The 144179-nt window shown below is 40.7% G+C and overlaps 1 protein-coding gene across 1 annotated transcript; it reads right to left on the bottom strand.

Moving 5' to 3' along the window:
• Positions 1-39299: 39299 nt before the first annotated feature.
• Efemp1 (EGF-like fibulin extracellular matrix protein 1) lies at positions 39300-103393 on the bottom strand. The gene is made up of 11 exons (XM_048427583.3): positions 103242-103393; positions 101987-102076; positions 92826-92874; positions 92306-92692; positions 54736-54858; positions 50489-50608; positions 49388-49507; positions 48123-48242; positions 44128-44251; positions 43843-44038; positions 39300-40444 (listed from the first exon to the last, which is right to left on the bottom strand). The coding sequence occupies exons 2-11, from the start codon at positions 102065-102067 to the stop codon at positions 40283-40285; spliced, it is 1482 nt and encodes a 493-aa protein (XP_048283540.3). The 5' UTR covers positions 102068-102076; positions 103242-103393; the 3' UTR covers positions 39300-40282.
• Between the last annotated feature and the right edge of the window lie 40786 nt (positions 103394-144179).

The raw sequence follows: 144179 nt of genomic DNA, 5'->3' as shown, positions 1-144179 counted from the left end.
CTGTGGTGGGCTTACTTTGAAATGTATTTAGTGGCAGGGTCTGTGGGCAAAGGAAACAGAACTCAGGGATGAATTTCCAAGACCGGCTCCTGAAAGAACACCAGGGATGGTCCATCTGGTTGCAGCTTCCGATGAACGAGGCTTGTGATGTCATTCGCAGGGCAGAAGGATCTCCCCATGCCAGCGTCTGCATTCGCTGCACTTTCTGAATTCCAGCCATAGAAGAGTATTTGATGATAGAACTTGCTCACAATCAGACCACAGGGTGAGTCTGGCGAAAGGTAGTCCGTAGTTTACTCCTCTGTGTATGTAAAAGGTGATATATGCCTAAAAGTCTCCAGCCAAGCACAGTGACATACGCCTACAATCCAGGCGCTCCGGTGTAGAGGCAGAAGATCAGAAATAGAGGCCAGCCCTGGATACAATATTTTGTCAAAAAGAAAAACAAAAGCAAAGAAAGAGAGAGAAAGAGAGAGGAAGAGAAAGCAAGAGGAAGAGGCTGGGGAGAATTTTAAATGAGTCCATTTTTAGTATTTCCTGCAAGTTTCTTACTCATGTCAGTGACCTATTCTGGGGAACTGTTGCTGCCAAAGTGTCCTCCCCATTCCCCATGTACATCTTTAAAAACATTGAGTTGAGTCAATTTTCCGTTTGCTCCTTGATTGCCTAATTTTCTTTCATTACAATTCTTTCCACACCCCTTCTCTTCCCGCTCCCACATACAGAGGTTTTTTTTTTTTTTTTTTTTTTTTTTTTTTGGATTTGAAAGCATGCACTTCATTCATACTTGGCTGTGTCAAGGCTGTGACGTGAAACGTCTCTCTGGTGACATGTGAGGTGTGTCCTAGCATGTCCAGCTGTCACCACTGGTGCCTCTGTCCTCTGTGAGAACTTGGGGCTGGGATTTGATCTTTGAAAAACATTTTTCATTTAGAAGAAAAGAGTATCAATTAGTATAATTCAGATCTGATCTGAAGGATCTGAAGTAGATATTGTTAAGGAACGTTGGTTACAAGCAGGTAATACTCAAACTACACTTTTTGCCTTTGGAGTTGAGACCTTCAAATTTAAAAAGTTGCGACTCAATTGGGCTTGGAATAAGCAAAGCTTGCTTACTTGACACATTTGTTCTTTTGCTCCATTGCCAAAAATCTGTTAAATATTAATTTGGCTTAGAGTATGGAGACTTTGACTTAGTCAATATTTTTAAGTAAAATATAAGCCACCTACGCTTTAATGCAGGGCTTCCACATAAAACACGGGGAAAGTTCAATTTGAGTTTCAAATAAACAATGACTAATTTTGATATAGGTATACATTTTAGTATAAGACTGTTCCAAATATTGTGTTTACTTATTCTAAGAAACCTTATCTGGATGGCTTGTATTTGGTAGTCTGGCGTGAATGAGTAACTCTACCAAGAGTTGCTTTTTGAGAATCTATTTCATGACAGGGACAGAGGATTTAAGAAAACATACAGAATTTCTCCTGAGAGGAATAACGACAAGCAAGTTGGGTTATGCTTTGAAAGGAAAGAACAAACGGAAAAACCAAACCCCAGATTGGTTCTAGTTATTGGTGGCTGTTCCCTGGGCATGTCAATTGAGTGCTGATGGAAAGTTGAAGCTGTGGCTTTTCTGCAAATCTGGTCACTTTGCTACACCCTTTGGATCTGGTCCCAACACAGCCTCTAATTGCCCAGGCTATATAAGCAGAGGCTGGAGGTAAGCAGAGAGATGAGCAGGGCCGGCACCAGATACCTTGGAGCCTTGTAATCTTGCTTACACAACCTCCAGATTGCATGGTTCTTGGCTTCAGCGCAGCTGGGCACAATTTCAATGCACATCTATGGAGACCATGTCACAACAACAAAACAAACCAATGTAGCTGCGAGTTACACTAACAGCTTGAAAGAGCAAGTCAACAGCCACGAGGACTGCTCGGTGAGCCCCTCCCTGGAACTCGGCTTCTGGCCCGAAGGGAGTTACTATGCCTCCTCTTGGACGGTTAGTCAGTCAGCTCTACATGACCTGTAGTAGTCTACTTCAAATCGGGTTTTGGTTTTTTTTTTTCTGCTTTACTGTTGGCAACATTAGCTCTTCCCGAGGTGCAGAGTAGTTCAGTAGTTCATTGTGCATGCAAGTTTTTCTATGAGAGCTAGTTTCCTTGCTCAGGCATTGTGAACCCAGCACATAGGCACATCTGTTCATGGGTTTTTACTACTGCTAGTCACAAGTGCGTTGAACAGATTTTCAGGATGTTTTAACTGTCTTGGTGAGAATGGAGAGTGAGGAAGAATTTGTACACTTTGTCGCATCATCTATGGCAATTTGTTGGCAAAGTGTCACTCTTTATAGAAAGCACACTAACGTATACAAACCAAGGCTGATAGCATCTTCCCTGTTGCTGACCTAAGGACAGACATTTGCGAGGATGTTAAGCAGGTCAGCGGGCCCAGGGGTGTATGTGGATTGGACTCTTGCCAATATCAGGAAACTCTTGTGCACATATATTTTTATTTTTAATTTTTATCGGTGATTTGATTTATGTGCCAGTAACATCAGGGCCTGTGTGTGAATGCATTGTGTGAAAGCCAATAAAAAGAAAAGAAATAAAGCAACTTGAGAAGGCTCTTCCAAGTGTCGTACTGTGATTTAAGAACAAATGCAAGGTATGTTTTATTTTGCATTTGGCTTATTTTCATTTAATTTATACATATTCTTGGATGTTTGCATTTTATCTAAAATTTGTCCCTTCATATTTAGTACATTTTGGTAACTACAATTTTTTGTTTTGTTTAATAGCTATAAAATTATGTTTATAAGAGAGCAACAAAAACTGCAATGCTATCTCATTTTCCCTAGTTATCTTTGGTTGTATTTTTTTTCACACCAAACTTCTGACTCAAATCCCGGTCTACCTCAATTGGCATTTGCTTCCGGAGTTAATTTTTTTCATTTTCTTTATTTGCTCTACTACGTTTTCCCACCACCTCCTTCCTATTTCTCTAGATCTCCATAGGGAGGTACAACCTTTTTTCTTTCTTTCTTTCTTTCTTTCTTTCTTTCATTAAGTTTCCCCCCAAGTCTCCAAAGGACTAGATTGCTGTCGACCAGGGGCACTGCAGTGAGAACTATGGAATATGAGTGTGACATGGATACCTAATAGTTTATGCTATGCTCATAGTACTCTGGAGGTGTCGTGATTCCATGAAGAAGCAGAGACCCCTAGGACTGGTGGACCAGGTTAGATTTCTGTATACATTTAGATTCTCCAGCTTGATTTGAAAAACAAACAGGAGTATTTTCAAATTATAAAAAGATCAAGCTCTTTTTCAGAGAAGCCAAAAGTCACTACAGTCAGATGGTGAGAAGTCCTTATACTATCTGAGAGCGAATCATCTCTCAGAGGAGAGAGTAACTGTGGAGAGATTAATTTTCTTTTTAGTTGTAATAAGGGATTTATCATTAGATTGTTTCACACTATCAGAGGTAAGGCAATAAAAACTTTAAATTTCAGCTCATTTTTCCTTCCTTCCTTCCTTCCTTTCTTCCTTCCTTCACTCCCCCCTCCCTCCCTCCCTCTCTCCCTCCCTCCCTCCCTCCCTCCCTCCTTTCTCTCTCTCTCTCTCTCTCTCTTTCTTTCATTTATTTATTTAAAAAAATCTTTCTCATTTTACATATCAATCCCAGTTCCCACTCCCTCCCCTTCTCCAGCTCCCCCCAACTTTCTCCTCACTCCCATGGGGAGTCAGCAAAGTCTGTAACATCATTTTGAGGCAGGACCAAGGCCATTCCCACTATATCTAGGCTGATCAAGGTACCCCTCCAAAGAGAATGGGCTCCAAAAAAGCCAGTTCAAGCACCAGGGATAAATCCTGGTCCCACTGCCAGTGACCTAACACCAGACTGCCTGAGCCATACAGCTGTCACCCACATTCAGAGGACTTAGTTTGGTCCTAAGCAGGTTTCCCCACTGTCAGTCTGGAGTCAGTGAGCTTCCACTAGCTTCCACAGAAACCCCAGCTGTTTCTGCGGGTATCTCCAATATGATCTTCACCCCTTTGCTCTTATTATTGCTCCTCCCTCTTCAACTGGACTCAGGGAGCTCTGCCTAGTGCATAGCTGTGGATCTCCGCATCTGCTTCCCTCAGTTGTTGAATGAAGGTTCTATGATGACAGTTAAGGTAGTCATCAATCTGATTACAGGGTAAGCCCAGTTCAGGTACCCTCTCCACTATTGGTTAGGGTCTTAGCTGGGGCCATTCTTTTAGATTCCTGGGAATTTCCCTAATGCCAAGTTTCTTGCTAGTGCATAATGGCTCCTTCAATCAAGAAACTCTTTCCTTGCTCGCCCTCTCTGTTCTTCCCCCATCTCGGCTACCCCATTCCTTCAGGTTCTCCTCCCCCCTCTCCTTCTCCCCTCCCAACCTTCTTTCCTTCCACTCCATGCTCCCAATTTCCTCAGGAGGATACCTGTATGTCTCTCTTAGGGTTCTCCTTGTTACTTAGTTTCTCCAGGATTGTGGGCTATAGGCTGTTTATCCTTTGCTTTATGTCTAATCCTTTGCTTTATGTCTAGTATCCTCTTATGAGTGAGTACATGCCATGTTTCTCTTTATGGGGTTGGGTTACCTCACTCAGGATGTTTTTTTTTCTAGTTGCATTCATTTGCCTGAAAATTTCAAGATGTCATTTTTTTCCCACTGAGTAATACTCCATTGTGTAAATGTACCATATTATTTTAAAATTCATTCTTCTGTTGAGGGACACCAAGGTTGTTTCCAGGTTATAGCTGTTACAATTAATGCTGCTATGAACACAATTGAGCAAATGTCCTTGTGGCATAAGTGTGCATCCTTTGGGTATATGCCCAAGAGTGGTATTGCTGGGTTGTACTGTAGATTGATTCTCAATTTTCTGAGAAATCACCACACTGATTTCCACAACAACTGTACAAGTTTGCATTCCCACCAGCAGTGGAGGAGTGTTCCGCTGCATCCTTTCCAGCATAAGCTATCATAGGTGTTGTTTTTTCTTTTCTATTTTTCTTATAGATTTTATTGAGCTCTACATTTTTCTCTGCTTCCCCCTTTCTCTCCCCTCTCCTTCAACCCTCTCCCAAGGTCCCCAGGCTCCCAGTTTACTCAAGAGATCTTGTCTTTTTCTATTTCCCATGTGAATTAGATCCATGTATATCTCTCTTAGGGTCCTCATTGTTATCTAGATTGTGATTTGTAGACTGGTTTTCTTTGCTTTATGTTTAAAAATCACTTATGAGTAAGTACATATGATGATTGTCTTTCTGGGTCTGGGTTACCTCACTCAATATGATGTTTTCTAGCTTCACCTATTTGCCTGCAAATTTCAAGATGTTATTATTTTTCTGCTGTGTAGTACTCATTTGTGTAAATGTACCCCATTTTCCTTATCCATTCTTTGATAGAGGGGGATTTAGGTTGTTTCCAGGTTCTGGCTATGACAAACAATGCTGCTATTAACATAGTTGTGCACATGTCCTTTTGGTACAATTGAGTATCCCTTGAATATATACCCAAAAGTGGTATTGCTGGGTCTTGAGGAAGGTTGTTTCCTAATTTTCTGATAAATCACCATACTGATATCCAAAGGGACTGTACTAGCTTGCACTTCTACCAGCAATGCAGGAGTGTTCATCATAGGTTTTTTTTTTCTTTTTTTAATCTTAGCCATTCTGTCTGGTGTAAGATGGTATCCCAGAGTTGTTTTGATTTGCATTTCCGTCCTGCAAGCTAAGGATGTTGAGCAATTCCTTAAGCGTCTTTCAGCTATTTGAGATTCTTCTGTTGAAAATTCTCTGTTTAGATCTGTTCTTCATCTTTAAATTGGATTATTTGATATTTTGATGTCTAATTTCTTGAGTTCTTTATATACTTTGATCTGTCATCTGTCTGATGTGCGGTTGGTGAAGAACTTTTCCAATTTTGTAGGCTGCCAATTTGTCTTATTGACTGTGTCCTTTGTCTTACAGAAGCTTCTCAGTTTCAGGAGGTCCCATTTATTGACTGTTACTCTCAGTGTTTGTGTTACTAGTGTTATATTCAGGAAGTGGTCTCCTGTCCCCATGCGTCCAAGGCTACTTTCTACTTTCTCTCCTATGAGGTTCAGTGTGGCTGAATTTATGTTGCAGTCTTTAATTCATTTGGACTTGAGTTTTGTGTGTTGGGATATATATGGTTCTATTTGAATTCTTTTACATATTGACATCAGTTATGCCATTACCATTTATTGAAGACGTTTTCGTTTTTCCATTGTATAATTTTAGCTTCTTTGTCAAAAACCAGGAGTTCATCGATGTGTGGATTAATGTGAGGGTTTTTGATTTGATTCAATTGTACCACCTGTCTGTTTTCATGCCAGTATCAAGTTGTTTTCATTATTATAGCTCTTGAAGTAGAGCTTGAAGTCAGGGATGGTGATGCTTCTGGAAGTTCCTTTATTGTACATGATTATTTTTGCTATCCTGGGTTTTTTGTTTTGCAGTATGAAGTTGATTATTTTTCTTTCTAGGTCTTTGAAGAATTGTGCTGGGGTTTTGATGTGAATTGCATTGAATACATGGATTGCTTTTGGTAGGATTGTCATTTTTATTATGTTGATCCTCCCTATCACAGAACATGGGAGATCTTGCTATTTTCTGATATCTTCTTCAATTTCTTTCTTCAGAGACTTAAGGTTCTTTCTTACAGGTCTTTACTTCTTCAGTTAGCATTACTCCAAGATATCTTGTGTTATTTGTGGCTATTGTGAAGGGTGATGTTTTCTCATTTTTTTCTCAGTCCTTTTATCATTTGTGAGAGATTAATTATTTTTTATAGATTTTTATTGAACTCTACATTTTTCTCTGCTCCCCTCCCTGCCTCTCTCCTCCTCCCTTCATCCATTCCCCATGGTCTTTTTCTACTTACATGTAGATTAGGTCTATGTATGTCTCTCTTAGTGTCCTCATTGTTGTCCAAGTTCTTTGGTTGTGATTTATAGGCTGGTTTTCTTTGCTTTATGTTTAAAAACCACTTATGAGTGAGTACATGTGATAACTGTCTTTCTCTGTCTGGATTATCTCACTCAATTTTCCAGAGATTAATTCTTTATGCATCTAGTAGAACTTTCTTTAGGGAATCTTGGCTCGCCTTGACACTGTGGTAACTTTAATTCTTCCCCGGGGAACAAGAGTTGACTGACAGAGATAGCAATCATGAGATCCTGTTGTGAGGACTCTATTTCCCGTGAAGAAGTGGCTGCCTTTATAAAATCATGCCCACGTGAGAGCTACTCACAAGCAAGCTTGCAGAGTCTTTTATAACAAGCAGTGCATGATTAAATTCAAATTCTATTACTTTACAGATGCCATTGAGCTATCCATTTATTTCACAGTAACTACTTTATTCCAGGTACATTGTTCAATGGAGATGACCATTAAAAGTCAGATGTGGAACTCCTATTTCTTGGAGTAAGACATAGTCTAGTGGGAAAGACAGACAGCTATCCATAATCACCCAAATACCTTAAAGTCACATCAATACAAAGTACCCCAGATAGAAGTACACGGAGCTATCGTAATATGTATTAGGTGGATTGAACAGAGTTGGGAGGTGGAAGGAAGCTAAATGAAGAGGAGCAGTTAACTGTTTGGAGGATGGAGTGAGCAGCTTCCTAGAGTCAGTGCTAAAACTCTGACTCACAGGAGAGATGAAAAGAGCCAGTGCAGCGGGAAGAGAGTGCAGCTCACGGAGTTTTGGGGCTATGGGCGGCAGAAGCAGCAGACAGACCACCCAGAGGTACAAAGATCAGTACAAAGATCATGGGTGATTTTACTCTTAAATTCCTTTAACAGGAAACATTCAGAATGCTTTGGGAAGGGGTCAAACCACATCTTAAAAATATTTAATTTTGATGTAATAAGCATCATATAAATTATTAAATGACCCCAAATGCTTAAAACCAAAATATTTATAGTCATATCTTATAACAGGTGACTGTATACCTTGAAAAAGAATCCTTTATTTTCTTCACATGCTAATACACATTATCACATATATAACACCCTAAAAAATTTTCTGGAAGGGTTTGAGGCTCAGTAGAAACAATGGATGTGAGAACCCATTGAGGATAGACTGCTAAATTAGATATTTTAATATTATAAATTTTAGGAACCACAAAGAATCATTATGGGGAAAAAGCAAAGCATGAAGAGATACTTTTTGATGGGAATTACATAGCATTATATTATATTTTTGCCATAATGAATTTAGTATAGAGTTATTCTTAAAATTAGTAAATCAGGATTGACAATATAGCAATGTAGTGTTTTTATTTCTTTCAGCAAAAGAAATGTACGAATGGCATATTGTGTGTAAATCAAACAGGATTTTTACCTTGTTTCATTGGCAGTGCTGGGGATAAAATCCAGAGCTCTGTTCATGCTAGGTAAGAACTTAACTAGTGAGGCCACATTTCCCACTTTAGACAAAAATAAATTGGTTTCCACCTTTTGACGTACTTTTATAAGGTATTATTTATATTAGTTCTTTGAAAGTTTCCTGCAGCATATTTTGACATTCATTATCCACTCCTCCAACTCTTCCTCAATTCACTGCCCCCTCCATACTCACCCTACTTTGTTAGGTTTTTTGTTGTTTGTTTTTGCTTTGTTTTGTTTTAAATCCTTCCAGATCAATCTGTGCTGCCAAAATATTCTTGGGTGTGTGGTCTTCTATCAGAGAGTGACTGACTTACCAGGAGCTATACTCAGAGAAACTGTCTCTCTGTGTCCCGGCAGACAAAAGTTGCCAGTAGCTCTACAGCTTGGAGTGGGAGTATGTGTCTGGTTTCTTTCTCCTTGCTGGGGTCTGGTCTAGCCTGGGCTTGAACACGCTGTCACAACTGCTATGAGTTCATTGTGCAGCTGCTCTGATGTATCATGAAGACAATATTTTTTGTAGTCATTTACCTCCTCTCTTACAGCCATCCCACCCCCTCTGCAGAGATGAGCTCTGAGCCTTAGGGATGGGGTTGTGTATGTATGTTCCCCAGAAGTCTGAGCATTCTGTAGTCTCTTAGTCTCATACCTTGGCTCACTGTGTTCATCAAAACACTGCGGATAGAAGCTTCTCAGACGGTGATGAGAAATACCCTGATCTACGCAGGTATAGTGACATATAATTAGGAGTCAGTTTAATACTATATCCATGTAGAAGCATAATAGTAGTAGGTTTTCCTCTAAGGCTGTCTGTCCCTAGGTTCTTAGTCAGATAATGGTACCAGGTATGAGTTTCAACCTTTGGTGCTGTACTTAGATCCGATCAGAAAGTAATTGATTATGCCCATGTTGTTTATGCCACCATTGCACTGATGGGCATGTATTCTGAGGCCATTTATTATTGTAGCTTGAAGGGTTCATAGCTAGGTATGACTGATGATTTCTTTTCTCTTCCAGTAGCTTACAGCTTCCATAGTCGTCGTCGTCTTCTTCTTCTTCTTCTTCTTCTTCTTCTTCTTCTTCTTCTTCTTCTTCTTCTTCTTCTTCTTCTTCTTCTTCTTCTTCTTCTTCTTCTTCTCCTTCTTCTCCTCCTCCTCCTCCTCTTCCTTCTCCTTCTCCTCTCCTTTTCCTTCTCTCCTCCTCTTCCTCCTCCACCACCTCTTTCTCTTCCTCCTCCTTCTCCTTTTCCTCCTCCTCCTTTGGTTTTTCAAATCAGGGTTTTTCTGTGTAGCCCTTGCTGTCCTGGAACTCACTTTGTAGACCTGACTGCCTTTGTACTCAGAAACCTGCCTGTCTATGCCTGCTGAGTGCTGGGATTAAAGGTGTGCACCACCGCACTAGGCTTGCATAGCACTTTCTAGCACGAGGAAAGTTAGCTAATCAGAATGGATAAAGCTTTCAGATTTTCACCGGCTTCATTTCACCATATTTTACGACTCAAGAACGTGGTGTCTTCAACAATAGGGCTTTACTCTACAATGGGGCAACAATTCCCATTCTAGACACCAGAGACTAACAAATAAGAAACTCAGTGCCAGGTTACTTCATTTGGAGTTGTTGGTCAGTGAATTCCATAGACCCTCAAACATTGTAGGCTATTGCCATTTGTTAATACCCTTCAAAACTTATTTGTTACTCTCTGGTGTCTAGTAGGGGGAGTTGTAGCCCCACTGTAAAGTAACTCAATTTTAACTAACTTTCTCTTTGTGGTGTGTGCGTGTGTCTGTGAAGGTTTCCATAGATCTATTTCAATTCTATTTCAAAATCCCTCTTTGTGTTTCCTTCTCCACGTCATGCTGTCTTCTACTCCCCTGCTCCAGTATCACTCTTCCTGTACCTTTATTTCCCTTTAACACTTTATACGAGTGCATTCTATCTCTTCTCCCTCAAGTGTCCTTCCTAGGGTGCATTAATAGTTCCTTGACCCTTTTGGATATTACAAATGAAACACATATATCTCAAAATTCAATATTAACATCCAAAGATTGGAGAAAACTTGTGAAATTTGTCTTTCTGGGTCTGGGTAGCTTCATTCAGAGTGATTGTTTCTAATACCAACCTTTCCCTTGCGATTTTCATTTTCTTTAGCATTTGAGTAATATTCTATTGTGCAATTCCTCACACTGTGGGCACCTGCGTAAGAAAGCTGTGAACTTATTGTGACCTTACTGTGAACCATGGATGGGGTAGAGCGCAGAATGTTCTTACATAAGGTGGCTTTTTAGAAAGAATTGCATGAACTATGATAAGTAAATGCACTTGAAAGCAAGGGCACGAAGGGAATGCCCTGGCATGTCCACATTATCTCTGATGGAAAGGCAAAGGCCTGGGAGGAATATTCTTGGCCCTTTTCACACGACCAAAGATGATAAGACATAATACCAGGTGTACTCCCTTGTTGTATTTGCTTAAGCTAACAGTAAACCTCACCTCATGCTTTGCTCACTTTAATAATAAAAATGAGAAGTGTTTTGTTTACCCTGCTCTTGAGCTCACATGCCTGGAGTCCCTTGGTACCTGCTGCAGGTATTTGGATTATATCCTTCAATTCTTGAGATTCAGCCTCACTGGCCACAGGGTGGTTGATACCACATTTTCATTATCCATTTCTCAGTTGGCGAACATCTAGGTTGTTTCCATTTCCTGGATATTATGAATAGAACAAAGTGAACAAGGATGAGCAGGTGTCTCTATAGTAGAAAATGGAGTCCTTTGTTCCACCATGTCTGGCATTAGTTGGGAGATTTTAATTATAGCTTTTATGTCACTGGGTGTCATGGGTCTGTTTAAATTATTTACTTCATCTTGCTTTAGCTTAAATTGTATATATCTAAAAATAATTCAACCATTACTTTTAGATTTTCAAATTTGGTAGAATATAGTTGTTCTTTGTTGGTATTTGTTTCTTTTTGAGACAAGATCTAATTATGATGCCTTGGATGCCCTGAAACTCAGTCTGTAGACTAGGTTGGCCTTCAACTCTTAGAAATCCACCTGCCTCTGTCTCTGAAGTGTTGGAATTAAAGACATGTGCCACCACACCTGCTGAGAGTAGATTTTTGATTCTTTGATTTTCCTCAGTGTCTGTTGTACTTTCTTTTCTTCTCTAATATCGCTCATTTGGATCATCTCACTCTGGTTAATTTGGCTAAAGGTTTGCCAATCATGTTAATACTTTCAAAGCACCAGCTTCTCGTTTCCTTATTTTTTATATTGTTTTTGTTTTGATTTCCTTCATTCAGCCCTAATTTTGATTACTGCTTCCCATTTGCCCTTTTTGGATGGTGATTGTCCCCCTGCCCCTCGCTGTGTGTGTGTGTGTGTGTGTGTGTGTGTGTGTGTGTGTTTCAAGACAGGGTTTCTTTGTAGTTTTAGAGCCTTTCCTGTATCTAGCTCTTGTATTCCAGGCTGGCATTGAATTCATAGAGATCCACCTATTTCTGCCTTCCTCTGCCTCCCAAGTGCTGGGATTAAAAGCGTGCGCCACCATCGCCCAGTTATTTTTGTTTTTCTAAGGCCATCAGGTGCATAGTTAGGTCATTAATTTGAGATATCTCCAGTATTTTGATGTAGGCACACATGGCTGCAAACCTTCCTCTTTATGAGTGCTTTCATAACTACCACAGATTTTGGTATGTTGTATTCTTATTTTCATTCAATTCTTAGATTTAAAACTTTTCTTCTTGATTTCTTTCTTCACTCAGTTTTGGTCCAGTATTGGGTTGTTTAGTTTCCATGAATTTCTGTGTTGTCTGCCTTTTCTTTTGTTGTTTATATTCAGCTTTTATCCATAGTGGTAAGATGGAATGCAGAATGTGAATTAAATTTCTATGTATTTTTAATATGTTTATTATTACTATCTTGAAATCACTGTTTTGTATGTCATCTAAGTTACTTTTCTTGAGGGATGTTATTATGGAAGTAATATTTTTTTGTGGAGACTTGCTGTTTAGCTTGTTTGTGTTTGTATATTTGTGAGGGGACCTAGTCGTTTAGATTTAAATCATTGGAAATGTTTCTTGGTATGGATAAATTCTCTCTCTTTGATTGAGTAGTGTTTAAAGCTTTGTTTTCCGTTACCCCAACTTGTTGGGTGGTTGGGCTTATGGCTGTCTTTGGGAATTTGGTGCTGTCCAGATGAAGTACCAGAATCCCTGCTGAGCTTAGATTACATGAGGTTTTGCATCCCAGGAACAGAATTTCTTTAGAGTTATAGAATTCTCATCATCAATCTTCAGAAGTCTGGAGGAGGTGCTCAGGATTTTTCTGATAGAACTGGTGATGAAATTCTAGGATCCGTATAAGAGAGGGGGTCTAAGGGTGGGAATCAGGGGGAAGTTAGTAGAAAGCAGATGCAGGATATGTGGGCTTCAGGTCAATCTCTAGGGTACACGGAGCAGCTGGTGTAGGCTATTGCTCCTCCTTGATGAGAGACGTTCTAGGGTAGTGGGATGGGTACAGTCTGGTGACTGTCGGTAGAAGGGACCAGATGGTGCAGTGGAGATGAGTGAGGTGAATAGGGAGAAGTTGTAGAAGCCCAGAGATTTTACTGAGCCTTGACTCACCCGAAAACAAAATCTCCGCTGGGTAACGTTATCTAGTAGGTTGGTCTGTGAGAAATTGTCTTGATTGTTAATTGATAGAGGAGGATACAAAAAAGTCCCACACTAGCTCAGAATTGAGTATAATAAAGGGTTTTTTATTTAGGAGTAGATCACAATCCTCTGCACAAGTGGAGAACAGGAACTGGAGGTGAGAAAGAGTGAGTGAGAGAGAGAGAGAGAGAGAGAGAGAGAGAGAGAGGCTGTGCAAGCTTTATGTCTACATTTATAGTACAAGATACTAAAGGAGTAAGTCAGAAAACAATCCCACACCAGTCTGGAGTTATGATTGATAAAAGGGTTATTTATTTAAAGGGAAGAACTTACAGATCACAGTCCTAGACACCAGCCCCCTACATGATCAGAAAAAGTGTCTGGTAGCCAGAAGCGGAGTCCGAAGCAAGAGAGGGAGTGCTCAGCTACCGCTGCTTTTTCAAGCCAGGGAGACCATGCCCAAGTGGGCTGCTTTCTTAAAGGCTATAGGCTGAAGGAGTGGAAGCAGCTCCGGCAGCAAGATACCACATGCACCAGCCCTCTACAAGCAGTAATATTTCTTAGACAGAAGGTCCTAGGTTGAATAAAAAAGCTTGCTGAGCACGAATCCAGGAGAGCTAGCAAGAAGCATTCTTCCATCGTTCCTGCGTTGAGTTCCCGACCTGACTTGCCTCAGTGATGGATAGTAAAATGGAAGTGCAAGCCAATCGTTTCCTTCCACATTGCATTTGGTAGTGGTGCTAGTCACAGGAACAGAAAAGAAACCAGAACAGTTAATCTTCATAGAGTGATTGCCATGTGCTAAGCTTTGTTTAGGGGCTTTTATGTATGTACCTTATAACACAGTGATTTGATAAATGCACACTTAAAGTCTTGTTTTATATATGAGTAAATGGAATAACATGATTATATGATTAATAAGATTAATCAACCTGACCAAGGCAATTCAGCAATGTGGACAAGTAGTTCATAGAATAAAATGTGATTATACATATTCTAACACTGCTACAGATCAATGCATAGTGACAAGGCCTATATTTTCTAATAAGAAATCAAACACAGCACAGCACCATAACCTTCACACTATTATAATGACTGCTCCCATCTCAATGATTGCTGTGAATCTGTTTAAATTGTTTATGTCCTCTTGGTTTAATGTGGGTCTGGAAAACCATCAATTTATTTTAGATTTTTATACTTTTTTTGAATATGTTATTTTCAGGATTTTGTTGGGATCTGGGGTAACTCCCCCCTTACCTCCCAATCTTACTACTTTGAGTTCTCTCTGCCTCTGTCTCTTTCTCGGTTGATTTGGTTGTGTGTTTGTGAATCTTGTTTTTTTTTTTTCCCAAAGAACCAGCTGTTCAATTGATTCTATGTATGATTCTTTTATTCTCCACTATTTTCTCCCTGGATCTTATCATTTCTTTCTTTCTGTCTACTGTTTTTGAGTTTGGATTGCTCTTGTATTTCTAGGACCTTAAGGTACATCATTAGACTATTTGAGATTTTTCAGATCGTGTGTGTGTGTGTGTGTGTGTGTGTGTGTGTATGTGTGTGATATGTATGTATCCTCATGTATGTGCACATATGGAGATCAGAGGTTTACAACTGATATCTTTCTCAATTGTTTCCACTTTTTTTCGAGACAGAATTCCTCCCAATAATCTTCTTAGCTCCTAATTATTTTTGCACATCCAGGTAGATGATATGTGTGTGTGTATGTGTGTGTGTGTGTATGTGTGTGTGTGTGTGTATGTGCTCATGTGTGTGTGCATGTGTACATATGAGCACATACCACAGCACTAATTTGAAGGTTAAAGTGTGGAATTTCAGTCCTTACTTTCCATCTTTTGTTTGAAACAGGGTCTCTGTTGGTTTCTGCTTTGCATGCCAACAAGCCAGGAGCAAGCCGGCCTGTAAAGTTCAGGGTATTCTCTTGGTAGATTACAGACGTTTGTGCTATGCATTTGAATTTTTAGGTGGGTTTTGGGGGCTTAAACTCATGTCCTCTTGCTTGTAAAGGAAATAGTTTTGCTTTCACCCCATTGTTTAAATGTAAGAGCTCATGGATATAAAATTTCCTCTTAGAACTATCTTGGCTGTGTCCCAATGATTCTGATAGGTTGTACTTTTATTTTCAGTTTAGAAAAATTCATTTCCTCCATGATTTATTCAAAAGTATCTTTCTCTAAGTATTTGTCTGCTTCTGGATTTTTTTTTGCTATTAATTTCTAGTCTTATTACACTGTGATACAGTAAATTATTTGGATTCTTTTGTATTTGATAAGGCATTTTTTTTTAATTTGGTGTGGGAGAATTGTCTGTATTCTGTCAATCATGTATTTTAATAAAACGCTGATTGGCCAGGCAGGAAGTATAGGCGGGTCAACCAGACAGGAAGTAGAGGCAGGGCAATGAGAATAGGAGAAGGCTGGGGAGGAGGAAGCTCCCTTCGCCATTCCTGCCCAGATCACCGAAGAAACAACATGTGAGCTGACAGCTGAAAAAGGTTCCAAGCCATATGGCTAATGTAGATAAGGATAATGGGGTAATATATGTTATAAGAACCAATAAGTAGCCTGACCTAATGGGCCAATCAGCTTTATAACTTATAGAGATCTCTGTGTGATTGATTTTCTCTGGGACTTGCTGATTGTGGGGTACTGGGTGGAACAGAAACCCCAACAAGCCGGCTGTCATTCTATATTTATTTTAACAAATTTCTTTTTTATTTTATTGAGTTCTACATTTTCTGTGCTCCCCTCACTGCCTCTCCCCTCTCCTTCAACCCACTCCCAAGATCCCCATGCTCCCAATTTATTCAGTTGATAAGACATGTTTTGTGGCACAAAAGAATGAAATACTTTAGAGACGGCTCCACGAGTTTCTGAGGGTATTGTGTGCTCTATGTTTGTTAAATGGACTATTCTTTATATACCATTAAATATATTGCATCTGTGTTGTTTAACATGGGTATTTGTTGATTTTTAGCCTAGACGATGTATTTAGGGATGGAAGTGGCTACTGTCATTGATATATAGTAGGCTTCATTTTATTTTACTACTATTTTTTATTGTTTGACAGTTTTTTACATGTTTGCAATGTATTTTTTTATCATATTCACCCCACTATGCTTTCTTACCCTTCTTCTACTCCTTCAGAGCCTCTGTTCTCCAGAACACTGCTTTCATGTCTTTTAATTCATGATTCACTGCATTTAATGGTGCACGGGTGTGGAGTTATTTACTGGCACGTGGACAGTGAAGAGGGGCTATGCTACTGAAGAAAATGACCCCACCCCAGCATTACCTCTAATGACCTTCAGGTAGGGCCTTATGAGCAATTCCCTACTTATAGTGAGATGTCAACAGACCCAGCCTTGTGCACATTCTGTGCAGGTGACCACAGATGTAGTCAGTTTATGAGGGTAATGGCCAGGTCATGTCCAGAACACACCTTTTTGTTGCATATCTTTCCAACCTCAGGCTCTTGCATCCTTTCTGCCCCTTATTTTGTGATGTTCCCTTAGCCTCTGAGGCAGTGACAGAGTTGTCTATGATGGGTAGTCTTATGTCTACTTGATGCACAGCCTAGAGTTATCTGAAAAGAGATCCCCAACTGAGAAAAATGTCTCCATAAGATTCTTCCCTAAGGCATTTTCTTAATCAGAGATTGATGGTAGAGGGTTCAGTCTCTGTGGGTGGTGCCATCCATGAGCTGGTTTTCCTGGGTTCTATAAGAAAGCAGGTGAGCGATCCAGGGGAAGCAAGCCAGTAAGCAACTCCCCTCCATGGCCTCCTGCCTACCGTCTCCAATCCTGTGTGATTTTCTGTCCTGATCCTGACTTCCTTTGAGGATTAACAGCAATATGGAAGTGTCAGCCAAATAAACCCTTTCTCTCCAACTTGCGTTTTGGTCACTGTGTTTTGTCACAGCAATAGAAACCTTAAGCATTATTTGTAATAGCAAGAACCTGGAAACAACCTAGACACTCCTCAACTGAAGAATGGATGAGGAAAATGTGGTACATTTACACAATGGAGTATTATACAGCAGTAAGAAATAATGACATCTTGAAAATGGATGGATCTAGAAAAAAACCATACTGAGTGAGGTAACCCAGACCCAGAAAGACAAATGTAATATGTACTCACTCAGATGTGACTTCTAGACATTAAGAAAAGAAAAACCAACCTACAGTCCACAACCCCAGACAACCTAGACAACGAAGAGAACCTTAAGGGAGACATATATGGATATACATAAGAAGAGAAAAAGACAAGGTCCCCTGAGTAAATTGGGAGCATGGGGGTCACAGAAGATGGTAGAAGGAGAGGGGAAGGTAGGAAGGGGAACAAAGAAAAACAAAAAATAAATAATAATAAAAATGAATGAATAAATAAATAAAATTTAATTCAAATAAAAAATAGAAACCTTAACTAAGACAATGTTCTAATGTAAGAGTCATCTTTATTTTTTCCAAAGACATTTTTGGAAGCCTGTCGGATATCAGAGAACCCTAGGTTTCTGTTCATTTGATTGATTGCTCTCTATCCTTTGGCTTTCAGCATCAGCGAGGTTTGTTTCTTGAAGACAACAGATACTTGGATGCAGTTTTTAATTGAGTCAATTTGATTCTCTGTAGTGGTGAGTTTAGGCCATTTGCACCTAAAAATACAATTGAGAGATCCTTACTAGTTGTGTAATTTTGTTGATGATTTTATGGTTGGTTGGATTATTACTTATTATTTGCTTTTCTCCATTCTGGTATTTGAGGTTTTCTGACTTACTTTTATTGTATAGAAAGAACTCCTTCCAATCTCTCTTCAGTTCATCTGTTCCTCCAATAAAATTTTTTTTTTTACTGTGTTTGCTATGTCTTTCTTCATCCTGGATGTAGAGTTTTTAAAGCCTTTTCTGTTTGAATGTCTATTTCTTTTTCTAGATTTTATAAAAATTATACTAAGATCTGTTTGTTTAGGATTTAACACCAGACACTTCTTCTGTCCCACAGGTTCTTAGATCTTGTTTCTTAGTCACACCCAAGTTTCTTCTTGTTTTCTTACATCCATGTGTTACTTTCTCCTGTATGGCATCTGAGTGTAGCATTTTAACCCTTATCTCCCACCCTTGATGTTCTTTTTTCTGTATGGCCAAAGCTGTTAGCAGTGGTTTCCATTCTGGTTTTTATACGGTTCATTGAGTCTTTCCTTATAATGCTTTTGTCTTTTTCTCCCAAATTCCCATCTCCTTGCTGAACTCTTCCCACACTACTGACCTTTTCATCCACAATTCCGTTTTCTCCATACCTTTTTTTCTGACCTTTCAGACATTCTTCTCCAGTTCCTGTATTGAATTGACCTGCTTGTTTGTATCTTTTTTTACATCATTTATTATTTGTAACAGAAAACTTTTGAAACATTTGTCTGGCCTCTTATCTGTTTAAATGAGTTTGAGTTTGGCATGCCAGAAGTCACTATCTCTTACTGGAGTCATGTTGCCTTGGCTTCTCTCTCTCTCTCTCTCTCTCTCTCTCTCTCTCTCTCTCTCTCTCTCTCTCCTCTCTTTTCCTAACTCTTTCTCCATCTTCCTTTATTCTTCTCTCATATATAAGATCCTGTCTGCAGTTTCCCCTCCCCCCACCCCTCCCATGTCCCCCTCACCTCTACTCTCTCTGAGATTTACTCCTCCTCTCTTCAGAAAAGGGCAGGCCTCCCAGGTATATCAACTGAACATGGCATAATAAGTTACAATAAGACTAGGCACATACCCTCACATTAGCCTGAATGAGGCAACCCAGTAGGAGGGAAAGGATCAATAAAAAGAGTCAGACACCCCAACTCCCGCTGTTATGAGTCCCATAAGAGTAGCAAGCTACACAACTGTGATATACACACAGAGGATGAAGGTCAGACCCATACAGGCACCCTGTTTACTGCTTCAGTCTTGGTGAGCTCCTGTGAACCCTGCTTAGTTGGTTCTGTGCCTGTGTTCTCCTGGTATCTGTGAGCCTTGGCTCCTACAATCCTTCCTCCCTCTCTTTCACAGGATTCCCTGAAATCCACCTAATGTTTGGCTGTGGGTCTCTACATCTGCTTCCATTAGTTGATAGATAGAGCCTCTCTGATGATGATTATTCTAGGCTCTGGTCTACAAGTATAACAGAAAGTCATTAAGAATCCTTTCATTGACTTTTTTTTTTTGCCAGTTGTGTTTGACTCCGTCATAGGTCTCTGGAATATCTAGCCTCTGGTTCCTAGCCATCCAGGCAATGCCAGGCATGGACTCCTTCTCATCGTGTGAGTCTCAAGTTGGACTGGTCATTGGTTGGCCACTCCAACGAGTTGTGCACCACCTTTACAACTTGCAGACAGGACAGAGAGGTGGAAGTTTTTGCAGCTGGGTTGATGTCCCAGTCCCTCCACTGGAAGCCTTGCCTGCTTACAGCAGAAGGTGATTCAGGTTCTGTATCTCCCATTACTTTGCTAGGTTCACTCTTGTAGATTCCAGAGTTCCCATTGCACTATGTTTGTGTGTCTCTATGGTACTATTTGTATAACTGTTGGTTGGGATATCTTTGTTTTCTTATGGAGAGAGGATCCTCTCACTGAACAACCTGCTTAGCTGAATCTAAGAGCAATGCAGCAAGGAAATCAGTTGCTTTAGGAAGTGGTTTCCTCAGTGGAACTGTCCATGATGCTGTTTCTGACTAGAGAACTCTTTGTGTTGTCTTTCTCTCCACTGCTTAGCTTTTAAGTTCTTACTGGTTCATACAGTCTTCCTTTCCCAAAACGGCCTCCTTTTCCTTTGACTTGACTTTCTTCACTGGCACACAAGGAGGTAGCATCTAGTTCCACCAACCTACCTGGAAGCAACTTTAAAAGATAAATATTTGAAAAAGAAGCCATCTCCGAATTTGACCAATTAAAAAATTGATTCAATTTTTAGAAGGGCTCACCCAACATTACAGTTTCTTCTCTACTGGTTAATTTAGAGGCCACTTTTGGAAAGTGGGTTTTGACATCCAGTCTGCGTGGGTTATTCCAGTCAAGCATAATTCCCACTAATTATTAGAAATAGAATAAATTATGAACAATGTTCTGAAGATCCAGATGCTCAGGTTAGTATTCTTCTGAAAATGAAATCATCATGGATCAGGAGAAATGGCACAGTGGTTAAAGGACACATTGCCCTCCCAGAGGACCTGAGCTTGTTTGCCAGCGCCTGCACAGAGCATTTCACGGTCACCCACAGCACCAGCTCAGGGAGTCTGGCTTCCTCTCTGGCCTCTGTGGGCATATATGCATCCACATGGACCTATCCCTAGAATAAATCTTTCTTTTATTTTAAGAAAGAATAATCTAGAAGAAAAATCCAAATTCCTGAAAGATATCATGATTGTATAGTTAATGTTCTTAAGCTAGAAGCAACTATTATATTTATAATAATAATATAAAAATTATAATTGTATAACAAATTAGCTGGTTAATTAAATGCATCTTGAAAGTGAAACACTCATTTAATCTGATTTAAGTTAGTAGTTCTATGATAAGTTATAAGAAAAGAAATGCCTCAAATTTTGCATATAGGAAATATTTTTGTTTTGAGCATTTCTGAGAAGTCAGTTTGTAAACTCTCATTCTCTCATTGTTCAGTCTGTGTATGTAGATGCCTTGAGGACTCAGTGTAACGAAGCATCTATAAAACCCCACCTGTCATCAGCATGACTAAGTAGAGGAGAGTTCCTTTGAGTACACTTTCTCAATTTTTGTGTATAGTTTGTGTTTGGTAAATGTTTTTTTTTTTCTATCTCAATTGTTTAACTTCCACCCATTTCCCCCTCGAAGGCTCTACAGCTGTGCTTGGAATGATTAGGGTCGCTAAATACAATGTGTTATTCTATTGTGACAAGTTATAGATTGTAGGCATTAAAAACAGAGGCAACACACAGAAAACAGAGCATTCTGCGAAGATACTTGTAAGGATGCAGTCTTGGTAAAGCTTTCCAATGTCTCCATGTGTTTAAACACTGTCTTAATCATGTAAAATGCTGGTGTTGGACTAAATCCACAATTCCTTCCCGAGATCCATATGTATGTCTTCCCATCTGAAAGTCTCCTTTGACAGCTGCTTCTACTTTCATGGCGCCTTATGACCTTAGACTCTTGTCAGGTAAACTGGCGTGAAGGTGATCACCTACTTTTGCCTGCTCAGGGATGTAGGTGAGAACCACATTTCAAGTCTAAAGCCACCCAGCAGAGAAGTGTATGGTGTTATAAGCAGTATTAATGTCGGAGCCGTGCTGAAAGGAGAGGAGGTGCTGAGTACAGAGGCCACCGGGAGAATGGCTTACTGCTAATGGACATTTTGGTATTTCTTCTTATTTTATTGCAGGGCTTATTATTTATTTATTTAATATCCTTTGGTGTTTGTCATGGGTGTTGAATCCCCTGGATCTGGAATTACAGACAGTTGTGAGTTGCCATGTGGGTGCTGGGAATTGAACCCGGGCGCTCTGGAAGAGCATTCAGTGCTCTTAACCACCGAGCCATCTCTCCAGCCCTCTGACCTGACATTTCTTCAGGCAACATATTTCAGATTCAAGCTGCTAGGAATTTCTATCTTGGTTAATACTGACTTCCACTACCCTATCCCCCTAACTGAGAAAAAAGCTATAGCTTAAAGGATTATTTGTTACCAACGTTGAGTGTTACCACTGTGACGACCAACCATATTCAAAATGCTCTGCTGGGCACTGAGTAAATATTTGCTGGTGTTCAAAATGCCAAGAAGTTCAAGAGGAATGCTGCTTAGGCAAGGGTGGAGGAAGGGCAGAACAACTCCTGTCCACACAGCTGTGAGGCCAGATTTTGAAGTTCTGAGTCGAATGTCTCCAAAAGCTACCACATGACCATCACGTTCATTGTTTTCCTGTTGGCACCCGCGTCTCCTTCCAGCCGCCTCGAAAAGCTCTCTTCTGTTGACACTTTGAAAGAGCAAGAATTCTCCTCTACTGGTTTGGGTTTTGATCTGTGTTTGAGTGGGGAGTCATGGAAAAGTAGATCTGCGGGGGTGAAGCAAAGCAAGCCTCCGACCTCACACTGAGGGCTCAGCAAGTCGCTTCATGTTGGCTGTGTGCAGCCGCCTCTTCTCTGTCAGCTTGTTTGAAGCACCCATAAAACAAAACAGGCTCATTAAACACAAGAGGGTAAGTGAAGCTGGCAGTTGTGCCTATGCAAATTGGCTTCCCTCTTTAGATGTTTATACTCGGGCAACTAAAAAAGCAGAAGATGAGTATCTGCTTCTCACGGGCTGTTCAGGGCCTCCCTTCTGGAGCCAGTGACGTCAGCCAGGCTCTGGAAGAGGGAGATGGTTTGCTCCAGTGCTGACAATAGACTGGGCCACTAAACTAATCACACAGTGAAAAGGCAGAGAGGCCTGGTCACTGTCATTTCATGCCTCACATTTGCGTGTACAGAGAAGACCATCTTGAGTAGGCATGTCCTGCTCTGGCTGACGTGACCAGTGCCGTGTCAGCCCCACAGACAGCTCTCATAAGCGCCTTTCTCTCTCTGGCTCTTTTCTTCCATGGTCTCCCCCCTCCAACTGCACAAATATTTAGTTTCTCTTCTGGATATATAGTTTCCATATTTTAATGAACTAAAGGGAAGCTAAGCTATATATGCATACTCAACCCTTAAAATCTCGGTTGGTAAGAGAGGTAACTTGCGATAATGTTTGATAAGTCAGTAGGCAAATGTGAGGTAATTAGAACTCAGCTTTGAGAGACGGGATCGTTTCTAATTGTGGGAGAGAACATTCCAGACTGGCCAGGTGGTGGAGGGGGTGTTGGGGGGGAGTGGGGTGGGAGTTGGATCAGTAGCACAGAGTTGTTTCTAACTAGTGGATACATTTTTGGGTCTTACTTAATTTGTCCTGAGGAATATTTGAGATTGTAGACTATATCCTTCATCTTGAAGTCCTCTCTGGACTTCCTGGCCCCATTTTCTGCTGGGATTCCTTCTGCTTTCCTGGTGGTATTTTGCAATCTCACCTCTAGTTCTCTGTGACTCTGTGTGTGTGTGTGTGTGCGCGCGCGTGTGTGTGCATATGTACAGGCTGATGATGCTTCAGACCTGTGTCTCCAGCTAGGCAGTTCTCACATTCAGCCCTCCACACCTGTCTTCTGTTCATCCCTACTCCTCTCTAGTTTACCACATTCAACTACAATCGAACCATTATCTTCCTTCCTACATCTCTGTCTTTCTCAGTTTTGTTCCTCTGTGATTGATATCCAGAAAGTCATCAGCAGCCTGGAGTGATGTCGATTCCTTCCTTCTCATCAGCCTTCACAGAGTAAATGGATCCCTTTGGGTCAGTTCCCATTATATTTCACTTGGATGACTGAAGAAGCTAACTTCTTTCAAAAGTCAGCTATTCTTTTCCTCTGTACAGTACCTAGAAGGTTTTTCCTAAAGTGCAAATATTATTTTCAGGTTGTTTTTTTCCTTCAAGCCATGTGACGTTTCCCTTGTTCCAAATGTCTATCTATAAGGCTTGCCTTTCCTGTTCTGGCCTTGATGATTTCTCATGCCCCTTTACCTGTTACCACTTCTCAAAGTCCTTGACCTTCAGTTATTCTGGAATATTCTTGTAGATGAATTTTCATATTTCCAAAACTCTGGTCATGTTCTTCCCTGTTTAGCATACTCTTCTATGTTTGCCTTATGATATCAACTGGGAAATTAGTGCCTTATTACTTCATTTTCTGTTGCTGTAACAAAATACCCACAGTTGAATACTTACAAAAACTAAATTTATTTATTGTATTTAACTTCAAAGTTTTTGAGGCTGAAAATTCAAGACCACATGGCTCTGTCATGACGGCTTATGGTGAGGCCCTGAGTCTCTGATGCACTATGGAGGGATATCCTGGTGGGAGTGGGACTGAGAAGGACATAACACAGAAATATAAGAGTACAGAGATTGGGAAGGGGCCAGTCCATTAAAAACAATGACCCACTCTGCGTGCACTAACTGGGACCCCATAAGAAGCTTATCGGTCTCTGTCTTTAGTGACCTACTCACCCTGCCCCAAGCCCCACCTCTTAACGGGTTCCACTACTCTATGCTGCCAAATTAGGAAATCAGCTTCCAATGCAGGAATCTTTAGCAGACACTTGAATTACATCTGAACCATAGCAACTGCTCCTTTTGTATGCTAAGGGCTGCTTGCTCTTTTATATGCCGTTAGTCCAATCTTTTAAAAATTCTGTAACTTGTTGGACAGCCAGCAAGGTTCTATGTTAGGTGAACGAATGAGTGTTCTTAAGGAACGGTAGATCACCCAGTTTGAGTGGAGCAGAGGCTACATGGAAAACAAAACTGAATTCTACGGAGGAAAGGCACTTTAATGTCTTACATTGTAGCTTCTGGACACACATTGTGAGATGAGGATTCCAGTGGATGGTGTTTATTGGGGAATTCCCTTGGGATTAATAAGTGAGAGACTAAAGGAAACAGGATAGGGTAGAGATAAAGTTGAGCTAACACGAAGCTGGAAAGGACCTTCGCTTGGTCCTTTGTGAAGCTGGCAGAGCACTACAAAGTTGTTCTCGACCGAGCCCAGCCTTTGAGTCCTCACAGCCAGCATTGCATGTGGGCTGCCTCCTGGGGTGGGGGTGGGGAGGGATAGAACTTGAGACAAACAGCTCCTATTGCCAAAGGAAATTTCTGGAAAGGGATTCAACTGCGTCCTGTCAGTAGCCAGAATTGCTGACGTCTAGAGGAATAAATATCCTGATGTGAAAGGAGGAGGGTGGGTGACATACTGCAGCACTCACTACCTTGGGCTACTTTATGTCAGAACGAGCAATTTATATTTTATTTGATAGTCTATGGGATACCGTGGAGAGTGTTTACTTTGAGAAGTAATGTGAGACGGAGCTGTATTAGGAAGATTAATCTAGCTGGGTGTTTGCGTTGGATTGGAGGTGAGGAAACAAGAGTCAGGAAGGCCAGTGGGAGATTTTTGAAACAGTACAGGCAAGGAAATTAAGGCCTACACAAGGATGCTGGCAACGGGAACGGAAAAGGTGGGTGGCTTCAAGAGATACAATAATGGCAGAATTCACAAGCTCTGGTGACTGATTGTGGCATACGTGGAAGGAGAGGCCGTAGTTTTGAACCTAGCTGAATTATAAGAAAGATAGTTCTGGCATTAGAAATTGTAGGACAACACATGCTCATGGATAGATCTGTCAATTTGCAATATAAAGTCAAAGTTGTTAATTAGTGATCATCACTTATGAGTGGGAGAAGACATATAAAAGAGGCCAGTGACGATCTAACGGTTTTATGCCGTCATTAGCATCAACGGAGTGTAAAGACAGTTAATCCTGGGAAGTCAGAGAAAGGAGACATGAGTGTGGTCCAGAGGTGTTCATGGAGAGGAGGTATTAAAGTGGGCATTTGCGGGTGGTCTGGGGTTTAGGATGGGGAAGGGGAGACAGAGAGCAGAGTGATGACCTTCTCTGTCCAGCGGCTTGAGCAGAAGCAGAGAGGCAGGGCTCAGTTAGCTAGAGTAGAGGTTCATTTAAGGAAATACTGCTCTAAAAAGTTGAAATACTGATTATAGATGAACTTGAATGACAGGCTAAGTGACAAGGGTAGGGGTATTTAGGAGGCTCTCGGTACAATTCTGCCTTGTTTCTAAGTGATGTTCCATGGATTGCCAGTGTGTGCGTCTTTATACCCACACGGCTGGACTCTCAGAGGCACGCACTGCTTTTCTTTGTGTCGGTGACAAAAACTACTGGACTCTGGCAGTCTTCCACAGCACTTGTAGGGAAGACCCATTGGAGGAAGCTCCAGCCTGAATGTGGCCTCAGGCTTTTACATCCAGTCTTTCCTTAGCTTTCATGAGACCCAAAGAATCTGGGGCCGAATTGGTCAGACGGTTTACTGGCTCTCTTTGAAAAGTAAATATGTATCTACAAGCGGGAAGTCGGTCTGCATAATCTAGCTGCTAGTCAGTCACGCCTGCCCCAAACACTGCTGAAAAGCTTGACCATGGTCTATAAAACTGTCAGGAGCGGAGACCTGAACTAATTCCACACCAAATAACTTGTTACTGAAGTTATAGGGACACTAACAGGCCGTTGTGTTTGCTTTGCAGGGATTGCTCTGCTACTGAAACTTCTGACAGAGCTAACTAATGCTGTGGCACATCCTGGTTTTTTTTTTGTTTGTTTTTTTACGTCATATGGATCATCTACTTTAATTTGCTGGGAAATTTGTGCCACCTTCTTCTGAACACTCACGAATAAGGAAGTGACTAGATATGACTCGAAAACAGGATCTTCTGACTGGCACTCAGAGCCCAGAAAAGCAAAATCAGCAACACAGCTTTGCTGGTTTCTTGGTGTAGATGTCTAACTTGCTCTCCTCCAGAGTGTTTACAGACTACTGTTTCATGGAGCCACGGCATCTCTTGTTTGCTGTTTCGTGGCAAGCCACGGCACCACGTGTTTTGTTCTTTCAGCAATTTCATTACAGAGGTTTTGAAATTTCTCTTAGGAAAAAGATGAGAGCTACTGCCTAAGGGGCTAATATTTCTAGCTCCCCTTCCTTTGTTGTTTAGTTTCTTGGAACAGGAAGTGAATGCCATATATCAGTCCCCTGTGGTTGTTTTGCCATGGTTTAGATTTAGAACTCGGGAGAATATGCAACTGGAGCTGGGTGAAGTTATTTCTGGTGTGGTAAAATGGCCCTAGAATGTCTGTAGTTTTCCTCACAGATCATTTCACGAGTTCTCACTCGGCAGAAGAAAATGTGCCAAACCTTGAGCAGTTAACACTCACACATACACACACCCACACTCACACAATTCAATCTTGTACTCACACATACACACACCCACACTCATACCCATACTCACTCTTACACTCACACTTTCACATACACCCACATTCACACCTACAGTCACACCCACTCATCCACCCACTCACACACATCCACACTCACACCCGCTCACACCACCCTCACTCTCACACCCACACCTACAGTCACACCCACTCACCCATCCACTCAAACACACACTCACACCCACATACTCACCTACATCCCCTCACACATATCCAAACATGTTAAGTGGCAGCTGATATTTAACAGTTCTAGAGTATTTACTGTTTTCATTCATTACTAACCCTTACTCAGTAAAGAATGCTCTATTTTAATTTTTGATGGATTTATGAGAGGCCTATGCAGTCCAGAGTTGTCTTACGATTATCCTGCTTCTGCCAGGGTCCTGAGCACTAGGCTTACAAGACTGGGCTAGCTTAGGAATTTTCTATACTTATGTTTAGCAGCATCTTTGGCTGATCTGAAGAGGGCATGTCAGCAATTCAAGGAAGTTGCACATGCATGTGGTTTTTAAATTTTTAATTAGAAATTTTAATTGCTCAAAATGCTCAATTATTAGAATAATAGTATTACTCATATCTGTGTGTTTTTCATAAATAGGAAACTCATTTTTAATATTCCTTTTTAAGAGTAAAATATAGTTCCTAAACATTACTAAGTTGTTCGGGTTGGTCTTAAAAGCTGTAGACCAGGCAAGTGTGGAGCCTGTGACCCTCTTGCATTAGTTTTGCGAACTCTGAGATTACAGATCTGATTAGGCATGCCATGGATAAGCATAATTTTTACTTATTAGCTAAAATTAATTTAGTAAAGAGTGGACATACAGCCCTCCTTGCTTCTGCCCTCCTTGTATGTGGCATTTCTGAGTAGTCTGTGGCAACAGTGGATATTTGAATGTTTTGTGAATGAGTAAGTGGTGTTGAGATAGGGATTTGCTGAGCCCGTGCAAGACTGGGCTTGTCTGTCAAACATGGATTTGTTCACAGAGCCCTCCCCTTCTCTGCTGAGCTGTTGACTGCTGGTGGATTTGGGGGAAAGACGGCATTATCTTCAGTTGTCTGCTCATGGGTGGGCCACCAGGCTCCAATGGCCAGCTCCAAATATGATCACACAGACGACCTTCTTTTATCTTGGCTTGAAAATGGCAGCATGACTGGTGGGCAATAGGAGCCAGGAACCCTTTTATTCCTGACACGCCCATCTCCCCACACTCTCCAGCATCATGCCCTTGATTTTGTCCCATAACTATGTCGAACCTGTAACTGTCTGCGCATGCTCTCTACCAATGCTCTCGACTGAGTTGCCATGTTTATCCTCAGTGGGATTTCCTACCTGCTCCACTTCCACCTCTTTGTCACCTCGAGACAAGTAAAACCTCGAGAACTTTAGTTAACTCTTTAAAGTGCTTAAGTTCTTTGCCACTTCTCTGAGAGTCGAGCTAGATCTTCAGTGGGTTCTACCGAGCTCTTACGCTTTATCCTTTAGGGCCAGCCACATCAGGGTTCTAGTTTCTTATATTTTATTCCAGAAAATATCCTTTCCTTCCAAAAGTATTTATATATGTAGATCCTTTTCTGAATATTAACCTTAAAGATGTGCTTAGCTCTTTTTCATTTTTAAGAAGAGACGCACTGCCAGGGAGGCCTCTCTAGATGGACAGATGTTTCCCCATTACAGGCTTGTGTAATATCTCATTCCATGTTTTAGTACTTGCCACAGCTGCAATTTGCCAATTATATTCATTTTTGAGATTATTGGATAATTATGTCCCCCCCCACTACAGATGATAAGTTTTTGAAAAAAGAAAGACCCTAAGAATGGTGTCTTCCTGTGCAGTTAATGAAATACAGAGAACATAATGAGGAGAGGGGAATAAACAGCTGGTTGGGGTGAGATTTGTCATGTGAGTCAACACTAGGGGTCAAGACCTTGGTTGGGAGCTATGAACCACAAGATTTATGTGCTTCTTACCCCGTGTTTGTGTTCTGACTTCTGCATAAGCCTCCCTTGCTAAAACGGTCTTTTCCCGAAGACTACCAATTCCACCATCTTGAAGGACACAGAGGGGCTTTCTCTATGTTTTTGGATTAGGTGCCTTCAGCTGCCTTGGCCAATGTTTAAGTTGGTTCTTGTTTCCAGTTCTGGTTCTACCATGCCTGATACTTGGCCCTAACCAAATCATTGATGCTGATTTTTCACTAGTAAAACAGAGCCCATCATCCCCCTTCCCACAGTGAGTATGATGTGTGAAATGAGGAGCTGAAAGCTCCTGTCAGTATTAAGTGCTCAGGAAATGATGGAAAAAGTGGGACTCGAGATATTCTCTTTAGTTATATAAGTATATTTCCAGTTTATTGTGAGCAGAGCTTATATGTCATTTTTAGTCTTTTCCCTTAGTACTTAGCCCAGGCTTAGATGCATGGTGGTTGCTCAGTAAAAGATGCTAGTACTATAAGGCAAGGTCCAGAGGTGGAATATAATCAAAGTATAGGTAGCCCTGAAGTCTTTCCTTTCTCATTAACAGTTGCTTAAAGGATATAAGGAAGAAACAATCATTGGTAACACACAAGTGAACAGAATGTTGACATTCTAAGAAAATCATGTATCAGCACACTCACAGACACACACACACACACACACACCCACACCCACACACACTCATATCTGCCTACATGATACATGTATATCTACGCGTCATTTTCATGCCTGGTGCCTTGAAGAGGCCTGAAGAGGGCATCATCTACAAGACCAGAGATCCAGACAGTTGTAAGCTGCCATGTGGATGTGGATGCTGAGAATCAAACCGGGGTCCTCTGGAAGAGCAGCCAGTGCTCTTAACTGTTGATCTATCTCTCCAGCCCCTGAAATATATTTTAAATGTCTGAATTTGAGCTAAAGCTGAATACATTTAAATCTACAATTGCTGCCAAAAGGATTAAATAATGCTGGTAAGTAGTGGCAGCATGGCCAAAATCAAAGGTCTTCTCCTGCACCCTTTCCTGCTCATTCAAATGTTCTAAGACCCAGGTTAAGTGTCTTCTGTGTTTCAGAAGTAGTTTGTCTTCTCCACAACTCACATGGAAGCTTGGTTCTCAAAATAATAATATTTAAAGGTTCTCACAATAATGTTATCAAAAGTAATGGCAGGTATTGAATGGTACTGAGACCTTAAGAAGCCAAGTCTAGTAGGAGTCTTTTGGGAAAGACTATCCTTATAAAGAGACGAATTTGGGCTCATGGACTCTTGAAGAAGTAGATTTGTTCTTGAGAACAAAGCATGGCCTGCCTCGATCCCATAGCACTCTGACCATGTGATCTCCTCCACATCCCTCTTGCGCTCATTTATGCCATGTGGTGCATGAGCCATGTTAGGGCAGCTGGAATGCTGTCACCAGAGACTGAAGCGATGGGTCTACCTAACTTAGATGTTCAACTTCCAATATTATGAGTTTTAAGACAGTGATTCTTAACCTGTGGGTCACAACTCCTTTGGGGGTCAAACGACCCTTTTTCAGGGGTCCCTTAAGACAGATATTTCCATTACCATTCATAACAGTAGGAAAATTACAGCTATGAAGTAGCAATGAAATAATTTTATGCTTGGGGGTCACCACAACATGGGGAACTGTATTAAAGGGTTGCAGCATTAGGAATGTTGAGATCCCTTTTCTTTCTCTCTCTCTTTTTTTTTTGTTCTTTTTCTCTGTTTTCTGAGATAGGGGTTTTTTTTTTCCTGTGTAACTTTGGAGCCTGTCCTGAAACCTGCTCTGTAGACCAGCCCATTGGAGGCAGAGGCAGGTGAATTTCTGTGAGTTCAAAGCCACCACCGTTCAGCTAATAGATTCCTTTCCATTGTAAAGTGTCCAGCATTACATATCTTGATTCAGCAACATCAGAATGGACGAAGAAAGTATCAGTTTCTGGTTCCCACAAAAGTCCCGTTTGTGTGCCAGGAGGGCAGATTTGTGCCGTCTTCACCAGAGATGCACTCAAGCTGTGAGCCAAGTGTGCACATAGTTGGGTCTCATTGTGTGGGAACGATGTAAAAGGAGCACAAAATTAGAAGTGAGTAAATTTTTGTTTAAAATTATAAATGATATCACTAGAAATTACAGATTTTAAAAACTGGCAAATATTTGCAAAATTCACCAAGTCTGCAAAAACACCTCCTTGCCCCCCACTAACTGCTGAGCACCCTCGTGTAACATGTTTCTCTGCGAACGGTTTAATGTCATTTTTATAGGGAGAAGAGCAAGATGCTCAGGTCTTGCTTTTCATGTGATTGGGATTTTCTTAAACTAATACTTACAGAAGTTTCTTTATCTTTATTAATAGTTATTAGGCCTTGCAATTTTTTGGTACTGCCTGATTTGAGGTACCGCTGTCAAATTTCTGCTCGTCAGATCTGTGAGTTTGGGTCACGATAACTTTTCTTGCACAGGAATTCATCTGATACTCTTTGATATGGTGAGGTTTGTAGTGGTGAGTGCTGCCACCACTCACCACTCAGTCTTGTGTCACTGTTCATTTTTGCTAATGTGTGGGTTGGAGCAGAGCGTGATTCCTAATGTACAGTCATAATATATTTCATGCAGCATGCATGATACTCAGAAATACTCATAAAATAAATTTATTTATTAGTTATTATTCATTTTCCATTCCAACCACAGCTCTCTCTCCCACGTCTCCATCTGCTCCCCCCCCCCAGCCCATCCCCATCCACTCCTCCCAAAAGGCAAGACCTCCTACGGGGAGTCAACAAAGCCTGGCACATTAAGTCCTTGCAGGACCAAGAGCCCCACCTTCCCGCATCAAGGCTGAAGAATAAGGCATCCCACCATAGGGAATGGGCTCCAAAAAGTAGCACATGCACCAGGGACAGATCCTGGTCCCACTGCCAGGGGCCCCTCAAGCTACACAACTGTCTCCAATATGCAGAGAGCTTAGTTTGGTCCCACGCGGGCTCCACAGCTGTCAATCTAGAGTTCCCATGAGCTTGGTTCAGCTGTCTGTAGATTTCCTCATCATGATCTTGGCCTCCTTTGTTTATATAATCCCTCCTCTCTTTCTTTGACTGGATTCCCCGAGCCTGGCCTGGTGCTTGGCTGTGGATCTCTGTATCTGGTTCGATCAGTTACTGTATGAAAACTGTATGATGTCAGTTGGGGATTCACCAATCTAGTTAGAGGGAAAGGTCTATTACTCTCCACTATTGCTAGGAGTCTTATCTGGGGTCATCTTGTGGATTCCCTAGCACCAGGATTCTCCCCTCTGAAAATATTTTTAAAACTGCTCAGAGTCTCTTTTACATGATTCATTCCTCTCTATTGTGTGTGTTCGTGTGTGTATGTGTGTGTGTGTGTGTGTGTGTGTGTATGTATCTGGAGGTCAAAAGTCAATCTTGAGTGTTATTTCTCAAGCGCTATCTACCTTGTTTTTTGGAGGTAGAGTCTTTTGTGGCAGCCTGGAGCTCAACAGTTTGACTACACTGACTAGCCAGAAAGTCCCAGATATTCTCCTCTGTGTTCCCAGTGCTGGGATTGCAGGCATACCCTACTTTTTACATGAGCGCTGGGGATCGAACTTAGGTCCGAACATTTGTGTCGCAAGCACTTTCCTGGCTGGTTCGTTCTCTTTGGTCATTTCATCAACTTTTACTCTTGGTTAACTCAAGAATCTAGTCATTGCTTGTTTTCTAAAAACTCATTTCACTGGGCAGTGGTGGCTCATGCCTCTAATCCCAGCACTCGGGAGGCAGAGGCAGACGGATCTCTGTGAGTTGGAGGCCAGCCTGCTCTACAGAGCAAGTTTCGGAACAGCTAGGGCTGTTACATAGAGAAACCCTGTCTTGAACAAGCAAGCAAGCAAACAAACAAACAAATAAAAAACAACAAAAAGGGAATCCATCATTTCCTTCAGTAAACGTTGGCTTTTGGTATTATCTGAAGATATTTTTTAGGCACAGTTAATTCCTCATTGTCAGAATAGTTTCTAGGGATCTTATAAAAACATGAAAGTATTTTCATGATATGGTACATTAATAATTGTGCATACAGCATAAAGTATATCATGAGTATGCATTAAGAATAATATCTTCTGCTTACCGCTTCATATCTCTAGGGACTGGAAGAACTTTCCATGGATTAGTTTTTGGCTCTGACAAATTCGTATCCCTCTCCTGTTCTCTTCCTCACCCCCCTTTCCTCTCCTCTTTCCCCTCTTCCTCTTCAGAGGGTGGTATAAATATTCTAGGAACTATTTGTAACCAGACAGGAGCTCTATTTTGTATATACTGTAATGACTGTTGACCATATAAACGCTTCCTTCTTCAACTGTGCCCAAAAACTGCTTGTGAAGTTCAGGTGCCATGTGAGATGAGAGAAAAAGTGATCATGAATCTAAAACCCAGGTACTACCTTACAAATCAGCTGAAGCACATTACTTCTGCAAATTTCCCATGAGTATATGACCAAGTGGACACATAGCTAGGGGCTCTTCCAAGGTCTTGGGAAGGGCTCTCGATACTTCAGCTTTGTTAAATCCTCTGGAGTTGACACCCAAGAGCACCCCATCTTATATAACGCTCCACAGTCTGGTGTAGAATGATGTCAGGTGAGATAGATGTCATATCAATCATGAGACACACACTTTCTACCTAAGTGTCTTTCTGATTGGTTCAGGGGGGCTGGAGAGATGGCTCAGTGGTTAAGAGCATTGCCTGCTCTTCCAAAGGTTCAATTCCCAGCAACCACATGGTGGCTCACGACCATCTGTAATGAGGTCTGGTGCCCTCTTCTGGCCTGCAGACTGACTGATTCAGGGCCATAGGACATGAGCATAATTAGCTAGCTGACACCTGCGGAGAAGAAAAGTTGACTTATGTGACGAATTTCAGTGATAGAAGCCTGCCAAAGAGTGACACCGTGACACAGACTGTGGTTGCCAGAGTCATCTGGGCTGAAACGGATCTTGAGATGTCAGTGCCCCATCCCATCTGTACCATGGAAGTTTCTTGGGAGTTAGAGTAGATGTTTGTAACTTTCTGGAAGTGCTCCATATAAAGGAGCCTTTCCCATCTGCCCAAGGAATGCCCCCAGCACCAGAGCGCTCACTCACTTGCAGGCAGGTGTTTGTGTGTACACACTGGTAGGTGATGCCCCAGTCTGTTTGGTCTCTCATGGAACACTTCCAAAGTTTGATGGGGGTAGATTCCAGAACTGAGCTCAAGTTGTCCACAGTGTGTTCCCTTGTTGGCTTAAGATAGCTCTCTTCATCGTCTCTTCCTCACGTGTGCTGTCTGAGACAGTCTCTCAAACCACTTCCATGCTATGTAATTCTTGAATCAGGATATGCTTATGGACGGTGCAAACTGAGACACCTGGCTTAATCAAGTATTTTACAACATGAAACATAGTCCAAACATTAAAATACAAAACCATTGTATCGGCGAATCAATCCCACACCAGTTATGTTTTAAGGGGTTATTTATTTTGGGGGGTAAAACTTACATACACCATAAACTGTCAGGAAGGGAGCCTAGTCGCAGGAGCCAGGAGCAAGCACCGGAACCAAGAGCCGGAACCAAGAGGGCCTGATCCGGATCTGTTTCTCTTTTTAAAAGAGAAATATACCACGCCCCAGTGGGCTGGTATTTCAGCAGCTATTGGCTGATGGAGCGGAAGTCGCTCCCCGCTGCACTGTGGGCTCGTATTTCAGTGACTATTGGTTGAGGCAGCGGAAGTTACTCCCACAACACCATTGAATACGGTTTTTAAAGGAAATAAACAATTTGGAGGTGTATATATTTACTCAATTATTTGTTCGTGCTGTATACATATATTTGAAGATAATGCTAAACCTTCAGAAACTGAGTTTCTATGGGAAGGTCTTTTAGAAAAGAACTGAGTATTGCATTTGAGTCTTTAAAATTCTACTGGATTTATACTCCAGTTCTGGCTTATGAAGAGAGTCTGTGCTGAGTTAGCATGCACATGTGCTTACAATATAAACGCATTAACCAGACCTCTGCGTTGACCACATGTAGGAGGCAGCTCACTTCTGCCTCATTTCTGTTCAACAGTCTTGATATTTTAGTCTGTGGGCCAGATGAAACAAGGCTGGCCATTTTGGGAGCAGATGTGTGACGGTTTGGGTTTGTAGTTTGCAGGTGCTCCCCCCCAGCTGGGGACATGGACACATGCCATCGTTCAGGGATGTTGATTTGGGACGGAAGTATGTGTGTTAAAAATAATTCAACACGCTAATAGAGGGTGCTTTGTCTCTCGTGGGCTGCTTGTGCACAGCACGAGAGCAGAGCAGCCGCTGCTCTGTGTTTTAAAGGGAGCCCAAGAAAGTTAGCAGCACACAGAGCTCTTTAAACACATGCAACTGCTCGAATTCATGGAGACAGAAGCCATTTTGTGAAGGACCTTCCTAAACAATGAACTCGTGGGGTGATGCTCAGTGGTCTTAGATAATTAATCTTTCTAGTGCGTCATTTAGATTCATTAAAACATCTTTCTCACAGAGTGAGGTGACATATTAAGGGTGCTTTCTAGGGATGTCCTACATCTTGGTAAATAATTATTTTAAAATGTTTTCTTTAAACTAAAAAGTTAGACTCTCTCTCTCTCTCTCTCTCTCTCTCTCTCTCTCTCTCTCTCTCTGTAGGTCAGAGGCCAATTTGTAGGGTCAATTCTTTGCTTTCATCTTGTGAGTCTTGGAGATTGAACTCAAGTCATCACACTTGGCAGCAGGCACCGTTACCCAAGCTTGTCTTTTCTCTTCCTCTCTTTCATTCAAACACATGAAGTGAGCTTGGGGCATCACTGAGGGCTGAAAGGTTCATTGTCATGTCCTTTTCCAGGTCTCCAAAGGAACAGCCTTTCTGTGATATTGTGCATCTTTCTCTCTCAGTAGTAACTTATTAATGTCAGTATCCTTTATACTAATCCTCCCATTACTCTCGGGGCAGCATGGGCTTTGTAAGCCTTTCATCCAGTTTCTTGACCAGCACTAGACCCAGCCCATTGTCTCCACTCTGCCTCGAAGAGTCCTCACATGCAGAGCATTCCATTGTGAGCTTTACAGACACGCTTCCATTTCCTTACAAAATGCTGTCCTTTCATGTAGAATCAACTCCTGGCATTTCAATGTGTTGAGGGTATTGTATGTAAAGCACTTATGTCTTTTTGGAGTTAAAGCAAACAAATTTGCTACGATTCGAGAAAGTAAATACCTTTACAGTACGGATACATATGATTTCGTCTTGACTGTGTGACAGTGGCTGTGACCGTAGATCATGTAAGTAGCAAGGTTGGCTGGTGATGCAGTCAACTGTTTATGGAAGAGCTTGGGAGGAAATGGATTGCCTGGTGATATTAAGACTTGGATATGGCTACAGAAAACTCTTAAGTCTTTAGACTTCACTCTGGGTACAGGTACCCTTTCTCAATACACTGTAGCCTTGAGCACGTCTTAGAAGCCAAAGGACCCAACAAGATCAGATACAAGTTCATGAGTCCTTTGATTACCTAAAAAGGAGGGTGTGTGGCAGGAGTGTTTCTTTTTCCAAGGGAATGGAAATCACATGTTGTCAAGCTGCTTGGAGTAGCAATTTGGCAACTGAGGGAAGTAATCCTCCTTTGGAGAGGACTTAATCACTAGTTTTTTCCTGGCCACTGTGGGAACATCCATCCATTCAGAAAACATCAAGGCCTGACCCATTAGAATGGGTCTGGATCAGTCCTCATTTCTGAGGCCCCTGAGGAAAAAATGCAGACATTTCTCTAGGAGTGCGTTACATATACTTGTGAGCAGCTCCTTCTCTGTGCATAAGGCAAGTTAAAATGACGTTCACTAAGTAATCCTATTTCAGTTAGTATCAGTGGAGAGAAATGGGGGAGGCGTCTCGGTGGGTAGGTAGGTGCTCACTGCAAACCTGATGACCTGCGCTCACTCCCCAGAACCCACAAGGCATAAGGAGAGACAGACTGCCATGTGCTAGCCATTGACTTCCCTGTACATTGCCCTTCTAATGCTGTAAAAAGACATTATTTAAGAGTTACTATGTACACATATATTTTATATTGTAAATCTTGAAAACTTGCAGCTGAACTGGACTATTTTCACGACCTCAGAAGATGAACCTATAGTGTGAGGATCTATTTTTGGACAGTAATCATTTTTCTCCACAGGTGTGCAGTACTTCCCAACCATGGCCATATTCACAGAGTACCCAGGTACTTTGAGGGAGCTCTCAACGCATCCATGGGGTAGGGATTAAAAAGGGTTTAAAGTTGGGAAAATACCTTGTTTCAACCTTCTCATTTTATAGATAAAATAACTGAGGCACCATATGCTTGAATCTCTTAGAAAGCTGGTTCTTCTGCACTATACCAGCTAGGGCTGGACAGGGTTACAGTAGAAATCCTCAATGAATGTGTGCCAATAGAAAAAGTCTAATTATAATTTCGACAGTGAATCACTGCTGTAGTTCCCAGCCATGGGAACTGCTTCAGATCAATGATTTTCAAGGACAGGAGGATGGAGCCGTACAGCTGGAGAACAAACAGGGCTTTGTTTTATTGCCTTTGTTAATTTGGGTCATCACTGACTTTGGATTTCAACACACAGTCAAAGAGAGCATTATGATTTTTATGTGTACTGAGAATTGTTGTGCCTATAAAGTCTTTGCAAGACTTTGTTCCTGTCAATTAAAAATTAAAAAAAAATACAGGCTATCCTCTCCTAGGCAAAAGTTTGCTGGAAATAGGGTAATTTTGACTCTGAAATGGGTGAGTAAGTAATCAGTTTTTTTTGTAAAAATGTATGACAAGAAGAAATATAGGCAGAAATAATGTATCAAGTGATACCTAATAGCTTATGAATTGATGAGCAAAATGTGTATCCATGCAATGAACACAAAAGGAGTGAATTACAGATAGAAACTATGTTATGAGAATTACAGGTAAATGCTTGTCAGTGATCTCTGAAACATGCTGTGTGAAGGAAGCCAGACTCAAAAACCCATATATATATATATATATATATATATATATATATATATATATATATGTTTCTATTTATAGGAAATGTCAGAACTGACAAATCCAGACAGAAGTAGCTCTTACAGGAGTCTGTGAAAAGTGGTTCTGGGAGTGACTAGTATGGGCTTTTCTAGTGAATAAAATGTTATGGATCTAGAGAGTGGTGATAGTTGCACAGTTTAGCGAGCATGCTGCATCTGCTGAAGTGTGCACTTCGGAGCAGCACACACTAAAGCAGTGCATCCTTTGACGTGTGCACTTACCACAATTTAAAGAAAGGAACGCCTTAATGGGACTGTCGGTCTTTCGATGTGTCTGTGGTTTGTGGGTTGGACCAGGCTTTGGACTAAAAGGAGACTCATCTTTTTGGCAGCTAATGGCTTCTGTTGATCCAGATCCAATATGCCATGTTTGAAGGGAGGCTGGAGGGCCAACATTTACGCATGAGTCTTCTATAGATCCCTGTTACTTCTGCAGTGCTCTGGAGAACTAGAGACAAGTCTGTCTTTTTAAGATGGGAAACCATCTTGGATAATATCTTAGGCTTTGGATGAAATCTCTGATAAAGCTTAGAGTCCCATAGACACCAGCACATTGTACAATAGTGACTTAATGCTTTACAGCCAACATCTGCCTTAAGACTGATCATTAAAGTAATAACCAACACAAATGTTGTAGATCCTCACTTCCTAAAGTGTTCTTGTATTCAACTCTAACTTGAGTGCTTTATCCAAATGGGGGAACATCTAGATTGGTTAAAAATGGAAAAGATTGTGCCAGTCTCTAATTTGTGTGGACTGTAGACCTTGTGTAGAGGTGAGGGGTGTGCCAAACAGTCCAGCATTCCTGTGGCTGCCCAGCAGGATCTTGTGCTGTCTGTGTTTCTGTGTCCGGCTGTGGCTGAGACCCACCCAAACTCCTTACACACAAGGGGCTGGTATTTTGTTCCCTAGTGAATTCTCTTTTTGACAACTCTTTCATATTTAGTCAACTCTGAAAGACATTTGTTTTCAGCAGTGAGGTTACTTGTGACATTTTTATTTGTGGCATGTTTGTAATAGTCTTTGTATGTCTTCATCTTCTACTTTATTATTTTATATATAAAATATAAAGATTGTCCTTGCTCTGACAGTTACAATTGATTTTTCTCAGTACATAAAAATTATGTCATCTGTTATTGGTCACATTAAAAAAACTTCTTCTGAAAACTGGGTGATCTACTAGAATATTTATTTTAGTTAAAAATATGATACATCAAAGAGAAGCAGTTATTTTACACAAACAAGACACGAAGCTTTTTCATAGGATTGGGAAGGAAGGCTAATGTTAATCTTAAGGTTAAAGAGCCACCATTCTGTCCTCTGTGAGTGCAAGCACAAGGCTAGCCTCTTCCTGGCAAACCAGAGGCTTGCTAGAAGTCAAGCTTAGAAACAGGGATGTCTCCAGGGAAATACTTTCCCCCCCATTTCTTTCTGAACCTTGGGTGCACTTCTTGCTTCAGGAATTCTACTATATGTGCTTGCTTCTTTAGAGGATTCTAACATGGTTTTACAAAAAGCCGTTTTCTTTACTGTTCCTCATAGACTTCCCAATGGGGTAAATTTTGAGGAGATATGTGATTCATTTGGAATTGTGGGTGAAATTTATGACAAAGTTCAAGAGTCCTACAGAAACTACTATATTGTGGAGTAATAATTTTTTGATGAACAATAAACAATACCTTTAAACTGATCACTAAAATACAGATTAACACAAACATGGCAGATTCTCATTTTCTAAAGAAATATATCTTTATTGACTTTTTTCCCTTTTCTTACAAAGCAGTTAAAAAAAACCCTCCTCCTTGCTCTTGATGTTAAGATGGCCGATACTCATGAGATGGCCTGTGGAATTGTGTATTCTCTACATACAACAGAACAGTATCATTGCTTGGTCCCATTTTTATAGGAAAGAATCCAAGTTTCACCAGATAATATATGCTTAGCTCCCTTCAAGAAGAACATTTGGTGGCTTAATGTCTAATTTACACTCAGTGATAAAGATAAACTTTGAATCTTACAGATTAAATGCCCACTTCCTATCATAGTGTAACTGTCTGGATACAGATGTACTAGATATATCTATAAATAAAATAGTGCTTTAATGTAACAATATTCTTTGGCTTATTGAAATGCATGTGGTGGACCCTCATAAAGGCTAAAACGAAAATGGCCCCACTATAATTGTCAATCGTAACACGGAGCTTGTGCGGAAAGTCCCTATGCTGCTGACGGTCAGCATCTCCAGGTCCACGATGTATTCTCTTGGTCCCGTTAGCGACTTCACAAGCACAAGCATTGCACTCACAGGGCTTGTTTGCTAAAATAACGAGAAGAGAGGGGTGGAGAGAATGATTTTTCTGGGGCTAGAGTTTCTATTTTTCTTTAGCATACGTCCTGCGATAACCAGGGGGAAATGTAGGATAAAGAAGCATTGCTTAGTTCTTGCTGGCTTGACCCTTCATCCCTACCTTAACCCTGTCATCTGCACTGGCTCCAAGGTAAGGCTTTGCTTTCCAAATTCTTCTTGTTTTCCCACATTTCTTGATAACATGTGTTAACATTTCACACTTTTCTTTAATGTTAGCATTTCTCTATCCACAAATTGAATCATCCCAGCCTTTTTAAAGAGTTACGTAAGAGTCTGATAATCTTGGAACGGGGAAAGAAAATTGCCATTTTTCATTTTCTTAACATTGTGTGTTTGTGTGATGGTTTGAATGTCATTGACTGCCCATAGAGAGAGGCACTATTAGGAGGTGTGAATTTGTGGAATAGGTGTAGCCATGTTGGAGAAAGTGTGTCACTGTGGGGATGGGCTTTGTGGTCTCCTATGCTCAAGCTATGCCCATTGGAGACAATTCACTCCCCCTGGCCTACATATCAAGCTGTAAAACTCTCAGACCCTTCTCCAGCACCATGTCTACCTGCATGCCACCATGATGATAGTGGACTAAACCTCTAAGCTGTAAGCCAGCCCCAATTAAATGTTTTCCTTTATAAAAGGGATCTGACACCCTTGCCTGGCCTCTGCAGACACCTAGGTACACCCATGTTCACACACTTATAAAAATACACACATGCACATAGATAATTTAAAAAATAGAAAAAGAGTCAAGTGGTGGTGGCACATGCCTTTAACTCCAGCACTTGGGAATCAGAGGCAGGAGGATGTCTGTGGGTTCGAGGTCAGCCTGGTCTACAAGAGCTAGTTTCAGGACAGGCTCTAAAAACTACAGAGAAATCCTGTCTTGAAAACCCTTAGTCCCTCAAAAAAATTAGAAGAAGAAAAAGAAAAATAAGAAAGATGAGAAGAACTAAAAAGCTTCACTGGAGAACATGTGAGGGGTGGCAGCCTCTGACAGCAAAGCAGAATCAAATATTGGAACTGAAAAGAGGCTGTGGATTTAACATTATGGATGTCATTGGTGGCTCTTCCCTGGAGCGGTGTCAGTAGGGTATTTGACGGAAAGACAAAGGGACGGCTAAGAGGTGAGGAGGCACAGAGCAAAGAGCACAGGAGAAGAGAGACAGTGGGACACCTAAGATTCAACGTTTGGAGGCAGGGCAGTCTGATGGAGTAGGGGTCCAGAGGAGATGCAGTGAGAAGCACACAGTGCTGGGCTGGTCTTGACTGGCAAATATAAAATATCTTTGGAAACCAGAGGGACAGTACAGATGCACATTTGCATGGGATAGAATGGGACATTGATGCCTATTAGTGTTAGTGCTGGTGTCAGTGGTTTCAAAACAGGAAGTGACTTATCTACTAGAAAGTAGGGTATAAGGACTTCCTAGATCTGAGAACATTCGAGAGCAAGGGCTGAAGAGAATGGTACGAAAGACACAGAAAAGCAGTAGGGTTGTTGAGCATACTGAGGACCTATCTGAAAGTGGAGCCTAAACTTTTCTAGTATTACCAACCTGTGCTCACACGCTTGGTAGGGAATATATGTGAATCACATCATTTATCTGGGGCTGTTGCCTGGGGGAGTGGGGTGCTGGTGACAGTAGCTCACAGAGTGGGGGTGAGAACATGTGGAAAACAGGAGCGTCAGCTACTGCCTGTGCCACTGAAGACCAAGATTCTCACGTGATACTGCGCTGAATGACAAGAAACCTCAGGCCATGGCTGGGATTTGGGAGTTGGTGGCAGGGTGACATGAAGGTCATGGCGGAGGAGATGGTCAGTAGTCCTCAGGTCAGATGACAGAGGGAGGTTCTCATGCTTTAGTCCTTCTTTACTTTAGCCCTCTTCTGAACGATTTGAGACATTCCTTACGTACTCTTTGTGAATGGTCTTCCACAACTGTGCCTCTATTAGGCTACAGAATTAAACAGTAGATTGACCCAGGGTAAAATTATTCAGTAAAAAGCTCTTTGAAAGAAGGAACAGAGCACCGAATGTCTTCTTAGCTTCTCAAAGCAGCCAGCATAACACCGAGAACACAGTAGGTTTTCAGCTACGGCCTGCTGGCTGACCCTTCTGCATTAAATGCTGGCTACAGGTGGAATTCCAGTGTAGAACATTTGTAGAAGTTGATTTTAATTGTGTGTTAAATATTCTTAAGAGTACCCATTTTTATTGTTTTGTTATTTTTCTTATTCTTAATATGAGATGAACTCTTTCTCAGAACTTCAGATGGGCCTCAGACTCAGGCTGGCCTTAAACTTATTGGAGAGACCAGGTTGGCTTCAACTTTGCAGGCCTGATTCCTTCTCCTGAATACTGGGATTTCAGTCATGCACATCCTGCAAATAATTTAAAATCTCTAATATTCTAAAAAATTGGTGATGTTTCACCTCATTCATGAGAAAAGTATTTCTGGAGAATAAAAATAATTTTCAAAATGCCAGGTTTACTATAGAGAAAAAAGCATGTTTGGACTTCATCTAACTGCATAATATTAGTACAGGAAGCTTTTACTCTTCTTAAATGTTGGTTAAAAGGTCAAAATAGAAAGTTTCTTTATTGAAATATTTGAGAAGAGCTGTTGTGCTACTGTGCAGTTACTGATTAATAATTAATAAGCATCTGAACTGTGTAATACTCATGTTGAGGCAACTTCTAAAACTCAAGTCTAAGACATATATGTTAATGAAACCTATTCTTTCCTATTAAGAAAAATAAAAGCAATGGAAAGCACTTTGAGTTGTGTTTTTCACCTTAGAAATTGTCTCTGAGAAATTAATCCCTTCTAATTTTCTGGCAAAGAAATGGGATCCTGTTACACTGGAGCAAGAAGGAAGTTAGTAAATCAAGGGACAGGTTAAACGTGTAAACATCAGTCTGTAAAATATGTCAAGGGACAGGTTAAACGTGTAAACATCAAAAAAATCAGTAAATTTTATCCCAAGAAAAGCTCTCTGAGTGTTTTTTTCTGTACAATTAAAAAGCATGCATTTGCAGTACTTATTTGGGGCATGCTTGTGTTTTGGGGAGTCATGCACAGCTTGCTTAGATTCCATGACTTGGAATTTGGGTGACTTTTGGGAGACTACTCAATCTTTCAGAATCTCACTCTTCTGTAAAGATTAGATTTTAATATCTGATAGTATTACTACATATATTTCATATGTAGTAAGACATATGTCATATGTAGTAAGACTGGACACATCGCCTACACGCGAAGCTCCTTAGGTTTTAGGTTGACGCCATGGAATGCACACAATAAATGGCCACCTTTCTGCCAGCTACTACTACCGAAACATACTTACTCGTAGGTAGAACTCTCCATTTTCATTCCCAGATTTGATCCGAAAGGTATTAATGGTGTTGGCATAAATAGTTGTGGCCTGTATCTGGAAGATGTCTGAAGGCACGGACCGGTCAGATCGGATGCTCATATATTTGTAGACTATGGACTGGGGCATATCTCGGCACATAGTGTTTGAGACTGGGCAAACACATCGGCTGCAGAGACAAACAAACACATTCACCAGTTTGGCTCAGGAGGACCAGAAGCTTCTTAATTTTAATGTAAAGTTCCTAATGTTTCTTACTTCTCTGATGCTAGAACGTAGGGATCTTGACATGGGTTTCGAGGGTAACAACGGAAGCCGCCGTGGTAATTCCAGCACATCTCGTCTTCTCGGCATTCGTTAGTGGTCTCACACTCGTTTATATCTGCAGTCACAGGGTGAAAGAATCTACTGACATAAGCACATTTTATGTGTGGCAGAGTTTTGGTTTGTAAGGAAGCACTAGAGGGACTGACTTGTATTTGTTTGGAGTGTGTGTCAGGGTCTTGCCATGTCGAGCAAGCTGGTGAGGAGCTCACAGTGTAACCAAATCTGGCCTTGAGCTCAGAATTCTCCTCTCTCAGCCTCCTAAGACCTAAGATTATCTGTGTGTAGCACCACACTTGGCTTGTTCAGCTTGCTCTTAGACACAAGACTGAATTCAAACTAAATTTGCTGCTTCAATATCAGGATAGATAGAGCTGAGTCATGTGGACTAATACATGACATTTCCTGATTTCTTTTTTAATCACTCACCAGTTGTCCATCTGTTGACCTGAAAGTCAAATGCTAATTATGATTTTGCTTATATGAAAGTAAACAAAAGACCAACAAAAAATTTTCATTTCCTTTTCTGGGGCATTGAGAATGTAGATATACCAACAGTGACTTACAGAGTAAAATGCAGTTAAGAGGTAGGTAAGAGCAGAACAAATCTGAAGTACAGCTGATTGTGTACGAAAGGTTAGCAACCAGAAGGAAAGAGGCATCTCAAGTGAAGAAGATGCGGAGATGAATTCTCATGTAAAGAGGGGAACACTTCCAAGAGAAGGCAGCTGTTTCAGGAGCCTGGGAAAGCGGTAGGGAGGGTGGAAGAGAGAGAGACCCAACCATGACCTGTGACCTGTGACCTGTGACCTGTGAGGAACAGGGACAGTGGTGCTCTGGGAGGGGCTGCGCTCCTTGGAGGATGCACTGAGAAAGCGAGCTATGACGTGTTCCCCTCACAGAACAGAGGCAGGGACAGTTTAGGACAGCGCAGAAGAAGGCACTGTCAATAGTGGCAGGGAAATAAAGGAAAGACAATGTAAACAGAAGCAGCCAGATGAGGAGGGTCCTGGGGTGGAGAGCGCTGGTGCTTAGACCAGTTCATGCAGGTGCTGAATTCATGTTTCTCTAGTTGGATCCCCAGACGACAGCTGAAGAAAGGGTTTTACTAGCAAGCATTATTGTAGCTAACAGCAATACTTTATGTCCATATTATCATGTCATGCTCGCTTCATTTCCATGTGGATTTTAGTTTCTCTTTTGTCTCACAGAAGCCTTTTATGAATCGTGCCTTCCCTACAAGTGAGTATTTTCATTCCTTAATTTATCTTTCCTGAAGTGATTTACCTAATCCTGCTTCAGGTTGGTTGGCTGGGTCCTGCAGTCTGAGCTCCTTTGAATTTTTAGACCTGATATTGTCCCCTTAGGGTCTTTGTTACTTTCTATTTTACCTTATCAAAATCTGTGCTTTGCTTGTTTGTATTCCTAGTGTGTAAACTCCTGTGGAGGGGCAACTACAGCTACTCCGGAATTTTTCTGCTGGCTAGTGTTAAGGCACAGATCAGGATCACCTGGATCTGTTGAATAATAATTCAGTTGTTTCTCATGCTAGCTGTGAAGAGCTAGGTGACAAGGAGAGCTTGGTTATGGAGGAAGGACAGAGGTTAAGTTCAAGGTCATAAAGTAAAAAGAAATAGTTCTACTGTGAGAATAACTCTATGCCGTGTTTTGAAGAACACCAGTTCTTTTCATTTCCAGCTGGCTAAAATTTTTCTTCAATCCAGGAAGAAACTGGAAAAGCTACAGTTTCCAAGAACAAGTTATACAAAGTCTCTTCACGGCCTTACTCTAGCTAAAGACAAAACGTCAAGATTCCCTCGAAGTAACTGTTGACATATCCTTTAAATATTTCCAGCGTGCTGCGCAACAAAAGTGGCGTTCAGCTACAGGACTACTAAGACTGGTTCGCATGATGGAGACTGGCAGTAGCAAAAGGAAACAAGGCTATGACTTCATTTATTACTTCCAGTAACTTAGGAGCTAGCAAAATCAACACCTATGGCATTCTGGAGAAATGTTCAGGAAGAAACAATATTAAAATATTTGATATATATGTGTAAGTACATCTTATTTTGATCCTCTCTAGATACACACATGCACACTGCTCTGACTTTTGTGGTCTTATGATCATGAGAACATTTATATCAGACCCTTTGCACTTGGAAGAAGCTAAGAATTCAAATATGTTAGATTTTACTTTGTCCTGGGGTTTCAGTAGAGGGAAACAATTGCTTTAAATGTTAGAAGAGCGTAAGTCTGCATGATGAAAGATGTTTTGCATAACCAAGCATTTTGCTACTTGATATTTTCAACATAACAGCACTGTGAACTCTCACTTGATTTCAATGCATTTTTACTCTCAAATATAACAGAAATATTTCTGAAGACAAAACCCAGACAAATAAGATCCTATTATGTATTGAATTGAGTCTGTCTTTGCCATGAAATTCACTTATGATTGGAAGCACACAGACATTTATTTGATAGTTCCAGGGGAATTCGACTGGCTAATTTTTCCCTGCATGTAATATTCATATCTCAATTAGGGTTATGTGAGATCGCTGGAGGGCAATGTTTTCCCACAATTAACATTTGCAGAGTGTCTAGTAACCTGGGAAGGGTATAAAGATGGTCATTGTGCAAGAGATGACATTCTAATGACACTTACACCGACTACTGTGGTGTGTTTCCATACTACAAAGTCCCAGGTTTCAGATGGTCTCTGAGTTCATTGCTGCCCCCATACAACTGTGGTATTAGACTAGATTCGACATGCCCTCCATCTGGTCCTTTTAAAGAGCTTTCCTGTCCTCAAGTTTAGTCTTTCTAATTACAAGTAAAAAGGACTCTAGAGATTTTCTATTGCTCATCACTATGGGCTGTTCAAATCATTTAATGGGTTATTTTGTTTTGTTCCTGTGTTTCCCCTTTTCAAAAGAGAAAGTCAATATTTAGAGATGTCTGATGACTTGTTCAGATTGTACAGACAGTATGCAGCAGAGTTAGATCCCAGCAGGTTTTCTGTCACTAAGTTCAGCTGTATTTTCCTTTACTCCACTGTTTTGTGTAAACGTGTTTATATTGGATTTCCTGGGATCATCTATATTTTTGTCTTTATTTGATAACCTTTCTCCCATTAATGAAATTTCAAACTGTGTACAACACTGAAGGTTAGGGGAGGGGAGCATATTCTCCGATCTTTCTGTCAGACTCTGAATTATATGTTTGCTGAGAGCTCTCTTCCACCCCTGAAAGGACACGAGGACCATCTGAGTATTAATTTTGAAATTGGGCCCAGGATCATTAGCCATTGCTGGATCAATACTTGCTTTCTTTTTTTTTTTTTGAGTCGTTCAAACACATTTTAATATCCATCATGAGTTTTGCTTTCCTCAACACCTAAAATTCTACACGAATTGGCTGGGAGTAATGATATATGCCTGTAATCCCAGCTCTGATGAGGCAGAGGCTGGAGTTCTACGGGGCAGCCTGGGGTATAGAGCAAGTCCCTCTACCACCCTCCAAGTATACTTCATTCAGAGTTTTGATATGTCGGAGCCTTTGAAGCTTGTTTAAGGTATGTATAGCTCAAGCAGTAAGAGTGGGCTCTAAACTCAAAACTCAGAGTGAAGTATTTTAATAAGTGAATCTTTTTTGGTAGATTTATGGAAGGTGTAATTCCACAGATATTACTATATTAAGAAACACTAATGTTTATTTAAATCACAGTTTTAGAAAGGAAGTTAAGGTTTAAAGAAAGTCAGCGTACCATTGAATCTCCCTTTCATAAAATGTACTCTAATAATGTTATGAGTCAGGAACTCAAATTGCACAATCAAGGTAGAAAAATGAAAGTCTGTATCCTGCCGCTTTCTCCGCGTTGTGGCCGACCACCGCTGACTTCAGCCCTATGAGAACTGTGAGCTTACCCTGGCAGGTCCTGCTGCGCACCACTTGGTAGCCCTGGGGGCACATGCACGAGAACTTCCCTGGTTCGTTGACACACTGATATTGACACAGGTAGCTTGAGGTTCTGCATTCATCGATGTCTGTAGAATCAGACAAGAGCAGGGGCACAGAGCTGAGAAGCTTTCCTGCCACTAGTTTTATATTACACATGTTTAGATAAGCTAAGAATGTCAAAACAGCGCAGACTCTAAAGCAGAAGAAGGCAAGGCTCCCTCTGAAATGCAGAGCCAACCATGGCACCATGTCCATTCTCCTCTCTCCCTCCCAGCCTGCAGAGCGTTTCTTACAGCAGGTGTCACTGACGCTAAGCGGACCGAGTGAGTGGGCTCATGGCTGACACTCTGCGTCTTGTGTTCTGCAGGCCTAATCAGGTATCCGATTTATGTTTGCCTCTTCAGTGATGGTGTGACCCTGCTGCTGAACTGTTGAAATTCAAGTTCTATCCCTGTGCAGTTTTGCAGAGGTGACGTCTTGGCATGGCGTGGCCTTCTGAGGAAGAATCTTTTGCGTTTCAGAATCAGCAACCACCCTATAGTTTGCTAAGCCTGGCAGAGGCAGCAGTTCCACGCTAACTCCTTATGGTTTTAAACACTCTTGCTTGATTTGAGACTTCTTTGGATGGGTTATGATGTATGTGGTTCCAAATAAACATGGCTAGACTCATGAGGCAGGTATGAACATCAAATGTTGATGGCATCCCCTTCATGATACTTTAAGCCCCTGAATTACTCAGGATGTATATAACCACTAGACTTTCAAAGTCACGTTTTCACCCGACTGCCATTTTTTCCTCTTTAGAAACTTCAACCCTGACATTTTTAAAAATGTGTTCAAGCCACACAGCGCATGGATAAAACTAGGAGCCAAGTCTCTTGGTTTTTAACCACACCCCCAGCTCTTTGTAAACCTAAAAGTGCAGATTCTGTCTTGGAAATTGTGGATGGGGGCTGGGATTCTCGGTTTCTCGCCAACTCCCAGCAGAAGCTGCCACGGGAGCACACTTTGAAAATCAAGACACTCCCAGGCTACGCCTAGTGTCCCAGCTACTCAACGCTTCTCATTTCTTCCAGTAACAGACTCGAAAGCCTGTTTCCACTGCACTGCCTTTGTAAGATTTCAAGAACAGGATTTGTGGGAATAAGACTTTGTTTCCCTCAGCAGAACAGGCAGGCAAGAAAACGTCAGTCAGGTTGGCCCTTGCTCTAAGAAGTGTGGAAAATGTTACCTTCGCAGTTGAGTCTGTCACTGCTCAGTTCGTATCCTTGGTTGCACTGACAGATGAAGGAACCCAGGATGTTGTAGCATTGCTGAGCGCACTGGTTGCTGGCATCACATTCGTTTATATCTGCAAGGAAAGGTTGTAAGTCTACATCTGTCTCTGTGTATCTGGGGCTGCACATTTTTAGGCTCAGCCTTGCTCTTCTGTGCCTGTGTCATTTGATGGTAAGTAGTCCCTCGCTGTGGACACTCACTGGAGAACAACCCCTCAGTGCCACAGTTGTCGGAGGGACAAAAGTTGGTCACACACTTCTTTTAGAAATACCAGAATACATTTTATTTCTAGGAATGACAGTTTGATGTCTGATAAATTTCCCCCCGAAGAATTTAATGCATCCAATAAACATATGTTCCAGAACCTATTTTCTTATGTTGTCCAGATTCAAAATCCAAATCCATAAATAATTGTTCTAAGACACCTGAACTGATATGGTCTCTCAGAACGTGGTGGTAAAGAATTATCTGGGATATTTATTACTTTTTAAATGGTTTCTGTTAAATTCCTCTACAATTATAGCATAAGCCTTTGAGACCCATGCAGAGTTTTGTATATGCTCCAACACACAGAAAATATTGTGAAGAAGGCGTTTTCCTCCCTCCTGCACTAGATTCCTTCCAGGTTGTGCTGGTCTGAATCATGTGGCATGCATGACATTGAACTCTGAAAGGGGAGACGAGGCATGTAAGGGTCATGTGCGCACTTAGTGAAAAGTTTATGCACTTGAACTTCCAGTGACCCTTTGGCCTCTTCAGCGTTCTATCGCACACACTGACTAATTGAAGTATGTGTATCCATTAATCTGTAGTTACATTCCCCCCCCCCTCTCTCCATGGAGGAGAACTTGAACCAAAGTTTAAAATGACTTTCCATTCCTATCCTGATATGCTTTAAGAAACAGATAAGCTATTGTCTTTTCAGCTTTATGACCCTGAGGGAAGCTGATGGAAAGCAGTTCACATGGGAGCACAGAACACCAGAAACAAAGCAGCACACCGCTCCTCTAGGCAGAAGCTGGTCTGCCAGGACAGCAGTTCTCACAGGACTTACCCACACAAGTGTAGTTGTTTGCTGCCAACTGAAACCCAGGACTGCACTGGCAGTAAAAGGAACCTGGTGTGTTCACGCATCTTTGGTGGCAATATGGAGGCACGGCGCATTCATCTATATCTAAGTAGATGGCACAGACACAGAACCAAGTTGTTAACTGGCCATAGTGGTACATGACTTCAATCCCAGCACATGGAAGACAGTGGCCGGTGGTTCTCTGTAAGTTTGAGGCTAGCCTGATCTACATAGTGAGTTCCATGATAATTAGAGCTACACAGTGAAACCCTGTCTTGAAACAAAAACAAAACCAAAATCAACCAAATCAAAGAAACAAGTAAATACCCCCAAACTCGAAATACCAGAACCATGTTGTGGACTTATTGAATTTTCGGTGGTGTTAATGTAGAAAACATTTCAGGAAGATCTTGTGTTAAAAATAATCTTTTTCCCTCTCTTCCTCAATCTCTCCTTTTCACCCTCTCTCTTAAAATTAGGATACATGTATTTTAAATATACTTTGGCCATAAGTTAAGTAAAACATTATGAAGAAAGACCAAGCAGGGCATGGTAGTGCACACCTTTAATCACAGCACTCTGGAGGCAGAAGCAGGCAGATCTCTGTGAGTTTGTGGCTAGCTGGATCTACAAAGTGAGTTCCAGGCAAGCCAGAGCTGTTATATAGAGAAATCCTGTCTCGATAAACCAAATCAAACCAAACCAAAAGCAAACAAAGAAACAAAATGAAACAAAAGACCAACCACAAACCCATGTTAGCAGTAAATGAATGCAATGAAATGTCAAGAGAGGAAAGAGGTTAAGATCATTTCACACACACAGGAGGATGCCGAGAGTGGCGTGCCAAGAGCTTACCTAAAATGAGGAAAAGGAAAAAGGGTGAAGATACAGCTTACAATTGAGAGAGAAAAGACGTGGGTCATGGTCAGCTGGTGACTGTCTTCCAAACATTTGTGTCTTCGTGTTTGTTCCTAACGTGATAGGAAGACTTGCTATGTGTATCTTAGGAAGTTTTGTGAGGGTCAAACGAAAGAACATCGTGAAAGGAAAGGACACTACACAAATGACCTTTTGAGAATGTCCTGACGTTTGGATGAAGTGTTCCAGCCTGTGTCCTTCTTTGATAAATATTTCCAGCTATAAAACGCTCGGTGGAGAACTTGCAGAGAAGCATAATAAAATGTCATTACCTCATGACTACACTCTGTGACAACTCCAGCATAGCGTGTGTAGTTTAACAGGACAGTTTTGTACATACAATACCGCACCACAGAGTGACATTACCTCACGGTAAGAAAGAATGAGAAATAACAAAGCTGTGCTGCTGTTTTGACAACAGTGTGCTCGAATGGCTTGAAGCTAACATGAGTTTGAATCTTTGATCTGGCAATTCCATGTCTTAGCTTCTGGAGTTTCCGATTCTTATTCCATATGGTAGAATGGTTGGAAAGTTCACATGGTACAGACTAGGTGATGTGTCTGGAGCATACCAGGTAATGAAGTGGGAGGTGCTATTAGAAAGATGCAGAATGCTGCTGGCTAATCAGTGCACTGAAATAACTAGAGAGACATCCGCACAACCATTGTATCTGCTTCCTGGTACTCAGGGAGGATGGTCCTTTTACTACATATGACAGTTTATGTCTCCACCCATATTCTTATCCTGCTTCAGACTTCCTTGTAGCTTTTGTCATTGCTTAATACTGAGATGCATGTTTATTTGCTTGTCTGTCTCTCTCACTATTATCTGAGGCAAGTAAGAGCTGTCTCTTCCCTTGAGGTAGAGGTGGAAGATATTTGTGGGCTCTCTGCTGTATGCTTCATGCCCCGAGCCAGGACTAGTATAGGGATGCTCAGGTACATTATTCGATGTGAAGGAATCTTATGTTAATTAAGAGCTATTGTTTATAGTGCTTCCTAGTGCCTTATGTGATAGCCAGGTGCCACAATTGCTAGTCAATATGTTTGGATTTTTTTTTCTAATAGTTCCTCCAGACCAAAGATTCTGTAAAAACTGTTGGGCTAATCCTATATCTCAGCATCTAGAACTGTACCTGGCACACAGTCTGCTCTCAGTGAATATATTATGACTCAATGGTGCCTGTCCCTTCAACGAGTAGACATTCATTTTACAGCACTGCATTTGGCGATAAGGTTGTATAGTCATACCTGCCACGTATTCTGCATCTGTCTGCATGGGATACAGGCATAAACAGGTTACTCCACACAGTGAGAAGATAAACAATAGGAAGGTATGACAGGGACAGAGAGAGCAAGCTGCTCAGTGCCCTGCTGGTTGTGGTGGTCCATGGAGGATCGGGTCAATCCACAAGTGCAGGAACTCAGAGTCCATGCTTAGCTATGGCAATTGAAACCGCCACAATGCTTTTATTATATTTTGCTTAAGTATCAGACTGCAACAGATTGGAAATTTCCAAAACAGGTCTACTTCATCCTAATTGGAAGGAGGAAAGAGTGACTAATTATATTTGGGTAGATCATGGCACCTCGGGGAGGCAACTGGGATGGGATTGGATAGCGTAGTAGGGTTTTGTAGGGGAGCGTCTCATTGCTCTGGGAAGAATGTGTGCACATGTGTGACCCAGAGCCATAACCAGTGAGGAGAAGCTGTGGTGCAACTGTCTTTGGGAGGGAGGGTGTTGATGCGCTAGAAGTGATGACGAGACCCCTTTATGTTCTCCGAGGAGAGTAGGAACTACCTTTGTGGGTGAGGGCAACGTCGGTACACACTTGATCTGTTGTGAGCTCATCTTCCCACTTTCCCATAAAGGCTGCCTCCCAGTGTTCCCTTGTCTTCGGTTCACCCTGCAGTAGAGTAGGTTACTACTGTACTTCCAGGCCCTCAGTGTTTGTTTTCCTGACTAACCCAAAGAGCGTAGCTTGCTTTGGCATCTGTGGAGTTTTCCAGCACTCTTGTTCTGTGTCATAACTTCCGGCTTTACAAACCCTGGTCCTCCCTTGAGTCCCGGCATTCCAGCACCCAGCCACGGCCCTTGGCAGCAGAGCCAGCAGGGGTCTACAAGGACCTGAGTGCTGACACACCCATGTCGACAGCTCACATGCTCAGGTAGAAGCTGATGCAGGCTGGCTGTCTCTAAACCCTCACTCTCTGCTCCTAGGAGAGAATCTGGTCTTCCCCCGGTCTGCGGTAAGAGTCTAGGCATGTAAACAGATGGGCAGAGGGAGCCAATCCCAGCCGTTCGTGACTTCTGTCGGGCTCCTTGATTGAGTGAGCCAGAGTGCTGTTTTACTTCACTGCCTGCCAGCTGGCCTCCTCAAACTGTGTTCTTTCATTCATTCAGAATGTATGCAGGTCATCGACTACGTGTACTGGGCCCTTTGTGGGGACTCTGGCACCAGCGGTGGCACAAGCTGACACGGCCTCAGACCTCAGGGAGGTATCCTCACAAACTCCGTTGGGTACAGTGCTTCATTTTGCACTTGAAACACCGCTAAGGACTTGCAGTGTAAAGAGGCTTTAGATCAGGGGTTCTCAACCAGTGGGTCATGACTCCTTTGGGGGATGAATATCAGATACCCTGCATCAGGTATTTATAGTGTGATTCATAACAGTAGCAAAATTACAGTTATGAAATAGCAATGAAGTAATCTTATGGTTGGGGGTCACTACAGCATGAGGAACTGTATTAAAGAGTCACAGTATTAGAAAGGTTGAGAACCACTTCTTTAGACTCTGTTAACTCTGCCTGATGATTTCAGTCAGTTACATGACACAGGACCACCTATGTGCTAACCACTGCCATTCATGAGCTCCTGAGTTGGAACTAGTGACATCTCCACAGGATAATTGAACACAGTGATACACAGAGCACTTAAATAACCATAGACTCAAATGACAGGGGTAGAGGGGGCATTTGACCCCAGCATTTATCACATGCACCATACTCTGCTGTGCAGTGGTCCCTGTCACCAGTATGTTAGTGACCCAACCCCTAATGAAAATTTAGTTCTCGGTTGTCTTTATGGTCTCATTCAGACTAGATTATTGCTTTCACTTAGTCTATAGTACTTTAGTATTTAGGATAGTTTCAACCTTAAGGTTCCTCTTGGTATCTGGAAACTATATTGTTTATTGTCGGAAGAGGAAGCAGCTGTTGGGTATCATTCTTCAATCAACCAGGAGGGCTTTGTTTTGATGTCTAAAGATTCTCAAGATGGGAGTAAAACTTAAAACTGCACCAGGGACTTACCCACGCACTGCTCGCCCCGCTTTTGATACCCCGGAAGACACTGGCATGTGAAGGAACCACGTAAGTTGAGGCACACTTGGTCCGCTCTGCAATTGTGGGTCCCTGAGGCACACTCATCAATATCTGGGAAAGACATGCAATACAGAAAAAATTAAAGTTGTTTGTGAAGATGTGGAGGCTCTCTTCATTTGCCACTTCATTTTTCCTAAACTGAATTTTGCTTTATTTTTAAAAGCATTATAAAATGGTTTTATAATGTTGGAGATATTTAAAATGAAAAAAATATTTCAAATGCTTATAAAGTAATTTCAGAACTACCAGTGTGTACACCTGAGATTTAAGAGATCCTAATAATTCTCATACCTATCTTTGCCATTTAGCTGCTTTTGGCTACAGCTAAATCCTTATTTCATCTCCTTCCTTTTATCTATCACCCATCACTTTCCCAGTAGGCATGAATGCTTCCCTAAGACAGTTTTATACTTTTATTAGATAGAGATACCTATGAGAACACACAACAACTATTTGTAAGACTGAAGCAGGAGGATCTCCAATTTAAGTTTAGCCTGGGTTATAAGGGAAGTTCAAGTCCAGCACTGGCAACTTAGACTCTATCTCAAAACTATAAGTAAAATGAGACTAGAATATAGCACATCGGTAAAGCCCTTTCCTTGTATATGTAATGCTCTAGGTACCATCACCAGCAACACACGTATGTAGATACGCTTACATAAAAGGAGAGAGAGAGAGAGAGAGAGAGAGAGAGAGAGAGAGAGAGAATTAAATTAGATTGCATGACTCCTACATTTGCTACCAAATGCTTTTGAATTTGAGAGACCTTCTTAAATCTTATTATTATATAGTCTCTCTTCTGATTCTAGTGTCTTTTACTCAAATGGCAGAATAACATTATGCATAAAGTTTTCATTACAAAACTCAAAATGAAAAGCACCAATTTGATCTTCTTCTTCTAGGACAGATATGTTAGTGTAGTTAAAATACAATAGTTCTCTAAGGATTTTACTTTGAATGATTCTACATGTGCTTCAGTGGGAAGCAAGTTACAGTTCTAGAAAAGAAGGGCGTTTACCTAGGAAGACAACTTGGAGAGCCTGTTCCTGACAAAGGTGTGGTAGGGATTTGTGTGACCATTCACAGTCACTTGTAGGTAGAATTAATTTTGCCTCGTCTATATCCTTCACAGTTATTCAGAAATCACATAGCCACTAGGAAGACAGATTTCAAAGGGGGGGCTACATAGTTTTGCTATTCTCTAACAACAGAAGACCAAGCTTTAATAAAATGTCACAAAACATGTAATTTCTAGATGACCATGTCTTCATAACCAAGATAGACTTGTTGGGGAGTGAATTTTTTATCATTACTGTGGGAGACCCAAGGTGGTGGGCTGAGAATCAATTAAAAGAAATCAATTTTCAGCCATGCGAATTAACTATGCTTTCTGTCTTCCACCTAAGCAGAGAGTGGCTCTTTGTGGTATTTTGTTCGGACCTTTTTTTTTTATATAATTTCAAAAAGAATTGAATTGTTGCACTCAGGCTAAGCAAAGCCATAAAGTAAGCCATTCATTGTATAAGAAGTCATTCTGAGATAATCACTCCACTTAGCCTGGAGCGGTAAGAGAGATTCTGTCCGAAAAGAGAGGGCGAGAGGATGAGGCTGTTCCAGTGGTTGATGCACGACTGCCCATTGGGTAAACCTGGTAAGGCTTTCTTTGACACAGCATTCTTGGCACCTGATTTCTAACATTAACGAGGTTTTTTGTTGTTGTTGCTGTTGTTCTGAAATGCATTAACGTTGTCACTATGATGCTGTTTTCCAATCTACCACAAAGTGCCCTTTCGAGGTGAAAGGGCATGGAGCAATGACCGTACTGCCAAGTTAGCTGCTCCCTTTCAGGCCTCGTTATTTTCTCAAATGCACTTGATGAAAACCTTTTCTACTGGGATTCTTTGGAGCTTTATGACTCCCTAATGCAGAAATGACAGAAAAATTCCTATTGTTTTATGTCAGGAACATCTGCCAACATTTGCGGTGATAACAGCCCTGAGAGATAGAGTCCTGGTAGATCCAACTGTGGCAAGCTCCCTCTGTCCATGCTGGCAGGAGATCAAGAACTCGGGCCCGCTCGGCACTGCTGAAGGAGGCCTCACCAGTGACGGAGGCTTTTCTTTTTGCAACCACTCTGTGCAAACTGCCTCCACCTCATCACATTCTGGGTGTCCTGCAAGTTCCTTCCTATTTTCCCATCATTTGCTTCAAAGTGTCTTTGATAAACTGCCTAACATTTCCCTTGGGATCAATGAATCATGAAATAGGTTTTAAACATACAAACCTGTAAGGCTCCTTTCTAAGAGTTTGCTCTAGTTAGCTTCTGAAAAGAATTATTTACTAAAAACTATTCAGTGAGTTACAGTTATTTAATAAAAACGAAGACCCAAATACACTACTATGCCACTCCAACTACCTTATTTTCCTTTCTCTACCCAGAACAAAAAAGCTGTGATAGAATTTGCTTTATCTACTGAGATGAATTGGTGGATGCAATGTTCCTTTGACCTGCACTTAGAAATGCTAAAAGCATAACCTCTATGGCCTGGAGACAGAGTCATCAACATTTCTGTTTGTATCTGTTCTAACCACAGTGTAGTAGAGTATTTATTCTCCCCAGCCCTCACATTTAGCAGCTTATTTAAAGCTAAAGAATCCCAGTGGACCGAATTTCTGTGGGCTGTCTTCAATTACAGTATCTATTTAAATGCTGTCGTTTGGAAGACCCTGTTATTGCTTGCTGATACACTCACACAAAGGCACGTTAAACCATTAAACATTTTTAAGCTTTTTCGTGCGGTTTTTTCCTGCTTGTCTGTTGTCAGAAGGCTCAGGGTGACACTTTGTCACCACTCCAGGGCGGCGCAACCGCTGCTATTGCAGGAACCTCTGTTGTTTGTGAGCAAAGCTCACTTCCTACATCTGTTTGGGAGGCCATCTGCGTGGGCAAAGCCCGGCTTTATTTAACAGGAAAATGACTCAGGTCAGCCATGTTTTCCTGAGAATCTAGGAACAAATGCTCTGGGGAAAGGAGTTTTTGTTTTTAATTATCCATCATTTGTCCTTGACAGTGAAGCTCATTTCCCCTGCTTACTATAGCGCATGGAATGTGATGGGTTTGTTTTCAGTAAATGTTTACCCAATTAATGGATGGATGAATCATTACCTTGGTGTTCAGGGTTTACAGAAAGTAGGACCAGTACTTTAGTTTATGGAAGTAAATTTCATAAGGCAGAGTAACAGGCAGGCCTGAGGAGCACAGCAGAATCAACACTCTGCTTCTGAGTGGAAACAAGCGAAAACCGTTGAGTTTGGAGGATTCTCAGCCTATGCTGGCCAGAGTGAGCAGCCTTAGCATCTTTGCAGAAGTGGGTCCTGAGTTGCTGGATGACGGCGATGAGATACAGGATCTGGTAGTGAAAGGAAGCTCCCTTTTTGAAGGCAACTCCCACAAGAAAGAGACCCAGCAACTCTGCAGAGAATGGCAGGGAGTTGGAGTCAAGCCGGCTGCAGAGGCTGTGTGAGAGCAGCCCGGTGCTGGGTCTGGCAGAATGTGCTCAGCAAATGCTTGCCCAAGTCACTAGCAGAATCCAGACACCAAAATGGGGGAATGGAGGGTTTGTATTGAACACGACAGTGAATAGCTGTTAATGAGATGGCCATGGATAATGTTAACACTACCAAGAACAAAACAGTAGAGCATGCTTCCTAAAACCCCACAACACTTTTAAACATTCTGATAGATTGAGAATAACTAAGGGCTTTATTTAGTGATGCCTTCATTTAAAAGAAAAGTGTCCTCATCTCCCTCCTTGTGATTTATACTACTGTAGGAATCCCTCTCCTTAATACTGACAACCCTAGTTGCCTTAAGTAATCCAGTGCAATCTTTGCTGAGCCTCCTATCAGGCTTGCCCCAGTCAGTGGCACTGCAGATCTGTTGTTATCTGCAAGCGAACACGGGGATGGTGTCCATTCACTGGTGACTGCTAGGCCCTGCTTAGGCCTTTGTTCTCTGGTTTTGGCTCCTTTCCTTGTATTCTGACTCATAGTTTCCAAATCCCTGAGTCATGTTGCTTTCTCTCTTATGCAACATTTTAATCTCTGCAATGTTCTTTCTATAATTTGATAACTGACCACGACATGGAGTCACTTCAGCATGTTTTATGGGCAAGAGTGACATGCAGGATGAGCGCTTAGTAGTACCACTTTGGGTCACTTGAATTTAAGAAGTGACTCCCGACTACTTTTGAGGAAGGCGCTGCAGACCATGGAGAGGAGGTAGGCGGTTGAAGTGGCTGATTCTGTGGCTGCCCATGTGATCCAGGACTGTGGCCTCAGTGAACTTTTTCAGTGGAAGGAGTTGATGGACGAGCGTCTTAGGGATTTGGAGCGTCTTTATTTTCAAATTATTGGAGGAGGGAGGAACTTCTTAGCAAGAGCTGAGGACGTTGTTGTTCTGCCTCTGTCTTATCTAATAGTGGCTGCTGGTAATGATAATCCTGGTAATCCATTAGTGTTGCTGATTAAAATCTACTTAGAGGAGAGTGTATACTTTTTGATATAGCATTGCATAGACATTTATTAAAGCTCTAAAACAAATTGGCATAAAGTAGATAAATGTTTTCTATACAGGAAGAGTTTCTTAAGAAGTCAGATTACTTCAGGACACCTCGGGAAACAGAAACAGACTACTGCCTACAGTTCCCAGGCAAGGAAGGAGGAGGATGCTAGTTACAGGTAGAGTCAGAGCTGCCTGATGGTGCAGAAACCCCATGTGCAAACCCCAGGCTCCCTTTTCCTCCTTCTGCGATTTAGTTCTCCACAGACTTTTCTCCCACAAACGTGGGTAGCAAAAGTTGATCTGCAGGCATCTATACTTTAATTTTGTTCTCAGGATTAGAGGACTGCTAATCATGTCATACCTGGGTTCTTCCCTGTGTCTTTCTTTTGCTTACAGTTAGATTTCTAGCTCTCGATGCTTTCTGTTTCCCTCCCCAGTCTTCAGCCACTTATCAACCATTTTTGTGAAAGACTTTCTAGTTCCTATTTTGCTTCCTTTATAGAGCCGGGATCAGATTTATCTGGCCACATGCCCAGTTCCAATTGGCTTTTCACCCTTTAGCTAGAATTCACCAGAGCTAAGCAGTTCTAGTGGAGAAAAGAGATATTTACTAACAGAGGGGAACTGTCATCATTGTGGCCAGCAGGAGATTTATTGCTCTAGATTCTTATCAATTCTGGCAAAACATAGATAACAATTTGGTGTGCTTTAAGTGATAAACAAAAACATCATCAAAATCAGCTTCAGCCCTCTTGATGGTTCAGTCTTTGTTTTAGAAAGTGGCCAAATCCAGTGTCCTGGAAATCCTTGGCACTGTACCATGTTCTAGTAGAGTTTTGTAATATGTTGTTCCCATGTTTAAAAAGTGACGCATGTATTCGGGGTTGCTTCTCCAGCAGTGAGAATGGATTTGCACTGGAGATGAACCCTTGCTCACCTAGCTTCCCATGGAACAGTCGGTGCCAAACGCAAGCTGGTTAGATGGGGTGCAGTGTGTCATTCATAAATGTGGAAGGAAAACCAACTGGTCCACAGGAATGCTTAACCTGTGACTTCTTAGTACTATTCACCCAGCAGATGTACCCATAAGTTATAGGCCAAAACAGAAGAAAAGAAAACAGAGGCCCACATGCTCAATCTTTAGTGCTCTTCGTGCACCGGGCAAGTGCAGCTGATTGCACTCAGACAAGTAAAGCAACATTTCCTACAGATAAATATTTTAGTATTGGGCTATTTTCAGACATCTATGTGATGGTATCATACCCAGATGAACTTGTTTTTGTTTCTTTCTCAAATATAATTACTCCCCAGATATGCTTGGGGAAAGGTGCCCTAGAATAGGGATACTATGGTCATTGATCCAACTGCTACCCTGGGGAGTGTGACTGTATTTTAAACTATCAGTCTTGGCTCTTGAGTAGCTAGGTACTGGGAATAAAAACCCTTCTGTGTGGCAATTCAAATTTGTCCTATAAGGTTGGTTATTATTTTTAAATGTCGATTACAAATGGATGGTCTTCTCAACATAAAGCCAGCCACACTGAACCTCATAGAAGAGAAAGTGGGAAGTACACTTGAACATATTGGCACAGGAGACCACTTTCTAAATAGAACCCCAGTAGCACAGACACTGAGAGAAACAATTAATAAATGGGACCTCGTGAAGCTGAAAACCTTCTGTAAAGCAAAGGACATGGTCAACAAGACAAAACGGCAACCTACAGAATGGGAAAAGATCTTCACCAACTCCGCATCAGACAGAGGTCTGATCTCCAAAATACAAAAAGAACTCAAGAAATTGGTCATCAATTTCTTGTAATCCAACAAAAAAGTGGAGTACAGGCCTAAACAGAGAATGTCCAACAGAGAAATCTAAAATGGCTGAAAGACACTTAAGAAAATTCTCAACATCCTTAGTCATCAGAGAAATGCAAATCAAAACAACATTGAGATTCCATCTTACACCTGTAAGAATGGCCAAGATCAAGAACACTGATGACAACTTATGCTGGAGAGGTTGTGGCAGTAAAGGGAACACTTCTGCATTGCTGGTGGGAGTGTAGCTGGTAGAGTCCCTTTGGATATCAGTATGGCGATTTCTCAGATAATTAGGAAAATAACCTTCCTCAAGACCCAGCAATACTACTTTTGGGTATATATCCAACGGATGCTCAATCATGCCATAAGGCCATGTGCTCAACTATGTTCATAGCATCTTTGTTTGTCATAGTTAGAACCTGGAAACAACCTAAATGTCCCTTGACTAAAGAATGGATAATCAAAATGTGGTACATTTATACAATGGAGTACTACACAGCAGAAAAATAACGACATCTTGAAATTTGCAGGCAAATGGATGGAGCTTGAAAAATCATATTGAGTGAGGTAACCCAGAGGCAGAAAGACAGTTATCACATGTACTCACTCATAGTGGATTTTAAACATAGAGCAAAGAAGACCAGTTCACAAATCACAATCCCAGAGAACCTAGACAACAAAGAAGACCCTAATAGAGATATACATGATTCTAATCTACATGGGAAGTAGAAAAAGACAAAATCTCCTGAGTAAATTGGGAGCATGGGGATCATGGGAGAGGGCTAGGGGGAGGTGAGAGGCAGGAAGGGGAGCAGAGAAAAATGTAGAGCTCAATAAAATCAATCATGATAAAAGAATGGTTTTGGGAATAATTCTAATCCTACTGATCATGGTATGTGCTTGTATCTAGCTGCATTTTGTCGGTGTCTCAGCTCTGGCCACTTCCTGAACCCCAAATCAAACGCTGGCAAGTTATAAGTTGAATGGAGACCAACTCCACTTCTGGAGCCTACTGAGTCCCCGTGAGCCGTGTGACTTGAGTTTTGGTCTCCTGCCTGGAGGCCTTGTAGCTGGGTTTCTCAGTGGAACCTTGTAGCTGGGTTACCCCCACCCCAAAGCAGACACATTCCTAGCTTTCTCCTTTAGGTAATCATCACTTGAAGTGACACAAGCCTCTGGCTATGGCAGTGCTGATTGTAAAAAAGCATGGCTCGGTGACCTCCTAATTATAGAGACCAGTTGATTTTTGTTCATATAACATTAAGTAGATTTAGTTCCCACTAAATTTTAGCACAGTACTAAATGTTGGGTGCAACTCAGCATTAGTTTCCCAACTCATTAAAGGCCTAGAGATTTTCCAAAGTATGTCTTTGTGACTCTTACTTTTGACCATAATACCTTATTGATTATGTTTCCCTGCCCACATCTGTCCCCTCAGTGTGACCATGGGAGAGTGCACATCTGTCCTCTTAGTGTGACCATGGGAGAGTGTACACCTGTCCTCTCACTGTGACCATGGGAGAGTACACACACATCTGTCCCCTCACAGTGACCATGGGAGAGTGCATACACATCTGTCCCCTCAGGGTGACCATGGGAGAGTGTACACACATCTGTCCCCTCAGGGTGACCATGGGAGAGTGTACACACATCTGTCCCCTCAGGGGGACCATGGGAGAGTGCACACACATCTGTCCCCTCAGGGGGACCATGGGAGAGTGCACACACATCTGTCCCCTCAGGGGGACGATGGGAGAGTGCACACACATCTGTCCCCTCAGGGGGGACGATGGGAGAGTGCACACACATCTGTCCCCTCAGAGGGGACGATGGGAGAGTGCACTTCTGTTCCCTCACAGTGACTGTTGACCATGGTGAGTTGGGATGTGGAAACAGGAGCATTCCTCAGAGCTTGAGGGCCAGCTAGTCTGACATTCGCAGGGGTAGACAACAAGAAACTCTCAAAACAAAATGGAAGACAAGGTCTGACACCTGAAATTTTCCACACTTGGGTGTGGAATTTTTAGATATGAAAACTCACACATATGAACACGAACACATATAAACATAAATGCATACAAGCACATACACAGCATGTATATTTAAATGTATGTGGATTGACAGGAGAAGTTGTAAAGCTTAGATATTATTTTTTTTTTTTTGAGACAGGGTTTCTCTGTGTAGCTTTGGAGCCTGTCCTGGCACTAGTTCTGTAGACCAGGCTGGCCCCAAACTCACAGAGATCCACCTGCCTCTGCCTCCCGGGTGCTGTGGTTAAAAGAGTATGCCACTACTGCCTGGTGAGCTTAAATATTTTTACTATATCATCAGATCCTCATGAAAGGTTAAAACTTCTAATTTACATTGGATTTTGATAAGCCAGGGTGCATGTTTGAGCGATCCCCAGGGGAAATATAAAGAAATAGTAATAAAACATGGAACTAGAAATCTGACTGAGGGGAAAACAGAATCATGAAAAATACTTTGTCAACTTAAAGAGAAGGTGAAGAATAAGAATAAAAATAAGAATAAGAAGCCAGGCAGTGGTGATGCACACCTTTAATCCCAGCTTTCGGGAGGCAGAGGCAGGCAGATCTCTGTGAGTTTGAGGCCAGCCTTGTCTACAGAGTTCCAGGACAGGCTCCAAAGCTACAGAGAAACCCTGTGTCGAAAATCCAAATAAGAAGAGAAGGAGGAGAAGAAGTTGAAATGTGCAGGCAATGTAGACGGCAGATGGTAGGGTAGTTGTTTTGGGTTCCGCACATATTAATAAGAGTAGTGACTAGAACTGAACTACATGCTATCTCCAAAACACAAAAACTGAGCAGACGGATGGTTCAGCAATCAGAAATGCTTTCTATGAAAGCTGAGGACAGGAGTACAATTTCTGGAACCCATGCAAAAGGGAGACTGATCTCACAATGTTCACACTCTGTTGCTCACACTATACACTAGCAATAATGAAGATGATGATAATTATTAAATAATCATGTAATTAAAGAAAATTAATATACTGTTTCAAGTAACATAATTCAACTGTAAGTGTATGGATATTAAAGAAAAAGAGATAAAAAATATACTACACAAATATTAACCAGAAAAAATTTAGCTTTGCAATTTTAACATTGGATAAAATTGCCTTTAAGGGAAAAATCACTAAGGAATAAATCAGGAATAGTACTAACAACAAAAGTTTTAGGGAAACATAGAAACTCTAAATTTAAAAGCATTTAATCATAAATAAAGTAAAAGCTAAATATAAACATAACGAAACACAATTATGGTAAGATTTTAGCAATTTCTCCCAGGAACTGAAAGAATCAACATACATTATTCAGAAGTGAAGACAAAATAAAATAACATGGCAAAAACTGAAAAAATGCTTACCACTGTAGGGAAAACATTGCTCTTGTATGTACTGAGAGAATGTTGGAAGAAAATAGCCATGTGCTGGCCATGGGACATGTCTAAATAAATTTCAAAGAATTGCCATATAGAGATTATGTTTCCCAGTGGCTGTGGCTCAGTGGCAGAGCATTAACCCCACGTTACTCTCTCCACCTACCATAGGGATGAAGCAGAGACCAAAGCAGAAGGACAACGACAACAGCAATAAAACTAGCAAAGCTCTGGTTTGGAAGAGGCAGGCATTTCTAACAAGCCTGTGGCTTAGAGAAGGGAGCAAAAGTGAAAATGAGGACTAGGGCAACTGAACGGCATCCAGAGTCGTGGGAACGAATGGCCTTCCTCCACCCTTTCCCCATCAGTCTTGATCTTTTCTGTGCTCAGCCCGTAAGGGTCACAGTTGGCTCAGAGTGGACTTTAGCATCTTGAGAAGCTATTTAGAGAAAAGAGGCAAATATCATGACCATACATTCTAAAAGGCAGAACTAGAAGTCATGAGGAGAAACTCAAGGAAACTAGCTTAACATTCAAGAAAAGATGTTACAGTTATTAGAAGCCTTGATGGATGCAGAAGTAGTGAGTTTCCTATCTCTGGGAATTTGCACGCAGTGCACCATGGATCTCAGGCAGGTGGCAGGGATCTGCCTCCTTATCTGCATTATCTGTAACAGTGATAAGGGGCTACACGTAAATGTGGCAGTGGAAATGATGTTTTAATCTTTTGGGCAGTTTTCTTTGTATATTAAAATTAACTTTCACCTAAGTTTAACACACACATACACACACACACACACACACAGGACACACACACACACACACACACACACACACACACACACACCAAAAGAAAGAGAGGAAAAACACTGCCTTTGTCCGAATAGTAACGTATAAGGACTCAACAGGCTTAAGCACTTCCTCTCATTTGACACATCATGCGCACACATGTGCGCCTTTGTACATTTAGGAAGTTGACTTTTGTATTTATCCTGTAACATCTGACAAACTTGAAGATAAAATACATGGAAGAACATTCTTATCTCAAGGGCCTGTTTATTTCCTCCCTTCTCCTTGAGCAGAAAAGCAGCTCACATGTTTTTGACTTCTTGCTATCTGCCCAGTACTAAAGTTTTCTCAGAAAGGAGGACCCTTCACTTTGATCATGTCAAGACATGGAATTGCTCAGTGACCAAAATATTAAACGTGAGCAACAATCCATTATCAACTTGTATTTCATAAAGAATGATTCAACCATTGCCATTCTCCCCGAGCCACCATCCTATATTTCTAAATTTAATTTTCTGAAAAACTGTGTTGACATAGACTGTAATCCCTCCTTCTTTGTGACAAAATGCAGTGAGCGTTGTGAAAGTTTGAGCAACTCCTAAGTGTCAGCCGGAGGAGTGTAAAGGTGATGTGGGACAAGAGAAAATCCTGCTCAGTAAAGTTGCTGGCCCCGCGGGAGGTCTGAGTCTCGAGCTTTCTGCAAACCAACATGGAAAACGGTCTTTGAACTTTTAAATAAACATTGGGCCTTTTATCTTATATTTCCTTGGTGGGAGTGGTAAGTTTTGCAGTATTATTGTTCTCTGAGATCTCTTTCAGTTCTGAAGCAATGGTTTCTTTGATGGGTTATTGGGTGCCGTTTTCAAAAGCGTTCATTTCCCTACTCTCAACTCATTTCTATGAAAACTTGTTCTTGTTTTCCTGGAGTCATGGTTTCAAGTCTCTGTTTCTTCTTCCCCCTTTTGAATTTTTGATCAAACTTCTCCCTCCCTCTACTGGATTGGTTCAAAGGGGAGTCTGAAAACGGACTCATCTTTCTGGGTAAGAGGGAAGGATTGTCAGAGGAGTGGGGAGTCCTGGATGCATACTACTGTGTACCTGAGAAGTTCCTGATTTGCCAGGACTTTAGAGTGGCTTTAATGCATGCTTGACAATGTGCACTGGAGAAAATCTCATTGGGAGACATGCGCTGTACAGAGTTTCTCAGATGAAGTACAAAGACAGATGGAGCTATGCCAGGCACGTGGTAGATGTGTTAAAGGTAGATGCTAAATAGCCCAGTCTTCAAGGGAATTTCTTGGCACGAGTAGACACAGATGAAAAGGAGCCTGTGTGTTTTGGCTCTCTTACATCTACTTTAATGGTTGCTGTATGTGGCACATGTATAGAGTCTATCTCATTCCACAAATATGGAAGAAAACGGAACATTTGAGCAAGTCATATTGTTAATTTTAAAATTACCCTGGGATTATTTTTCCCTAGGAATGTAATATTTTATTTATGGAAACCTTTAAATAAAAGCTGTTGGCTTCAGGCTACATGTGGTTAATGTAGATGATGGTGAGGCTGCCAGAAAGGTCTATGAATGTCCCATCAGTGGCTGTCAATCACTGATCTCTTTATTTTCTGAAGTAGAGGAATCAAGCTATTCTCTCCCTGCTAGTATTTTAAGTCCTAAATTCTTTTATTTGAGATGACATTTTTATTACAAATATAACAAAAACGCTTATGTATAACATATTATACTATGAACCAAGTTCAAAGAAGGAACAGATCTGTCTAAAAAGTTTTAGAATTGCAGAATAACATCTTCCTATGTAGCTTCTTGTCGAAAATATGATTGAGACAGAAGCGTAAGATCATGGGTGTTCTTTTCTTTTGTGTATGTGTAGTATATGTGTGTTTGTTGTATGTATGTATACATGTTCCTACAGGTGTGTAAACCTGTGTATGTAGGTGTGCTTGTCTATGCATGTGCCTATGAAGGCCAGAAATAATGTTCTGTGTCCTCTCTTTTCCCCTTATTTTTTGAGACATGGTCTCTCACTGAGCCTGGAGCTCCCCTCTTCAGCTAGAGTGGTTGGCCAGTGAGCACCGGAGATCTGTTTCCCCTTCTACAAAGTGTTGGGATACAGATATGGTTGCTGCTCCAGGCTTTTGTCTGAGGGGTTAGGATCCAAACTCAGATGCCCACACTCCTGCAGCGAGCGCTCTGGTCTTTGTGCTATCCCCCATCACTCAGGTCCCAACAACCCTAAACAGAATGGCAGTTTTACTTTGTATCCTAGGACATTTGCTTGACCTTTCCAAGTCTCACTGCCATATCTACCAAGTAGAGACAGTGTCAATCACATAATGTCACTGCAGTGATGACCTGAAATAATCCAGTAAAAGCAGCATGGGATCATAGGAAGTGCTCCATAAGCTGCTTAGGACGAAAAGACTAAAAGTTGACAGAGGATCAAGTTAATGTTTCTGTCGGACGCAGATGAAAGGAAATAAGAAAGCTGCAAATATTATGATTTCTAGCATAATTTTGATATTAATTTGCATAAAATTAGACACAGGTCTTCATTTCTTTGCCTTTTCATGTTTGAATATAGTCTACCATGGCTGAAGCTTGATGTGGAGGATCCTCAAGCACTGCATGACCACCATCCCTGCTTTTTACATATCCCAGATGAATGGGTCCAAGAAAAGGGAAGCCAGACTTCCTTATACTTTGTTCTCATGGAGGAAACTGGAACCTTCAAACAAAAAGGGGTCTGATGGAGGATGAGACCCTGTGGATTGCTTCTATCCCAATATGGTATGATAGACCACGCCCTCCTGAAAGGTTTCTGTGAACACCCTCAAAAAATTACTTCACTCAACTGCCAACTGAGATGAATCTGGCAGACAGGTTATACCATGAAACATCTGATTAACTGCGCCCCTATACAGCAGGAAGAAGTTTGGAGAGAAATAACTACGTCCATATTCCCAAATATTGCTTATATATGTTCTTTTACAATTAAAGGGGGATATGATATAGATATGAATAATTTGCATTGGTATGGATTTTAAGGTCAATTTTGTTATATGTGTATATATTTCTGATTTTGATTGTGTAGTTCATTTAAAAATGCAATGTATAATTAAAAATATAGGTTGTTAATGGATAATCATTGATAATAGTCAAGCTTGTAGTAATGTTAGTTTGATTTTCTAGATGTGCATAGATATATTTCAGATAGGCATTCTTCATACCTTTCAAAGACTACAGAACATGGCATTTAATGTTTTAATAACTTAAGACTTTTCATGACAATGAGACACGTCTGCTCCTGGCAGCACCAATCTACTTCAAGAGGAAGATGGGCATCGAAGAGGCTCCTTATGGAGTTGGTTAGCCATTTGGGCAAGAAACTGCTCTTGCCTGGACTGTTATATAAACTGGACACAGAGAACCCGCAGAGAGAGGACTGCTGAACTTGCCTAAAGGTGAGATGATCTTTCGGGGTTCCAGATTCAATAAAGAGTCTGTGAGACATTCTGCAGGACACAGCAGATAGTGACTGAACTGCCTTTGAAATTTCCTGCTTCATGGAAATGTCTGCTGGATACTATGGGCCTGAAGGCCGAAAATGGATGCCCCAACGATACAGAGGAACTCTGGGTGACTCTCCAGGCAGCGAGATGTCTCTGTCATTTCTAGAGTTTTGGAAGTTGCTTACTTCTTGTTTACTTAGGTAATATATCCTTCTGGAGTCTTTGATGGAGGTGAAGAATGGATAGTCATAGTTATAGTTTTCCATTATTATGATAAAGATATAGTTATAAATATTGTGACTGTAATTCTTGCTTGATAACTGTTTTGTTATATGTAATTTTACTATGTTAAAATGAAAGCCTTTCTTTTTTGTTTAAACAGAAAAAAGGGGAAATGATGGAGGAGGGTTATCTGTCTATTGTGTTATTTTCATTGGTCAATAAAGAGACTGCCTTGACCCTTTGATAGGACAGAAAATTAGGTAGGCGGAGTAAACAGAACAGAACGCTAGGAAGAGGGCAATGGGGCAGACGCCATGGAGCCAGCCACCAGGTCAGACATGCTGAATCTTTTCCGGTAAGCCACCACCTCGTGATGCTACACAGATTATTAGAAATGGGTTAATCAAGATGTGAGAGTTAGCCAGTAACTAACTCTCTAGAGATAATGGGCCAGGCAGTGTTTAAATGAATATAATTTGTGTGTTGTTATTTCTGGGGCTAAGCTAGCTGTGCAGGAACCGGGCGGGATGAAAAGCAGGCCTGCCTGCAGTTCCCCACTACAGGGGTCTGGTAAAATAAAGTATACTACCATTTTTATATTTCATAATGTTTGTGATAGGAAAGGACTGCTCATACTGTAGTAGCCCTTTGTGACATTCAGGTATTAGTGTTTATAAGGAGGATTTAGCAGACAGTACCAACTAGAGCTCCAATTAGTATTGAAATATAAATCCAAGAGAGTACTCTTATATACATTCTAGCTATTAGAAAGATATGAAAATGGAAGTTTTAGTGGTAATTTTTATTTATTTAAGTATGCTAAGGGCATTATAGTCACTGTCTTTCAAGTCAGAAATGAAATTATAGTTCCAAACTAAAGGATAAAGGGAGAATGCATCCCTTTATTTCATAATGTTTTATGATAGGAAAATGTCTACATACAGAGGCAGAACCAGAATCCTTCAGTTTTTCCCTAAGGATAAGGCAGAGAGTTAAACTGAAATGAATGGTTTAGATTTGTGGGGTATCTGGTTTCTCCAATGAGGAAGTTCAAAACAACCATGCCTATAGCACTTGGACCCGTGTGCCAGTGAAGCAGCCCTTTGGCCACAGCAGAGGGGGAGGGTTCATGGAGAGCGGCTTTCAGGTTTTGAGATGCTTACAGGTAACAGACAAAGATCACGGCATACTGAGAAGTACTTTTCGGAAAGTCAGGTTTCATTGGACACCAAACATTGTGAGGAGAATCATATTCATTGTATCTAGCCTCTTATTGCCATATTAAAGGTGTAGGTAAGAGAACTGACAGCAGCTTCCTCTGTCATTTTGGGTCAGCTCTACATTTCTTATGTTTAATATTTAATTTTGTATCACCTTTGAGACCATTGCTCTAATTAATAAGCCCTGACTGCTGCTCGGCAGTCACAGACCTTGGACATCTCGTAGTTGCTTTTACTCTGGCCCAGGGCATGTCCCCTGCTGTCTTCACCTGCCTAGTGAGGCTAGGACTGCCAGGCTCTCAGGGATTCCAAAACCTTGCCCCAGCTCTATCCTTGATAAAGTTTAGACAGTTCTGCACAATTGCTCTGAACCTCCACTGAGACATTATAGGTGGTTCCATATACAAAATGACTTTTCTTGGGCTCCTCCTCATCAACGCATCTTTTCTAACTCTCCAGATCACCCATGCTACAGCCATGTGTAATCCATTCTCATCATTCCCCTGCCTCTGTCAGTAGGACTTCCCTCAGCCCTCTAACTCAGTAGGAGGGAGTCCCCTTCGGGGTCAGCACATGCCAACCTTCTTTATACTTCTTCTCCCAGATTCCTTTGACCAACATGACGTCCCGTTGTCCAGCTGGCCTTCGGACAGTTGTAGCCATAACCCTCCTTGCTAAGAAGACTGGCAGCAAATCGCGCACTACCTAGGGGAAGCCCTTGCTGCCTGGTCTCTACCTCATTTTTAATTAAAGTTACAGTAAGGATGAAGGGGCACTTGGCTCATGGTGCCTGATCTGGCCCAAGCTTCTATCAAGTTTTAGTCTGACAAATAAACTCTGGCAATGTCTGCTAGGCAACTGTCGCTTCATCACTCAGGATGCATATCAGTGGCCTGGGGGACTCCACAGCCTCAGCAAGCTGAAAGCCGCACCTGAGCTATCTACTGAATCTGATGTACACATCCTAGTATTTTATAATATAAAGAAAGAAAACGCGTAAGATAAACAATGATTAAGGCTCCCATTATACTTTACAGTTTACTTGTCTCTATGATAAATGATTTCTTTTTGCATAATTAGAGAACGTTGGGCCAAGTAATGTGTTTATACGGACTTACTTCCTGGCCTCTGCAAACCTCAAATGTCAGTTTGGTTTTCAAACCAGTGTTTCAATCAGTTTTAGTACAAGCCCTGAACAGGGCTGGCTTCAAACAGTAAAAACCCCCTTCAAGAACTACAGCTGGGGTCTGTGTGGGGAAAACCTAGCAGTGGTGGGAATGACTCAGCCATTACCGAGGGGATCCATAAAGCTGGCTTGACCTCTGCAGCTGTTCCTGAACCTGGGTCTTTGCTGCATCATTTGATGGAAAGTTAGACTTACAAACAGATTTGGGCTGTTTAGGGAAGGAAATCCATACCTAGTAGGACTATAGATGGAAAATTAGGCCAGTTCTAAGTATTCAAGATAGGTAATGTGATCTTGTTAATAAATTGTAATTCAGAAGCAAATTTAACACTAGAATTCAGAAGCAAAGTTGACACTATATTTGTGCATTTAATCCTTCTGTAAGACAATTTGATGCAGGGCATCTCTCAGCTCTTACTAAGGACACTCATCATGTCATGTTGGCCCATCACTGGGATAAAACCCAAACTGTGACCCCGGTATGTGGGGCTCCTCATGCTTCGACTCCTGTCTCTTCACACCCTGTGCACCCAGGTCACACCAAACACCTCACATTTCAGCAAATGTTTCTCACTAGGACTGGAAAACTTTTTTCTCTTCCCTCATTCCCCCATGTCTCTGAAATCAGATTCCTATAACTTTTTAAGATCAAGGCCTGGTGTGACTTTCCCCGGGAAGTCCTAAAATGGAACCTAATAGTTGTAAGCCACACTAAACTAGTCTGCTCCCATGTGTGAGCTCTCTGCAGGCAGGCCCCATAAGCTCTGATATTTGTTTTCTCGGCACCTGCTATGCTTTGATCATGCTTAGTTCAGGCCTGGCAAATAACTTTGCATTTGGAAGATATGTTTAGGGATCTTGCAATGAGATACCTTATCTATGGTTGGTGACATGTCCCCAACTGTGACAAAGTGAAGTTAAATCCATCTCCCTCATCTCATTCCTAAATCCAATGTGAAACATAAAAGCAACCTAGACAGCTACCACATCATCTCAGAAGACTCCTACCCCACAGAGGGAAAGCTCAGGCTTGACCATGACTTACACAGGTCAGTCACCAGACACGTCAGTCACTGTCACCTTTGTAAACTGGTTGTGTACTAGTTTTCAGAAAACAACTTAGTGAAATAGGATCTAAATTCAGCTCGAGTTTCTTTGGCCTATTTCACAAACCATATAGTCTTATAAACTCAAATTTATATTTTATTTGCTCAGCAGATCAGCCCTGCCCCTACTCCTAAACTATATTTCTTTTTCCTGTACAAATTAAAAATTATTATTGTTAACAAAGACAATATCTGGAAGACGTACTTTCTGTAGACACTATGGGAACCTGTTGCTTTCTCCTTTCCTTAAGGACATTGCTCTTCAGCCACTCCTATCTGATAGGGTGGGGAGCTTAGAGGTGGCGAGTGATGGGACAGAGAATTGCCTTTTGTTATAATTTCATATACTCTCAAAATCTTACATTGAGCCAAACTTGGGTTCATTGTATTTTGAAGGGAGCAGCCTTGATGTTCAAATAATAGTATGACTGTGAACAGTCTATGCTTAGACAGTTTGTAGGACTCCTCCTACAAACTGTTGGAATATACTTGTTGTATATTCCTCTAGTTAGACTTCACAATGAATGAACACCTTATAGTATAGTAATGTGGGCATGAGGCAGAAAGGCTGGTTGCTCAAAAGATCATTTAAGGGCTAATTATCCCTTAATTGATTATTTCATGAAGCATGGAAACAGAAATCATACCATTTTATGAATGTGTAATTGATATTTATCTTTATAGCTATGAATAAATATATGATTATGAATAAATATATTGCTGTTGACCCTCATTGAAGATAACTTGTTTGAAATCACTGAATCAGGAGAAGCACTCAGATGTAAAATAGCAATCAGCACTTATTAGAAATAGTTTTAAGCTAGTTATTATAATCCTGAAAATAACCCACTTATATTATACCTTCTTCGAGCACTGTTACAGTATATATAGCTTCTCCTAGCACTGTTACTGTATACACAGCACTAGAATGCACCTCGAAGCATTGTTACCATATATATATATAACATTCAAATGCTCCTCCTAGCACTGTTACTGTATATACAGTACTGGAATGCTTTTCTAAGCATTGTTACTGTATATATAATATTCAAATGCTCCTCTAAGCACTGTTACCATATATATAGCATTCAAATGCTCCTCCTACCATTGTTACTGTATACACAGCACCGGAATGCTCCTCTTAGTACAGTTACCATATAAGTATAGCATTCAAATGCCATACAATTCTTTCTGGAGACACTCACTTGGCTATCAATCAGACTGACACATTCTCTATCCCACAGTGAAAATTATGACAATTTAACACACTTAACCATTTATGTGGACTTTTATTCTTTATTACTTAGTTATTTGAAAGTAGTATTTCCATTATGTCACTCCTTGACCAAAGTTTTCTTATGACCATATCATGTCTAAAATGACTTAGCCAAGAACTTGAGTGTTTTCTAAACAGCCACCCAGGGACTTTTCCAGTCTTGTTTCCTGCTGTGCTCGCTGATGCTGTCTTTTCTCTTACAGCAAACAGTGGCTCCAGCACTCACACCATGTGGTCTCTAGGTGGTGCCCCCAGCAAAGCCTACCTGGTTTCACATCCTCTCCCCACAGGGTTTGTTTAATCCAGATTATCATTCATGTCACCTATTGTCTAAAAAGTCTCAGCAGGCCACCTGATTGCAGTCACCAGTCTCTTTCTGAGGACCTCAGGGCTGCTCTACAGCTACCATTTAGCACTGACTATCTGGAAATGATGCTCAGTGTGGAGCTGAATCACTTGGAACATTTATTGTTCAAAAATATGGCCGGGCAGTGGTGTTGCACACCTTTAATCCCAGCACTCAGGAGGCAGAAGCAGGCGCATCTCTGTGAGTTTGAGGCCAGCCTGGTCTACAGAGTTCCAGGACTGCCATGGATGTTACAAAGAGAAACCCTGTCTTGAAAAACCAAAACAAAATAATAAATAAATAAATAAATAAATAGTATTGACTTAGGGTTACACATCAAAAATATATTTTAAAATTTCACTGTCATTTTGTATCGTAGCAGAGAAAGAGTTTTTAAAAACCAAGGTTCTGTAATATTTAACCAATTCTTAATGATTTGTTATACCCATAGGTTAATGTATTTCTCAACCCTCATTACAGAAGCTTCTATTTGTAGTAGATGTGACAAACAGACTCACACTTGAAGAAGAGACTGCAAAGTATTTATCCCTGAACAGAACGAGTATGCTGTACCACTTCCTCCTAAGGCTCTGGGGTCGTTGCAGAAGCTGGGGTGAAGAGAGTAGAGCCACAGACCGGGCGGTTAGAAGGGAGCATTGTCTCCTGGACACAGCAGGGCATTGCACAGTGAACTCACAGCAGTTGGGACTCATGCACAAGACCTGTGCAAGCCCAAGGCAGACTGGAGCTCAGCGTGGAACGGGAGGAGGGCACCAAGTCCCAGCCCCAGAAGAGGAGCTACTGGCAGTTGTTAGCTGCTGGGAGAGGTGGGGTCAGATTTCTCTGAGCTGCTGCTCAGTCAACCACACACCAGTGCAAGGCCACACACCAGTGCAAGGCCACACACCAGTGCAAGGCCACACACCTACAACTATTGGAGCAGCACAAGATTTTTTTTTTTTTGATATAACATTAAGTGATGAGGGGAGGGGGAATGGATCTGGGAGGAGGTGAGGGTGCTGAATACGATCAAAACATACTGTACACAGATCTCTAAAACTAATAAAAATGTTTTTAAAAATTAAGGTCCTTGACATTTAAATTATTCTTTAATGTCTATGATGCAACGGGAAAAAAGAGAGTGATCGAGCCAGAACAGGCTCTCTGGGTTCTATAGCTCCACAGTTGAACCTGCATGCCGGGGACTGAAGAGCAGCATGGAGTTATGGTGATGAGAAGGTACCGTGTCTCCCCTCTCTTCTCCTTTTCTTTAACCCTAGGAGAGATTGAGGTCTCACTCTCTGGGTCGTGGACTCTCCTGCAATGCACAGAGGGTCTTTCACTGTTTAAGTACACTGTCAAGTAGAAACACGTCTACACAAGCATACAGTGTGCGTGTAAGTTCTGGAGGGAAAGTCATTGCTGTGTTTTATAATTCTTTTCCTTCTAAAGCTTTGAAAAAAATCAACTCTGGTTTCAGTTTAGTTTTCTCTTTTTTTCCCCCCGAAAGAAAGCTACATGGCCACTTCTTCAAATTTGTTCCAGATGGATTTAGTCACAGAATGATTGATTATCCACTCAGTTGTGAGCTGTGTGGTTAAGCTCAGAAACCTACAACCACTGTCTGGAGCCATGTTTCAAGGGAAGTGGCAGAAAAGATAATCCTCCACCTGTCATTTTAGAGTTAGTGTTGAGGAAAAAAGAATAAGTGGGGCTGCTCATGTCAAGAGGATGTATTAGAAAATAGGTAGCAGAATATGAAAAAAACAGAGGAGCATCATGCTCCTGCCTCCTCTAGGCCTCCTGAAAAGAGAACCAGATTTAACTGGGAACCCGGCTAAGAGCTGAGTCAGCTCTCCTTGCCTTAGCCTCCCTGGGAGGCTGCAGGCCAGAGGCCAGCCTGCACCTGGCTTTGAGGTCCCAACAACCCATTCCGCAGGCCCATAGATGCTTGGATTAATGACTTCAGAAGTACTTAGACAGCTCTGGAAAATAATCTGCTTTACAGCAAGCTGAGGAGCAACATACTATGCTCTGTCAGAACCGTGTTACATACTTTAAAAAGCAACTTTAAAACATTTGATCTATCTTGATTTTTAAGAGGAAATCGATTTCATTTGGATTCTTGTTATTATTGTTAATATAGCTGAATTAAGCTCTGCTTTTTTTTTCTCTAGTTAATTCACAGACTGTCTCAGACTATTCTGCTGGGAGAGACAGCATGGTTAGTGGTTCTCCCTTCTTGATTTCTATCCTTGTTGACTTTTCTTGTTTTGGTCATGTATCTTTTCTCTCTTCCTTATAATGTGACTCAGCTTTACCCCTTGTCTCTTTTTGATAAATAAGACCCACCCTGTCTTTTATCAAGACACTTATTCCTCAGGACCCCAAGAAAGTTGATGTAGAACTTTGTTGTTTCTGAATTTTTAAGTTATGTGCCTACTGCAACCTTAGGTTATGTTTGTGGCATGTCTCCTAGCGAACTTTCATGATAAAAGAAAATATATGAGCATATTTAAGCACAAAGATGATGAGTCTTGGTGTAGGCTATAGCCTGTGATAAGAAAATTGTGACCAAATCAGAACTGAGATTTCAGTGGGAGAGAAGAACAAATATCTCAGAGTCTCAGAGAAACACACAGCTGCCAGGATGTCTAAAAGTTGTCATTAAGCAACAACAGTGTATATTGTATTTTTTTTTGTATACCAAGTACACACTAATTTCTAAAACTAATGTTGATTGTTGTACTTTCTCAGTGAGTTTTATTTCAGGGGTATTGTTCATGTGTACAGTGAAGTGAAAATTTTAAAATCCAAGGAGATGGAATTTTTTAGGAAAGATTTGGAGGAGTGGATAATATTTGAGAAGTTCTAGTCAATGAACGAGAAGAGAGTGACTTAGGCAAAAGGGGCAGACAGAAACAAGCAGGCTCTTCTATTGGACAGCACCTCACCCGTGCACTGCCCTTGGGATGGCTATCTGAATGAGATATATGATAAACAATAACAAAACTAAGCAAGATAAACTGTTTGGTTTATGAATCTAGTTTGAATGCAAAGCTGAAAAAAAAACCAATCCAAAATGTATGGAATTGGTAAACTTTAAGTGATCTATCCTTGCTGGAAGGCATTCTTATCCCCAGTGAAGGTGAGAAATTCCAACTCAGAATCAAGAACACAGCCGAAGGCTAGTCATCCTTAGAGTTTGTACTCCCACATTCTAAAGAAGCTTCTGTTAACACGTGCACACAGTTATTTGCCATGTGCCAAAATGAAAACAATTCCTTTCCGAGCCAGCACAGTAATGACCCACGCTGGGGCCTGGGGTGGAGTGGTGATCCAGCTTTGATGCTTCAGCGATTTGGATCAGACATCCAGTAGACAATCAGAACTAGGTGTGAACTGCTTTGTCAATAAACCTTCAGATCATTAGACACGTCTAGTTTTCTCTTTCTGAGTCATGGAGAGGTTTACAACCACAGGATGCTCCTGCTTTCTTCTCAGGGTAGATTTTAACTTGCCCTGGCAGGCTTTATTTATTTTACTGATAAAAATACCATTCGAGGCAAAGAAGAACACCCATCAATAGAGACAGTTGTAAGTGTCAGCTCTTTCTCAGTGAAGAGCTAGAGCGTTGCCACTGTACCAGTTGGAGGAAACCTGTTTCTCTCTTTACTGTTTGCATACGGAATTCAGTGTAGGAGCTAAGGAAACTAAAGCTCGGAGCGGTGAGCTGGATTAATAGTTTGTCAGTTCTCTGAGGGGAGGATTCGGAGGGCAATCTTCTGTGTCTTGCTTAGTTTGGTGGAGTCTCTAGCACTCTTTGCTGCCAGAGGCTACTTTCTGGAATGCCCCTGAGCATGCAAACATGAAAGCATTCTGCCAGAGATAAAAGACTCTTCATCAGTTAGCAATGGAAATACCCGTGTAGCACAGCTGTAGTGGTTACATGTGAGCTTCTAAGGAAGAAACAGAGCATCTAACCAAGGAGAAAAAGCACCACATGCAGATCTGATTATTCCCATATGAGGCTGGCTACTGCAGAAGACCGACTCCGAAGAATCAGTGGAGAAATCAGCTTCATGGCAGGAAGCCCATGGCCAGCTACAGAAGATGGAGACATTTTGCTAGAGATGTTTAATGTCAGGTGTCAGCCTGGATGTAGAGTCAGAATCTTTTAAAATAGAGTTCTCAGGTAATTTGTAAATTCATTAAAGTCTGAGAATTTTTGGTTCCCAATGCATAGCAAGTAAGAGTTTTTAAAGTATATTAAACTGAGTTTTGAATGTAAATACTTCTATATAACTTTAAATTAATTTTTAATAAGATTTAACAACTGATTTTCTTAGGTATCTCACACGGCAGAGAAACCCAAGATGTCTCATGACTGGCTTTACCATCTCTTCCAAATACTATGTGGTAATAATCTCACCCAAGTTCCACATTCTCAACAACTGCACTTTGCTAGGTAATGGTTGTAGTTAAGAGGTATGATGGTTAATTTTATATGTCAGTTTGACTGTACCTAAGATTGCCCAGGTACCTGGTGAAATATTATTTCTCTTGTGTGTATTTGTGGGTGTTTCCAAAAGAGTCTTCAAGTTGATCGACTGGATTAGGCAAATAGCCCTTACCAATGTGGATGGATATAATATAATATACTGAGGCCCAAAAAGCAAAAGTGTAGCAGATGGGCAAATCACCCTCTGCTTCTTGGCCAGAAACATTATCTTGCTCTAGACATCAGAGCTCCTGGATCTTAGACGTTTGGCCTCTTGTGATCCTACCTTCTCAGGCCTTCAGACTCAATCAGTTCACATCAATGGCATTCATGGTTCTTTAGCTTGTGGTCTATGTCCCATGGGCCTTCTTGGCCTTCATAATCATGTAACAATTCCCATGATCTCTCTCTCTCTCTCTCTCTCTCTCTCTCTCTCTCTCTCTCTCTCTCTCTCTCTTTCTCTCCCCTCTGTCAGCTCTGTTCTACAGCCCCATCTCAATCTCTCACGTGGAGAAGAAACCCGTTTCTTCTAAAGGACAGTTGTGTTTTCTTCCTAGTGAATAAATAGTTTCGACACAATTGTCATATGCCATCTATTGAGATAATTTTAAAAAATTAGATTCTCTTATTTTATTACAAAGGAAACTCAAACTCAAGACATGCACTAAGGAAGAGGAAGGCCAATTTCTCACAACCACTATCGGATTTTTGCAAAAACAAAACAAAACAAAAGCAACAACAACAACAAAAAACAAAACAAAACACCACCACCACCACCAAAATATCATTTATGTATTTTTTCTTGAGATCTCCTTTATTTTCCATTATTCACTATAAACTATATACCTGGACACTGTAAATCTGAGAGAAGAAACAATAGTTTGCTTAGGACAATACGTGACTGAAATGATAGTGTACTGGATTCACATTTTTGTATGTCTGCCTATCTCTGATTGTATATAATACAAGCAGATTTTGCAATAATTTTTAAATGCCATCTATTAGAATTCTACTACTGTCTGTAGCTATTTCTTACAATGATAACCAAATTATCCTGGTTTTTCTAATAGAGCATAATCCTGGTCATCTTTTTGAGGAATTAACCACCTGTGATAGGCTGGGTTATTGAAAATGACTACCTACTTTGCTTACTCAATTTGTTTTCATATTTTGATTAAAACATCAATGAGAAGGTTTTTCAGTTTACTTAGAATTGAGTTCTAGTTTACAAAGGTTTTCTATTTAATTATTTTTGAATGATCTATTCACCAAGTAATCTTTCTTTCTTTCTTTCTTTCTTTCTTTCTTCCTTTCTTCTTTTTTTAAAGGACTATTATTAGCATCTGAAACTGCACCACAATTAAATTTCCATTTTTTATTTAGCTTCCTTTTACCATTAGCTCTTTTCCTCCATCACCAAATCTGGGGATGGGGGTGAAGGTGGGGACGGGGTAGGGTATTATACAACTAAAACTCAAAACAAAGGTTGATCTTTAGCAGGCTGGCTTCTTCCCTGGATTATGGCTATTATGTTCCAACAGGTCATGAACTATTTTAACAAAAAGGGCCCACAGTTTTTTTTTACTGTGAAGTTTAATTCATCGTGAATGACTGGAATTTTCTGTCTTGTTTGTTGAGCGGGTCTTTATTCAGAACTTCCTTCTGACTATGTAATTTACCAAAGTCCTAGGAATGTAAGGATTTGGAGATTTAACACTACACCCAGTTAAAATATTATTTTCTGGTCCACGTCATGGTTTCTCAAACATTTTCTCTTTGCTCAGAGTCTCTCGGACTAACAAAGCAATAATCCCAATTCGTTACAAATGTGTCATGACAAAGCCAGGGGTTGTGCCTTATCAGCTTCACTTCTGTGTGGATGACTTTTCTAGGGCAAAGGTTACAGAAGTTCTTGGTTGTAGCTGTCCGAGGTGTTCTGTTCTCTGCAAGGCTGTGTTTAGGTTACTCTGATTGAGATCTTAGAGCAAGACTGAAGTCTTGTCTCCTCTAAGTGTAATCTGGGTGCTTTCATTCTGCAAATAATGCCAGATGCATGTTCTGTGCATGCATGCATACAGACATGTGCTGGAGTAGGTGTCTGTATGTGTATATACATGTAAGCAAAATTTTCTAGAATATATTGGCTCCAAGCAAGAAACGGTACATCCATCTTACACAGGTCAGTTTCTTAATGAACATTCAACAACTTCTGGAATATTCCACTATCACAAAGTTCTCAGGAATAAAGATGGTAAACAGATAAATAAAAAGATAGAAACCCATTTTATGCAGCAGTATCTCTTTAGGTCTCAAATTATGAGCAATGGTGACATCTAATCACATCAGTAGAAGTTCTTCCTGAGTCCAGGTTGTGAAGGACTTGGTATCTAAAGAGGACACTGAATAAGATTACAGGAGATATTTCTCATTTTGGATTATGTTTCGTGGCTTCTCTCCAGGGAGCAGAGTTAGATCATTGACAGCCCACACAGCTGCAGAAAGTGAAAACTTACTTCACCTCTGAGCCTTTTTAGACTTAACCTTATAAAGCACAAAGGCAGATGTGAGTTCTGTCGTGGTTCTTCTGTAAGCTGGGCACGTGGGACACTAGTGGCACTAAGGCAGCCCATAGCTCTCTCCTTTCTTCGCTTTTCCTTTGCCAACTGTGTAAGCCAGGTCTCAGCTCTTCTGGAGGTCCTGAGACCCTGGCATTCTTTCTTGCCTCCCAGCAATTAAATCTTTTCTACCCCGTCTTGAGATCATACATGATCTTTCTTAATTCATCACTTGGCTGAGTGGCTTTTCTGGGTTCTAAAAGCAGAGGACAGCCTCCGGGTCATAGGCAGGTCAAAGGACATATGCCACAGAGGCAAGCTGTTGTCCTTCTTCCTCCTTTCTCTTATTGCGTCATCCCTCATCAAGAGTTTTGAGCCTCTTTGGTCTATCAGAGAACTCATATAAATATCTATGAGCCTTACAGATAGACTACAAAATCTCACATATGTGAAACCTGAAAATTACAAACTTAGAAAAGGAGGAATATGGTAACTAGATGCTGGGTAGGGAAAGCGAGGGGCAAGGAAACGCTGGTGAAATGCTGGTTCAGTTAGTCTGGCAGAATAAGTCTTTGAGACCTCCTCCACAAGTTGAACGTATGGCTCATAATTTATTGTGTATTTCTAAATGTATAGGAAGTAGAGTTTAACTATCCACACCATAAAGTGTGTGTGAAGTAATGGATACATTACTTAGCTTGATTTGATCATTCCATAATAAGCACACCCATCAAAAACCACACTGTACCCTCAAAACATATAGATTTATTACTTGCCAATTAAAATATAAAAACTCAGGGGCTGGAGAGATGACTCAGCAGGTAAGAACATTTGCTACTCTTCCAGATACCCTGGCTTCAGTTCCTAGCCAACATGGAGGCTCACAACCATCTTTAACTCCAGTCCCAGGGGATTCAATGCCCTATTCTGGCCTCCGAGGACACCAGGTGTGCACAGCATGTGGTACACAGACATACATGTAGGCAAAACACTCACACACATAAAAATGAATAAAATAAATATATGAAAGCACAGCTGGGGATATATGTCAGTTGTAGCATACTTGTCTATCATATGCAACACCCTGGGCTTCATAATTAACCCTATACATTTTTTTAAATAAAAAAAATTAAGGGGTAGAGAGACAATTTGGTGAATAAAGGCTCTGGCCTCCAAGCCTGACAATCTGAGTTCCATCCCCAAGACACACATGTGGGAGAAGAGAACCGATTCCTGACAGTCGTCTTTGACCTTCCTACACGTGCCATGGCACATGTACACCCACACATTATTTAAGTAAACGCAATAAAACATTGGATAAAATTTCCATCCTTGTGATTATTGTTTTCAAATATCGTGAATATTAAAATTCTACCAACCCAAGTTTTAGCTTGAGGAAGGGTATATCTGATATACCCTTTGTTTGTTGGAAGGTTTGTTGGAAAATAGCTTCAATATTTCCAATTTTCCTTTTCCTAAGACTAAGAACATCCTGTTTAATTACTAGTGTTCATTAAAACACAACAATTCAGGATTGCAAAGAAGAGGCTTTATGAATCCCTTTTTTTTCCAGTAGAAAAGCTTAAATAGAACGGATTCTCCAAGATGCTTTACATTAAACGATGGAAAATTCTTTTTAAATAACTCCTTTGGGGCCTATAGTTGGGACATAAGCCTTACACAATAGGTTCATCTTCAAGTATAGCTGAGGTCTTAGAGCCTGTGATTAAAAACTGGTCATTTACATAATCAAAGCATTTTAGTGTTCTGCTGATATTAAATGAAATGACCCAGGAAGGTGTTTATCAGAGTTTAGTTAGGTTACCAGCACTTTGCTGGGTAACTACTGGAGCCAGCACATCATAGGCTCTTTCGGATCTGGTTTGTCCCTCCTTCTATTGTTGCCATTCCTATCAGGAGCAGCCTCCTGAGGCCCTCCTGAGGCAAAAGGGACCTGGAAACAAGCTCCTCACTATTCTGCTTGGCTATAGGATGGTCATTTCTTCTGAGGCTTGGATATTAATTTCCAAGTTATTTCAACTCTACTCCAACATTCTCTCTTAAATGCTCCATTCCAAGGAGGAACTTTAATCTTTGACCTTGCTTTTTGGGGTTTACTTTTGTGTATGAATTTTAGCCAATTGTGAGTTTTTCTGTGTCACAAACTGGTTGTGTTTTGACTTTTAACAGTCATCATGTACTTGAGAGGTTCCATGGATTACTTGGCTAAACTGTTGCCTATTTTAACGCCATTTGCCAAATCGTGGGTCCGTTATGCTGAGTTCTCTCTCTGAGTATTAGACTGTGATCATTCTTTTTTCTTTGGATTGTGTCAAAATGCCTTCCTTCTACTTTGACTTTACCAAATGACAATAGGAAGTGGTTCTCAGCTTTGACTGCATTTGTCAAACACTAGTTGAATAGTTTTGTGTCGTAATTGGGCAATCTCATTGAAATACTGACTGCTTAGCCTGGGCTATCAGAAATATGCAACTATTTGACGAGTAGGTCAAATTTTAAAATTTAAGTGAAATCTCTCTCTCTCTCTCTCTCTCTCTCTCTCCTTTCCACTCAATTATGCAACATTGACCCACTGTCTTTTTGTCCTTTTGATCTCCATTCAGACTAACTAAGAATTCCATGTTGCAAATATCTCGGTACTTAGCCTTCCTTTCATGTATTTCATCACTTTGCTTACACTGAATGTTTACCTATCAATTAGAGCCAAACTACAAACCTGCAATTGTTTTAACTTCTTGTAACAACAGGGTTTTCTTCTGCCAATGTTTGCAGTTTTCCCGATCAGTTTTGGGTTTGAGTGTGCAATTTGCAGTTACCTCCTGGAAAAGGCAGTGTGCTAATGAATTTCAGATGTGGTGTGAATAGCTTATTTGTACATTCGTGCAAAATCAAACACATTTGGTACAAATTTTGTTTACTCTTTGGCTTCAAAGAATAAAATCATGCCAGTAGCCAACAAGTGCAAAGACAATCCTTACAAAAGGAAACATTGGTTTCAGAGAATACAGCGTGGGGTTTTCTGCTGGACAAAGAAATAAAAGAAATAATTGGCCTGTTCCCGTGCACATCTTTTTTTTTTGAGACAGGATTTCTCTGTAGCTTTGGAGCCTGTCCTGGAACTCGCTCTTATAGACCAGAGCTAGTCTACAAGCTCTGACCTCGAACTCACAGATTTACCTCCCGAATGCTGGGTTTAAAGGCAAGCGCCACCACCGCCCGGCCCCTTTACACATTCTTGAAGTTACCCAGGTTTGCAATTCTACTCTAATCTGCTGCTTTGCCCGTCTGTGGGGAGACGGAAATTCATTCCACAGATTAAGTGTTAACTTGTCCTAACAAGAATCTCCTCATGTGATGGGAAACACATCTTTGATCAAATTTATATCGAAAAGAAGACACAATGTACTTTTCAAATGCCGGCTGACTCAGAGTGTGAGCTGAGTGGGGCGGCCATCTGCCTAACTGGTACTGGGAAGATTCCCTATTGCTTCGGTAGCTGAAAGATGCTCTGCGGCCAAAGCCTAGGACAACTTTATCCCTCTGTGGCTCAGTGTGCTCGGAGCCTCCAAACCACACTGCTTCACACCACAGTCTGTGTCATCAGCTTACAGGGATCCGTAGAGAAGTTACAGATGACACTGAGAGCCACTCATATACACAACTATAGTTTCACTCCGGCAATGTGAAGACTTCACCCCCTCAAGCTTCACAGAGAGATGTGGGGCTCCCCTTTTCACTCCCTCTCTTTGGGATTCGCATTATCAGGTCCTGGGTTTAGGGATTCAGTTCTAGCAGGGGCTTATGATCCTGCGGCCACATGCTAGTGATCGCAGTAGGAGGAGAAGGAAATAGAGTAGCACCCTACCCTACAACAGCATGCATGTGTTTGTGCTTTCTCTTAAGTGCTAACTATATCCCACGGGGATTCCGATACCGTCTTCTGATTTGTACGGCTCAGGCATGCAGCTTCCTGAAAGCTAGGATTAAGGTACAGCATTCGTTCTCAGATTTAAGCAGGTATCAGAAACACAGGATTACTACCATGTGCGTTTGGGGCCTACTTCCAGAATTTTCTGATTCTGTAGGTGTGGGACCCAGAAATCCACATTTCTAGGAAATGACCAAATGTACTTGCTGCTTCTGGTCTAGGGATCATACTTTTGAAAGCAGTGGAGTCAGGATTGCAAGAGCACAGTTTTCTCAGGAAGGAGAATGATCGTATTGATCTCGTCTAGTCTTTTACCCCAGTTGTTATGTTTATGAAGTTTTTTTTTGTTATTCTGAGACAGGGTCTCTCTGTGTAGCCTTTACTTTTTTGGAACTCACTCTATAGACCAGGCTGTCCTCCAACTCAGAGATCCTCCTGAGTTCCAGAATTAAAGATATATGCACTACTGCCTGGTTATTATAAAGAAATTTTAAGGCTATTTCTCTACATTAATCAAATACACACATGTATTCTTCACAAATGCATATTAAAATGACCTTAACTTGACTAGAAATTCAATGATCACAGTATTTTGAAAAGAAAATAATAAAATATATTTTATGTTTAGGAGGAAAACAATCACTCTATTTCAATTCATCTATTTATTTAAAAGTCAAATTTCTGCTATACATATTTGTATAGAGAATTTTCAGACACTCAAAACTAATTAACAATGAAAAATCATAACCAGGTTTAAAAGCCCATTTTTCTTTCTACTTGAGCTATTTTTTAGGTTTATATCATAATTTACACAATTATAGTCTTCCTTTTTCAAAATATCTGTTTCTCTTATATCAAAGCTCTTTACTGGGCTGTGTAATTATACGCAGCAATACCCAGGCATTTTCTCACAAAACTACCCCAAGCATCCAAAGACCCTTGCGGCATTAGTCAGATCAACAAAGGACAGCATTTTACAGCTGCCTGTTAAGAACAATGTGAGGTCCGCTGAGCCATCTGTTTAGGCTATAATTTATAAATGTTCTTTTGGTTATGAGATCACATCCATTTAAAATGAAAGAAATAAGAGGAATATTTCCCTAGCCTTTAAGAAGCTGAATGTGTTAGCTCAAGGTTTTTAGAGAAGTACATGCATAATTACTTCTTCCTTTTTCAGAATAGTATTTTAGCTATAAATATCCAGAGGGTGGCAGTTTCGTCTGTAAGCCTAAGAAGGTGACATGCCGGAGTATTGCATGCGCATGAGTGCATGTGCCTGGACTTTCGTGTACATGACATGGCCTGCATGTTGAAGTCAGAGGGCAACTTTTTGGAGTCAACTTTTTTTTTTTTCAGTGTTATAGACCCAGAGATCAAACTCAGATTGTTAGAATTGGTGACAAGTGCTTTTACCCACTGAACCATTTTGAGTTCATTCCTGAGAGCCTAGTTAGTTTTTTTCATTAATTAGTAGTTGTCCCTGTGAAAAGTGACCAAGTTAATATCTTTTGTTTTCTTACAAGCGAGGCAAAATATCCCAGTTTTTGGAAGTTCAATTAAACAAACACATTCCTTTAAATTTGACAATTCATGTTTTCTCTTTCTGCCAGTTTCAAAATGATTTTTCCCCTACAAAGCTGTACTCAGAAAACTCCATATGACAAAAAAAATTCTTTCTTGATTTCAACTAGTGCCTCTTAATTCCATTCCTTTGAGGAAGACCACATAGGGACAGCAATGTGGAAAACTAGAGGTCAGCCACCTATGGGTTCTAATGTATCTTCTATTCATCCAACTTGCTTTTCTAGACACGTTTCTGTTGTCTCTGAGGTGGATGATATCACATGGAATTCAGATACTTAACACGGAAATGGCCATGTTATTGTATATCTGTAAGGATAATGCTACCACTTACAACTCTCAGTATGTCTGGCCCCCCTATTGAACCCTCCTTTGTCAAGAATTACTTTTAAAAATGCCATAACTTGGTCTTTGGATGTTGCATCCTATTTCAGGCCTTCTGTTTCTGCACAAAACTGAAAACTCTGGAAAAAGCATGTGGAAAGGACTAAGACTTTCATGTTTTTATTAAACTGCTAAGACATAGACAATTGGTTATATATATATTTATTAAAAAATCTAATGGTAGCTCCACTAGATATGTGATTGGCATGGTGCGTTTGAAAGCACTGTTTAAGACGGAAACACAATAGAAACCACAGCACTTGCATAAGAAGTTCTCAGTTCTGGACCCTCTTAAAGAAATATATGTGAAAAAAAGAAATAGTTTTTGTACAACTATGATTCATTTGTAGCTTTCATTTATCCTAATCCAGACAGTCATAGTAAATGTGTTTGACTTATTGGACACACTTATGCAGAGAGGTTTATTAAAACAGAGAGCTCCTCGAACGGCATGGTGACATCAGGGATCTCGGTCCTTGGAGCACACTGTTGCTGTAAGCAGAGGCCCTCACACTTTCACACTGGTTATGAAACGCTATTTTATGCTGTTGGCCTGGAATGAGAACGTCACACATCTGCAGGCAATTAGAAGGAGCTGGGCTGCATATTTGATTAGCTCGATAATAAACGGGCACAAGTGTGACTGGACTTATATTAGTCAGATCCCTAGACGGATTATTCTGTTGTTATCATATTATAACTCTTTTTATCAACAATTAAGTAAATCCACATTTATGGGCACTTTGCAAAATTGGGAGGTGGGAAGAAATCCAATTTAAGCCTTAGGTCATTAAAGAACCTTTAAGGCTGCTTTTGTACATAAGCCCAGTACAGAACTCCAAGCCCAAATTTTAGAAATTGCTGAATTATTTAGAACAGTTTAGATTAAATACTCTGGTGTATATATAATAGATAGCTATGTATTTATATTTTCTATAAGCAAAGTGCCTAATAATTTTTATTTGTAATTAAAAATTACCCAGAGAACTGAAAATTATTGTATTTTAATATGCAAAAATCCTTGTAAGGTAGTCTAAATATATCTTTTGGTATTTTAATTAATTTAATAAAAAATGTAAGATAAAATTTCATCCAGTAACCTGAAAAATAGTTAAATGACTACTTAAAAGCACAACTTTCCAATTAGACAGAAAGCACATAACATGTCTGTGATAATACTGTGAAATTGGACCCTAGATATATGGCTAATGGCTTTATAAAGATACTTTTTCCTTTTCTATTAATTAATATGTCTGTTCCTATGGGGTTTTTTTTGAGATGCTTTAAATTGAAATAGGATTATATCACTTCCCTCTTCCCTTTCCACCCTCCAGCCCCTCCCAGATATGTTCCCTCAACCCCTCCCAAGTCCTACCCTCACTCCCAAGAGGATAACCTATTTTCTTTGGTTATTATTGTCACATATATATGCACAATATATCAATACAACCTGCTGAGTACATTTTGTTGGTGGTGTTATATGATTTGGGGGTTACCCACTCTCAGTTGGTTAATGAAAAGGGGGCTGATCCCTAATAGTCAAGAAGTGGAAACAACCTAAATGTTCTTCAGTAGATGAATAGATGATAAAAATGTGATACGTGAACAGATTGGAGTACTATTTACCTACAAAGAAAAATGAACCACAAAGTTTTTTGGTAAGAGGATAGACCTAGAAAAGACTATACTGAGTAGGGACACCAGACCAGAAAGCCCATGAAGCATGTTCTCCCTCATCTGTGGTTCCTAGTCCCGATCCTCAGATTGGAGGACAGGACCTAGAGTAGCCACAGTGACTACAGTGACCACAGGTGGTGTGAAAAGGGGAACTCCAGCTGGGGAGGAGGGAGGTCAGTACTGAAGAAGGAGGAATAAAGGATAAAGAACACTAAGGTTGCTTGATAAACTTCAATGAATCATTTTATATTTACATAAAATTATACAGAATGCATGTAAGTGTGTGTGTCGCTGTGTTTCTCTTTGTGTATGTGTCTGAGTGTTTTTCTCTGAATGTGTGTCTGAGTGTGTATGTGCTTGAGTGTGTGTGTGTGCCTGTGTCTGTGTGTATGCTGTGTATGTCTGTGTCTGTGTGTGTATGTGTCTGTAGTGCTTGAGTGTGGGTGTGTTCCTATGTCTGTATGTGTCTGTGTGTCTATGTGTGTCTATGTGTGTGTGTCTATACATGTCTCTGTGTGTGTTTATGTGTGTCTCTGAATGTCTGTGTGTGTGCCTATGTATAAATGTATGTGTGTCATAAAGGAAGTTAAACCACTCTGACTGTAGCGCTTTCCATAACAATCACAGACCAACAAAAACCTTGGTAACTGGGTATAAGAAACCTCCTTTTGAATGATTGGCCATGGTAGTCCAAGTGATTCCTAAAAGATATAGATTATTAATGTAGTAGTCATTGGTTGCCTCTCAGGGGTTGTTTCCATTGATGAAAACACCACACACTGAGGGCACATGGATCTGACCTGAAAACCTCTTTCCTGTGGTCTTGCCTCCATGGTTCCAGAAAATACTCTGCAAGCTGCCAAAGAAGGGAAACAATTAAACAGTTCTACCCAGATGCAGTACCTAGGAACCATGGCAACGATCAGAAAGATACCCATAAAGATGCAATATGTGATGCTGAGATGTTGGTGGTAACCATAAGCTGTCTAACTGGACTTAAAGTCCATGCAGCAGGAGGAATGTCATGCCAATCCTGCCTAGCCAGCTTTCCAGGGCCAGTGACCTGATGGATATTGGGAAAGAATCAACTACCATCACTTGGCTAGACCAACACAATTCCTTAATACACTCTAAATCGTATCCTTACACAGGTAAGTGTAGTTACCACCCTTCACCTTAGAGCAAATGGAGATTATCAGAGAAAAACACAACCAGACACAATACAGAGGTCAATATATTGTGGTGAGCCTAGCACCGACAGACACATCTGCATCACAGTTCCCGGAGCTGTGGGGATAGCAGCAGCAGAAAGATTGTTAAAGCCAGAATACCAGGACATCTGCTGTGAAACAGCCCCTCCTAGAAATGGCTGAACAAGCAAGATTGGAACAACGGCAGTAGCAATGAGCATGCTAACAAGGATAGGGAAAATTTTAAGGGGTCCCACCCCAGGACATAGAAGCACAGGTAACTAGTCTAAATATTTTAAAGGAAAATTACATAAGATCTCATTTTCGCTGTTCACAAGTGTTTCTACTATACCTGATGCATGTCTTGGATTTGTTTTAATCTAAAATTTCTTCATTCAATTTTAGACATTGTTCCTCAATTCAGCCAGAAGTATCAATGATGGACCATGAGCTACTTTGATAAATAGCCCACTCTTCATCTGTTTTTTTTTTCTCTCCAGGTATCATTAAAGTATACAATACCCAAAGGGCTAAAAGTAACTCAGAATGTAAAAATTTAAACATCTTCACCAAAGATATTTTATTTCAGATAAAATACCACCAAAACTTTCAAGTTAATGTATTTAAATAACTCAGCTAAAAGATGAAATATCTGAAACAAAGTGAAGGCATTTTTTCACCAGTATTCATCCGAATACATATATTCTCATATAACCTCATCAGTTTATCTCATTGTCATAATCCTAAATTAGATACCAAAATACCAAGCAGATGCTGAAGCATTCATCATCAATACTGGAATTCTGACTCATGACAGTAACACAAAACAGATGCTCCTCTGAGGTCCCCTGAAAGGTGACACCGTCACTGCATGAGTTTGCTCTTGATGTGGGGTGACTTAAAATTTGCCCACAAAATATCAAATAATAAAAGCCAGAACAGGGTGAATTCCTCACTTAACTTAGAAGCCATTGAAAAGCTCCTGTCTCTGTTTTGAAGACAGAACAAAACACTAGAGAATAGACCATGTCCCTGATGCTTGATGGTACTACCTCTTGAGAGATTCATGACCTCATTCATGACCAGGCAGAAGGGCAGGGCTCCTAGGCCCCATCCCTTGCCCAGTGTGGATGGTGATGACAGACCTGCCCATCCCAGGGGATCTACCTACTCAGCCCCTAGCAATGTGAAAGGAGTCTGGGATCTCGTAGAATTCGTTCTCAATAAAAGAATCATCACACAAGCAGTTCTGAGAGAATTTGCCAAGAAGGAAAAGGCAAACAATCTTTTAGCACAGCCCAGTTAGTTAATATCTTACATATCTTCAAAGCCTAAGATTCATATCACTCTGCTAGCATGACCCCTCAGCTGTTTCTAGAATATGCGGTGATGTGTACTCTGTGGAAATAAACAGAGAAGCCCAGGCATATGGTGCCGTGGTGCATGCAATAGAAATAAAATGTGTTGAAATGAGACCTTTAAAAGAAACAGTCTTGTGAATGCAGAGCTGCCCTCCAAGGTGGAGAGAAGTAGGAACCCTTTCTTTCCTCTTGATTGGGGAAAATAAATTAGTGGTAACTCCAACAGAAAAAGAACCCCCAACCAAAAAAAAACCCCAAAACCCCAAAGCAAAAACAAAACAAAACAAAAAAGTTAAGAAACTGAAGGGGACATTTATGGAGTAGGTAAACAGCACAGTTTCAAATTTCAAACAAATAACCGGACCCCTCGCCCAACAGCCGTGACTCTGGCACCTCCCTGCTTGGGCTTAAAATCCAGCTCTGTGCCTAACACCTGTGACCTCCACTTCTCAAACTTGGCTACATACTGGAACCACACTGGGAGCTTTAAAGAAATATTGATGCCTGGAATTCATCCTGAGGGAGTGTTGTTTAATTGTGCTAGGGTGTGACTTGGCCACCGAGAAGAGAAGCGTTAAAAGGCTCCTCAGTGACTCTAAATAGAGCAGTGAGTTGGGAACCACTGGTGAAGTTTCTAAGGCACAGCTTCCTCGTCCGTAAAATAATAATGACTTCACGAGCAAGTACCTTTTAGGAGTATTGCAATGATGACTTATGCTACTGTAGACGAGGCACTTACCACCCTGTCCTGTGTGGGAAGCCCTTGATCAATGTGAGCTATGACCTTCTCACCAGGAGGTGCCCTTGGACAAAAACTTCCTTGTCAGTACAAGTCATGCTCACCTTGGCACACATTATGCTCGCTTTGCTCGTAGCCTGCTGCACACTGGATCCGGTGGGAAGGGTTGGAAGCCATACGCTGAGGGTCAGCTGGGTTCCTCCGGATGACAAAATTATTTCGGCCGGTCTGTACTTCAGGGCCAGCAACTGCAGTGGCACTGGCTATGACACCACCTCCAGGCATCACACCGCTGGTTGCCATGCTACTGGCAGCTACGCTTCCGGTAGCGGCACCCGATGGTACTTCCGCAGCTGGTGTTTCTTGCTGAGGTTGTTCGTTATTGACAATAATTTGGGCTGTTTTAGGAAGGCAGAGATATCCTCCATAGTGGTTGACACATTTCATCCCACCTTTGCAAGCGTCTGGGACAATGTCACATTCATCAATATCTGTAGTCAGTAATAAAATGAGTCAGCAAACGTCTCAGTGGATAGAGTGTGGGTTAGCACGCAAGGGCTAGGAAGGGAAACACACGAGACGGAGACAGGGTTCATGGACAGCGACTCTTTGAAGCAAGCTTACCTTTGCACTGCTGTCTTACAGGGTCCCACTCATATCCGTCAGTGCATTGCTGTAAAGAAAATACCAGACATGGAGCCAGGAGGCAATGAATGGCTTCCCTAAGAAGCTACTGTGAAAAGGTTATCTGAGGCTTGGAACCCTAGAGAAACGAGATGGGCAGTTAGTTCCACGTTCTCCCATCTAAGACATGTATGGCTAATGGGCAGCTTAGGGGGTCCCTTCTTTTCCTTCAGTTGTCCTGTTTCCATGGTGTGTTTGGGACAGTTGTCCTTCACCATCTTCTTAAAATTCCTTTCTCTCTTTCAAGACTGCTCACCCCAAATATTTCTGACTGATATTTTTGGTCGCTCCCTTCCCACTTTGCATTGTAAACTTCACACACACACAAAAAAAAGATAAAAAAACAAGATTGAAAAAAAGGTCAATTGGGCTCCCTGTTTTCACGCATCCTAAATTCTTGAACCTCTCTAAATCATCCTGAGGAGCTGTGTAGTAGAACCCAGTCCTCTGCTGCTCACGTAACTGCTCCTCTCTTCAGGCTAGTGGAGCCTAGTTCAAGCTGATTCAAGTCAACTAAATGCGACCCCCATCATCTAGGTCACACATTCTTTCCCCAACCGCAACACTCCTTCCTCTCTCACCGCCTTGTGGTAACAGAGACATCCTGACAGTCACTGTGTACTATGGACTCATCAACGGCCTGGCCTGCAGCTCTTCTCCTTCCTCTGAAACACATCTGAAGGGGCCCTTCACTCTGCCACGTGGGCCTGAGCTCTCCTGAGAGCCCCGGCTGTCTGTCTATGACAGGGGTCCTTGGATCTTAGAGCCTTGCTCATGCCTTCTGTTTGTCTGTTAATGTCTCTCCCATTCATTATCTCCGCTTCTCTCCTCAAACTCCAGGTACTAAAACATTTGTGACAGGGCTGTGACTAGAAGGGGGTACCACTGAAGAAGATCATCCTAGAAGGGGGGGGGGCTCTACCCTTGCTGCTGCTTTCTCCATCTCTACACTGTCCTCTGGTCTCCATTGGGGAGGTTTTGGGGTTCACCAGGGGCTCTGACTGTCTGCTGACTTTATTCTGGTTTTTGGTCAGATGCTCCTCTGAACTTGAACTGGACTCCATAGTCCTAAAGCAACGGACTCTTATCCTTTCTGACAACTTCCTTCCCCAGAAGGAAGATGGATGCTGGAAACCTCTTAACAGACTTTTTATTTTATGTCAGAACTCTTCCAGACTGTACGTGCACTGGCAAGTAGTTAAAGGGTCTGCTCCCAGAGTCCTTTTCGACCATAGGAAGGGCTTTCCTCTCTGCCATTCACGTAATGCTTACGCCATCATTCTACTAAAATTCCACTTCCCAAAGCCTCTTTGCTTCTGGCTGGCCGGAAACTGCAGCTTTTCTCTGTGGGAGATAACAAATCTTCCTCTTTTCTAGACAGACACCCTGCTCCAATCTCATGAGAATAGCGCTTACTTTTCCTAAATTGGTGTCTCCAAATTCTCTTCCTTTGACCCCTGCTCCTCTGATCTCAAGGTAGCTCACTGCTGCTCCCTCCTCCCCTGTGAGAGTTTCTCTGTGAATTCTTCCTGTTTCTTGGCTTCCGGCCCTCTCTTTCTGGTTTCCACAGGAACATTCTTTTCAGGGCTTTCCCTCTCCCTGTGGGCCGTCCTCCATGATTTCCCTCCAGGGCTGCTCCGGAACTCGCAGTACGAGGTGCCTCTGGTTCCTACGCAATTTCATTCTGTGCTCCACCAGCAGGCTCCTAACCTTTGTCTGTAGTCTCCAGATTCTCTTCAGCCCCACCTCCTTCCTCCCCCCTCTTCTCTCCAGGAACTACACACCTAAGACATGAAGGTCTATGTCCTTCCTGCACCCCTTGGGTCCCCTGCAGCTCTCAGTTGCAAGTGGCAAAACCTTTGCTGAAACTGCCCAAACTGGCTCTAGGCCCAGGGGCCTGCTGCAGCGCGGTCTGCTCAGAGGCAGAACTTCGCTGGATGCTCTGCCCTTCTCAGGGTTCAGCGTGATCATGTTACTTAAGTGTGTGTCATTTGTTCATGGGCTGCACGCTTATGTTTCTTGGCTTGGGTTCATGAGCCACATGTATGTAACTTATATTTAGATGCCATTCTGTATTCCAAGAAAAAAAAAAAAAACTAAATAGAACCTGTAGTTACTGTAACTGAGTGCTATGTACCTGTTTTTAAGATATGGGGATGCGCACAAGTGGGCTTGGACATATGTTTACAAACTTTTGAAGACGCAGAGGTTTTTGCTCAGACATGCGGGGACATTCACAAACAACCGCCTGTGCTTGCTTACATCCTAAATGTTAACTTCTCTTTCACAGTGACTTCAGGTGACCTCCATGCTGTCTACACTTATGTCTGCTAGATATTTGGATACAACATGCATGTTTTCTGTGTTTCAAATATGATTTATTAAACTTTCATTTAGAAGATTACTGTTTGCAAGATTTTATTAAAAATTCGGCATAAAAAGTCATCAAATTCAAAAAGAGATATAAAGGTTATGTATACAAAATTTGTAAACCCATTTTAATCTTTGTTCATAGCAAAGGTTAGAAAGGGTTATTGTCTTTAGACAAAAGAGATTTTTATATGGGAAATTAATGAAAGATGGTTATAATATAGTTGAAATATAATTAATTATAAGTGCTATGGCCAAAATTCTAAGTATCGAGATAAAAATCAATGTTCTAGTTCTCTATCTTGTTACAGTAAGTTTTCCTTAAGCATATGCTTTAATTCTTCTATTTTCACGTGTGTGTAGTATGCATGTATGTGTGTAAGTTTGCACATGTGTAGGTGTATGTGTGCATGCATACATGCTTGTGGGAGTCTGAGGCTGAAGCCATGAATGATCTCAATTATTTGTCTACCTTATTCAATAATGCAGAGTCTCTCTATAACACCCAGAGCTCCCTGATATGGGTAGTCTCACCACCATCTCTAGTCTACCTTATGACTGATGCAGACTCTCTCAGTCAGAGCCCGAGCTCCCTGATATGACTAGTCCCACTAGCCCACCTGTTCTGGGGAATCCATGGGTATTTCGTTCCAAGGCTGGAATTATAGACAAGCTACCACATTTGCCCAGTACTTATGTGGTTCTGGGGATCCAAATGCTTGTCTTCACACTTGCATGGCAGATTACTGAACCATCTCCTCAGTCTCTAGCTTCCTTAAGTATTAATTTTTCTCTTAATAATATTTCTGAAAGCTAGATTTGGGGTTTATTTAACTCATTCATTTATGCATATGTGTGTAGGCTCATGTGTGTCATGGTTCATGTATGGAAGTCAGAGGACAATTTTGGGGGTTCAGTTCTCCCTTTCTGCTATATGGGACCTGAGACTGAATGCAGTTTGTCAGCATGGCATCAAGCGCCTTTACCTACTGAAAATCTCACAGTCCAAGAATTTTATTATAGTAAGTGAGATATTTAAAACCTGTGATTTGATTTCTCCAAATGCTAAATATGTTTTCCTATTGTATGAAGCCTTCACTTGCTGGTGCTGTCTTAACACTAGGAAAGATTCTGTTGTCAAAGATTCTTACTATTGAGATATTCCTGCTAAGTTACACACTAATTATCAAACTTATTCTGGTAGACAAATAATTAAATCTATTTATCAATTTGACCCCTTACACGAATTTTATTGTAACTGTGATCCTCAGTCCTCCAGAGGCCTAATTCAATAAATAATTACCATCAGTAAATTGTGAGTTTTTCACAATAAGCCTGTGGGAAGTGTAGATGATGAGATGATTTCACTAAGCAAAAGAAGACCCCTCCAGTCTAGAGGGAGGGCATTGTGCTTCCTTATTTTTTCATTTCTGCTATCTATAAAAGATACTTGAAATTAAGCTTGGTACATTCTTAATACTAAGGTAAAGTTGTATTGTATCCTTAATTAAATCATGCTTTTTGCTGTAGCTGTTTACTTACTCAGACCCCTTACCCCACTTGGACTAACTTCTCATCTTTAAACATCTCAAATGTTTCACCGTCTTTGAAAAGGATAAAAGAAATCTAATTTGAAATTGACCAAAATTTATTTTAAATCTTCTGAAAGAAACTCTATTTGTGGGTTATCTATAATTTAATCCAAACTCTTAAGCCAAATCCCAACCTTTTCTAATTTAAAAAAATAGTAACTGAGTCCAACCACTTAGATTACTCCTCTTCTGCCTTTTATTCAATTTGCTATGGTTGGGAATAACTAAAAAATTTGAAATGACCTTTTCCAGACTACACTAGAGCAACTGTTTTCTTCATCTTTACTTCAAGATGTTCTATACAGGGGATGGTGGTGCATGCCTTGAATCCCAACACCTGGGAGGCAGAGGCAGGTGAGTTCAAGGCCTGCCTGGTCTACAGAGCTATATCCAAGACAGCAAGAGCTACACAGAGAAACCCGTTCTTGATAAAAAACAAACCAAACCAAAAGAGAAAAATAGGTAACAGAGAAACTTGTGCCCCTACTGCCATGGCTCACCTCTCTGTTCACTGTTCTGTGAAGGGCAGCCAAGCCACATCAGCTTCCTCTTAGTGAGTCTGGTAGGGAGGATACTGTGCCCACCTTTGCAAAAAAAAAAAAAAAAAAAAAAAAAAAAAAAAAAACAAAAAAAAACCCACCCAGCACTCAGGAGGCGGAAACATTCAGATCTCTGTGAGTTCGAAGCCAGCCTGGTCTATAGCAAGAGTTCCAGGATAGGTTCCAAAGCTACAGAGAAACCCTGTCTTGAAAAACCAAAAGAGAAAAAAAATAAAGATGTACTATGTTTTTGATTATTTTAATAGGGGACATAGTACTTCTATTGCACCAGCTATGAAGAACAGGACAAAAAAATCAAGCCAGGTTGTGATGACTAATTAAGATGATTCAGGAATTTTTTCTGTCACAGCTTTAGTAATGACGTCTCTCTCCCAAGATCCAGCTTTCTGACTATCCTAGGAATGACCTTCCTGGCAATGGAACACATGGAACAATATTTCTTATGTTTCTTCAAAGGCTGTGTGTGTGTCACTACAATTTCAACAAGTGGTAGCTGTGTTGTCACACTTCAGCGGTGAGTGTGGACAGGTCCAAAGGCTATCTTCCCTCTAACTCCAGGATAGCCCCCCTCACCCTCGGCAGGAGACAACCAGATTGAGCATGGTGCTCAGTATCTTAATCCCCTCCATATAAAGTTATTCCTCTATTTCTTTTTATATAAATACAAAGTTAGGAATATTAGAACCTGAACCAACTGCTGCCCACGTAGTTTTGTTTCCTTTTACCCTCATAGTTCATTCTGGATATGTTCTCCCAGGCTAACAGACTCTAAGCAGTCAGGGGTCACTAGGGACACACCCTTCATGATGGACGCCCGTTAGCTAAATGCCAGTCCCCACCCTCAAGATTCTACCCTCAACATCTTATTCCTTCAGCAAAACTGCAAGACATCCACCCTCTCCCCTGCTGCCCATGAAGCAGAGCCAGTCTGACACACATATGTACTGTGGAGTACTCACCAACCACATGCATGGCAGCCCCTCTTGTTAAAACCTGTATGTGTAGAAGGGACCTTGCCCATGCTGCCATATGAGCATGGGCGCTCCCCAGAGACTCCAGCATGCTCTTTATCTGTCTATAGCATTAGGGTCTGAGATCCTCTCAGAACAGAGCCTCTGTCATGCGGCAAGCCCCCACGTGTCTCCTCCACACTCTGAACCCCAAACTTATCACCGAGTATGCAGCTTCCCTGTCATCCTGACTTTGAGTCCACCCCCAGGTCTGGCCCTAGCTCTAGTTTTTCACCAAGCAGCTGCTCACAGTAGGCTTTCGAATTCAAGATGGTGAAGACCTTGTCATTTTCCTCTGACAGCTCATGGACCAGAAGAACAGGTGGGTAGGGAATGAGTTATTCCAATATGCCAGCTGTGATTTTGTGTGGAAGGAGACAGGAGGAAAGTTCTTGCAGAGAAAGTAAGAGTGAGCAAGGATTTAATGAAGGACAATTTTTTTTTTTTTTGCCTAGCGAGCTGTAGAAATTCTAGGAATGGAGATCATTGTGAACAGAGTCATGAAATCATTGAAGAGGCAAAAAGTTCTGTTTGGAGTTGAGGTCAGCAAGGCTGGCCGGGCTGAACCCAGGAAGTCTTCCTTGTCCTTGAGAGTGAGGAACTAGAATCCCTGAAGGTAGGATTTCCAGGTTTTCCTAGGCCTCCAAATCACTTGGCGTGCTAGTTGAAGGAGACTCTTCCACTCTCAAGGATCTGACTCTGTCAGTCTAGATAGGATGCTTGGGATCTGATTCTTTGGCAAGTACTTTGGACAATAGCTATGCAGACTGTCTATAGATTACACCCTGAGAAGTACTTCAGACAATGGCCAGAAAGGGCGTCTGTAGATTACATCCGAGAAACACCACTAGAGAAGGTAAGAAGCCTCGGCAGAAGTTTTAAACTCAGGAAGGATTTTGATCAGATGGTATCTGAGAAAGTCAAAGTGAAGAAGCTGCTTCAGGCAGACTCCCAAAAGTAGAGCAGACAAATTCATTAACTAGCAGTGAGACCTGACTGTGCACATAAACGCGTAGCAAGTACCTGGTGGAGGCACCCCGGTCAAGTCAGCTGCCTTAGTGACACGTGAAACCTACTAGGGTGAAAACTCAACTCACATTATCCCTTACACTGATTTGTCTTAGTTTTTCCAACACTGTTTAAGGCACCACCACCAAGCTCTGATCACTCTTCCATGTCTGTATTACCAATGAGCCTTCCGGGCCTCTCAGTGAGGCAAGACTCCTTATGCTTACATTCGGCGCACAGTAGCCATGCTGGTCAGGTTTACAACCCCACCTATGAACTCACGGTGACTCAGACATGCACAAGTCCTCTTCCCCATCCACTCTCCAATCACTCTGCGTGTCTTGGAGACCACGCCAGGCCTTCCTAGAACAATCTGAGCTGACAACCTCCATCAAGGGGCCATGCCAGGTCTTGCTAGGACAATCTGAACTCAGAAGCTCCATCAAGAGGCTGTTCCAGACTTCCTATAACAGTTGATCCCAGAACCTCCAGCGAGAGCCAACATTAAGTTATTCTCTTTTACATTAGCACTCACATCAACCACTTTGGCCTTTCCATGTCTTTGGTGATTTGTATAATCCATGATAACTTTATTTAGAAGCCTTGTAGTTTTCAACAGTATCTTTCCCAACATAGAGGGCTGAATTATCTCAATAAACCAATAACTCTAACTACTTTTGATAGTGAAAGAGTTGTTTATGTAGATATTTGTCCAATAGTAGTTTAGCGAACCCGATTATCTCTAATACGAAAGGGGAACATAAGACTGTCTCTTTTGTAGATACCAATCTTTCAAACCATGTCAAGATGGCAGTTCATTTGATAATGGTGTGATGAATAAGGAAAACTTGCAGTTTGTTTTAGGCATTTATCACATTACATTAGTGCATTAAATATGGTTCTACTATTAAACATGTCTGCCTTGAACGAAGTTGGTATCCCTACTTGCTGGCTGTGTAACCTTAAATCAAGTGGATAACCTTTCTGGTCTTCCATCCCACCATCAACAGAATAGTGCCGCTCACCTGACACTTGGCTGCAAGGGGGCAGAGATTGTGTTCACACTGAGGTGACTAAGCCTTCACTTCTGCTCTCTGAGCCATCAGTTATTAGGCATACACATCTTACAAGAGGATAGACTTAACTTATTATCTCTCAACACAAAGAGGGCATCCTATCTGGAAGACCTTTATAATAACAATCCTAAAACTGTAGGATTGTAACTCACAATGGATACTTTCTGCTAAAAAGAAATAAGATTTAGGTGATTGGAAAAAGGAGGAGGTGTAAGATAAGCAATTCTAAAAGCAGTAATTGCCTAAGAGATTGAGATGGACAGATCATGCATCCAAGGCCAGGCTGGTCTACATGGTGATTTCCAGGACAGAGTCTCAGGAAAAAGGAGCAAACTCTTTTATTAGATGAATAACAGCTTACTGAGAAGGTAGTAAATTTAGCCTGAGTAACAAAACGTTTTCATTTGAAGATAAACAGCACGTTTTCATTTTTCTTTATTTTCATGTTAACACGGTATTTTCACTAACCGATTTTGTTAACAGTTGATGTGAACAGCAGAAGGGAACATCTGCTGGATGGGTAATAATGTTATAGGGATAACATAATGCAAAAGTGAGATAATGTTTACTATTAGTAATTGATATTAGCTCACTTCTGAGTTTTATTATAAAAACATTTGCATTCTTTTTAGTAGGATTACTTAATTTTAAAAATTGGAAAGAAGCAGAAAAATGTGTTTTTCATATACTCACCCAGGACACATGTCATTCTTCTCACAACCCTGAGTTAGAAACACAGAGCAGAGGACCCAGCACCTCATCACAGTGAGGTGAACCCTGGCCTGCTCTCTCCTCACACACTGGGCAGTGGGAGGGGCCAGATGATGTTTTAATTATTTTATCAAACATTGGCTATACTGGTGCAGCTAATTAGTTGATCAGATTTGACTCAGAAATGCCAGAGATGCCAATAGAAGTTACAAGACCAGGAGGCACACTGTGTATTTTAAATCCTCTTTAGCAAATGCTGTCTCCTGCTGACAGAGAAACTCTTTGCAGGGTTCTGACGTGAGTAGACAGCCTCCATGAATTCAATAAAGATCACTGTGTTCACACAATGAACTATAAGGACAGTGGGCCCAGGAACAGATGAGACAGTGTCCTTACACGATACATTCTTATTTGACTTGAGTGTTCCTCGCATGCATTGACTTCATCTGATTATACCCAGGCTTCCAGATTCCTCAAACTCATCGATTCATTGAGAGTCATAGAAACATAGAGCTTACACGGATGAAGATATTAAAGTCATCATTTTAAGTCTTTCACAAATCCTTCTATTTTGTTGCCCATCTCATCTGAGAATCTGAATGCACCCTTGAAAGAACCCAAGGCAGTTTATCAGGAATCCCCCATCTGAGTCATATTAAAGTGTTTAAGTTACTTTGCTTTACAGAACACAGCCCTATTACCCTGGCAGAGGCGGGTAAGGGCTGTCACAGACCACTACTCAGTACTCTTATCTCCAATTCCATCGCCCCTCACCGTGTATGTGATGGTTTCCTCGGTGTCCTGTGACTTGACCATCAGCAGAGTCAGCAAAGTTAGGAAAAGGGTTTGCAACATCGTGACTTTCTAAGGAAAACACAAAGGTATTTTTAGTGTCTGCTGCCTGGAAAATCAAAACTTTAGCAGTGAAGAAACAAGCAAGAGCGGGAGGGTGGAGAGCCTAAGATACCCAATTTCCAGTCTTCTTTCTCACCCCCGCCCCCAGCCACCGAGAGGAGAAACTGCAGCACCTCATTTATTCTTTTTCATTCATCCTGAACCAAAGATGTTCAGCGTCTATTTATACCGCACCTACGCATTAGGCTCCAAAACAGGGGAGTCCAAAAAGGGCTATATAATATGATCAGTTCCAAAGAGACTGTGCGACCACCCGTTCCCACGTGGAGGGGAAAATGGGCAGCACCTGTCTGTTCTGTGGAATCTTTGAATACCCACGTGGTTCACCTCTAGCTAGTGAAGTTCTTACCCTGCTCAGTAAAAATACCTGCCAACCAATATGGCCTCAGACTTTCTTCCCCCCCGCCTCCCAAAAGTCCAAAATACCCAAACAAAACTAGAAGAGCGATCTCCAAGTTCCTGGTAGAAATTCTCACAGAGCTTCTCACTGCCCGCAGGGCTACTTCCCACGTCCTCTCTCTTGAAGCACCCTATCCATCCCGCCCTAGGAGCTCAACTTTGTTTCCAAACTCAGGGCATCAGAGATCAGCCAGTCAAAGTGGCGGATCCCTTGTTCCTTCGTCCCAAGGTCTCAAAATGTGCTATACCCTGGTCTAGGCTGTGTAGGGTCGGACATCAGACTGCACTGCAACCCTGGGTACCGGTTTTTGGGTGCCTGGCTTGGTGCCTGCAGGGAGTTGAGCTCCGCTTTCTTAGGTGTAAGCTACTAGGCGCCTGTCAGCGTGAATCGCTGAATGCTTTAACTTCCACCCAGCCGCTGCGCAATCCAGGTGCCTCTCAGATCTTGCACATCCGTCGCTGAACTTTAGAGACCATGGTCACCAGCAAAACTCTCTGGGTTGGTAGCCCGCGCACACACTCTGCCCATCCCAACAGATGTCACCCAAGTACTGGCATAGGCTGACAGTTTGCATTCCCAGACCCTCACCTCCACCTCCCTCTCCTCTGCCCGGTTGCACAGACTGGGATAGTTCTTGGGTCACCCCACCACACTCCCCGGTGCAGCCACCGCGGGTATAACGCACACCCTCTGACTTCGGCTTGGGGCTCCTACCTGCGGGTGACCGCGCCTCTCTCCTGCCCTGGCAGTGAAGGAGTGCGCAGGGGAGGGCAGCCCGGTGGGTCTGAAATGGCGAGGTCTGGCAGCAGCAGCAGCCACAGGAGGAGGGGAAAGGGAGGAGAAGTAGGGCGAAGGAGGGCGGAGGAGAGAGAGAGGGAGGCGCAAGCGCCCAGCCCAGGCTGCAGCCCGCGGGAAAGCGCGCCCCTCGGCGTTGGGGTCTGGGGGTGTCCAGCTGTCCTCTGCGGTAGGCCCCTCGGTCTCCAGATTCACAAAAATTTGAGACGTGATGTCAAATATCATCCGCATAGAGTTTTTTAGGTTCTACAGAAATAGCTATATATATATATATATATATATATATTAATTTCAAGAAGTGATTCCTGGGAGAGTAAATTAAGGTTATTCACAGAGATGGTCCTTTACGTCTTAATTTCAGATTTATTTATTTATTTATTTATTGGTGGAGGGAGGGTCTGCTTCCTCAAATGGTGCAGTGGTGAGAACAAATGTGTTCATTTACGGGCCTACTAGGTGCTCCAGGTTGGGAGTGGGCCAAATGGAACTCACACTAACAAAATGTGTACCTGCCTGAATGCATGCCTGTCCCCTGCCCGCACCGCCGTGTGTGTGTGTGTGTGTGTGTGTGTGTGTGTGTGTGCTGTTGTTGCTGCTCTTTCAACTCCTCTCCTTTCTTATCTACAGTTTCTTCCTTCTCCCCAGCACTGCTCATCCAAAGTTAACTGAGGCTTTTGCTTCCATCTTTCATAATAGTAGTGGAATTTCAGGAATCTGAAGAGAGACTTTTTTTTTAAACCTACTTCAAGTCATACCGCACAGATTGCAGCTATCTGTGCTGACTGCTCTAGCCCCAGAGCCAGGCAGTTCCCTTTGGCTGCCGGTGTGCCTTTGAAGAACCAAGTTACCAAATGAATTTCAGAGGTCACAGAACCTGATAACTTGGAGGGTCTAAGAAACATGCTGGCCCCGAGGCAGACTGCAGAAGCCGAGGAGGTGGGGACTTGGCAGAGACTGTTGGGAGAGCCCTGCCAGGTGGTCTGCGAGGAAGGTGGGTTACCTAGACAGCAATGCGTAGGTAAAAAAAACCACCCAACACTTCACAGGACCACAGGAGTGCGAGATGGTCCCCAGAATATACCTAGTGTGCAAGACTTTGATGATCGTAGCAAAGACTTTTACTGCTGAGTTTCTAGTGAATCTCCCTGACTCCATTTATCACCAACGATTCCAAACTGCTTTTCTGTATTTTAAAAAGTAGATTCTCCCTTTCTGTACAATAAAAACACCTCTCTATGTGTTTTCTTATTCAAACTCTCTTCATCTTTTTCTTTGGAGCAGCGAGGTAAAAGGCTCCCAGTGGTTTATCTGTAGTCATTTATCTATATTTTGTCTCTATATAAACTCTATCTATAGTTTATCTTGCACACCCAGTTGTTGGTTTACTACCTTTGTTTAGACATCTGATGGGCATTTCAGACTGGACACGTGCCAGCCTCATCAACCCCTCCCCCAGCCTGCACCATCCATCAGCTTCACCATTAAAATCAACAAAAATCTCATCTCTCCTTCTGCGCAGATCCAGTCAGCTTCATTTCTTTATTTCGTGCATACTGCCTTAAGCTCTTCAGAAAACGACACCGACTTTTTTTTCTTTTCTGGTTTTTTTTTTTTTTTTTTGAGATATTTTCAGAACTGGACCAGTTCTCAACGTCTTTGCAGCCACCCTGATTTAGACTTTTCCATCTGGATCATCACAACTCCTGATTGATTTCTCTGTGTGCACCTTTGTTCCCCTGCAGCTGTTCCTCGCAGAAGTTCATGTGAATAAAACCATACAGCATATAATTGTTTTGGATCTGGTTTCCTTCACTTAGCATGCTTTTGAGATGAAGCCTTGGGAAGGACTCAGAAGTTCATTTTTTTTTTCATTGATGTGTGGCATTCCATTGTGTGGCTTTATCTCCAGTTTTCTGCTGGCTTTTTGATGGATATTTGGGCTGTTTATGAATAAACCTGTTTTGGGCATTCATTTAGAATGTTTTGAGTATTTTTCTTTTAGGTCAATGCTTGAGGAGTGGAATTGTGTGTTTACCTTTATAAGCAAATGTTAGAATATTTTGCATTTTCATTTTGCTCTGAGACTTTATTGACACTTAGTCGTTGGCATTTGCGATGCTATCCCTGTTGGTGGCTAACTTGTATCCGTGAAGTTTCACATAACATGTCTTTCATGTCTATCACACAACATCTTTTTATTTGCTTATTGGGAAAATTTACTTTTAATGATTTTGTCCAAATCTTTTGTCGATTTATTTATTGATTTTTGTCTTATTGTAGAAGTGCTTTTCAATGGTCTTTTCAGTCTTTAGTCAGATCCAATTTGAACATTTGCTTCTTTTCTTTTCAATGTGTTGTGGGACAATGGTTTTACCCTGTAAAGATTTGCTTCTTGTACACGTTTAATAAAACACTGATTGGCCAGTAGACAGGCAGGAAGTAGAGGCAGGGCAAGGGGAACAGGAGAATTCTGGGAAGAGGAAAGAGTCAGTTGGCAGTAGTGACCCAGCTGCAGAGGAAGCAAGATGTGAACACCTCACTGATGAAAGGTACCAAGCCACATGGCTAACACAGACAAGAATTATGGTCTAATATAATTTATAAGAGTTATAATAAACCTGAGATAACAGGCCAACCAGTTTATAATTAATGTTGACCTCTGTGTGTTTCTTTGTGGCTGAACAGCTGCAGGACCAGGCGGGGCAGAAACTTCTGTCAACATCAGTGTGTTACTGCTATCTTTTGAGAGTCAATATTTTCAATTTTAATGTTTATAACTGTCCTTTTTTCTACTCAGAAATCTGCTTTGAGAATTTTTTTAACCATTTCTAAAATGTTACTGATTTTGTCAAATGGAATAACAGAGTCTCTATTTCCTAAAGTTTTAAAAAATGAAATTTGTGTGTGTGTGTGTGTGTGTGTGTGCACGTGAGGATGCATGCATGCTACATGTGCAGGGGTCAGAGGACAGTTTGTGGGAGTCACTTCTCTCCTTTCATCATGTGGTCCCCAGGGATTGAACTCAGACTGTCAGGCTTGGCAACAAGCGCCTTTACTCAGCTGAGTCATCTTACTGGCCCCTTGAGGTTGTTTTGAGGCTAGAACAAGAAATTCATGAAGAATATCAAACACATGCAAATGATTGTGTTTTAGCTATCAGAACATCTGGTGCTCCACCCTTAACAGGATGTTATTCAGGTATTACTTCCTGTCCTGACAGTCTTCTGACTAGTGTAGATTTGATGCAACTAGTGAAGTTGCTTGATGGGTCCTGTTTCATGGTGGACAGTTAGCCTATGTAGGGCTACTAGGATCTGAAATAAAGAGCTGTTTTGTTTATTTGTTTTCGTGGTGCTGGGAATGAACCCAGGGCTTTAGGAATGATAGGCAATCACTTGGCTGCTAAACTATAGCCCAAACTCAAAAGGAAGGCCAGTCTATATTCACCATTCTGCACGTGCTACTCTTGCTTTAACATGCTGGTCAGCAGGTGCCACTTTTGTTTGCTCTTCATCCCTCTTCGGTGAATAGCTTCTTGGTTTTCTTTTGGAAATCAAGGATTATGGTGTAAAATCTTAATGAGGTCATTAAACGCACACAAAAGAGACCCCCTCCAGCTCAGCAGTGTAGTTAAGCGGAAATGGGCTAGTACCAGAGCAACAAGCATGTCAAACATCAGCTCTTGGGTTGGGTGACATGACCAAGTCACTGGCTCACTGGCTTTGGGAGTGGTTTGCTTCTGTGTGCTAGATACTAACCACACAGACCACTTTTCCTCTTCTCTGGTCCAGAGGCTAGCCCTTCTACCTGTGTTGCCAAGACCTCCAGTCTCCAGGCCTGCCTTTGCAAGCTACAGGCAAGCCGAGGTCCAGTCAGCCTGAGAACCCTTGCTTCATTTTATCCGTTTTTTGGGATCATACATGACCTTGAATCCAGACAGTGTAGCTAATGTAGGACATTTCTTCTCTATGTGATTGTCATGAGGTTTCTCCTCTACTCCCCACCTCTGGCTTAAGGAGGAGTGTGTGCCTTGACTTTGCTAATCATGGCCTCAAATCTCCTGTGGTCAGATAGAATGGCTGAGGAACAGTAGACACACCCGAAGATAACCAATATAATGGTGATGGAGCACAGGGCATGGAGCCTGCAGGGCTATATTCAAGTTTTGACTGGCATTTCCCAAATATGTGAACTTTGAACTCAATCTCTGTAGGTCTCGATTTCTTCATATGTTAGAAGACAGGCAGGCCAGGTGATTTTTCTCACATTGTAAATGTTTTACAAGTATTCAAAGTGTCCATAAAGAAAAACACCTTTAGGACTTTCATGTTACCATTACTAATGTTGCTGTTGATCATGACGGTCTATCACTTACTGGTCTGATCCTTCATTGCATGATGAATAAATTGTCTAAATTTTTTCATGGTGTCGTTTGTGTCCCCTCTCCTCTCTGCTATATTTTAGAAGCAGCGGACTCTGGGCACTGTTCAGCTGTGGTTTGCTGTCTAGGTCTTAGGAATATGTGGATCCCTTACAAACAATATCTAGGCTGGGCGGTGGTGGCGCACGCCTTTAATCCCAGCACTAGGGAGGCAAAGGCAGACAGATCTCTGTGAGTTCGAGACCAGCCTGGTCTACAAGAAAGCTACAGAGAAACCCTGTCTCAAAAAACAAAACAAAAACAAGCAATATCTAAAGATGAAGTTATGTTTGGAATAGTTTCTTCAACATCTGTAAACCTCCTCTAAAATTTGGAGGCTCTGGGGTATTTAACTTTTCAAACATTAAACATATGATAGACTATCATCTTACTATTAATAAGTAGGAGGATCTAGTATTATATATCATGCCCACTGTCCCAGAAACTAATAATCAGACTCCGAGTCATAGCTTCTTAGCACTGTGTCTTTAAGCCACCAGAAAACTGAGACACACTTCTGTAACTTGCCTCAGGTCACACATGGGGGTCAGACTCAGGCAGTCTGGTGTCAGGAGTGAGCTGTGAATGTTTCTGTGCATTATTCCCTCCTCTCTACCAGGGAAGTTTAGTACAATGGGGGTCACAAAGAAACAGTCAAGTATAGCGAGTGCAGCTCTATAAACTACAGGGATTCAAGGTTGGAAGAACAGAGTTGAGCAGAATATAGTTGGGTAATGGAATAAACTTGGCTTGATAAATTGCTCTGAGGTTAGGAGAAGCTGAGATTTTTAAAGGCTTCAAGTTCTGTTTGGTGGGAAGAGTTTACAGTTTCATAAGAGATTTATAGACATTGAGGTCTATGTATGGCCAATATGCCCTAAGATTCTAATTCTTGAAGCATGTATCTGGATCAAATCTTTCCTGAAAGTATGTCTTATTTCTAAGAGGAGTTGGTAGAGGTATGGGCTCATAGAGTCCAACAAGGAACCACAGTGGTTATCTCTGTAGTCTTAGAGACCAAGACAGAAATTATCAAATTGTCTGACTGTTATGGCCAGTTAGCCAAACCAGGCAATGTTGACACCATCTCATTTTGTAAAAGTGTCTTCTCTTATATGGGTACATGAGAAGTAACAATTGTAGCCATAACTGGATAAATAAACCGATTGGTGTTATAGAAAGAATTTACTATTGTATTAGTAGTATTTGTAGTAAATTGATTAAAATTGATCACTGCAAGAATAATGTTGACCAAATAATTTATTTTCTTTGGTTAGTCTTCATATTGGCACTTAAAAACCTCCAATTTTTGAATGGCTAAATGGAACACTATTGCCTATGACAATTTTTTCTTGATGAACATACATATGAATTCTGATGTATTTGCTATGATTCAAGTAAGCCTTTGGATGTGATGGTGAGTAGTTACTTTTCAGTGTTAAAATTCTCCCACTTTGTTTTGTCTTTCATCATTGAATTAGAGTTTATGTAAAGCCAACAGAAAGGAATAATTTAAGTGAACTTTTAGCATATCTAATAAGATTCTTAAGAGAAAAAATAACCCAAAACCCCAAAGACTAAAAAAGGGACACGTCAAATTGGCAGCACAGTTCTTTAATCCCAGAACTCAGAAGACTGAGGTAGGAGGGTCCTATGTGGCCAGCCAGAGTCACATAGATCTCTCTCTCTCTCTCTCTCTCTCTCTCTCTCACACACACACACACACACACTATAACACACACACAAATATATGTATGTAGTGTTTATGCAACATGTATTTTTGAGACATAGTCTCATGTATCTCAGGCTTGCCCTGAACTTGCTATGTAGCAGAGAATGGCCCTGAATTCTTGATTCCACCGTCTTTAACTCCTGAGTTACAATGCCACTATGCTTGGTTTGCCAATAATTATAAATATGCTCACTGAAGATAATGTGTGTTTATGTAATTGATTTCCAAAATGTCCTCTAAACATGAAGCCATGTGTTAGAAGACAAACTCACTAAAACATGTGATGGTTATATTGAAGTTTGGGTCTCAAAGATTATTGACAAGTTTGCATTCATGCAAGATTCACTGACTTAAGTATGTCACTGCGAGTCCTTTGTTTTAGTGACTGCCAGAAGAATCATTCCTCAGGATCTATCCTGTGAAACTCTCTTCCTGAACGCCAGATGGACATAAGAAAACTTTCAGTCATCTGGAGCTGGTAAATTGTTCTGAAATATTTGGAATTTTATTAGAGGCTTGATTTCATCGCAGAGCAAAGAAAATCTTGGACAAATAAAAGTCAAATCAATCAGAAATGATTGGAACCAGTAATTAGAATTTCCTTGGAGAGATACAGACGCATGATGTAAAGCCTTGCAGAAGGTTGCTTTCTAACAAGTTCTCAGATCCTGGGAGGTGACCTCAGAGGATGTAGATGGCAAGCTTCACTTTTGTTTTCAGCTACAATGCCACCCCCTTTCAGATTTAACTTTCCTGGAACCCTCCTCCAGGTTGATGGGCTTTCAAGATGATTGTAGTTACCGAGCATGAAATTGGAAATAAGAACCCTCTTAAATGACTAATTCCTCCTCAATGTGCAATTTAAAGAATTAGATCAATGCTATTCCACTTTGCCAGTTTGGAAGCTTTCCATAGTAATTTGTTGATTTTTTTTAGGACTTTCAGTGTGTTTTGCAACATCAAAATAAAGCTATCTAAATAGCTTATGGAGTGCCAGTGAGACGGCCCAGTGGATGAAGCACTAGTTGTGTGAGTCTGATGACCAGAGATCCAGCTCCAGAAGCCACACAGAAGTGGGAGGAGAGAGCTGACTTCACAGAGTCGCCTCCGACCTCAAATGTGGGCAGAGCCATGCACAGCTCATACAGCACACAGCAATAATAACATTTTGTGAAGATTAAAATTTCCTTCATACAGCAGAGATGTATCTTGGCTTTCCTTTAGTGACTACTTATTTTTTTCTTGATTATAGTAAATAAGGTCTTAAAATCAATCTAAAAATATTTAAATGAATCTTTATGAAATAATGGTCCAAAAAATCATAAATACTTTATGTATGTTGACATCCATAGTTGCAAAAAATGTGTAAAAGCATCTGTAAGAATGATTTATGATTTTTCCCCTGAGTATGTCATAACCTATGTCAATGCAACTGGTGAGACCAAAGCCTAAAATGGAATAGACATTATTATTTTCTCTCTCCTCTTTAAGGGATTTAAAACATAAATTATTTTGATAAACTAGTATTAACTTCTTTCTCATTGCAGAATGTGGAAAGACCAAAGAAAATACTCTCCATTTAGAATTTATAGTATAGTGCTAACAGACAAAAATCTAAGGACTGGCATGTCTGAGTTTTACTGATGATTAAATGGGACAAATAAGGAAATTCATTCATTGGAGGTAAGAGGTTAAAAGTTTACATATCCACAAGAGAGACTTTGCATGGTTGTTTCTTGGATTTCAGTTTATTTCTTCAAGATCGCTGTTCAGCAGATGGCTCCTTTGTAGGTAATCTTTAAAAGGGTCAAGAATTATAAAACAATATTGAATTTGTTCAGTTCAGTTGGAAGAATGACAGGCTCAAAAAGGACCTTCAAGACATAAGAACAGATGAATTCACTTTATAGGAAAAAGGAAAGAAAAGAAAATGAGGGTCCATTTGCCCATACGACCTTGGGAGGCTCATAGATTAAACGAGTGATGAGTTGTTGAAATTCACACCAGTTAGGGGCAGAGCCACAGACTAGAAGGAAGGTCTTCCCCACCCCTTCCCTCTCCTCCCCGCCTCTCCTTTCACTTCCTACCTCTTTCTTTCTCATTTCAAATTTATTTATTTTGAGATAGGGTTTTGTTAGGTAGCACCCAGGTTGGTTTGAGTTCAAGATGCCTTTGCTGCCACCGTCTGAGTTCTGGCATCACAGGTGTGTGCCACCCTGCTCTGTTTGTCTTCCTTCTTCATTTCTAGTCTTCCTTGTCTATTCAGGAAAGTTAGACTTCATTAGTATCATCTACCTATCCAATATACATCAAGCATTCGACTGAGATGTGTTTCTAGCCTTTAAAGAAATGGTGCTAACCCTCATATCTGTGGAATGAGGTGAATATTATTTGTCTCACCAGTCCCCATGAAGGCAAGTTTTGTTTTCATCCTCCTAGCAGCCCAAGTTGTAGGCCAAGGTTTCCTGTCCTGCAGCCACTCTCAATGACTCAGAAGCTCAATTACAAAAACTTGGTCTGTAGCTCAGGCTTGTTATTTGCTAACTCTTACACTTTAAATTAACCCATATTTCTTATCTATGCTTTGCCATGTGACTTGTGGCTTGCTACCTCATTTTCTACATGTCCTGCTTCCTCGTTGATTGGCTTGCATCTCCCCTGACTTTGCCCTTCTTCTTCCTAGAGTCTTCTATGTCTGGCTTCTATACTTCTATACTTCCAGCTAGGCTACTGGTCTGTCAGCTTTTAACTTACCAATGAGAGTAATATCTATTCACAGTTTACAGAAGGATTATTCCATAGCATTTCTCCCTTTTAGTCTAATTAAAAAAGAAAGCTTTTTAAAAAATATGGTAAAACTATATTTATCAGAATAGTTATTTAGCAAGAATCACAGAATTACAATATCCAGTTCATTTGTATTTGACAAAATTAGAGAAAATATTTTATTATTTATCTTATCTTTGTGACTTCACAGTTTTGTACCTAATTTGCCTTCTATCATAACTAAGGAAAATTATAAGTTTAACTATATAGTCTTCAACTCCCTGAAAGACCCTAGAAAGATGAAATGCTACTTAATGACAGGGACATCAGGCTGCTTAGACACTTACCCAAAGCTCCTCTGTAATGCCGAGGCATCCTACAGGCCTAGTATGTCTGACAGACTTTCCTGTGAAGCAGGGAATTTTGAAGGACTGTTCTACCTTGTTTTGGAAAAGTTTAGCCACTGACTTTCTTGCTGGTCCAGCTTGGCCAGTAACTGTCAGAAATTGAGGTAAGAGCAACTTCTTTGCCCATATGGCTCGATTTTTCCATAAAAAAAGCAAGCTCCATATGTAATTTCTTCCATGCTCATCATCCTCTCTGAAGCAGATTGATGCTGCCAGGAGTAGATGTGTCTCACTGTCACGAAAAGCCTTGGGTTATTAAACATATTAAATTCTGTAGGTCTTTGAAGTGTTTGAAGATCACAAGAGCCACAGGAAGCTGCAGGGAGGTGGGTGCACAGGAAGCTGTGTGTGTGCCTCACAGGATGGCAACAAGCCATATTGCCACAGGAAGAAAAAGGCAGGGCAAGAGAGGAAGCTAAGCAAGGGAGATGGGAGTTGTGAGCACTAGTTTTTCTCCAGAACCCAGGTGGCTAGTTTTGGGTTCAGCTCTGGCCTAGGACAGTGGTTAAAAGCCTCAGGCAACTGGCTGTTTTATGAATTCATACCCCAAATGCTGAGCACCAAATGTAGCATGATACAACAAAACAAAACAAAACAAAAACAGAGACAGATATTGATCTGAAGGTCAGAAAAGAAAAATGGTGATCCTACCTTCAGGAAACACAGAAAAAGATTGTGTCTGATAGCTGTTTCCTCTATTTTATATTCCTCTCTAGGGCTGGGATTAAAGGTGTCACCAGTAACTTCCCAGTTTCTATGACAAACTAGTGTGGCTACTGGGATTAAATGTGTGTGTCACCACTGCCTGGTCTGTAAGGCTAACCAATGGGACTGTTTTACTCTGTGATCTTCAGGCAAGCTTTATTTATTAAAACACAAATGAAATATCACTACATTTCCCCTTTTTGTCTAAAATTTAAAAAGGCTATAAGTAATATAAGAAAAACTATATACGATAAGTACAATGACTATATACAATATATATATCAATAAATCAACAATGTCTAGTCTATTTGTGTTTGACAAATTCAGAGAAAATACTCCATATCTATCCTACCTTGGTGAGTCCAAGTTCCTGTACCTAATTTACTTTCTATCACAACTTGCTTTCTGCGTAAACAAGGAACACTATAACTATCTAGTCTTCATCTCCCTCATAGATCCAAGAAGAAAATAATATTAACTGAGTAAGCAGGGAATGTATGCAAGATACTTTCAAAAATTGTGAGAAATGACAGAAACAACTGATTTTAAGTATAGGTACCCAAAGTTCCTTGGCAATGTTTGGGCATTTGTCTTTTCTGTGAAGCAGGATATTTTGAAGGTATGTCTCTCCTTGTCTTGACAATGTTTGGCAGTCACTTTCTTTTGTGTCGTGCTTGTCCAATTAGGACAGCATATTATCAGCAGTTGAGGTAAGGGCATTTTCTTGCCCAGTGGTTTACTTTTGCCACAAAGAAAGTAAACTCCATGTGGAGTTTCTTCAATGCCTATTATCTTCTCTGATGTAGATTGGTGCTGCCAGGAACAGACATGTCTTTGTCATAAGAAAGAGCCTATGCTATTAAAGCATCTTAAATGCCATATTCTGCAGTTCTCTGAAGTGTTTGAAGATGATTGTCCATCCAAAATGTATCTTTGTTTGACCTTGAAAACCTATGACTACACATTTGATGTTGATTGAGTAATTACCAACCTGCATTTCCTTATTATCCTAAACAGTGTGTAATAATAACTTTCAAAGACTAGAAATTTGCATTACATTCTTAAATGATCTGTATAGTTATAATACCTTGAATAAGATTAGAAATATATGCACAGTATCTTTTAACAAAATGAATCTCAAATTTGTATCAATATAATAAAATTTGTAAATAATATGCAAAAGTTAATCCAAATTTAAACACTTAAAACTAGTTGTTACTTTTTAAAAGTAGATTCAATAATCTACCTTTTTATCTTATTGTATCTATATCCTCCCCTTTTTTTTTCAAAGTAGATTCAGTAATCTACCCTTTTGTCCTATCATAACTATAGCCCTTTTTTCTTTTCAAAACAAACCTTGAATCTACTTTCCTTTGTTTATATTTTTGGATCATTATCAATAATAATTTGTAACCAACACCTTTAAACAATAACAAATATCCATAATCTGTTGAACAATCAATCACCACCCACCCCACCTCTTGGAAATGTGGGTGCCATATTCTTGAATTTACTTCCTGCTGAGGGCAATGGTGTCTTTAGTGGATTCTGTAAAGAAAAATTTTGGTTGATTGTCAAGTCTTGGGAGTGGTAGTTGTATCATTTTTTCCAGGCTATGCATAATGGGAAAGTGAAGGGCTTGTCTCGAGTCCTGGTTAGAGTAGTCTGTTAGGCTAATCACCTCGAAATTGTTCTGAGTAGTTTATAGTCCAAAGCTGATCTTTAAGTGATGCTATCAGCTGAATGGAATCATATGAACCAGGTGGAATTGTGGTTGTGGGATCATCTTCTTCCTAGAGACTTCAGAGATTACTGTAGAAAAAATTATTGTTCACTGTGGAAAACTTAAACATTATTCATATCAAAATGGAAAGTTTGAAATTCTATAGAAATATATTCAAAGAAGAGGTACCAAAGAGAGAAAAATAGATATGGGGAAAAATAGAATTTTCGAATGCAGAATTTTGATAACTTTAGTCTCTAAATTTTTGTCTTTCTTCTGTCCCACATTAGGTGGTTCTCCTGATATTAGACAGAAACTCTGAGGTTTTTTAAAACAACATTCTTGGATTTAGAAAAGGAGAACCACTGTCTAACTCCAAAGCCATCTTTGATTTTTAAGTGAGTCAGGACTATCATTATACTGAGAAAGAAGTAAGGAGATATGTATGTCTAAGTAGTGAGATTTTTCCATGCAGAGAATATGGATATCATAAGTCAGATTTTCCTTTGCTTGGTGATTCTTTCTGAAAAGCTATCTTTTCTTCTTTAGGCATCTAGATGTACAAGGTCTCTTGACTTCTCAAAGATTTTTTTTAAAAAAATGTTTTTATTGAACTATTTATTTTTCTCTGCTCCCCTCCCTCCCTCCCCCTCTTCTTCTGCCCTCTCCCATGATCCCCATGCTCCCAGTTTACTCAGGAGATCTTGTCTTCTTCTACTTCCCATGTAGATAAGATCAATTTATGTCTCTCTTAGGGTCCTTTTTGTTGTCTAGGTTCTCTGGGGTTGTGGACTGTATGCTGGTTTTTCTTTGTTTTATGTATAAAAGCCATTTATGAGTGAGTACATATTATATTTGTCTTTCTGGGTCTGAGTTACCTCATTCAATATGATATTTTGTAGATCCATAAGATGGGTATTTTCTATTTTCCTGCAAAGACAAGAACAGAATCTTGCTCCAATCCTTGTGAGGCTTTCTTGCAACTTGTAGGATTGTCACCTCTGTGGATGAGATGTCATCTTTTTATCCAGAGATTTCTCTTTTTAAATCAAGTCTTGATTAATTTTGATGGCATCCGTAGCTTTTGTTCTACTGTGGAAACAAGAGAGAAAACCCTTCTCCAACATAGCACATTTCCTGGTTTCCATTCTGGGGTCAACATATCCTTGAAGTTCAATTCAGAAGATTTTTCTATTGTCCAATGTCTCTCTTGTCAGAGCCCACTCCATCAGAAATCAGGTGAGGGTCCCCTGAGAGAAAGTGCTGAGACAGAGGAAAAGTTAGACTAAGAGAAATGAAGACAGAAACAAAGGATAGACCAGGAGAACTGAAGGTGAATACCAAACGTCCCTGAGTTTATATTTCAGGCAGTATATATACTACAGGCAAAAGGCAGGACAAAGAGCAGTGCAGTCAGCTGACCACCTCCCTGCAGTATCCTTGGGAGGAAGTTCAAGCAGGTGCATTATCTTATTCAGCTAAGCAGCTTCTAATCTCTAATGAGTAGTGCCTCTGGCTGGTATACACCAACTCATATATTAATAGAAAAATGTGCTCTTCCAACTGGGAAAAAATGCTCTTTCCCATGGGCTTAATCAGAGCTTTCTTACAGACCTCAAGGTTACTGGAAAAAAACAGTGCAGGCAAGCAAGCTTGAACTCAATGACTTCAAGTCAGGAATGACTCCAGATGGAAACTGAGTCACACATGGGCTCCCACTCTCTCTGCAGCTGTTGTTCGCTTCTCATTCTCATTAAGAAAATTAAAGGTTAATAAAGCACTGTTCAATCTATTCCTGGAGGTATTTATTATCCATTTCTGTTTATTTAGCATCCTTTTGTAGTTCAATTTATTCTTTCTATAACTGCCTGACCTGTAGGTTTGTTTGGTGTACCTGTAATATGTTTTATATTATAATAAGCAAAAAACTGTTTGATTTTCTTAGACACATACACTGGAGCATTGTGTGTTTTTATTGTGGTACATCCATGATGGTCATAACTTCTAGTAAATGTGTGATTATGAAATCAACCTTTGCCGAACTTAAAGTCGTTGCCCATTGATACCTGACAAAGTATCAATGATTTTTAATTTTCCAAATTCTATAAAATGAAATACATCCATCTGTCAGATTTTATTCATTTGAGTACACTTTGGGTTACTTCCTGCAGGTAGTGGTGTTTGGTTGTATAAAGAACAAATAGACCATCTCATTATTCTCTTCTTGGTGTGTTTCCCTGTGATGGAAAGGCTATTTCTTAATTCTTTGCCATTAACATGATTTTTTTAAATAAAATTCTGAAGACTTCAGCACATTTCCAAACAATAATTGATCAATTTCTGGGTTACCTTGTCCTAGAGGAACTGGAAGACCCATATGGGATCAGATATGTGTTATGTATATGGGATGATGTCTATTCCTAATTATATCTTATACCTGGATAAATAATGAAGTCAATTCTGTATCATCTGATATAAATCCAGTGGTTTCAATATGCAAAACAACTCTTTCTATATAATGCAAACCAGTAGCTATGTTAAGAGGTTCTTTAAAAATCCCTTAGTACCTTGAGAATAGCATATAATTCTGACTTTTGGATAGAATCATAAGGGCTTTGTTCTACTTTACTTAAATTTTCTGATTTGTAGCCTGCCTTTCCTGATTTATTTACATTAGTATAGAATGTAGGGACTCCAGTTATTGATGTTTCCCATACAAGTCAGGGAAGAATTTAATTATTTCTCTTTATAAGTTCGGATAGTTGGTGTTGATCTCTTCCAAAAAATTACTGCAACCTCTTTGCCAGGGTTCATTTTCTTCTTATAATTTGTTAATTTTATCATTAGTGAATGGTATTACAAATTTTTCTGGGTCTATTCCTGTTAATTGATGAAGTCTCAATTTTCCTTTTAGAATTAACTCAGAGACCTTTTCCACATAAGTTTTTAATTTTTTACTTAGTTTATGTGGCAAAAAGGTCCATTCTAGGAGAATATCTTTCCTACACATTAAAATTCCTGTAGGAGAATGTTTGAAGGGCAATATTACCAGAATGCACTTAAGATGAGGACAGGGCACCTGAAGTGGCCCTATCCTATAGCCACACTGATCAATATCTTGCATATCACCATAGAACCCTCATCTGGTGATGGATGGAGATAGAGACAGAGACCCACATTGGAGAACTGGACTGAGCTCCCAAGGTCCTTATGAGGAGCAGAAGGAGGGAGAACATGAGCAAGGAAGTCAGGACCGCGAGGGGTGCGCCCACCCACTGAGACGGTGGGGCTGATCTACTGGGAACTCACCAAGGCCAGCTGAACTGGGACTGATGGAGCATGTGATCAAACCAGACTCTTTGAACGTGGCTGACAAGGAGGGCTGACTGAGAAGCCAAGGACAATGGCACTGAGTTTTGATTCTACTGCAAGTACTGGCTTTGTGAGAATCTAGTCTGTTTGGGTGCTCACCTTCCTAGAACTGGATGGAGTGGGGAGGACCTTGGACTTCCCACAGGACAGGGAACCCTGACAGCTCTTTGGACTGGAGAGGGAGGGGGAGGCGGAAGGGAGAGAGGGGGAGGGAAATGGGAGGAGGTGAAAATTGTTTAGTAATAATAATAATAATAATAATAACCTGAAAATAATTAGATCCACATGATTCACATGTGCTTCCTGTAATTTCTCTTCAATCAAAGTCAATTCCCTCTTAGATGCAGCTTATAATTCCTTGGGACTACTTGAATCCTTGCCACAATCTAAAGTTTTGTTTAAATTAACCAGATCATGAGGGTCTATCACAATAGTGAACCATAGATGGGAAAAGTCTCCTAGCAATCTTTGGAAGTCATTAAGGGTCTGCAAGCAAACTCTGCTCATTTGTACCTTTTGAGGTCTTTTTTCTTTTGTAAAACTATTTTGCAGCCTAAATGTTTAATAGAATCTCCTTTTTGTATTTTTTCAAGAGCAATTTGTAATCCCCAATGAGGTAAAACTTTATTTCTTCAAACATTCTTTCTAAAGTATCTACATTTGAATTAAATAGTAAAGTGTCATACATGTAATGGTAAGCTATTTTTTAGACTCAGAAAATTGCTTACATATCATTTACAATGGCTAAATTACAACATATTGACACAGGTGGAGGTAGTTAGCATTTCCTTTGGGAGAATCTTCTATTGATATCTTTTAGCAGGCTGAGAATTATTATAAGTAGTCTATGTGAAGGCAAATTTTTTTATATCTATTTCTTATAAAGTTATAGTGAAGAAACGATCTTTTAAATCAACAAATATAAGAGGCTATGCTATAGGCAATAGGAAAGTCAAAGGAATTCCAGATTATAAAGGGCCCATTGGCTGAATCATTTTATTCAAAGTTCTTAGATCTTTTACCATTCTCCATTTTCCAGATTTCTTTTTAACAACAAATACAGGAGAATTCCAAGGGCTGGTTGATTCTTCAATATGCTGAACATCTAGTTGCCCTTGTACCAGCTGCTCTAAAGTCTACAGTTTCTCTTTTGCTAAAGGTCATTGTTTATCCAATACAGGTTTCTTAGTTAATCATTTTAAAAGTGAGGCCATTGGTACCTCTGAAAGTTCATTAGTTGTTATGTGTTTCTGTATAGCCTGAATGGTCTATGACTTTTTTATATACTACTTTACAATATCTTTCCAGGAACATGAGTTGATTTTTCATCAATTTCTGAGATTACAGGAATGATAATCTGGGTATTCCATCCTTGTAACAGATCATGACCCCATAGACTCACTGCTCTATTAGCCACATATGACCTTAGCCTTCCTCTCTTTCCTAATGGTACTATACGTTCAACACATCTCTTACATTGTTTTACACAAAATAGTGTAAATTCCTAGGAATTCAGCATCTTCGTCCTGAAGAAGCCAATTTAGATGCCAAGATTCTAGAGTAATAATAGTCACATCTGCACCTGTGTCTAATAATTCTTCAATTATAATGTTATTTATTTGTATTCTCAGCTTTAGTCTTTAATAGTTCATAGAAGTCTGCCAAAATATATGTTTTCTATTTTATATTGCAATTTTTGATTCATCCTCCATTGCTATTCTATTATTCAGAGAAGTATGGTTTTTTACAATAGATACTGGATTTTCTCTTCTTTTTTAATTTTATTTTTTTAAAAAGAAAACAACTATCTTTTTTCATTTTACATACCAATCCCAGTTCCTACTCCTTCCCCTCCTCACATTCCCTCCACCTTCCTCCCATTTCACCTCCATCTACTCCTCAGAGAAGTTTGACAAATTTCTTTGGGTAAAGGCTCAAGGCCCTCCCTACTATATCTAGGCCCAGCAAGGTATACATCCAATGAGAATGGGGTACCAAAAAGATAGTACGATAGTGTAAATCCTGGCACCAATTGTAGTTACCCACATTCAGAGGAACTAGTTTGATCCTATGCTAGTTCCTTCCCTGTCTGGCTGGTGTTGGTGAGCTCCCATTAGCTCAAGTAAACTGTTCCAGTGGATGTCCCCATCATGGTCCTGACCTCTTTGTCCATATTCTCACTCCTCTCACTCTTCAATTGGACTTTGGGAGCTCATCCCAGTGCTATGCAGAGGGTCTCTGCCCCTGTTTCCATCAGCTGCTGGATGAAAAGTTCTATGGTGACATTTAAAATATTTGTCAATCTGACTACAAAGCATGGCCAGTTTGGGCACCCTCTTCTCTATTGTTAGGGTCTTAGCTTGGGTCATCTTTGTGGATTCCTTGGAATTTCTCTAGTGCCAGGTTTCTTGCTAGCCCCATAATGGCTTCCACAATTAAAATATCTCTTTCCTTGCTTCTCATCTCTGTCCTTCCTCCATCTTGACTGTTGCATTTTCTCAAGTTCTCCTCCCCTTCCTTTCTCCCCTCCTCTTCCTCTTCTGCTCTCTCTTCTTCCCCACCCTCATGCTCCCAATTTTGTCAGGCAATCTTGTCTATTTCCTTTTTCCAGGTGGATCTATATATGTTTTTCTTAGGTTTTACCTTGTTACTTAGCTTTTCTAGGGTCATGGACTGTAGACTCATTATCCTTTGCTTTACAGCTAGTATCCACTTATGGGTGAGTACATACCACATCTTTCTGGGACTAGGTTACCTCACTCAGGATTTTTTTTCTAGTTCCACTCATGTGCATGCAAATTTCAAGATGTAATTGTTTTTTTCTTCCTGATGAGTAGTACTCCATTGTATAAATGTACCACATTTTCTTTATTCATTCTTCAGTAGAGGGGTATCTAGGTTGTTTCCAGGTTTTGGTTATTACAAATAATGCTGCTATGAACATAGTTAGGCAAATATCCTTGCAGTATAATTGAGCATCCTTTCGGTATATTTCCAAGAGCGGTATTGTTGGGTCCTGAGGTAGATTGATTCCTGATTTTCTGAGAAACTGCCATACTGATTTCTAGACTGGTTGTCCATCTTTGCATTCCCACCAGCAATGGAGGCGTGTTCTTCTTACTTCTCATCTTTTCCAGCATAAGCTATCATTTATTTTTTAATCTTAGCCAGTCCTGCTGGTGTAAAATCTTATCTTGGAGTCATTTTGATTTGCATTTCCCTGATGGCTAAGGGTGTTTAACATTTCCTTAAGTGTCTTTCGTCATTTAAGATTTTTCTGTTGAGAATTCTCTGTTTAGTTCTGTACTCTATTTTAAAAATTGGATTATTTGGAATTTTGATGTCTATTTTCTTGAGTTCTTTATATATTTTGGAAAGAGATTTGTCCTCTGTCTGTAGGGTTGGAGAATATCTTTTCCCATTTAGTAGGCTGCCTTTTTTGTCTTATTGACTGTGTCCTTTGTTTCCCAGAAGCTTCTCAGTTTCAGGAGGTCCCATTTATTTATGGTTGCTCTCAGTGTCTGTGCTACTGGTGTTATATTTAGAAAGTGGTGTTCTGTGTCTATGCATTCAAGGCTACTTTCCACTTTCTCTTCTATCAGGTTCAGTGTAGACAGATTAATATTGAGGTCTTTAATCCATTTGAACTTGAGTTTTGTGCATGGTGATAGATATTTACCTTATTCTACATGTTGACATCCAGTTATGCCAGCACCATTTGTGCTTCCTTTTTTCCATTTTATAATTTTAGCTTCTTCGTCAAAAATTAGGTGTTTGTAGGTATGTGGATTAATAGCCGAGTCTTCAATTTGATTCTATTGGTCAACCTGTCTGTGTTTATGCCAATACCAAGCTGTTTTCATTACTGTAGCTCTATAATAGAGTTTGATGTTAGGGATGGTGATGCCTCTGAAAGTTCCTTTATTGTACAGGATGGTTTTGGTTTTCCTGGGTTTTTTTTGTTTTTCCATATAAAGTTGATAATTGTTTCTTCTAGGTCTGTGAAAAATTGTGTTGTTATCTTGATGGGGATTGCATTAAATCTATAAATTGCTTTTGGTTGAATTTCCATTTTTATTATGTTGATCCTAACTATCAAAGAGCATGGGAGATCTCTCCATTTTCTGATATCTTCTTCAATTTCTTTTTACAAAGACTTAATGTTCTTGCTGAACATGTCTTTTACTTCTCTTGTTAGTGTTACCCCAACATACTTTATGTTATTTGTGGCTATTGTAAATGGTGATGTTTCTCTGATTTCTTTTTTCAGCTTCTTTATCATTTGTGTTTAGGAGGGCTACTGATTTTTTTAGTTAATCTTGTAGTCTGCCACATTACTGACATTACTTATCAGCTGTAGGAGTTCCCTGGTATAGTTTTTGGGGTCATGTATTGCTGTGGGACAATTGCCTGTATTCTGCCAATCATATTTTAAGTAAATGCTGATTGGTCAGTAGCCAGGCAGGAAGTACAGGCAGGACAACCAGACAGGAAGTAGAGATGGGTCAATGAGAACAGGATTATTCTGGGAAGAGGAAAGCTTGGTCTGGAGTCCTGGCCCAGCCATAGAAGAAACAAGATGTGACTGCCTCACTGAAAAAGATACTGAGCCATGTGGCTAGCATAGACAAGAATAATGGGCTAATATAAGTTATAAGAGTTAATAAGAAGCCTGGGCTAATGGGCCAATGAGGTTATAAATAATGTAGACTTCTGTGTGATTTCTTTGGAACTTAACAATTGTGGGAACCAGGCAGCACAGAAACCCCTTGCCAATGCCAACAACCTATGTATACTATCATGTCCTCTGAAAGTAGTGAAAGTTTGACTTCTTCCTTTCCAATTTGAATCCCCTTGATCTCCTCTTGTCATCTTATTGCTCTAGCCAGAACTTCAACAACTATGTTGAATAGGTATGAAGCAAGAGGACAGTTTTTTCTTGTTACTGGTTTTAATGGAATCACTTTGAGTTTCTTTCCATTTAATTTGATGGTAGCTGTCATCTCACTGTGTATTGCTTTTATTATGTTCCTTGTATCCCTAAAATCTTCAAGACCTTTATCATGAAGCGGTGTTAGATTTTGTGGACTGCTTTTTCAGCATTTAATGAGATAATTATATGGACTTTTTCTTTCAGTTTATTTACATGGTAGGTTATATTGACAGATTTTTATATGTTGAACCATCCCTGCATCTTTGGGATGAAGCCAACTTGATCACAGTGGATATTTTTTGATGTGTTCTTGGATTCAATATGCCAGTATTTTATTGAATGTTTTTGCATATATGTTCATGAGTGAGATTGGTTTATAATTCTCTTTCTTGACTGAGTCTTTGTGTGTTTTCAGTATCAGGGTAACTGTAGATTCATAAAAAGAGTTTGACAATGTTCCTTCTGTTTCTATTAAGTGAAACACTTTGAGGAATAAAGGTATTAGCTCTTTTTTGAAATTTTTGTAGACGTTTTCACTGAAACCATTCAGCCCTGGGTTTTTATTTTTTTCTATTGGAAGGCTTTTGATGACAGCTTCTATTTTCTTAAAGTCTGTATGTCTATTTAAATTGTTCATCTAGTTGATTCAATTTTGGCATGTGGTATCTATCCAGAAAATTGTCCTTTTATATTTTCCAATTTTGTAGAGTATAGGTTTTTGTAATATGATCTTATGGTTCTCTGGATTTCCTCAGTGTCTGTTGTTATGTCCCCTTTTCATTTCTGATTTTGCTAATTTAGATGTTCTCTCCCTACCTTTTGATTAGTTTGGATAAGGATTTGTCTATCTTGTTGATTTTCTCAAAGAACCAGCTCTTTGTTACATTGATTCTTTGTATCGTTTTCTTTGTTTCTATTTTATTGATTTCAGCCCTCAGTTTGATTATTTTCTATCATATAGTCCTCCTGGGTAAGTCTGCTTCTTTTCATTCTAGAGCTTTCAGGTGTGCTATTTATTCACTTGTGTGAGATTTCTCCACCTTCCTTATGTAGGTACTTAGTTCTATAAACTTTCCTCTTGGCATTGTTTTCATAATTTCCCACAGGTTTGGGTACCTTATGCCTTCATTTCCATTGAATTCTAGGAAGTCTTAATTTTTTTTCTTTATTTCTTCCTTGACCCAGAGGTAGTTAAACTGAGCACTGTTGAATATCTATGAGTTTATAGGCTTTCTGCAATTAGTGTTGTTAAATTTTAACTTTAAACCAAGGTGATCCAATAGAATTCAGGGGTTATTCCTATTTTTTTTGTATCTGTTGAGGTTTTCTTTGTTACTGAGCATGAGGTTAATTTTAGAGAAGGTTCCATGAGATGCTGAGAAGAAAATATATTCTTTTGTTTTTGGGTGGAATGTTTTGTAGATGTCTGTTTAGTCCATTTGAGTCATGACATCTGTTAGTTCTCTTATTTCTCTAATAAGTTTCTGCCTGGTTGACCTGTCTATTGACAAGAGTGGAGTGTTGAAGTCTCCTACTATTAGTGTGTAGGGTTTGACACGCAATTTAAGTTTTAGTAATGTTTCTTTTACATATGTGGGTGCTCTTGTGTTAGAGGCATAGATGTTCAGGATTGAGACTTTATCTTGATGGATTATTCCAGTTATGAGTATAAAGTGTCCTACTCCATCTCTTCTGACTGATTTTAGTTTGAAGTCCATTTTGTTATGTATTAGGATAACTACACACATTTGTTTCTTAGTTGCATTTGATTGGAAAATCTTTTCCCAACCCTTTACTCTGAGGTAATGTATGTATTTGAGGTTGAGGTGAATTTCTTTTATATAACAGAAGGATTGATTCTGATTTTATATCCATTTTTTGAGCCTGTGCCTATTAAAAGGGTGAATTGATTTCATTGATATTAAGAGATATTAATGACCATGATAGTCCATTTCTGTTATTTTTCAGTGGTAGTGTTTGTGTGTTTGCTTCTTTGGGGTTTGCTGGTGTGAAGTTATCTGTTGCCTGTGTTTTTGTGGGTGCAGTTAGCTTCCTTGGGTTGGAGTTTTTCTTCTATTACTTTCTGTCAGGCTGGATTTGTGGATAGGTATTGTTTAAATATGGTTTTTTAATGTAATATCTTGTTTTCTCTATTGATGGTGTTTGAAAGCTTTGCTGGGTATATTCTGGGCTTGTATCCATGGCCTCTAAGTGTCTGCAGAACAGCTGCCCAGGACCTTCTGGCTTTCATGATTTCCATTGAGAAGTTGGGTGTAATTGTGACAGGTTTGCCTTTATATGTTATTTGGCCTTTTCACTTTCAGGTCTTAATATTCTTTCTTTATTCTGTATATTTTATGTTTTGATTCTTAACTGGCAAAAGGATGCTTTTTTTGGTCTGTTCAATTTAGTGTTCTGTAAGCTTCATAGGTATATCCTTCATAGGTATATCCTTTTTTTAGATTTGAAAATTTTTCTTCTATGATTTTGTTGAATATGCTTTCTGTACCTTCTTCTATTTTTATTATTCTAAGGTTTGGTATTTTCATGGTGTCCAAGATTTCCTGTATATTTTGTGTTAAGAATTTGTTGAATTTAATGTTTTCTTTGATTGATGAATTTATTTCCTCTATAGCATCTTCAACATCTCATATTTTTCTCTTCCATCTCTTGTATTCTGTTGGTTATGCTTGCTTTTTGTAGTTCCTGTTTGTTTACCCAGATTTTCTGTATCCAGAATTCCCTCTATTTGTGTTTTATTTTATTGTCTCTATTTCAGTCTTCAAGTCTTGAACTGTTTGCTTAACCTGCTTGTTTCTTCATGGTTTTCTTGGCTTTTTTTGTTTTTGTTTTTGAGAGATTTATTGACTTCTTCCGATTTTTTTTTTGTCTTTTCTCCATTGCTTTAAGGGATTTTTCACTTCCTCTTTAAAGATCTCCATCATCCTCATAGTCTTATGTTTAAAATCACTTTCTTCTGCTTCTACTGTGTTAAGATGATCAAGTCTTCCTGTTATATGACCATTGGCCTTCTGTATTACCATGTTCCTTTTTAGGTTGTTGAATGAATTTTTGCATTTGCACCTACCCATCTCCTCCTCCAATTGGTACTGGCAGTGTCTTTATCTCTTAATCCAATCCTTGCAGTGGACTGTCTGTGTTTGTGGGAACTGTTCTTGGTCTGCTCTGTCCAGTCACTGTCTGTGTCTCAGGGAGCCACTGAGGTCTCTCTTGGCCTGCTTTCTTGATCTGCTCTCTTTGTTTGCTCTCTTGGTTCACTCTGTGCAATCGCAGCCTGTGTTTCAGAGTTCCTCTGTGGTCGCAGGAGATAGGAGGGTTTGGGGGCAGAGTGGGACGTGTAGCTTACAGGGTTTGATGGATGGGATGGGGGTGCTGGAGCCGCGTACTTGCAGAAAGCTTGCCTGTTGACTGGTTAGAGAAGCTGAGGCCGGTTGGGGAGGGGCCCAGGGTTTTGTCCTGGTATGGAGCACCTAGAGAATGGGGTATCCTGCTGGGTGGATTATCACTTACCTTTTGGTTCTCTCTGTGAATTTACCACCTGTGTTTCAGAGTTCCTCTGAGGTTGTGGTGGATAGGGGCGTTTGGGGAAGGAGTGGGACTTGTAGCTTGCAGGGTCCGGTGGATCGCACTAGATTTTCTCATTTTCCTGGGGAAGCAAGTCCTCCACAGTGACTGGGAATGACTGAGTTACGTTTGACCTGAGGGTCTGGGAGAGGATTGATAGTAGCAGTTTCTTAGAATCAAGGAGTAGCAAAGTGTGGGTCTTATTAATTGTTTGTCAGGGTTGTGGGGCTCTGTGGGGTTCCATGGGGTAGAACCATAGTTAAGGGCAGTTTGAATAGGAGGTCTGTGTTGTCTGGTCTGAGCCATAAGGGAAAAGAGACTTCTAACAGCAAGGGGTGGGTAAAAGCCTTGCATAAGCATCATCTGGAGATGGCATTGCTGATAAAAGAAGAAATAAAATTGACAAATAGTTTGAGAATGTAGAGGCCAAATACAAGAATGAGACAGGTATCTGAGTGGTTCCAGAAACCAAGATGTCAGAACTATCATGATCAGACACTTGTTTGAAAATTACATCTGCTTCACATTTCTGTTCTTTGTTTCTTTAAATCCCCACTGCATTTGAACACTTAAAAAAAAAAACTTGTGCAGACCTTCACACAAGCAGTAGCATTCTGTGTAGTGTAATACACAGTATAATGCACTCAGCCATAACGAGTAAATACGGGACTTGGCGGTTTTGAAGTATAATCACTGCAAGTGATTTAATTGTTCCTGTATTATTGGAAGCTCCTGGGTTAGCACAGTCATTTGGCTTGTGAATTCTAAGGACAGTCCTTGGGGTGTGAAAAATGGGAGAAGATGGCCCTCTATGCCTATACTGATAGCAAAAGTAAAACCAAGAAATACTAACAATGATTTGAGTTCTGTTCTTTAGTTTTGTTAAAGAGGTATTTAACCTTGATCATCAGCCTGATAGGAACAGGTGGAATTTTCTATCCTACCCCACTCAGCTTCCAAATAACCACAAGAGACTTTTTTTTTATTAATTATGAAAGCTTAGTCGATAGCTTAAACTTGTATCAACTAGCTCTGACTTAAATTAGCCCATTTTTATCTATCTACTTTTTGTCTTGTGGCTTTTTTTTTTTACTCTGTACTGTTCATGCTGTTTTCTCTCCATCTGGCTGTATCTCTCTCTCTTCTTCCCAGTGTCCTCTCTGATTCCAAAATCCTGCCTAGCTATTGGCCATTTAACTTTTTATTAAATCAATCCGAGTGACAAATCTTTACAGTGTACAAAAAGATTACTCCACAACAGATAAGATTTAGAATTCCCAAAGACACACACCTCTGAATGTGTGTTTCTTCAGTGAAAAGTATTTGAAAGTGTTCCCAGGAAGGTTTAAGCAAAGAGGGAAGACTCATTCTTAATGTCGAATGGAGACTGAGCCCCCAGTGGTCATCTGTCTGTGCTTCCTGACTGGGGACACAATGTGAGCAACCGTTTCATACCCTTCTGACATGCTCTCCTTGCCAGATGGACTGTGACCTTGAACTACTTCACAGCCCTCTGGCATGCTCTCCTTGTCATGATGGACTGTGACCTTGAACCACAGGTTAAACCAACATAAATGTTTCTTTCCTCTATTTGACTTGACCAGGGATTTTTGTCATAGTAATGAGAAAAGTAACTAATATAGAATATTAATACTGAGGAGTGATGTTATTGTCACGGGGAACCAGATCACACAGTAGTGACTGAACTATGAGATATTGTTAATAATGCTGAGAACTGTGTAGGGTGCTAGGGCATGGTTGCTCCAAAGGGGGCTTAATGAAGAAGATAGGAAGGCACCTAGCAGAAGCTGTTTTAGTCATGGAAGCAGGTTTTAAGTGGGCTCTCATCTCAACCTGGACCCCCATTGAATATTTTTGTGATGCTTTGAGGCTGAATCTGTTTGGTTTTTGGAGAAGCAAAACTGATTAGTTATAGAAGGAGGTAGGACCAAAAATATCAAGCAAAATAAGAAGTCCTATTAACTAGTAAGAGGGGCCAGCTATGACCACAGTCATCCAAACAATGATTAGACAAATTGGTAATGAGAAGAAAAAAAAATAGAGCAGTAGGTTTAGAATAAAGAAAAATTTACTCATTAAGGAAGACAGTAGGATAAAAAGGGATTGTTTTATTATATCACAGCGAATTTTCTTTTTTGTTTTTTTGAGCCTCTACCCAGGAGGGAGTCAAAAAGGTCAGTTAAGTGACAGATTTTCTATAAGGACTACTAGTGTATGACAGTGGCTTAGGAATTTCTTGGTGTGGGACTCAGGAGTAAAGGAAGAGGTTTTGAAGAGTGAGATAGACTTCAGGTGTAGGTTGAATCTGAAGCTAAGTGTTAAAGGCACAGTCACGATGGGGGTTTCCATCAGGAAACAGTAAGTAGAGTTGGACTTCTATTTATTCACAGCTAGCCAGAGTAGTTTGGATAGAATAGATTGGTGCGGGAGAATTGTCTGTATACTGTCAATCATGTATTTTAATAAAACGCTGATTGGCCAGGCAGAAAGTATAGGTGGGTCAACCAGACAGGAAGTAGAGGCGGGGCGATGAGAACAGGACTATTCTGGGAAGCAGGAAGCTCCCTCTCCACTCCTGCACAGACCACAGAAGAGGCAACATGTAAGCTGCCCAGCTGAGAAAGGTACTGAGCCGTGTGGCTAGCATAGATAATGATAATGGATTAATATAAGTTACAAGGACTAATAAGTAGCCTGACCTAATGGGCCAATCAGCTTATAGAGATCTCTGTGTGATTGATTTTCTCTGGGACCTGCTGGCTGCGGGGTACTGGGCGGGAACAGATACCCCAACAAGCTGGCCCTCATGCTACATATGGTGCCTACATGGATAACCGAATTCACAGAAAGCTTGAGAAAGCTTGGGAAAGAATAGAGTACAGAATGTTTTCTTGGTAGCAGCAATTTCTCGGATCTGCTCTGCTTGCTAGAGGCAAGCAAATGCTTTCATCTAAGAGAGGCTTCCTGACTCAGTGTTAGCTGCAAAACTTTGCAGCTCCTTTAAGAGGTCCTGCAGCGAAACACTTAAAAGGTGTTGATGAAAAGCTGAAGGCATGCTTTTCGGTTTTCAGCCATAGTAGGAAAAAAGCTGCACTGTTTTAAAATGCCAGCTTTCTGGGTTGTCCTGCCAGGACAAACTCTGACTCTTTCAGGCAGGTAGTCCGACTGAGTGTGGTCTGTGAGCAGAATGCTGCAGCTTGCTTGCTGGCAAGGACCTTGAAATGCCATAGAGTTGTGGCAGTGAGCACAGCTCTGGCTGGTATCTCAACCATGAGGCTGGAAAGCTAAGGAATGGGCTGGATCTAACTGTCAAAGCTACGTCTTTAGTCCTACCCATTGAAGACTCATGTCGTCAGAAAAAGAGAGATATACAGTAAAGAGAGATTCAAAGAGGAAGAAAACCTCTAAATGGTTTACTATGTGTTAAAAATATATGCAGCCTGAAGGTTAAAGTTCTTCAAAGTAAAAAAAAAAAGGAGTAGTTGGGTGTGGTGGTACACACCTTTAATCCCAACACAAGGAAGGCAGAGGTAGATTGACCTCTGTGACTTCAAGGTGTGGTAGTTCACGCCTTTAATCCCAATGCCTGGGAGGCAGAGACAGATCTCTGTGAGTTCAAAGTGTGGTAGCACATGCCTTTAATCCCAGCACTGGGGAGGTAGAGACAGGCAGATTTCTGTGAGGTCAAGGACAGCCTGGTCAACAGAGTTATTCCAGGACAAAGATGTATACAGAGAACCTGTCTCAAAAAGCCAAAAGTTAAAAGTAAAAATAAAAGAAATAGAGGTTGAAATAAAGCCACATAAAGATGGAAAATACATGGAGAATCTTAATACTGTATATTATTATGCTCTCTTTGAATTGTTTGAGTGCTGAGGAAGGAGCAACAGCTGCTAAAAGACTTTTGCTTATAAATGCTGCTGAACTATAGGTATTTTGAAAATACTTTTGCTTCAAAACTGAAGTCAAAAGGTATGTTACTTTGGAGAAGAGATTTTGTTTTTGTTTCCACAGAAAATGAGAGGCTGTGGATTCATTCTGAGTTAAGAAAAATCAGGTTCGAAAAAGGAAGACCACCTGAGAAATCTCTGATAGGAACAGATGGCCCAGATGACAGAGTTCTACATCCAGAATAGATTCAAGATTGCTGCCTGAGATGATCGAGACTCACAGGGTACTTCAGTCAGGACTTGATTATAACGCTAAATTTTCTTTAGGTCCCCATAAGATTATCAGCGCCCCCAACCAGCAGGAAGTAGCCTGGAATACTACGTCCACATTCCCAACAAATGGATTATGGGTATTTTCCTTTGTTTAAAAAAAAGAGAGGGAAATGGTGCAGGAGAATTGTCTGTATTCTGTCAATCATGTATTTTAATAAAATGCTGATTGGCCAGGCAGGAAGTATAGGTGGGTCAACCAGACAGGAAGTAGAGGTGGGGCGATGAGAACAGGAATATTCTGGGAAGCAGGAAGCTCCCTCTCCACTCCTGCGCAGACCACAGAAGAGGCAACATGTAAGCTGCCCAGCTGAGAAAGGTACTGAGCCATGTGGCTAACATAGATAATGATAATGGATTAATATAAGTTACAAGGACTAATAAGAAGCTTGACCTAATGGGCCAATCAGTTTATAATCTTATGGAGTCCTGTGTGTGATTTTTCTTTGGGGTTTGCCGGCAGTGGGGTACCGGGCGGGACAGAAACCCCAACAAACTGGCCCTCATGTTACAATAGATCATTGTAGGAGGAATTTTATGGCTGCTAATTCCCGGGTTTCTAAGTTACTTCTTATGCTTGCTTGACTCAAAAGGAATGCTGAATGAATTTTTGAGGAGGTGTGACTTTTCAGGTAGCTAGAAACCAGTTTGACATTGTTGTATAGGGACAACATCGAGCTTTATAGAGTCAAGGTCATGTGTTAAGGAAGACATGGCTGTGGTTGGAAGGCAAAGCACAGGTCATTCTCAGCTTAAATGGGAGACCAGCTGGATGCTGCTGTAATTAGCTGACCAAGGAACTGGAGGAAAGTGGAAGATGAATAAGTGCTGAGAGTGGGGAATGGAAGGAGATAGAGAAAAGCTGATAGAGTTTAAATATCAATGTCATCAACTGCTTCAAATACAATTGGATCTAAAACACTGGCTATTATCTTTTGAGACACATAATGTCAGTGCTGCAGCTTGGATGGAAAGGTATCCTGGTACTCAGGAGTCAAGGAATAACACAAAGTCTCTGCAAGTGTAGCACTTTCCAGCTCTGCTCCAGGGAAAGGGTTCCCTAACACAAGTGTCGCCCACACCTTTAATCGCAGCACTTGGGAGGCAGAGGCAGCCAGATCTCTGTGAGTTCAAGGCCAGCTTGGTCTACAGAGCAAGTTCCAGGACAGTCTCCAAAGCTACACAAAGAAACCCTGTCTTGAAAAACCAAACCAAACCAATAAAACAGCTCTTCTCTGGCAAGGGAGAGTTTCACCAGCAAGTTGTTACAGCTCTGCCACTCTCTGCTCTGCTCTGCTTGGTTCTGGTGAAAGTTGTTACTGCCTCCACTCCAGCAAAATGTCATGCAACAAAACAAACCTCATTCAAGAGATTTATTGGGAAGGAAAAATCCAGGAGGTTGGCTGCCTCTAGGTTTAGAAGCAGCAGCAAACTGAACAGGATACAGGGCGTATATAGGGTTTCTATGGGGGGTGGTGTCTTGGATTGGTGAATTTTTGTAGCCTGATTCTGGGACAAGTTCAGGGATTGGTGTAATTTTGCAGGCTGACTCTGCAGCAAGCTCAGGGATTGGCAGGATTTCAAGTTCTGGCCCTGAGGTCAAGCCAAGATCAGGGTGTTTTTCCTTGGCCCAGGTCTCCAGTCTAGTAAAGGGCAGGTTGATTTTTCCTTGGCTATTCTTGCCCTACACATAATACAAATTTGAAAGGTATCAATAATTATATACACCTGGGAAACAGTTTGTGAAATATAGGAAAGGGACGTATCTTTGGGGTAAATCAAAAAATCGAGCTTGTCAGTTGTTTGTAATGATAAGCTGCTGTCAAACACTCATTCCATCATACTTGTGAGAGTCCCCCTAAGAAGAGCTTGCTTCTATGTTGTGATTGCCAGGGAAAGTGATTCTCAATGGGAACGTGCTGGATGAATAACTGCATGGTCATGTTTGTGCTGGAAGCTGTGGCTTTAGCTGAAGAATCTCAGAACACACACCATGGAGAATACTGCCGTGAAAACTGTTCCCTCTCTCCTGTCTCCTTATCAAAAATGATTAGCCACAAATGCTCATCTACTTCCTTTCACAAGTTCACTTTGCTTACATTTTAGCTTTCCAATTACAACTCTGAAACAGAACATTTCTAAATATGTCTTACTATTTTGAGGCTTTAATTGATTTAGAAAATGGCAAAATTTTAATACACATAAAATGTTTAAGATATGGTTAAACCCTAAAATTCTTTGCAAATCATAGTGAACTTGTATTTGAATATTATGTATTTATAATAATGCATTAAACTGGGCTAGCACTCAATTTGTGAAAATAATATTTATAGGAGAAACCTCTTGGTTATATATTTGAAGTTGATGAATAGAGTGCTCCTAAATTACTAGGTTATTGTAAAGTTTGTTGCTGTCTGATCTTAATGTAGTTCATTGAGTCAGTAAATTCTGTGAAAAATAAAACCTAATAACCAAATTCTTTATGAGTGGTAATATAGACAAAATCATTGATTTTTACTATTATACAGATATACCAGTTTTTGATTAGGTAATTAGATTTAATTATGCGATTATGAGGTGGCTAGCTGCTAATACATTTTATTTGAAATTCTTAAATACATATGGATTTGTAATTGAGCTTTATAAATAGAAAACAAAACTTAAGTGTCTATACAAAATTATCGATAACTTATATTTGTGGGTGTCTTATTTATTTCATTGTTTAAAAGTTTTAATTAATGTGGTATACACTTATGGGTTTGGTGCAATATTTCAGTGTAGGCATACAGTGTGTGATGTTGCATCAGGGGAAGGACATCTCCATCACCTCAGCATCATCATTTCTTTGTATTGGGATGAAAGTCCTCTCTACTAGCATTTGAATATGCTATTTATACTCACAAATCATTCATTTATTTTTAAATAATTTCTTCTGGATCCTCATTTCTTTTACAGAGAGCATTGTATTGAACATTGTAAGACTATTGTAGTCTGAAGGCTCAGATATCTATCTCAGTTTTCAGTTCCAGCTTTATGTCACATGGCAGAGATGTGTAGAAAGAGACAGTCAACAGCACTGGGAGATCATGGGGTACCTGCTTCAGCTCTGAAGAGAGAGTTAGCCATGGCATCGGAGGAGATGACTTTGCGATACTTAGAGAGCCTTCGGGGAAGCCACATACACTTTGCCACAAAGAGAATCAAGTTATTTAGTAGATTAAAAAAGGAAGTTAAGACTGGAGAAATAAATCAGGGTTGGGTCATGAAGACCTTTGTTTATCAAACAAGGCAAAGTGGACCAAGTGGAAATTGAATAAATTCATTTTAATTGAAAAATATAGACTGGATTTAGAAACAAAGGTAATTTTTCCTCATTGAAGAGAACATTTTGTGTGTAGGGTTGGAAGTCTGACCACCACAGGCTGAAAAACCAATAAAAAAAACAGTGGATTATTCCAAAAAAGGATGGGGAGGGAGGATATAATTAGGGAGAGACAGGGATATAAATACAGGAGACAGGAGGGTAAAATAACAGTAAGGATGTTTGGAAGATTTATAAGGAATTATAATGTTAACTATTTAAAAAAATCACAACACACAGAATTCTCCATATAAATACACATATATACTTTAAATGAAGTTGTTTTCCCATCTGGTTGGACAATGCTCCCTCAAAGAGTCAAAAACCATCTAACAAAAACTCCAACATGAGGCATGAGAAGCTCTTCTGAGCTGTTGGTCATGATTATTCAAAAGACTCCCCAACTATTACAGGCCATTGCCATTGCCCTCGGTTGGCCCCTAGCGGTGGCTGGTAAGGTCTTCTTGATGAAGACATCATGCACTTCAGATGCAGAACCTTGAGAACTGACCTGAAAGCCTCCTCATTGATGACTAGCTTTTATGGCAATTACTAGTACCAGGAGGTGCCGTGAAAGCTTCCTAAGGAGGGAAGCAACCAATAAGCCTCCCCACCTACAGTGCCTATGAACCACAAAATTAACACCATGGCACCATAACCCTAAGGATGCAGTAGACGCACAAATACACTGGCAGTCACAGTAGCTCTCCAGTTGGACTTAACACGTACTCAACAAGAGGGAACTCATATTCTGGTACTGGAAACACATGGCTAATGAAATCGTGAATCTTGGAGAAGAACTTACAACAACCACTTTACTAAACCAGTTTCAACCCTAACTATACTCTAAATATTTGTCTTTAGATCCACAGATGAGTGTAGTTCTCACCCCTATTAGAGAATAAACTTTTACAACAAATAGAGACCATTTCAGAAAACAACTAATCAAAGTACAGATTTGTGGAGCCCAGTGCCAACAGATACACCTGCAAAAAAAACCCTCCTGTACCTATGGCCCAGGGACCATCAGAGAAGAGGGCTGGGAAGGTTGTGAGATCCGGAGAATAATGCAGTTTACCATGTGATTGTGTCTATTAGGATTGGCAGAAACTATGCCCATAAAGTCTCACCAACACGGCTGCTTGTACGTGAGTTGAACAAGAAAAACAACAATTGACCTGCCAATATGGGTGTGTATTGGTGGGGGAGCCCATGAGGCCTCAACCTTATACAAAGAATTACAAGCAACTAAGAAATGCTGAGAGTGGGAGAAAGAGTCTTCCTCAGGGAAGAGCACACCAATTGATTATTTATAATAACAATTGTTATTTATAATAACATATAAATAACATTATACATACTGAGCAAGTTTTATTTATCTCTTTGGAATTGTGTGTTGTGCATGCATGTATGTATATATGTGTGTATGCATGACTGTGTATGTATGTATGTATGTATGTATGCATTTATGTATGTGTGAGTATGTGTATGTGTGGATGTATGTATGTGTGTATATATGTATATAATAACAATGAGAAAAGGAGCTCTTAATTTGAAATAACAAGGAGAGGCATATGGGATCTGGACCAGAAGAAATGCAAGGGGGACATGATGTGATGATATTATTATTTTTAAAAAATAAAAGACATAATTAAAAAGAAAATCACTGGAATAGAGACAGTGGTAGTTGGTAAGAAGTTGTTTTATCTACAAGGGACTCCAAATTCATATGCCATCAGTATACAGAGTAAGTGTGAAATTTGAGACTTACTGTAATAACAAATGATAGATTTACCGTGATGTGTAATGGTTTGGGTTAATTTTTTTGTTATGACCTAATTTTGACATTTTTCTAATTACATGACAAAGGAAGATAGTGATCTAGAGTCAGTACATTTGGAGTCTATGACCTGCTGCAGAAGCCATGAAAATCTGGGATTCCCTGTAGTTTTCCAGATATCTCCTGAAGAACTTCGGTGTGTGTGATTTCAAACACGTACTTTGAAGCTAAGAATGCAGCAGTAAACTTCAGAAGGGAGAAGCAGCCATAAATTGTCGCCAGGCGCCAATCAGTATAGACTATTCTTAGAAGCCAGAAAGCAAGACATCCCTACAAGCGAGTTGCTTTACCAAAGTTGTGATTTTTACTTCGTAAGAGCCCACACCCTTCCAGGTGAACTCTCAGCTAGGCCATCTTTCATCAGGACCATGGTTTGCAGGAGGACCCAGTGCCGTGCAGTAGGACCCTTACACTGATTGGGAAGCGGGGACCTTGAGCCTGCCTCTTCAGGGAGGGTTTGAACTCTGCTGTGTGTTGTTCAGGTGGTCAGTGACAGTTAGGATAGTCAGGCTTTGTGACATACCTGAACCAACCTAACTCTCCAGCAGACAAAAAGGTCCAAAGTCCAATGGCTCATGTCTTGGTCTCTGTCATGGCTGTGGCTCATTCATGACTGACTGGGAAAAGCCTATGTTTTTTGTTTGTTTTATTTTTGGAAGGAGATACTGGCATGTGCTAGGGTTGACTTCTGATTTTGTCATGTTTTAGATAATATTGTTTTCTGTCTCCAGTGTTTTATAGTTTTTCACCAAAAGAAAAACTAGTCACTCAAAAACTCAGATTTCTTGACAGAAGATGTCAAGAAAGTGTCTTTTTGAGAGGGAAAGAATCAAGCTAAAGTTTTTTTCCCCAGACAACATAAGAGTAAACAGATTTAAAACAACTGAGGCCACAGAGAAAGAAAAAGCTCTTAATATTCATTAGACCCCTGAAAAGTTTTTGTTTAATATGATTCAGAAACCCAAGATCATACACACATCTATGACGTACTTGGCCACTTAACTCCTCAGTGTGCGTAGGGCTTGGGCCTCAACTAGTCCAAGGAGAGAACTTTATTTCATTAATAGTTGACTAATTTTTTTTAACTTTTCAGTGGTCAAAGTATTTATGCTACCTCAAGTAACTGTGTGATCCTGTCAAACCTACAATATTTTTAATTGAATTCTTGTGTGGTGATTCCTTCTGGAAGCCTGGAGAGGGCTTAGTTGTTCATTATAGGCTCCTCCCCTCAGACTACTAACTCCCCCCTCAGGTCCCCCTTCTAATATTTTAGTTTTAAAGAGCACCTGGCACTCTAAGCTTAGTTTATTTTCATATTTCAAGTCTGAACTCTGACTGAGGAAAAAGTAGAAGGCCATCACCCAGGGTCATGCAGAATCTGCTTCATTCTGGGAAACTAAGTAAGTATCAGTGGGTTTGTCTTTTTTCCCCCTCTTCCCTTGTCATCCACTGTTTCCTGAGGAGTTTGGTGGGAAGGGGTTTGAGACAAGAAATTTCCAAGAACCCTCGTCATTCTGTTACTCCTGTCATGCGATTTTAGACTTTGCATTTCATAAATCACACACACAAATGTTTCATGCTAGAGATTCATCAAATCATAGTGGAAAATACTGCTTCTGAATGTTGCATTTACCCAAATGGCTGACAGATTTATCCTCCCAGTAACCTTTCACCCCTGCCCCCAGACTCCTACATATTAATTTCATCTTATTTAGTCATAAATAAATACCAGTTAGTGATATGCCTTGGGAATTATGGGATGCTGCTCTCAACTGGAATTTAAATTTCTACAAGCAATCTTCTCAATTTGTCAGATTTTGGGAACCTTGCCATGCATACTTAGCATTTATTCAATCACTGCTCAAAATGGTGGTATCTCTAGGAAATAACAGGTCTCGACTCATAAATTTATTCTTTGAATGAAAGCCAGGAGGATTCAGACACAGCCCATTGAGTCTTTACTATGAAGATCTTTAAGGGATAATTAAAGAACTCTAAGGGATATTTGTTAGCAAATTGCATTATAATTTTTCATTATCTTCTAATACAACTTTTAACACAAGTAGGAAAATATTTTGCTATGAAAATGTAAAATGTATGAGAAAGGAGGTACTGAATGGGGGCTACTCTCTGAGGATTTCAAACTGTTCTGTAGGTAGAGCAGAATGCTTGAACTTTCCTTAGTAGTGCCACAAATTGAAAATGACATGGGACACCTCTGGATTAATCAAGTTTTCATCCTAATTACAACATGGTTTACTGTGTTTAATGAAAGTGAAAGCTTGGAGCAGAATGTTCTGGAAATCTCCTGCCCCCCCACTCTTACTCCTTTGTTTCTTTTCATACATGCATAACTGCTTAGAGAATGGGAAAGCCATAGCCGGGATTTCATTTCTGTAGCACTGAGGGCTCTTGTAGAAGTGCCACCTCAGCAGGCAGCTCTTTGGATTGAATACTTTTCTCCAGGCAAAGGAATCACACAATGCTGGGAATGAAGTGTAGGTTATGATTCTTAGTCATTGTTGATGTAGGCTAAGTTCCAAACAATGAATGAGTGGTGAAAGCCCCTGAGTTCTGTGACTAATCTCCTTGGCCTCTTGGGCTCCTTTGGCCTCATTACATTATTAACTGTGTATTGTCAGGGGATAGTTCAAATGCCCATAGTGGGAGCACAATGTATAAACAATGTATAGCTTTCAAAGTTCCTCACTGAGACAAGATGCTCGTATTTAAAACTTACTATCAGGAGAAAAATCAAAAAAAAATGAGATTAATAAAAAGTTATTAAGTGACAGCAAGTTTTTATTTTTTATGACTATCATATTATTTATATTAAACTTAACTATTTCACTGGTGACCTTCCTCATCTGTTGTGACTTAAAGTTCTTGAGTTAGACTTCACACTCTACAGTTACTGAGAATTCAGGACTTGCCATCGAAAAGGGCCAAATTTTCCCACAAAAGTAGAGTATAGGATTCCTGAAAGCAGTATCATCTGATTTGGTTTATATATAATGTTGTATTTTAAGGACTATATGTAATGAGTTTTTCTTTTAAAATTATTCATTATATATAAAGAGTGTAGCAAGTCAAGAGATATACTAAAATCATCTTAAAATAAACTACCTAGAGGTAACCAGTGCCAACATTTTACTGGATATTTTTATTATCTTTCTAGTTTTGCTCATCCTATAGTATCCCTCCTTGTAATCCAATTGATTTTCTTTCCATTTTAACATTATTATGAACACTTTTCCCTTGCACAATTAGGTTTGTATGTTGTCATTTAATATTTTTATAATCTTATATTTCTATGAGTTATTTTTCTGGTCTAAATTATTGGTCATTTAAATGGTTTTTAACTTTATATTGTTATAGGTAGTTTCTGAAATAAATAAGATTATTTATTTTTTTTTGTGTGTAGGTGTTTTTCCTGAATATGTGTCTGTGCACCATGTGCATACAGTGTTCATGGAGACCAGAAGAGAGGGCGTCAGATCCTGTGGAACTGGAGTCACAGATAGTTGTGAGCTGCCATGTGGGTGCTTAGAACAGAACCGAGGTCCTCTGGAAGAGCAGCTAATGCTTTTAACCCTCACATATCTGGTCATTCCATGTAAATGGTTTTCAAGCCAGTCTCTTTATACATCAACAAATTAGAACAAATTTCTAGAAACACAAGTTCTAGGTTACTAGTACTGATTAGGGCTTTTGATATCTGTTGCCAAATTTTGCAAACTAAAATATACATTAATAAATAATTATTCTTGGTTACCACTCTTGGGTATATACCCAAAGAATTCAAAGTACTACAGAGATTTGCACATCTATGTTTATTACTGCAATGTTCACAATTGCCAAGACATGGTAACAGCTTAGAGTTAAAGAAAGATATCGTGTATATACTCAAGTGAATCCCCTGCAGAAGTAAAGAAAAATAAAATTATGACATTTGCAGGAAAATTAATAGAACTGGAAAGAAATAAAATGTATAGAAGTCATTATGTTAAATGTAATATTCTAGAAAGACAAATGCTTTCTCTGATATATGGACTATAGGTTTAAATTATATAAACATGAGTGTGAATGTAAATTTGTACATTTATAAAAGATAACTCATCTTGCTGGATATGAGTGCTCTTTCATTCAATACATGTTTGAATTGTCAGTATGCTTACAGATGAAACAATGTCACATGTTCTCATTTATACTGTCTTCATGATTAATAAAGTTGAAGGCCTGTTCATATTTTCATTGAAACATCTATAGTTTCAAATAGATTGCTGTATTTTTAATGTTTGGAATACTTTTCTGTTCACTCTATTTGTAACTTTTTAAAATGTAAATTCCTTGTCTACTAGATATAACTCTTTCTATTTTGAAACAGTTAAGTGCTTAATGTTTACAGTCATGCATCTAGAATATTCTGATCAGATTAAGTGAGAGACCCTATCTCAAAAAACAAGGTGGAGATAATTGAAGGGGAGACCTAATGTCAACCTCTGGTCTCCACCCCGTGACTTCCTGTAGAAGGCCGCAACCACACTCTCCACCATAGATGGCGCTGCACCGCCAGGTGAGCTAGAAAGCTCACACGTGTTGGTATTTTTCCACTACTCCCAAGGTATCACCTGGGACTGGGAGCAGTTGACCAATCCAAGAATGACACGTCCAAAGCAGGGTCTGTTTCCTATATAAGGGATGGGTTCCATCTTATCTGGGTCTCCGCCATGTGGCTTATGCTCTAGCTCCCAAGAGGATTAAAGCCTTTCTGCAGAAGTATCCTATGTGTACCGCGTGGTTCTTGCTGGCGAGACGGTAGCGCGGGACATCTGGTGCTGAAACCCGGGAAGAAAAAGAAGAACTTTGCACCGCCGGAGACCCCTTGGACACAAGGAAGATTCAGAACTGCAGGCATGCATGCTTAGAGAGGTACGCTCTAAAGTCCAGAGAGCATATCAGAAACTGAGCAGCAGTGGGAGGTTGTGCGCGCACCCAGATAAGTTAAAAAATGACCCTCCGGTAAAGAATGGGGGAGACAGAAAAGAAAATAAGTTAAAAAGGACCCCCCAATGATTTTAAAAAAGTAAAAATGGGGGAGAAGGCTGATTTACAAGGTCAAAAGCTTTATGTTATGTTATGTGTGTTGTCTGTTGTGTACTGGATAGGAGAAAGATATTTAAACTTAGAAACTGCTGAGGATATGATGTTTTGGGAAAGAGGTTCTGTTTTCGTCTCCACAGAAAAGGAGAGCCTAAGGGTGTACTTGGGATTTACGTGGTTTGAATCACCGAGACCTCCTGAAATGTTATAGTGTTTACCCCTAAAATTCTGTGGCCCAATTCAGCAGGAAGCAGCCAAAGAGACTAAACGACGCCCAAATTCCCTAAAAGATTAAATGAGGTCCTTTCAAGCCTGCTTCTCTGAGTTATGCTTTGCTCCATACACCGGTTTGGGCGCGGAATGGGTGCAGCTGGGGCTGGAGGGAGGCTGGAGCGGAGCTTTGCTCTGTGGCTATGGTGGGGAGCACTTTGCGCCGGCTCAATTGGTGCGGCTTGGTTGGTGCCTGGCCTGGAGGATGTCACAGCGGTGCCACAGGCAGCCGGGCCAGAAGGCTTACAATGTACCTAAAACTGTGCTGGTCTCTGAGGGTAAAATGGCTTGGTTCCATTTGGCTATGCTAAACGATGCTGACTTCAGACAGGGCTGGTCGTATTTATCATAATAAAAGCGCAATTAAGGTTTAAATGCAGTAAACAGGCAGTACCGTATTACATCTACATAGTGCGACTTAAGTTTTTAAGAACAGCTTAGCATTTTAAGAACTCAAGTCCTCCTGAAAGATTGCTGTGTATACGCTTGGCTTGTCTGGTGTTTCAGGATCCGCAGGGAGATGGATGCGAAGGGCCCTTGGATTTTGGGGTGATTGGGTCGTTGGCTGGATCTGTGAGAGTTTACAGCCGCTTTTGCTATGGCACAGGTGTTGAGAGTTTGCTAGTAGGAAAGCGGCCCTGGTCGCCGCCTCTCCCATCGGCCCCTTGAGCCGCAGCGGCTCTGGCGCGGACCTTGAGATGTTGCGGCCTGTGTCGCCTCGGTCTGAGTGTCGGCTCCAGCCACACTCCGCCACCAACACAGCCTCAGAGAACTAGGCTAGCCCCGCGGGGAAGGCTGGGGCGCCTGGGGGTGGAGCCACCACTTCCTGGCCCGGGACAGGCGGAGCCGCACAGCAAACAGGCCCAGGGCCTCGGAGAATGGAGGGGTGGGCTCTGGAACCCAAGGCCACCGTACCGACAAAAAATACGGGAGCCAATAAATCTTAAATCTAATATCAACAAACAGAGACCTATAGATCTCTAAGTTCAAGACCAGCCTACTTCCAGTACTGACTGTGCTAAATTTTTACACTGAGTTTTTTAATACTCTTAAATGTTATTTTGGGAGAAGAGTTTGTTTATGTTTTTTTTTTCTAGAAATGCTGACATACATCTGGATACTATTCATGCTATGGATTCATCTGTCCAGAGGCCTGAGGACAAAGCCTCTGCTAGGGAGCTGTCTGGCCTGATTGCTGCGGAGCTGGCGGGTTCCTGAGGGATGGTCCAGCTCCTGCCCTTGGTCTGTCAGTTATTGCTGTGCTGTTGTTGCTGTACATTGCTGTGCTGCTGGATTTTCCCCTTGATTTGTCAGTTATTGCTTGCTATCAGTTTCCCTTATCCTGTCAGTTATTTCTGCTAAACACTATGGGTATCTTCAAGACAGGTTACAAAATGCCATGGTTATTCAAATTAAGAATTGGATAAATATCTATTTAAACAAAAAGGGGCGGAATAATAAAGGAACTGCCCCCGATGCTCTGTTCATTATACATTTTTTAAATGGCAGCACGGCCTATACCATGGAAAACAAAGACCCTCAATCAGTTATCTACCACAGTGGCTACAGCCCTGGATCAACAGGCTACCATAGATACATCTATTAGAGGTAGAATAAAGAACAGGTGGATATCTTATGGCAGCTTGCCCAATTGGGCTGTAAATGGAAAACTCCAGCCTTATGTGTGACCAGTGTACCATATGAGAACTTTATAAAAGTGGATAACTTGTCCCGAGAATTGTCTTTGTATCTTGCAGGAGAATTTTGATGATTTGCTGTCCTCCTTGAGATGGTCCATCGTGACAATCAACTCCACGCGAGTGGACATAAGCCTGGCCAAAGGATTCCAGTCCTGGATCGTGTCCTTCATCTCCTACTTCAAAGAATGGGTGGGGGTTGGAATGTTTGGAACAGTCCTATGCTATGGAATAGTGGTCCTCCTCTGGATGGTCTGCTGACTCAAATCCCAAAGTCTTAGGGACAAAGTGGTTTTTGCACAGCGCTGGCTGCCCTAAAACAGGGAGCCTCTTTTGATATGTGGTTATCTATGTTAAAGCAGTAAGGTTTAAGCCAACCAGCTCCTGCACCCCTAGGACTGTGGTCCATGGCACAGGGTGGAATGCTTGGCTTAGGTAGCCCTGAAGGTTGTCGAGCTGAAAAGCATCGCACAGAGAATGGCCCTCTCTGAGAGATATGTCGTCCTGCATAAGGGTTTCCTGCCATATGTTCCCTTTCCCAGAAAATTGGCAGAGGGCAGGCCGGATAGGTTCCAGGTGTCATGAGCCTAGGGACAAATTCCGTGTAAGCCCATTTTAATGTTTTCATTTTGGGAAGTGCGACCTCTATCTTTACCTTTTGAGGGAGTTGCCTTTCTGCAAAGAAGTAAAATTAGGGGGAGA

This window comes from Myodes glareolus, chromosome 8 (genome assembly GCF_982192425.1).
Source record: "Myodes glareolus chromosome 8, mMyoGla1.1, whole genome shotgun sequence".
NCBI classification, from domain to species: Eukaryota; Metazoa; Chordata; class Mammalia; order Rodentia; family Cricetidae; genus Myodes; species Myodes glareolus.
Note: the sequence above shows the minus strand (reverse complement) of the source record. Positions and strands in the feature narration are given on the sequence as shown.

Bases quoted from the DNA above. Each gene is read 5' to 3' on its own strand.
- Efemp1 (XM_048427583.3), bottom strand. From the start codon at position 102,067: ATGTTGCAAACCCTTTTCCTAACTTTGCTGACTCTGCTGATGGTCAAG. The intron at 49,508-50,488 runs GTAAGTCCTGTG...CTTTCCTTGCAG, and splicing joins AAACAACTACACTTGTGTGG to ATATAAACGAATGTGATGCC. The intron at 40,445-43,842 runs GTAAGTATGTTT...TCGTTATTTTAG, and splicing joins ATGGAGAGTTCTACCTACGA to CAAACAAGCCCTGTGAGTGC.